This window comes from Onychomys torridus, chromosome 1, assembly GCF_903995425.1.
Source record: "Onychomys torridus chromosome 1, mOncTor1.1, whole genome shotgun sequence".
Lineage (NCBI taxonomy): Eukaryota > Metazoa > Chordata > Mammalia > Rodentia > Cricetidae > Onychomys > Onychomys torridus.
The window spans coordinates 142,363,014-142,507,192 of NC_050443.1; the positions used below are offsets into that span (position 1 = coordinate 142,363,014).

The 144,179-nt window shown below is 44.3% G+C and overlaps 1 protein-coding gene and 1 pseudogene across 1 annotated transcript; one reads left to right on the plus strand and one right to left on the minus strand.

Moving 5' to 3' along the window:
• Nucleotides 1-23,270: 23,270 nt before the first annotated feature.
• Nucleotides 23,271-92,303, minus strand: Fam189a2 (family with sequence similarity 189 member A2). Its single transcript, XM_036176968.1, has 11 exons — nt 91,627-92,303; nt 80,178-80,234; nt 46,324-46,434; nt 41,384-41,512; nt 39,250-39,357; nt 38,973-39,106; nt 31,657-31,786; nt 31,435-31,513; nt 29,804-29,956; nt 27,065-27,357; nt 23,271-24,110 (listed from the first exon to the last, which is right to left on the minus strand). Exons 1-11 carry the CDS (start codon nt 92,011-92,013, stop codon nt 23,904-23,906), a joined length of 1,788 nt encoding a protein of 595 aa, XP_036032861.1. The 5' UTR covers nt 92,014-92,303; the 3' UTR covers nt 23,271-23,903.
• Nucleotides 92,304-104,850: 12,547 nt separating this feature from the next.
• LOC118580493 lies at nt 104,851-105,369 on the plus strand (annotated as a pseudogene).
• The last annotated feature ends 38,810 nt before the right edge of the window (nt 105,370-144,179 follow it).

The window sequence follows — 144,179 nt, forward strand, 5'->3', positions numbered from 1 at the left end:
GAGAAGAAGAAGAAGAAGAAGAAGAAGAAGAAGAAGAAGAAGAAGAAGAGGAGGAGCCTGTGACTGAGCAGTGACATTCCAGGTTTTCCTGCTTCCCAGCCCACAGGGACCTAAAGTGCTCTGCTGCATACACCACTAACCAACCCCTCTGAAACTGTGAGTTAAAATAAACATTTCCTCCAAAGGAAAGCATGAGCAGCTGTACTAGTGTCAGTTAAAATGCACTGTAAATCAAAATCAGTGACAGTGGGCAAGGAAAGCTGTCATGTGTGATAAAAAGGTCAATTCAACAAGAGAAAACAATGGTTATAAATATATACATACCCCACCATTGAAGAATATAAATCCAACATTAATAGACTATAATGCAATGCAAATTGAGTTACTACAACATCCTACTTTCAACAATGGACATGACATCCAAGCAGAAAAAAAAAACAAAGAAATGGCAGAAGTAACCTTGACTCCACTCCAAGCATACCTAACAGGTCAAACATTCCTACCAACAGCTGGAGAATATGTACTCTCAACAGCACATGGAACATGCTTTACAATAAATCATATGTGTGCTAGGCTACAAAAATGTCTCAACAAATTCTCATTATCAACTATTTCTTCCCAACACATTGCAATAAACTATAAAGACATTTAAACATAACCTTTGGAAACTACAAATATATGGAAATTAAACAGCAAACTCCTAGATAACTAATAAGTAAGAAGCAAAGAAATTTCAAATGTCTTTAAATTATAACAGAAACATAACAAATCCAATCTAAAGAAAAAGAAAGAGGAAAGACTGGAGTGGGTGGGTAAAGGGAAATTTAAGAGAATGGAGATGAAGAAAAAGAAGGCTCTTAAATAAGGAATCTATCATGGCACCTGAAAGAAAGAAAAACGTAAGCTGGATCTGAACCCCAGAGTTAATAGAAGGAAGAAAATAAAGACCAGAGGAGGAAAAAAAGAAAAAAATATGAACCATTAGCAAAATGAAGTTGGTCTTTCCAAAAATAAAATTAACAAACTAAAGAAAAGAGAAATGAATCAAACACAAGAGCAAAGATAAGAAATACAACACATACCATAAAATACAAAAACATTAGAGATTATGAACAATGATAAACAAAAAATTGATAAGCTAAAAAAAAAAAAGGACATATTCCTGTCTATATACAGGAAGACTAAGGCAGGGGAGGCACAGAGAAACAAAGAGAAGACAGATGACATGGGCCTATATTTAACAGCTCCAAAGAATCCACTCCAAGACACTGATTTAATAAGTGAGCTCCACATGGTTGCAGGGGCCAGACACAAGCCCGGCTGAAGTCACTAGTGTCTCTACTGCCCAACAGTGAAATGGTTGACATGGGAAAGAGTAGCTACAGAAATTATCTCGGGGAAAAGAGCGCCACAGTGAAAAGTAGAAAACACTGACAAAAAGAACTGGGAAAGCCACACAAATACACAGACATCTGTGTCTGTGGACTCCGAGTCAATACTGGTCAAAAAGTTCATACTGACTAGAGCAGTCTACAATCCAGTGCAATCCTTCCCAATGACTTCCCTGCCATGTCTAGAAAAAGACCCTAAGACATATCTGGGAACACCAAATAAATATTAACTAAAACAAAAATTAAATTAAACAAATTTGAGCCCCAAAGAACATAGGATGTATCATCATATCATCTGATGTGAAAATATACCACAAAGCTATAACAATTGAAACATGCTACTAATGTAAAATGTGGGTCCAGAGGATAACAGAACAGGCTAGACCATGTAGGAGAGTAAACCTGGACCTCCATCTCTTACCACACATAAAAACCAACTCAAATGAACTAAGGATTCACCATAAAACTCAAAAGAGTGGAAGCAGACATAGGAGAAATATATTAGGAACGACCAAGTATTTTTTAATAAGACCCCCCAAACACAGAAAATACAATCAAAAATAGACAAGTGGGATAGCATCAACCTGAAAACCTTCTAGAACAGTGAAGAAACAATCAAAAGAATAGAAATGCAACCTAAGAAGAAAATGGGAATGGAGAAATATTTTCAAACTATGCAACAAGAGGATAATTTTAAAATATATAAGGAGATCAGTAGCAAAAAATAATAATAATAATCTTCTTTAAAATGGGAACAAACCTAAACAGTTTAATTCTCAAATAAAGAAAGGAGGAAAGAAAGAAAGAAAGAAGAAGAGAGAGAGAGAGAGAGAGAGGGAGGGGGAGGGAGGGAGGGAGGGAGGGAGGGAGGGAGGAAGGAAGGAAGGAAGGAAGGAAGGAAGGAAGGAAGGAAGGAAGGAAGGAAGGAAGGACAAACAAATGACACACAGGTGTGTGTGCACGTGGGCCACATCACTGATCACCAAAGCCACAATCAGATGAACTCAGTCCACGTGGGATGACCAGTGGCAAAGGTGACAGGAATGTTAGCAACTTACATGAAGAGAAGAAAAAAGAATGAGTAATTCTAGATGCAAATTCCTTAAGAACTAAATTATGTAATTGCCGTGTGATCCAGCAGCCCCGCTGAAGTTAAAAGGTCACAGTGTTAGAGGACAGCTCCGCTCCTCACATTGCACATGGCAGGCAAGCTCTCACCCACTGAGCCGTTACCACAGGCCTCTCAAGGCGTCCCTTGAACCATTAAAGACAGCAGCCAGAGAAGCAACAGAGGTCCTAGGACAGGGGCCCCCAGCTACCAGCAGCAGGGCTAGAGAGCGGTCAAGACTAATGGCATTTTTAATAAACTGAGAAACAAATATGTCACCCCCATGTGCTACCGATTGGAGGGGTTATGGATGGTCCAGATAGGTGGGACTCCCAGCAGGGCAAGCTTTAGGACAGGACAGCAGTCCACAGGTGTGGTTTTACCCCCATGACCGTCAGCTCACAATAACCCTTAAGAGAAGAAATGGTTGCTTCTGGATTAGCTGGGATTTACCACCTAGATAGAACACTTACATGTAAGTAGGGCTCAATCGTCCTGGTGGTCAGCCATCATGGGATGTGAATTAAGGTTTTAATGAGCACTTGAGATTGAAGTAGGCCTGTTCTGCCTTTTAGCCTATAGTTTACTAATTAACCTCTTTCCATCTCTTCACTCTCTGGCTCTCAGTAATTAAATTTAGGACACCTCAGAAGTTGTTTTTCTTATCCAGAAGTTGTTTTTCTTATTGGTTCCTGTATCTCAAAACATCACAGGGTAATTTTCAACCCAAAACTCAGTTCTCATCTCAAAGGGATTTGTTCTAGAGCCAAATATGGGTGAGCTATGACCCAGGATTGCGATTCAGGTTGTCCCAGATACCACATTCAACACGGTGAACAGTTTCACAGTGTCTTTATAGTTCCAGAACAAAAGACACCTATAGATGCACGAACTTTTCAACATGTATGGTGGAAACATCGGGCAGGCCGGAAAATGTCAGATGCTACTGCTGCCTTTCTTAATGTCTGTGTTTGGTGGAAAGTAGTGATGATCTGTTATATCTAAAAGGGTTCATGGGATGGTCACAAGGATGCTAGGTCAGACACAGAGGTGGGTGAAATGCATGGCTGGTAAAGGAGCTCATAATAGCCGAAGATAATTTGTTTGATTTGGGCTCTGTAACATTCCAACTCTCTACAATCACAAAGTTCACTCAGTCTGCCTGGTAGAATCTTCAACACAGGTACAGCTTTTTTTTTTTTTCTGAGAATTTCAGTTCTCAATAACCCATACATATGTAAATTTTAATGTGTCATTTTTTAAGTTGTGAAAATAACAATGGACAATAACTTCAAAAGAAAATCATTTGACTCACAATTCTGGAAGATCCGAGCAGTCTCACACCAGTGTCCTGCCCAGAGGCCCTGTAGAAAGGGAGCCAGTGGCCTGAAGAAGTGGTCAAGCACCTGGGTGACCTCCCTTTATAACCACCTGTCCTAGGAAGACTCAACAGCCAATTCCTCCAAGGCAGCATGATGTTCCTGGAGAGAGGTGTGCCTTGTCCTTCCATTCAGGTGAGGGCCGTGAGGTCTCTCCTCCACAGAGCCACACTGGGGGCTACATACAGTACCAGCCCAGAGCTTTCTCACTTCTGCTTTGGGGGCCGCCTAAATCTAAACCATGACGGAGCCGCTTCTCCTATCATAGAGAGCAGAGTGTCCCCATTGCAGATGGCAAGGGAGAGCAGAAAGACAGATTTCACTCACAGAGGATGACACTCAGCTGGTCCTAGCGCCCGGCCTTTACAGAGCACTTTCTATACATTGACTTAATCCCCACAACACCTGAAGGAGGCCACTTCTCATTTCTAGCCCAGGAACCTAGGGCTTAAGAAATCAAATTACTGCTCCAGTGCCTAGAGCTGTGCTGGACCCCTGCCCCTTGACCATTTTTTAAATCCGTTCCACCCAGTCACCTCCTAAGTAATTAGCAGTGGCCCACCTCCCTGTGAGAACTAGATGGAGTTGGGGGCAGCCAGAGGAATCTTTGCTTCGTGCCTTCTCACCCCCTCATCCTGTGAGATAATCCACAGAAGTTCCGTTCAGAAGGTCGCATTCCACCCTTCCTGGCTCACTCTGTTGACCTATGCTACTGACCAGGAATTGCATGAGATCGAGCCCCCCTCGGGCCCTGACAGGCTAGTTCTCCTACAAAGAGATGCCTCTTGACAGAGATGTGTCCCTGGCAGCCGGCCGCTAGGCAGCACCCTCCTCACCAAGAGGCCCTGGATCCCTGTGTGCCCTCTCTCTGCCACCGCCAGTGGTACCATCCTCCACATCACTCACCCTGGTCGCTAGGGAAGACAGCCACCTGCGCTGGGTGGCACCAGTGTTCTCTGGGGGTCTGGGGTGGGGGCGTCTCAACAGCAAAGGAAATACTTCCCTTTCCTCGCCCCACAGGGAGAGAATGGAGGAAAAGTTTTCCTAATCTGTGTATTTGCTCAAAGGACAAGGCCCCCTCAACTGGAGGACAGTATCACCAGGGAGGACCCGAGAGCCTGCAGTGAGCAGCTGTTGGGGGCAAGCCCCGCCCTTCGGCAAGTACCGCCCCTCTGGAAAGCCCCACCCCCTTCAGCCAGCCCCACCCCCAGCCACCATAAGGCTCACAGAATCTCTTGGTCTTAGTATGAAGTTCTTGCTTTATTTGCTCTTCGATTACTTGACCTCAATGAGTGTGCTCACCTTGTGGGACACGTGTATGAACACAATTTTTGCAGCTGAAAGAGATCTAAAATCTGTTAGCGTATGAGGACCTATAGAAAGTCGAACGGTTGGTGTTTTTAATCTCTAAGACTAAGGCACAGAAATCACGACCTTCCAACAATGTTAAATGCAAGTGTGCCCCCAGTGTTTCAGTCCCCCTGGATCAAGTGATCCCTTCTTTGAAACATCTACAGTGTGTGAGTGCTGAAGGTTAATTGTACAACAACGTGGGGCGTGTTTTACACTAGCTACCAAACTGCTCACTTAAAAACAACTATCATGGCAGAGGGAGAAGGTTTAGTCATAAAGGGCTCGCCATGTAAGCATGTGAACCTGGGTTCAATCCCCAGCCACGATGTAAAAAGCTTGTCTTCCCAGACTTGAGGAGGTGGAGACCGGAGGATCCCCCCGGGGAACCTTGGCTAGCAGTCTAGCTGGATCTATGAACTCTAGAGTTACTGAGAAACCTTGTCCCCAAAACTAAGGTGCACAGTGGTTGTGGGGAACATCTGCTGAGTGTGTCTTCCACCGTGCATGCACACCCATACACTTACACAGGACCACATACAAGCACATGCACACACAACAGCTATGATCAGGTAGTTTACAGCTCAGGGCAGACTGATCACCACACCCAGCAGTGCAAATTATGTTCAATGTATTTCAGACCATTTTAATTTTTTAATGCTTTAAATGGTAACTTTTATATTATCATATCTTCTACCACAATTTAGAGATTCTTCATTTAGCATGGGATTAATTTGATGGCAGTTATTTTGTGTAGATTGGCTAAAACAAGCCTTTCTGAGACTAGAGAGAGGGCTGTATGGGTGTCTAATGAACAAGGGCTCCAAACTGACAGGGTAGCAGGCGTGAACACCCTGAAGCCAGTGTCGTCCCCGCCCCCTCCCCCGGCAGCACTTGATTCCGGTGACTGTAGCTGAGCTCGGCAGGCAGAGGGTAGCCTGGCAGATGGAGGTGGCTGGAAAACTGTAGCGCTACACATTTCTAATTGCTAATTGCTTCAGCATGCGTTTTGAACTCTTCCCACCACTTCCGTAGCTTTCTCCCAGGGAAACCACGGGCTTCAGAAAGCCCACGATAGATTTGGCGCCCTCTGGTGGAATAGTGAGGGAAAAGCCATACCCACAAGATTCCCAGAGGGCGGCTGCTGGAATGAGATTTTATAGACCTAGCCTGGCTCCCACAGGTACCTTCCAGATGAGGATGCTACAGGAGCGAGCAGACGCGGGGCTGTGACTCACTGACTAACGCTCCACTGTGCAAACCCAGAGGCTGACAGAGGCGCTTTCTCTTCCTGCTTAGTCAGGTTCTGGAGCCCCGATCACACAGCAGTGACCCTGCTTGTGGGCCACCCCAGAGTTTGTCAGGTCATTTGGTGGACACTATACAACTCAAAGACATGGACTCTGGAACAGCATGGTGAGGAGATCCATACACACTCGGTACTAGAGGGGAGCATGGAGAAAGTGTGGTAGAATTCCCCGAGTCAACCTACAATGTAGAAGACTATTGTTTCCAAGACTCCAACTTGAGGCTGGCCACAGAAGCAGGAATGAGATTTGGAAGGCTAATCAAAGCCAAGGCTATGTAGTATCAGGAGTGTGGTAGTGTACACCCACTGTCACTTGCTGGCTCATGGCCACACGCACACGCACACGCACACACTTCAGCTGCTGAGTCCTGGGTCAAATGCAGTAGACCAAACCCCTTCTCAGGTTCCCATCACAGAAGTAATGGGTAGCAGTGGCCGGCTCTATGCCGCTCTAGCCTCATAGCCTCAGCTTTGCTTGTGGACAGCCAGCCCTGTTGGAACCAAAGGTCACGCTTTGCCCCGGCCTCTTACTGGCCAGTAGAGGCTGAGCTGTAGGGCATGCCTCCCTCCCTCCCTTCCACACAGCAAAGGAGCCCAAACACAGAAGGAAACAGGTTGCCTGTGGCAGCCAGGCCAAGCATGGTGCCTCTGGTCTGGCGTCCCTCGGTTCCCTCTACCATCGCCTAAATACTGGCAACTGTATGAGGAATTCAGTCCTTGCTTTACGACATCAACAGGTGCAAGAGCTCCCCCACTTTAAGTTTGCTCCCAAGAACCTGCAGCTGGAAAGAACTTCAGCTGCTGTAAAGATGAGCCCCACCCACCCACGGCCATGCACTCCTCCCTTTCCCATCTGACAGACCTGGGTCCCACGGCAGCTGCAAGGACCTCCTCATCCTCCCATCATGGTTAGGGAAGCAGGCTTGGATCCTCCAGAGGACAGTAGGCCAAGAACACTGAACTGCTAATTAAAGGGGCCCAGCTTGGATCCAGCTGCCTGCGGTTCTGAGTCCGTAGGAAAATTCCACAGAGCACCTCACAACAGAAGCTACAGGAGATGCATTCAGCTCTGAGTGATGGAGAGGGAGCTGCTTTCTTCCCTGCTGTGAAATATTTGTTTAACTATGTAAAGATGTGTTGCATTTGTGTTGATTAAATAAAATTAACCTGGGATCAGAGAGGCGGAGTTAGCAACTAGCTCACAGGAAGAAGGCGAGAGAATGAGGGAGAAAGAGAGGGAGCCGCCTGGGGCCAGCCAGGCAGCCACCAGACAGACAGACAGACAGAGAGAGGGAGTAGGACATACAGAATGAAAGAAAGGTAAAAAACCCCAAGGCTAAATGTAGATGAAGAGAAACAGGTTAAATTAAGTTATAAGAGTTGGTGGGACAAGCCTAAGCTAAGGCTGAGCATTCATAACTAATAATAAGTCTCCGTATCATGATATGGCAGCTGGCTGGTGGCCCAAAGAAAGCCTGCTACACTTCCCATGCCCCCAAACCAGCCCTGGTTCCTCGTGAAGAGAACAAGCCCTGGAGAAGGAAGAACTATGGGTTGTCACAGTCTCGGTGACTCCTGAGGGCCACTGACCTTGAGAGAAGAATCACAGCCCGTGATTGTGATCTGGAGGCCTCACCCTAGGGTCAGGTGTATACTTGGCTGTGCGTTCCAGCGCTGGACCCTGTGCGCGAGTGCTCAGATCTTTGGACCAAACTATGGTACTCTGGCGCCACCTGGTGGCGCCCAGCAAAATGCAGCAGTACGCCTAAATCCGGGCGCAGATGCAGGTGAGCTTGATGACTGTCCCCATTTCTCTAGTCATCTAGCGACCCCCAGGCTTATTCTTCCAAAATAAGTGAGGGTGAGGCAGGGGAGAATGGCCCTCCTCCTTCGGTTGCTTTGCTTTTTAACTTACTTTCATGAAAAAATAAGTCAAGCGGAGAGGGGAGGTTATCAAGCTGGAACGCACTCTTGGGGGGCTTCCCAGAAACACTGCCCACATTCCATTTCCTCCACCACCGTGGCCCCCGCTGGGTTCTCAGAATTCCAGCCGACCTGGCCCTGGGGTGTGTTTCTCCTGACCTGGGACACCCAAGATTTCCACAACGCAGAGGTGTGTGGACATTCACCGGATCCGTCTCCTGGATTATCTGGCACAACCATACTCTAAAGACTTCAGGAGAAAATGGTCTCCCTACCCTCTGACCCTGCTTCCCCAGCCAGTTGCTACCGAAACATCAGGTCCTGAGTAGCTTCCCGCAGCAACAGCCCTGTGAGCACTGGCCACGCCTTGCACCGCCCCTGCACCAACTTCTGGACAGCCTATCCACCCCAACACTAACGCCCCAGCTAGGAACCCCAGACATCCCACGCTGCTCCCTGAAGAGTCGTTTTCCCAGTGCCGCCTCCTCCAATCTGTGAGCCCAATGGATAATAGGTATATGCTGTTCCTGTACACAACGAACCTGACCAATGGATAATTGAAACAAAATAAATAATGTGGAAACAGAATTCTTTGAAGTGTAATCTAACTGAAAATGCACCGAGAAAGCTTCCTATAAAAGAAAAAAATCTTAAGCCTAATCATTCATAATAGCTTAAATAGCCAGTGGTGAATCAAAAGGTCTTTTAGTGTTAAGTGGAATGTTTGGGCTCTGTTTAGATTCCTGCCGTCAGTCATCATGTGTGGCTTCAGACTTAATTCTGTGAAGCTGGGCAGAACCCAAACAAAATCCCTGCCTGTCTGCAATTTATGTTCTACAGGAAGATAGAAAAAAAATCATTAGGGAAAATATATACTTCTATCAGATCACGATGTGTGCTGGGGCGTTGGGGGGGGGGGTTGGAAGTGTGGATAGTTGCCGTTTGGGAAGAGGGAGGCAGAAGAGATATGTGTGGAGGTGGGAGAGCCTGGCATAGATACAGCAGCAGGCTTGGAGTGGTGGGGTGTGCAAAGGCCCTGAGGCAGAACAGGTCCTCAGACTGTTTAAGAAATAATGGGGAAGCCAGAACAGAGTCACCAGACCACAGGGGAGGAGGGAGATGGCGGAAGAGCAGGGGCTAGGGGACCAGTGATAGAAGCACATGATCCGTCCAAACAACCGTGCAAGTTGAAAATATGGGGTGGGAAGGGACAACCACAGACTTCCTCAATATCCAAAGAGAATTCAGAACCCTAGTGGCCTAAGGCAGGCTTCCTTTCAGACTTCTAAATATAAAGTTGTCCTTTTAAATCCCCTCCCACCACCCCATTAGAAATTATTTGGAAACATTTTTAATGTTTTTATTACAATATCCTATATATACATCTGTTGTGGAATATTTGTTTAACTATGAAAAGATATGTTGCATTTGTTTAATATGTAAAGATGTGTTGCTGTTTACCTGGCCTGCCTAAGGCATTTGATTGGTCTAATAAAAAGCTGAATGGCCAATAGGAAGGGAGGAGGTGAAGGTGGGTTTCTGGCAGAGAGAGTAAGTAGGAGGAGGAATTTAGACTATGGGAGAAAAAAAGAAAAAGAGACACCAGGGAGATGCCAGGGGCCAGACAGACAGACATGGAAGAAACTGGAAAGTAGGACATACAGAATGAAAGAAAAGCAAAAAGCCCCAAGTCAAAATGTAGATGAAGAGAAACAGGTTAAATTAAGTTAAAAGAGCTAGTGGGACAAGCCTAAGCTAAGGCTGAACTTTCATAATTAATAATAAGTCTCCATGTCTTTATTTGGGAGCTAGTTGGTGGTCCAAAGAAAATTCCAACTGCATATTTTTTTTAAAATTTGTGCTGAGGATCAATCCCCAGGCTTCAAATATGCTAGGCAAGCATTGTTACTAAGCTACACCTCAGCTGTGTATATACTTCTAAAGCAAAACACAGCTGCCCCTTACTAAATAAATATTAGGTAGTTTTGATGATTTTTCATGATAATATTGTGTGCAATTCTTATCTTGGTTCTTAAGTCCCAAAGCTTTCCCAAGTATCAGCAATAATATTGCAAGGAGAGTCCATTTTTCCAGTTGTTTACACTCAACCTCACTGCCGGTGGCTAACTTCCAGGCCTCTGGCTGAGCAGACAGGATGAAGCCCCAGGCCTTAATACATCAGCAGCACTCCCAGCCTGGTTCTAACTTGTGCTCAGCCACAGCCTCTGCGCTTCCTCAAGACTCCTGGGACCACACGGTCCTCCAAGCATAGCTCTTCAGTAGTTACAGTGACTCCTCCTGGTGACTGTGAGCAGAAGTCATCTTCAAACTCCAGGTTGTTCCCAGAATGCACCACCTGGAAGGGCATGGAGTGTCTTTCCCAGAGTCCAGCATGTTAAACTGAGGATCAGCCCTCTGCCTCTCTCCGTGCAAACTCTGTGAGTACTGTGGGGGTGAGAAGGTGTCTGTCCTGTTCACTTCTTTGCCCAGTGCATCAGCACAGGGCCTGGCACTCTACGTAACATAGGTGTTTGGGGAAAGTCACCCATTGGCCAGGAATGGAGAGAAGCAACAGAGACTTCCGGGGTTGGACCAGCAGCACTGCCTCTGGGGTACAGGAATTGCAGGGCTGCCTTAATCTGACTTTTGCTGGGGACCTCCACTGTCCTCTTTAGAACTAGCTACTACCATCTACACACCCACCTCACAACACAGCCCACTCCCATCCCCCACCCTCGCCCCACCGTCTACAGCATCCTGCTGGCTGCTGTCCTCCCTACCCCCAGCTCTATCTACTCTTGTTTAGTAGGGGTAGAACTGGTGAGAGCGAATCCTATCACCGGCTTCTGTCTTGAATGCTTCCAGATGAGTTCCATCCACCACCCTATGGAGCCTGAAATCCAAGGTCCTAGAAACAGCTGTCTGGGGCCAACCCCAGAAGCCTCTCTAGTCTCATTTCCCACCCTCACCCCCACCCCCAGATCTCCCTGTAGCATGAATCTTAAAAGGGTCAGGTATTGGGGTGAACACTGGAAGACCAGAGAGACAGAACAGGCCACAGCTAACCTCACCTGGCCAACTTCTCAGCTGATCCTGTTTCCTCAGACTGGAAGCTTCTGAATCTTTATTCAAATGGATCTCAGCTGAACTGCTGCTCAAACGCCTGAAAGCTTAACCAGCTCTAGTTTCTCATTTTCACACCTTATATACCTTTCTGCTTTTTGCCATCACTTCCTGGGATTAAAGGCATGAGTCACCATGCCTGGCTGTTTCCAGTGTGGCTTTGAACTCACAGAGATCCAGATGGATCTCTGCCTCTGGAATGCTAGGATTAAAGGTGAGTGTGCCACCATTTTCTGGCCTCTGTATCGAGTGGCTGTTCTGTTCTCTGACCCCAGATAAGTTTATTAGGGTGCACAATATTTGGGGAACACAATATCACCACATCCCCCTTTGTCCCCGGTCTAACCATGACAGTTTGTGAACACATGCTGAGAATACTGGCTCCGGTGCCCACACGATTTCATTCTCCTTGCATTAAGTTTCTGCAGGGATGTCGTGAATCAGGGAATCGGGAGCATCACTAACTCCCACACTGTGTAGCAGCACCTACGGTGGCTGCAGGGTCTAGGGGGGCAGCTCTCGTCACCCACAGCCCCTCCTGCCGATGCTGTTCCTTTAACTTCTTTTCCATCCATGCCAGGCTCCTGCTGACCATCAGTGAGCTGAAGGAGAGCAGAGACCTCCATCCTCCACTCACTGCTCATTTCCTGTACATGAACTTTTCCATCTCTGGGACAAAAATACCAGACAGAAACAATTTAGGGAAGTAAAAGTATATTTGAGGGTCACCATTCAAGGAAATTTCAGTCCATCACACAGGGAAGGCACAGAAGCTTGAGGGGAGGGGCGTGGCAACAGGGGTATGCTAGTAGTACTTAGGCAACCGGAAGCAGAGTATAGGTCAGAGCCAGGAGTGGACTCTCCGCAGGCCTATGACCTTCAAGGGCTCTCTTGTGTGACCCAGTTCTATTAGCCAAGCCCCACAACAAGGAGGTCTCCCAACCTCACAAGTTGAACAGGCTATAGGCCCAGTTGGGAATCAAGTGTGCATGCACATGAGACTTTGGGGACCTCTCACATTCTACCACAACACCCAGTATCTGGGATTGTGCCTGGCATCTACTCAGTACTTGAAAACCACATGCTGAGTGAGTGGATGTAAGAGCACAGGCAGCGTCTTGTCCTAACCACAGAAGAAAGTGAGACATGGACTGAACCATCATCCGGAAGGACAGCATCTTCCTGTTTAAACTCCCTTTGTGACAAGCCCCAGCAAGGATAAATTTTCAGGTCCCCAAGTGTTGCTGTGGTGGGCTTGAAAAGAAATCACAGGAGAGGGGGTTAAAATCTCCGCTCATCATAGGTTCATGAACAAGACAAACAAACAAACAAACAAAAAAGTACAAGCTTACTTTATGTAAGTTTTAAATCATACAAGAGTCTCCCAGCAATGAAGACCCAAAGAAACATGTACCAAAGGTATGGAGGGAATATATATTACACAATTACAGACATGTATTGGGGAACTATCCCACACAAAAGAACCAGAATAAGAAATCTACCATCCACCATCGAATCTATCATCAAAGATCAGGTATTCCAATGCTCTAAAATATTTCAGAGCACAAAAAAGGAAGGGAAACATCTAATTAATGTTATCAAGAAAATATAATACCTATGTAGAAATAAGATAAAGTCAGTGTAAGCAAATAGACAAATACCACTGGCAAATACCATTGTGAATTGTCTAAATAAAATATTAGCAGAGTCCCACATTACATTAAGAAATAATGCACCACGAATTAGTGGGGTTTGTTCAATAATTCAAGAGTTTTGCTGATAGAAACCCATTAATATCATGGTATGAACCCACCTTACTATGATAAATAATATATACTTTGGAACATAGGCATATAGCTCAGTTGGCAGAGTGCTTGCCCAGAGTGATGAAAGGCTCAACCCCGAGCACTGTATAAATCAGGCATGATGACATACATGTTCCTGTACTACCAGCACATGACAGGTGAAGGTCGTGGAGGCAAGATGTTCAGAAGTTCAAGGCCAGCCTGGAATACATGAATCCCTGTCTCTAAAAATAAAAAAGTAAGAAAGCACCAGGGATATTTCCTCTAAGATCAGGAAAAAGGTAAAAATGTATATCTATCAATGAATGCTCTTCCTCATTGTACTAGAAACATGGGCCAATGCAATAAGAAAAGATAGTTCTAAAAGATCTTATAATAAGTAAAGTCAGGCATTTTTGAGGCAAGGTCTTGTTATATAATCTAGACTGGCCTCAAATGCATGATTCGTCACCAGTCTCGGGTGCTGGGATTATATATAGTCTACACTTGGTGTTATCCTGGCTCTTTTTAGAAATGTGCTATTGGGCAGGTGAGATGGCTCAGCAGTAAAGGCACTTGCTGCTAAGCCAGATGACCTGAGTTCAGTCTCTGGGACTGGGGTCACATAATGGAAGGAGAGAGTCAACTTCTGCAAGGTGTCCTCTGACCTCTGCAACAAGTGTGCATGAGTGTGTGTGTGTGTGTGTGTGTGTGTGTGTGTGTGTGAGAGAGAGAGAGAGAGAGAGAGAGAGAGAGAGAGAGAGAGAAGGACACACACACACACACACACATACAATAAATAAATAAGAAATAAATAAGAACATATATAAATGTAAAAAAAAATTCTTAAAGAGAAGTGATGTCATGGTATTGACGCTTCAACTCCCTGTGTATCTGTGTATTCTCTTTACCTCCCCATTTCCATGCATCAGTGTCCTTGAAGTATCGAGCAATCTCTCATGACAGAGGAGGAAACCCAGACACCACACCATTCTACTACTTATGTAATCTCAAGCAAGCAAATTTCCTTCGCTGAATATTTGGCTCCTGATCTACAAAATAAAGGGGCAGCTCTCCCCGCTGGATGCTTCTGGTTTGTGAGTTGGGTTTACTGTTGAAAACTCACTCACCTTCCGAAAGTGGGCACAAGGCACATAAGGCAAAACCGCTCACAAACAAAAGCTGAAAATTCCCACCAAGTCTCCCTGCTTGGAATTCTCTCATGCCTAATCTCTCTCCCTGAGTCCACTGTGAGTCACTCTTGTGGGGTTAGAATCCATGCACAGTATCTAAAGGGCACTGGGAAAGCCTCCACAGACCTGGGACCTACAGCAAGAGGGAAATGATGATTCATCTGGAATTCTGGCTCTTGTTTTCTTGTTAGGGCAAAACCCAAGAGAGCTTGCCAGCTGCTGGAAGATGCCTGCCTCCCTGCTCCGAAGCCACAGCTCGAGGCAAGGAGCACCACGGTGACAGCATTTCCCACTCCGAAAGGACACAGACTGCAGATTCTCTCCTGGACCAAACTCAGAGTCTTGACCCTCTCAATCCTCTTCCAGATGCTCAGGCTCTGCCCTGACCCATTTGGTCCAATTTTAGCAACAACAACAACAAAAAGCGCCCTTCAGATCTGACCGGTTCCTCATTCTCCACCTTCTATCTTCTGGCTTTGACCTGCCTTCTACAATAATTGTATTGAATTGGTCAGTCAAGAATTACTCAAAGGCTGGGGGTGTGGCTCCTCGGGAGCAGGCTTGCCCAATATGCACAAAGCCCTGGGTTCAAACCCAAGCACCACTACCCCTATACCACCACAGCATACCCCTGCTTAAAAATCTCTGCATGTCCTTGTGCTCCGGGTTGAATCTGACCTCTCCCACTCACTTGCAGTCACACCTGCTTAAATGAAGTCTGCACATTGCCTTTAACCAGCATGAAGTGTTTCTTTTATTGAACCTATTCCTTGTTCTCTTGTTAGTTCTCGTTTACTGGTACTTGTTAGGGGGACCGTCACCTCTCTCTCTGTCTCTCTCTCTCTCTCTCTCTCTCTCTCTCTCTCTCTCTCTCTCTCTGTGTGTGTGTGTGTGTGTGTGTGTGTCTGTCTGTCTCTCTCTCTCTCTGTCTCTCTCTCTGTCCCTCTCTCTCTCTGTCTCTGTCTCTCTCTCTCTCTCCCTCTGTGTGTGTGTGTGTGTGTCTGTGTCTGTCTGTCTGTCTTTCTCTCTGTCTCTCTCTCTCTGTCTCTCTCTGTGTCTCTGTCTCTGTCTGTGTCTCTGTCTCTCTCTGTCTCTCTCTCTGTCTCTCTCTCTCTCTCTGTCTCTCTGTCTCTCTCTCTCTCTCTCTCTCTCTCTCTCTCTCTCTCTCTCTCTCTCTCTCTCCACATCCCCTGGCCCTCTGCCTAGGATTCTGTAGCTCAGTAAACCTGTTGAATGAAATGGAATAAAGGTGATACCTTCTGGCTGCAGGCTTGACTTGCTTTTCGGAGGCCCCAGGGAGGACCACCTTGTGAACAAAGATGGCTTTGTTGAGGCCTTTTCCAGGGGCTCCCCTCCATTGTTTTCTGCTGCAGCAGGCTGGGGAAAGGTGGAGATGGGCTCCTTTGTTTGCCTTCAGGAATTCCTCTCCCACTGGGTGGAGAGGCTTGGCAGCAGCTCACTTTCCCTCTGCCAGTTCTTCCTGAGGCTGAGAGACTCAAGGAGCCTTGGGCCTTGGCTCTGCAGGCCTCTCCAGGGAACCTCAGCTCCTAGCAGCCTCCTGTACAGAGAGGAGGTACAAAAGGAGGCTTCATGGCCCCCACCCGCACCCCACCCCCCCACCCCCACCTACCCACACCCCCACTCCTGCTCCCTTCCAGTCCTTCTCTTCAATGTCTCCAAGTCCCACCATAGAGAGAAAACAGGTTCAGAGGAACTGGGTGACTCAGACTGGAGTAGGCTCCAGACCAACTCCAAGCCAGACCAGGCCAGAGACAAGATGAAGTTCAGAAAACAGAGAAATTTTGAAAGTTAATCTGGAAGATCATTTCCAAGGCTGAGCCCGGGTCTCTGCGGGTCCTGATGAAGCAGCCACACATAGAAAGCAAACAAAAGCTGGAAGACAAGGGCAAACCCATTTCAACCAGTAACTGCCAAGATGGGGGCCAATCTGACCAAAGACTGCCCTGTCCCAAGGAGTTTCAGCACACCTACATTATAATGTGTTAGCATGGTCTGGGCTTTTAGCTTCATTTACTCATCTGTCTCTGTCTGTCTGTCTGTCTGTCTGTCTCTCTCTCTCTCTCTCTCTCTGTGTGTGTGTGTGTGTGTGTGTGTGTGTGTGTGTGTGTGTATGGTGTGGTGGTGCTGGTGGATGCCAAGTGTGTGCAGGTACTCCCTGAGGCCAGACGAAGGCATCAGATCCCTTGGAGCTGGCCTAACAGGTGGTTGTTGTGTGTGTGTGGGGGGGGGGGGGGCAAAACAGCTTGACCACACAGCTGCCATGACAGGCTTACAGGCCCAGGCGCAGCTTCTGTGACAGGCTTACTGGTAGGCAACACCCAGACCCAGGAAAAGCTATAAGCTGACCTCACCCTGGGAGGGCCTACATCTAACCGGAAGTCCCTGACATCCCAAACATTCTAACCACTAGATAAGGTTAGATAGGTGGCCAGATGTCCCCAAGTCTAGCACACACCTATTTTTGTTTTACAGATAACCCTAGACAAATGTCAGCCAATCAGGGTCCTAAACCCTGGAAATCCCCTCACCCAACCTCTGCTGTGATAAAAATTCTACCCCGCCTGAGCTCAGGGCTCTCTGTTCTCACTGCTGCATTGGACAGACAGACAGACCAAGCTCGGAGCTTGAAAATAAAGCCTCTTTGCTTTTACATATGGGATTCGGTCTCCATGGTGGTTTTTTGGGGATCCCCATGATCTGGGCATAACAGTTGTGAGCTGCCAACATGGGTACAAGAAACAGAACTCTGGAAAAACAATAGTCACTCTTAACCACCGAGACATCTCTCCAGCCCGGCATGGTAGACTTGAAATAATAAAATCTCTGTGGAGATTAGGGTAATTCTAACACAAAGACAAACACATTTTGAGCTATGAGGAATGTTTCCTCTAAACCTATTCCCATGCTTCCCCATAAAAAGAAATACACAACTCTGCTCATGGCTGATCTGCATATGGGGTAGTCTCCTGTGGTTCTAGAGTAGCCTAGTATGCTTTCCTGTAATAAACATTCGCCTTTCCTTTAGACTTAACCTGTGCTGCTTTCTAACTTACATGACACAAAGGACCAGAATGGCTGAGGCCATGACAATTGAAACAATTTTAAAAGGGTTGAATTACTGAACTGTAAAAGGTCATGGAGGAACCTTAAATCCATGTTTCTTTCTTGCTGAAGGAAGTTGGTTGAAAAGGCCACAGGCTCACAACTGCTGCCCTACCAGACACATGGAAGCCACTTTTGCTAAAAAGAGCTGACTCCTCACCTGGGCCCATGAGGTAAAATAGAATGAGAGCTTGGCATCTCCACTGGCATTTTGTGCCCGTCTCCTTTACTTTGGGTCAAATTCCTGCTAGTAAGCCACCCAACATTTATCTCCTCAGCCTGCGTGCCTGAAAAATGAAGACACTCACCTTACCTCCTCCCCCTTTAAAGCTAAAACACCAAGTCCTGGCCCTACCCCTGTAGAACCTTGGATTCCAGGGGCAATAGACCCTGGTAGGGAGGATAGACCAGGCACAAGATGAAGACAAGGATACACCTGGAGCAGATCACCTTAGTAGAACCAGACTGGGCCCTCTGATAACAGCCATGATTGACAACTTTGGACCACCTTGAAGGTCAAAAGCTGAGACGATGGGCCAAGCCTGACTAAGACTGCTTAAATATGCAAGACTTCTTGCCCCCTGCCACAGTTCATCCTCTGTTTGAACTGAAACTCATATCAATACCCCAAGACAAATTTGGGGCCACCAAACCCCTTATCTGCTGGCCTCCCCAGTGGACATCTCTCTCTGCTTTTCATCATTTCTTGTTTCTATGACTGGTATGTTGGGATAGATGGCTGAGCTTGGCCTGTAGGGACTGCTAGACTCAGGGGCTTTCGCCCTAAAACTTCAGTTCAACAACTGCTTGAGTACTGACTTCTTCCTTTGAGCATAACATGATCATCCCACCGCCATCTTGGAGGAGAGAGAACCTTAGGTGGCAGCCACTAACCACTGCAACTAAATGATAAAAACAATACAGTGATAGCCAAGGCTGTGACAGACTTGATTTGGAGGGTCAACTGAAGGAGATCCCATGGTGCAGACACCCTGGGGCCATCATCTATAATGGAGTGACACTATGCACTGATGTTTGGGAGCACCCATGTTCTTGTAGATTGCCTCATCATACTGGATTTTGGTAGAATCCTAACTTTGATCTGTGGTCGATACCTTACCTGAGTTTACCAGACTGGCTTGCCCATATCACCCTAGGAAATGTTAACATAAGAATTGTATAGCATTTCAGAAAAGCCAAAACTATGGAGACCGTAAAAGATTGTGTCTTTTGGGAGCTAGGGGAGACAGGAATTAATATTCAGAATAAAGAAGGTTTTTAGACAGATAATCCACTTTGTGTAGTACTATACTGGTGGGTACATGGCACACAGTCATCTATACCCAAAAGATATACACAAAAAGTAAACTCATGTGCACCTGCATGGCTCACGGAATGAAGAAACAGCAGACACACACATCTAGAAAAGCTGAGATCGGGTGCACTGTACTCTCTAATGGAGACACAGCAGCAGCCAAGAAACTTGGCTCATTTATTGGATACCACTGAGGAGAGGAGTTCATGGTACACAGCTGGACAAGGAGGAAGGTTTACAGGTACACAGATAGTGAGGAGGTGGGCTAGTTAATCTTGGCAGGTATTCTCTCTAGCATTCTCAGGTTTGCCCAGGAGGAGGACACTGTGATTGACATTCAGTGGTGTTAGCTAACAGTCAGTCACTCCTAACATCCACCTGTAGACAGGGGAAGGCTTTGTCACCATCCCTCTGCTCCCCACCCAGGGAAGGCTTTGCTATTTCCAGGGGTCTGAGGCCCTGGGGTCCTTGACATGACAGTAATGCACGTTCATTCAGGACTTCATTCAGTCCCCACACATGTGAACTTGGATGTTATTTCTGGGTCCACTGTGACAAATGTGGCCTTCCAGTAGTGGGTGTTGACAATAAGGAAAGCTATGCCTATGCTTGACAGAGGACAGTGAAGAGTCTCTGCTCGGTCCACTCAATTTTCCAGTGAGCCTAGAAGTACTTGAGAAAAAATAACCTCTTTAATGAGACAGGGGCTATGCTTGCTATACAGGCCTTTTTTAACTGCTATTATTTTATTTTTCTGTCAAGCCAGTTTACCATTATTTACAGTTTTTAGTCTGTGACAGATTTGGGGATAGGAGCTGTTCTTTTGTCCCTAATTGAGTTGCTCTGTCCTGAACCAAAAGCTCTGGTCCCAAAGTGAGAAGTACTGACCTCTCACCTCTGCTGCACAATTAATACCATGACTCAGTTCCTTCATGTGCAAATTGAGTGGAGAGAGTAACCAGATTCCATCAGTTAGGCCTTCAACAAATGTCCGGTTCCTGTGGTAAAGGAGAACAGGCGGGCAGCTGGAACTCAGAGCCTGCTCCCCAAAACCTCACCACAGGCAGGATTCTTAGGAAAGTAAGCCTCTGGGCAACTGCCAGCCAGACATGCCTGAGCTAGTCTCCATGAAGTGTAAAAGCTTGGGAAAGTCCTTCTCTCTGGCCTCCGACACCAAGACATGGAGTTTGTTAGAACATTCTGAAGGAGCAACCCCTGTCCTGGTTTATCCTGTGCCTATGCCACAGAGTGGGCACTGTGTTCTCACTCACTGAAGCGGAGCCAACCATGATTGTACCGTGTTCTAGCCAGCCAGCCAGCCGGAATGACATTTACTTCACTAGTGAAGACTTACTTCGCTATTTCTATGCTCAGTAATCAATGCTCGGGTATCATTCTGATGTCACATTTGAAATCCTTTGTCCCCACCTCTGGATCTCTATGGTACTTTAATACAGAACAGCCTACCCTCTACACATTCAGTTAGAGCTTGGGAAAGAAGTTAGAGGTGCACCTAGGGAGGAAAATGGAGTGGGGGCTGGGCAGAGGGTGTGTGAGTAAGGTCAGGCCACACACGGGGGCACGCGCAGCACCTCTCTTACCAACCTTGGTAAGCTGAGAACTCCCAGGCCTCACTTGGAGAAGACTGGAGTGAATGCACCAGGAAGTGGCAATGGGGGCAGCCACGGGGGCAGTCTACCACGTGAGCGGTGATGCCAGAGCTCTGACACTGCGGAGACTCACCAGGAAGACAGAGCAGCAGACGAACCTCTGGGGACAAGCTACCTCATGACATTGAGACTTCTAGAGAAGCCAGAAGATGGGGCAGAGATGGTAGGAACAGAAATAGACCTTTGGGGAAGTCTCTGCGAATCTCCCCTAATGCGGCTCACCCGGGCACAATCTGCCAGAGCCAGCCTGTTCGTGGCCCTTCATGTCTCCCTCATTTTCTAGATGTTTCCAAAGCCTACTTTTCACCACCGTTCACTCCAATTCCCACGCTAGCATGAGTGGTTGATGTGGAGCCGGGTTGGGGTGGGGGGTGATTAGAGCCCCATGAACCAAGCAGGAAGCTCAACAATGTTCTTACAGAAACAGGAGACACAAATATTACTACCTGGGAAGCTGAGACAAGAAGAAGTTTCTGAGCCCGACCACTTTGGTATGAATGTCAGCTCTGACCCTTGGCCTCTGTGTGACCATGGGCAAGTTATGCATTATTATTATCCTATAAAGTGCAGACAAAGAGCAGCTCCCACCAAACAGGCTTTGATGGGCATCAAATGAGAATTTAACACCTTCATTACAGTACTGAGGTGGGGCCCCGTAAGAACCAGTGCTGACCTCCCAGGCAGCCTGATTCCGGTTCCTCCCTTGCAGCACGAATCTCAGGTCTTATTAAAAACAAACCTGGCTGGGAGGTGGTGGTACACACCTTTAATCCCAGCACTCGGGAGGCAGAGGCAGGCGGATCTCTGTGAGTTCGAGGCCAGCCTGGTGTCCAAAGCGAGTTCCGGGAAAGGCACAAAGCTACACAAAGAAACCCTGTCTTGAAAAACAAAACAAAACAAAACAAAACAAAACAAAACAAAACAAAAACCCTGAAGCCAGGTATTTGGGTGAATGCTGAAAGATCAGAGAGACAGAAAAGGCCACAGCTACCTCACCTGGCCACCTTCTCAGCTGATCCTGTTTCCTCAGATTTGAAGCTTCTGAGTCCTCATCTGAATGGATCTCAGCTGAACTGTGCTGCTCAAAGCCTAAAAGCTTAACCAGGCCAAAAGCTTCTAGTTTCTGGTCTTCACACCTTATATATCTTTCTGTTTTCTGCCATCACTCCCTGGGATTAAAGGCTCACTTCTTGGGATTAAAGGTTTTTGTCACCAAGCCTGACTGTTTCCAATGTGGCCTTGAACTCAGAGATCCAGAGGGATTTCTGCCTCTGGAATGCTAGGATTAAAGGCGTGAGTACCACCATTTTCTAGCCTCTGTATCTAGTGGCTGTTCTGTGCCCTGACCCCAGATAAGTTTATTAGGGTACACAATATTTTGGGGACATAATACTACCACACTCCCTTCCTCTCCCATCTAAATTAACTATTTTCCAAGTAGCATTGTAATCTTTTAAAAATATGACTAAGCTTTTTTTTTTCTTGTTTTAGAAACTTCTGAGGTATCTCACTGTTAGTACAGAACACTGTTGGGGAATATTATTTTAAGGTGTGTTACTTTTGTTTATGTTGCATTTGTTGAACTCTGTGAAGCTGTGTGACTGTGACTGTCTAAAACACCTGATGGGCTAATAAAGAACTGGCCAATAGCAAGGCAGGAGAAAGGACAGGCGGGGCTGGCAGGCAGAGAGAATAAACAGAAGGAGAAACCTGGAGAGAGGAGATGGAGAAGGAGCCAGGGAGGGGGAGGACATCAGGGGCCAGCCCCCCAGCTACACAACCAGCAAGAGTAAGAATTACAGAAGGAATGGGGAAAAGCCCAGGCAGAATAATTTAAGATAGGGAAAGCTGGCTAGAAACTAAGCCAAGCTAAGACTGGGCATTCATAGTAATAATAAGCCTCTGTGAGTGAATTTATTTGGGAGCTGGGTGGTGAGCCCCACCACCAAAAGAGCAAAACCCTCCAACAATATAACACAGCTTGCTAGGCTCTCATCCAACTACCCTTCAATACACATCTGTGGTCACTAGTATGCCTGACCTCTTGTCTCTGCCTGGAACAGAGGAATACCTGGTCCTCCAAGGCATGACCCAGCTCAAACATCATTTCCTCGAAGATGCCCTCACTCACTGCCCCCTTGCTTCTTAGCTCTAATCCTATCAGTAACTGCTTTATTGATTTCCTGCTTACAGCCCCACGAGAATATAGGCCCATGGTGCCCTTCAGCCTAGCATTATAAAATTCAGCCCAGGGCTTGCCTCGTTATCTGTGGGGTTCAGGTACTGTGGAAATTAAACTAGCTTGGTGGCCAACAGGGCACCCTGAATACCACATCCCTAAGCACCAAACCTCTATGGCAATGGTTCTCAACCTGTGGGTCGTGACCCCTTCAACAAACCTCTAGCTCCAAAGAAAATTGTTTTTTACACATTATGATTCATAACAGTAGCACAATTACAGTTCTGAAGTAGCGACAGAAATAATTTTATGGTATTATGAGGAAGTGGTATCAAGGGGTTCCAGCATTAGGAAGGTTGAGAAGCACTGCTTTATGAGTTAAGGCCTGGTCAACTGAGTGCACGCAAGTACTACACACAGAGCCCAGCGTTCCAAAGTCAACACTTTATTCTGTTCTTTCTTAGGTGGTCTAGTTTGCAAGCATGAATAAATGGGATCAACCACAGTCCTCTCCTTTAATGCCCTTCATTAAAAAATGACCGCTTAGCAGGTCTCTGGTTTTTCCTCAAGAGGGTGGGGTTGGGGGATAACCCAAAGGAGGACGGCAGTCACATGGGGTTAATCCTCATGTCTCCTGCCAATTCCTCTCACTGCAGCCAAAGGCCGCAGGCAGCTATAAATAGCCCAGCAGCTCTCCCCTTACAGCAAGGGAATGAACTTGGCAACAAGAGCCATAAGGGGTGAGGCAGGCAGAGACTCTTGAGCCTGTTTTCTGCTCACCCATTGCGTGCCCCAGGGACGCCACAAGATGCAGCAGAAACTGGAGAGCTCCATGCTTTCACTTCCAACTGGGAGCACACCTACTGGAAGGGACCTACTTCACCCCAGTTCACCTTAGTGCCCTCATCAGCACAAAAAGGAGCCAAAGAGCAGGAATAAATGTTCTCCCAAGGACCCCTGTTGAGAGGTTCCCAGAGGGGGCCCCCAACTCCCAGAAAGTAAACAGCACTGAGGAAGGACCTCCATCCTTTGGACAGGCCTTCCATGTCCCTCAGTTCACAGGACAGTCTCTCGAATGACACCAATGAGGCTGTGTGGCCGCTCAGCCTCAGCTGGCTGCTGGGGTCTCCTCTGGGCTCTAGGCCTTCCTGCCAGGGAGAAGGTGCTCAGGTCTCCGCAGCTGCGCAGGTGCAGCACACCCGGCTGTCTCCTCGAGGTCAGCACATGGGCCTGGGAAGTGCTGGGCTGTGAGGGGGCCATTATCTTCGGGACAAAAGGAAAAAGGGAAGACATTAGGTTCACCAGGGCTGGCCTTCCGACCCACCCACCTGTGTCTGTCTGTGGATTTTAATGTTTAGTTGCTTCAGAGTAGAACGGGTATTATTTTCCGAAGTAGAATCGATTTAGAATCCCAAAGAATTTTAAACTTCGCCTCTTTGGTAAAGTTTTGAAGAAATTTTCTTAATTTTCCGTTGTTTCAGCAGTAGACAAGTCATATAAAATGACTCAATTGTACTTTGTTGTTTTATTATTAACATTGTTCTCTTCATATTTCTCCAATATCCCTGTGTTCCCAGTCAGTGACTCCTAATAATGGACAGGGATTGTGGGTAGTACAGCTTGTTAGGACCATCAAGTTTCACCTGCCACCTATTCTGACATCCCTACATGGATGCTTGGTTTTGTTTGTTTGGTGTGTGTGTGTGTGTGTGTGTGTGTGTGTGTGTGTGTGTGCGCGCGCACGCGCGCGCGCACGCGCGTGCAGTGTACTCTGTGAATATGTAGACCAGAGTTAACATTCAGTGTCTTCCTCTATCGTTGTCCACCTCATTTTTTTGGAGAGAGTCTCTCACTGCACCTGATGCTGGCCATTTTGGTTAGACTGAGTGGCCCACAAGCTCCTGGGAGCTGGCCAAGCGGCAGGCCAGTGCCGCCATGCCTTGTTTTCACATAGATACTGAGGATCCAAACATTGGTCCTCCTTCTTTTATCCACTGAGCCATCTCCCCAGCTCCAAGCCTGGGATTTTAAAACAAGAAACAGGTGGTACTGACACAGAAACACTGGTTTGGAGCTGGTAATAAGTTAATAAAGTGCCAATTAAGATCAGTGGTGCTTCAGATGGATTGATAACCCTTGGGTAAACAGCCTACAAAGCAGGACACTACCTTCGAAAGCCGGAGAAGGCCTCTAGTGCCGGGCCTGTCTTTAATGTGTCAGAGAACTTTAAACAAATAACCTATGACTTCTCAAAAATGCAAAAATATAGACTATTTCTCATCCAGCTAGGACTGAGGGGGAGGACTGGCCGGCTGGCAGATCTGAGGAATGTTGAACTGTCTTGTCACCATGGAGTGTGATAGTGTTAGAAAGAATCAGGAGTCTTATTCCAGGGACCCTCACAGGACAAAGTCACTCCGTTTCAGTCTGATTTTTTTTGAGGCCATTACACATTTAATACCCACAAAAGCTGTGATATTAGATTTTGCTAACACTGTTAATTATATTCATCTATAAGGCCTGTTCCTGTCTCCTAATTAAGAAGACAATTGTACTGTTTATCAAATTTGACTACTATAAGACAAATGTTGTTTGTTTTTTTTTTTTAAACTGGGAATGAGTAAAGTGTATCAAAAGGAAGTGTGGAAAGCTGAGGAGAGCTGGAGATGAAATGGACTCTTGCACTGTCCTTGACTCCTTTTGTCTGGGGAGGGTGGTGGCACTGATGCCCCATGCAGGGTTCAGAAGTAGAAGGCCTCAGCTGATGACCCAGAGTCCGTAACAATAACCTCCATACTTGATTTCCACCTTGTCTGGGGCAAAAGATTCTAGAAACAGGTGCTTGCTAGAGACTCTTTTTCCTTTACTCCGGAGCTAACTGCCAGGGATCAGGACTGGAAAAGTGCAGATGGAGCGCCGGTGGGCGCGCTGGCACTGTCTTCGCCACACTTTCAGCCTTTGAGAAGCAACTCCAAATGCTTGCTTCTGTTCGTGGGCCACTGGGGCCAGACAGCGTGAACAGGCAGGAATGCCTGCCAGAGCACTTCAGAGATGTCGGGAGAGAAATGGACACCTACGCAAGCTCCAGCCTGCAGCCTGACCTGGAGCCACTGACTGACCGCTCCTGAAGAGCAAGCCACAGGAGGGTATGGAAGCCATGCACCCCCTCTAACTCCTCAGAACAGTCTTTCCCCATGGGCCTCTGGGGGAGCGGGAGAGAATCCGACTTTGAATTTGGGTAAAAGATGGATAAAAATAGATTAGATTAGATAGATAGTTTAAATTAGATGGATTAGGTAGGTAGGTAGATAGATAGATGGATGGATGGATGGATGGATGATAGGTAGATAGGTAGATAGAGGCCAGTGAGTGGAAAGGAGGAACAGAAAGGAAAGTGAGGTGGGTTGTTCAAATCTCCCTGGAGAGGTGAAGTAGTGATTACACTGAGATCCAGCCCAACTCAGCGAAAGACACACTGGCTGGACACTCCAACAACAAAGACACAGAGCAGTAACACTGGGCATCATGGTGTACTATGTCCACAGCATCTGCCCCCCTGACCCAGAAGAACGAGCAAATAGCCAGCCGGTAACAGCAGCTCCCCAAAGGGTAAAGAGAAGGTTCTTGCTGGGAGGAAATTCCACTTCCCTGGAGACACAGGGCTGGAGATTACCTTGCCCAACCCTTCCCTTTAAGGATGAGAAACCCAAGGCCCAAATGGATTGCATGCACGCCTAGTTTTGTCTTTTCCCAGGGTGGCTTCAGTTTAGGGAGCCTTTTACTTTTTAATCTATGGAAAGAAAGGTATTTGTTCCTCTAAGTCCTGTCAGCTAACTTGCCTGGCCCAGTAACTCATGGGCACGTGAACAGCTCCTAGTACCCTGCCAATCTTGAGATTCCATCATCATTTTTAAGGGCTGAGACAACCCCACAACTTGGGCAGCTTCCCATGGAGGAAACCGTAAGTGGGGTGAACTCTATAGTGTTCAGATCCTTTGCTTTTTACTAGGCATGGTTCTACCTTTCAGAAAATGGGGTTCTCTTCCCTTGGGCCAAGAGCACTGTAGAAAAGGCATGAAGCCAAAGCTCTGTGGTTTCCTCTCTAATAACATGAACCCCACCCCCAGGTCCCTGGAACCTGTAACCATGGATGTACTTCAGCCACAGTAGACCACAGTTATTGGCTGAGTGCCTAATATTGATCATAAAAGCAGTACCTGTTCTAGGAAACTGGCACTTGTGATGGCCTCCTCCATGTGCTCCTCGTCAGACTTCAGAACAGACTTTATGTTTTCCACAAGTTCATGGATGTCCGGAGTCATGCTGCAGGAGGACTGCTCCAGGAACCTGGCCACTAGCAGCTTGGTGTCTATGTAAGACCTGTAATCTACCAAAGAGCGGGGTCTGCATTTCGTTGCCCTGGGTCTCCCACCTCTCCTCAGAGTCACCGCCGCCAGATCTAGCCTCCTTTCTGTCTGAGTAGCAGCTTCGCAGCTGAGCACTGGCGTGGCTGTGAAGAGAAGGAAATAACATGTCAGTATTGGCCAAGCCCCTCTGAACACTGGCCATAAATCTCAGTGCAGACAACATAGCAGATGCCTGAGGCCATGCATGTATATCTCACCTGCATCTTGAAGGAAAGGAATGACGGCAAATGATACCTACACAAGCCTATTGTGTGACGTGTCCTTGCAATAGACTGTGTCCTAAGACACTGAACCATGCACATGAACAGTTCCCAAGGCAAAGACAGATGACACAGCACAGAATTCACAGTGCAAACCACAGCGCTGTGTGTTTCATGGGGTACAGCAGGTAGATCGGAATGGATGGCCAAGCAGAAAAAAACATGGCGGACCAGCGAGAGAATGGTGGTTGTATGGAAGGTATGGAAGACTGAGAGAGAGTGGGACTGACAAGAGACTTGTAGGATGGTCACAAAGTTTACCGTCACAGTACCTTTGTCCTAAACATCCTCAAGGGCACTGTACTGACTTCTATTACCAAGGTTCATCTATATGGCTATTACATAAAACTTAGGTGCAGAAAGTTATAGCATTCCAGAAGTCAAAAGAGGGTCTTGAAATCTGCCGCAGGCTCTAGTTTGAAATGAATACTCAGGTCTGATCCCCATGTGTCCATAAGCCACCATCAGCCTTCAGTGCATACAACTGTCAACTTGAATCTGCAAAGCCCTCCTAAGTAGGGATTTAGATGTTGATGGAAGCAGGAAGCAGAGGGTGGAAGGGCAGGTGGAGGAAAGGAATGTTTCCTTTTCCTCTGGAGAAAGGCAGACAAGAGTTCTGAACCAGGAATAGAAACTGTCCTTCCAGCTTGCCGTATGCATGTTATAGACAACGAGTCTTCTAAACACCCAGAAATACAGGCTAAAGCCATGTGGGGACCAAGTGGGGTTTACACTCACTCACTGAAGGCAATGTGGTGCCTTCCCCAGCAAAATAAGTCAAAGGGCAAATGTCCTTTCCTCCACAGGACTGCAGAATGCAAAGGGAGTCGAGGAAGGTCTCCATTTGCTGTGCATACAGCTAAGTGCTCCTGGACGCTGGCACACAGCCTGCTCGAAGACTCAACTTGCCAGGCAGGATACAGGAGATCCACAATGAAGGTGGGGTTTGTAACTAGAGGCCAGACTGCCAAGCCTACTGATTTGTAGAGGCACCCAGCTAGTCTCAAGAGGCGGGACTTCCTTCCCACCTGGATGCTGCTGCGGAGACAAGGGAAGTGTCCTCTGTGGCGTCAGTCCAGAGCTGTGACAAATGACACTCAGTCAGAGGGACAGAACAGAGACCACAAGAGCCGGACAGGACCCAAGAGAGCAGGGTTAGAGAATGTCCAATTAATCCTCACAGTTTCCCAAGAGCAGAGTACAACTACTAGATTGATCCCCCCAAAGAGGCCTCTGCTGGCTGCATGACCAAAGCTGTTCACTTTTTCCTCCGCTTCCTTTATTTTTATATACTTTTCTATAACGAGAGATGTTTGTAGATATTAAGGTATCCATAAATTCCAAAAAGGCTCAGTGTTATTATTTTGAAGTTTTTAAATTTTTCAACATCTGTACTCAAGCAAAACCCGAAACAAAAAGGGAGAGAAATGAAGCAAGTGAACATGTCTCACTATATCCGAAGTTTTTTAAAACAGGATCAGAGTTCAATAATTAGGACTAGCCAAACACAGTAAAAAAGACAACAAAGACAAGACTATGGAGCCAAGGAGTGAAAACATATGCACCTTGACCAGTTCTCATATGCCTGCCAGCAGCCAGAAATCAGGCCATGGCTTACATAATAATGCTGCAGTTGTGCCCAGCACAGCATCGTGGGCAACCAAGTGCTATTGCCAGTGACTTCAGGAACAAATTCTACTAGCCGAACCAGTGCCAGGGCCAGTAACATGGCTCATCAGCTAAAGACACTTGCCTCCAACATGGCCACCTGAGCAGCATCCCCAGGACCCACATGGTGAAGAGAACTGACCCATACAGGTTGTCCTCCAACCTCCATCAATGCACTATAGTGCACCCACCCTCCCCCGAAACACACAAATGGTTTTTTTTTTTTAATTTTTGATTTTTCGAGACAAGGTTTCTCTGTGTAGCTTTGCGCCTTTCCTGGAACTTGCTCTGGACACCAGGCTGGCCTCGAACTCACAGAGATCGCCAGGCTCTGCCTCCCAAGTGCTGGGATTAAAGGCGTGCGCCACCACCGCCCAGCACAAATGATTTATTTTAAAGACATACCACATGTATTTTCCAAATGTGAATGTAGAGTATCTTATTTTCCCATGGCCTCTTAACCTCCCTCAAGATACTGCTTAAAACTTGCAAGGCCCTCAGCTAGCCAGTGCCACCTGACTGTACCTGGCCCCCTCAACCAATACTTAGCACCAGTTAGAGAAACACAGCGGTCTAGCAAGGTCCTGGGGAATGACATCACCTCTCTCCTCTGAATGGTGCAGCACAGGGTCGCTTCTTGACCTTGTCCTCAGAGGTGGGAAGGCCCGCCGGCATCTGGGAGGCTGAATCAGGTTGGAAATAGGAGTTGATGCAGATGTGTTTTCTTCACCAGTTGTGTTAGGAAGAACCCCACCTGATTTTTAAAAAATAAGTAAATAAAATAAACATGTTATGTCAAGAGCTGCAGCCCTCAAAATGTTGGTCAGGAAACACCTGTGGGCCCAAACGTGCCAAGGCAAGAGTAATATAATTAATAACATTTACTTAGGCTGGTAGCCCAGACAGTTTTTCCTTCCCAGCACCATGGCAAAGCCTTCATCTCCAAATGACCCTGCCACACTTAAAACAAGCAAACAAGGAAAATGATTAAGGCCAAAGGGCAAAATTAAGAGGTCAGGTGAGCACATCAGTTTGGTCTGTTTCCTAGGGGTGTTCAGGATCTTTCTCGCTAGGACATTCTGATGCAGCCTCCAGGAGCACCTGACCTTTTCACAGCATCTGGGTCTTCAGGGAGGTGCCACCCACATGGGTGAGGGTGTTACCCAAGACTAGTAGATGCACATCTGCCTGGCTCAGAGGGTACCCAGGTTGGGACACTCTCAACAGCCCAGCAAGGGAGCCAGTAGCTGCAAAATGCATCAGTAAATCACACTGGAATCGGATGGTCCCTGCTCAGGAAATGCAGCTACATCAACTGGAAAGCTCAGTTTCTGATCTGAAAATTCCTTGTTAAAAGTAAATAAATAAGAGTTGCAACCATGCTTACTAAGGGGAGAGGATACTGTTTTAATATTCTTCTTAAGGTAGGTTGTAGTTCAGTCTGCCCCGTCCCAGATGTAGGATGGATAGGAAATGTTCCACACAGCACTACTGAAAAGCTACCTCGATCGGAAATGGCCCAAGCCAATCCATTATTCATTGCCATCTGCAATTTTGTACCAGTGGACAATTCTCTAGGCCATTTAAAACCTCCCCAAAGACAGAAAGCTGGGACAACTGTGTCCTTAAATTACAAGGATAAATGTAAATTGACTCTAGCATAGGCCACAGGACTGAAAAATCTTAATTCTCTATGCATTAAGACCCTTGGTTGTAAATGACAGGGTGAATACACACTGCAAGACATGAAACTCATGTTCTTTTAAAGGAGCCCAGCTCATTTTAACAGAAGAAAAAATAGATTAGGAAACACAGGAATCACAAATTCACCTCCACTCCATTCCAGGGGGGTTCCTGAGGATAGTCCGATTATTCATAAAAAGATTATGAGCGCTTATCTTTATTCAGTATTATTTCTTCTTCCTGTTCACATTTTAGATCTTACTTCTAAGCCCTGAGAGCTGACAGCATTTTGGCCCTGACAAGAGGATGTGGGCTGAATGAACCATTTGCTCCAAGAATACTTTACCTCCAGCAAATCATTGGTCCGAACACTCAATAGATGTTCTAATCTACTGAATTACGGCCTGGGGAGGTGAAGATGTGTGTTACCTTGAGTGACTTGGCTTGGGGAAGTGAAGATGTGTGTTACCTTGAGTTACTTGGCTTGGGGAAATGAAGGTGTGTGTTACCTTGAGTTACTTGGCTTGGGGAAGTGAAGATGTGTGTTACCTTGAGTTACTTGTGTGCAAACTGGCTCCAGTGGGCTCGCAGCAGCTTCTGGTCCTTCTGGCATTTGGAATGAAGACTCCTGCATCACAAAGGAAAGGAGAAAGAAGATTTGGCTCTTTATGATGTTCAAATCACTGCTCAGAGGACCCCAGTACACTCCTTCAGATGATGTGAGTGCATATAACCTGTGTGAGGCGTACCACCCGTTTCCTCTGGACATACCTGCTCCTGGTCCATCTGGCTCACCACAGCTTCATAGGGAGGTGGCGGTTCCAGAGGACAGAACACTTCCACACCCTTGATTCGTGCTCCATAGATATGTGGCAGAGGGATGACATCAGGACCGACCATCCTAGAAAAAGCACCTGGGCATCAGGAGGCACGCTCTGCACACTGGCCCCTGCAACTGGGCCCTCTGCCTTTGCCCCTAGGCTGGGGGAAAATCCACTCACAGTAGCTCAGTCCAGAGGGGGATAACCACCCACCCACGCTGTTGTAGGAAAATGCCCAGGGGTCCCCTTAGGCACATGGCAGTGTATAAAATATAATGCCTTTTTTCCTTCTAAGTACACCAGTGAAAGCACAAACAATCCATAGAGACAGAAAGCATGGGTGATTGCCAGTCTCTAGGGGAAGGGGACTGAGGACTGTTTATGTGTCATGGACTTCGAATGAGATAGAGGTGGTGGTTGCACAATGTGGTGAATATGCCAAATGCCACTGAATCATATAGTTAACCGTCAATTCAACTAAGGATAAGAGAAATCTCAGTTCTCTCCTTTATTAGTACACAGCAGTTTCTTGCCTTGGTTTCCTTAATGTCTGACTCATGAGAGAAAAATCACTGTTAATTATTTAAAAGGAATTAATTTGAAACAAAAGGTGAACAATGCCACAGCTTGAAGAAAAAAAACAGGAGCCAGCAGAAAGGATCCCAGAGTGACTTCCTCGGGTAGGCATTCTACACTCCCCAATGAATGATGCAATGTACCTGGTCTGTGGGACTGGATAAAATTTTAAAACAGCGTCATATTAAGGACAGTGAAAGAGGTGGATTAAAGTTGGCATTCTCTTTTTCTCTGAACTTGATATAGCAAACCCGGCTGGGCTGACAAAAAGATCTGCGTTCATTTGGAATACGGACATGCGGGTCACAATAACAAAGCTAGAGCTCACTGACAATTTCAGCAGAGAAACTTTGGAAGTCCCACGATTACCAAGATACAGAGAGGCTGACTTGAGACAAAGTTACTCTGTGATGAAAGGCCAGCTGCTGTTTTCGCAGTTAAAGCAAATGTCTCTTCCTAACGTCTCCTGGAGTTCTGCTTCCTCCCCCAACCAGTCCTGCTGGCTTCCACGGTTTCCACTCTGTTCTTCGTCACCCTTCTCTTGCTCCAACACTTCCGTTCTTTAAGTTGGGATAAGTGGGGTTCCTTAGGAGGTATGGTCCGCTACACTTAGCAACGCAAATGCATGATGCCACCGCGTTAGCACAGAATTACTATGAATCACTCAGCCACAGCTCTGCTTTCCCAACTGTCTTTCTCCTAAAGTTAGGTGCTTTCCCCTTTTAAGTGCTTCTTAACGAATAGTTTTTTGTTGTTTGTAGAGGGCACAAGGTCCCTGTGCTCACAGATAAGCACTAGGAAACCCAGAAATGTTAAACATTCAGGCTTGTCTCTTCAAAAGAAGAGATGTGTGACCTGTTTTCTGCCCCAAAGGCTGAGAGTGGAAATGGTTAAAAGCCTTGGTGACCTTTGTGCTGTTTGTATGATGACCAAGACCACATCTGGCTCCCCTAGACTCTTACAAACAAGACTAGAGATGGTTAATAGCCATTTTTTATTGCTGTGAAGAGACACCATGACCATGGCAACTGTTATAAAGAAAACATTTAATTGGGGCTGGCTTATAGTTTCGGAGGTTCAGTCCATTATCACGACGGCAGGAAGCATGGTAGCATGCAGGCAGGCATGGTGCTGGAGAAGGAGCTAAGAGTTCTACATCTTGAGCCACAGGCAGCAGACAGGAACTGTGTGCCGGGAGTAGCTTAAGCATATGAGTGAGACCTCAAAGCCCACTTCACTTCCTCCAACAAGGCCACATCTAATAGTGCCACTCCTCATGGACCAAGCATTCAAACACATGAGTCTATGGGGGCCATTTCTATTCAAACCACAATAGCCTAGGTGACCTCTACACTATCTGTATGACAGAGACCACACCAGATCATTTGGTCTATCTATAGAACCCATCTTTGGGGCTGAATAGCTGCCTCAGTGGCAAGGAACACTGGGTGCTCTTCCAGAGGTCCTGAGTTCAATTCTCAGTAATCACATGGTGTCTCACAACCATCTGTAATGAGATCCAATGCCCTCTTCTAGCCTCTGCAGGTGTACACGCAGACAGAGCACATAAATCTTTAAAAAGAACTCATTTATGAAAGAAGTGACATGTACTTCGAAAAGAGTTTCAATGTAATTATATCTTAAACTTTATTGTGCACATCAGGAAACTTTTTTCCAAATTGTACTGTTCTTAATGTGTTTGGTGTCAGACTCTAGAAGTTTGAGTCAACACTGGCTATTCAACCGGACTTCCTTCTTGTCCCACGTGGATCAACACTCTGCTTGCCACAGTGTTTGCAGACACACACACACACACACACACACACACACACACACACACACACACAGGAGTTGTTTGTTGTATTTTCTGTGGTTGAGGAACCCTTGACAGCAAAATAAAAAGCAAAACCAAAACTCACAAGATTCCCTGCCGATATTTACAGCAAATAATCAAAAGAAGAAAAGACACCACTAGAAAACAGGGAACTGAAATTTTAAAGTAATTAAAAAGTATAAAAAGGCAAAAAAAAAAAATAAAAATAAAAACAAAACAGAGAACCCTGTACTCAGGCTGTACTAGAGAATAGAAACAATCCACCCATAACAATGTCTGTTCTTGGAGTATGAAAAAAAGGAGAGAACCTTAGAGAAATTGGTGAAACAAAAGATTTAAGGACAGATGCATTTGAGAGACTGATTATGAGGGGGAGAGGCAGTAACTGGATTTCAAATTCATTTTATGTCTTGTGTCCATTCCCTGGAAGGGAAGAGTTGAGGTTTTCTATTGGCACCTGACTTGGGGTGTTCCCAGTGTGGGTGTATAAGGTGCCAAGCATCAAGTTCACAGAGGAATCCCCTGAAAGACTTCCTGGGCTGGCTGGAGAGTTTCTAACAAAGCTCTTCTGAGAGGGCATCCTCCTTACACAAGGACTTGGGCATGGATTTCACTCCAACTCTCCTACCCAACTCATACTGTTTAAGACTCCAACTGCTGAGTGATTCCAAGAAAGTAGATCCTTCCTAGATTTAGTGGAGGAATCCTGACCAAGGAACAGCATATCTGTTTGAATCAGGAAGGCCTACTTTCTCCTTAGAGAGCCAGTCTTCAGTCTTTAAACAGCACAGCCCCATGCATCATCACTCTAGCACTTATAAACCCCTGCCTCTGGCCCTCAGCAAAGGCAGAAGATGGCTGCTTCCCTTGCCTAGGGCATTACCACCCCCAGCACTGCTTGTCTGTCTGTTATGACAGTTTTTGGCATTCCCAACCCACTGACTACCATTGCATCCACAGAGGTAAGGACATTGCCAACCCACTGACTACCATTGCATCCATAGAGGTAAAGACATTCCCAACCCACTGACTACCATTGCATCCATAGAAGTAAGGACATTCCCAACCCATTGACTACCATTGCATCCACAGAGGTAAAGACATTCCCAACCCATTGACTACCATTGCATCCACAGAGGTAAGGACATTGCCAACCCATTGACTACCATTGCATCCATAAAGGTAAAGACATTCCCAACCCATTGACTACCATTGCATCCATAGAGGTAAAGACATTCCTAACCCACTGACTACCATTGCATCCATAGAGGTAAAGACATTCCCAACCCATTGACTACCATTGCATCCATAGAAGTAAGGACATTCCCAACCCATTGACTACCATTGCATCCATAGAGGTAAAGACATTCCCAACCCATTGACTACCATTGCATCCATAGAGGTAAAGACATTCCCAACCCATTGACTACCATTGCATCCATAGAGGTAGAGACATTCCCAACCCACTGACTACCATTGCATCCACAGAGGTAAAGACATTCCCAACCCATTGACTACCATTGCATCCATAGAGGTAAAGACATTCCCAACCCACTGACTACCATTGCATCCACAGAGGTAAAGACATTCCCAACCCATTGACTACCATTGCATCCATAGAGGTAGAGACATTCCCAACCCACTGACTACCATTGCATCCACAGAGGTAAAGACATTCCCAACCCACTGACTACCATTGCATCCACAGAGGTAAGGACATTGCCAACCCATTGACTACCATTGCATCCATAGAGGTAAAGACATTCCCAACCCATTGACTACCATTGCATCCATAGAGGTAAAGACATTCCCAACCCACTGACTACCATTGCATCCATAGAGGTAAAGACATTCCCAACCCATTGACTACCATTGCATCCACAGAGGTAAAGACATTCCCAACCCATTGACTACCATTGCATCCATAGAGGTAGAGACATTCCCAACCCACTGACTACCATTGCATCCACAGAGGTAAAGACATTCCCAACCCATTGACTACCATTGCATCCATAGAGGTAGAGACATTCCCAACCCACTGACTACCATTGCATCCACAGAGGTAAGGACATTGCCAGCCCATTGACTACCATGGTATCCATAGAAGTAAAGACATTCCCAACACATTGATGACCATTACATCTACAGAGGTAAGGCAGGGGATTTCCAAGGACCAAGAGGTCAGTAGAGCAACCTTTCATTTTAGATGCTAAACTACCATAGAATCTCTTCCAGAAGGAAACCCAGAAGTTGGGGAGGGCATTTTATACAATGTGATCACAAAACAAATGACTCCTAAGGTGGTTATGATGACCATTGATGCTGCATTTTGGTGGATGACACCTCAGAGTCAGCACCAAAGGGAAGTCTCTCTCCATGTAGGCTACTTCTTACCTTACATCACTTGGGAAAATAAGAGTTCATGGGGCCATGGTGGTTTGACTAGAAATGGCCCCCATAGGCTCAAATGTTCGAATGCTTTGTCATCAGGGAGCAGCACTAGCTGGGAGAGATTAGAGGATGAGGCCTTGTTGGAGTAGGTGTAGTCTTGTTGAAGGAAGTGTGTCATTGAGGGTGCACTTTGAGATTTCAAGGGCTCAAGACAGGCCTAGTGTCTCTCTCTCTTCCTGCTGCCTGAAGATCCAGATGTAGAACTCTCAGATACCTCCCCAGCACCATGTCTGGCTGGCTGGCTGCTATGCATCCCACCATGATGACAATGGACTAAACCTCTGAAACTGTAAGCCAGCCCCAATTAATATGTTTTCCTTTATAAGAGTTGCCGTGGTCCCCAGGGTTCAATCCTCAGCTCAAAAAAAAACAAAAAAACAAAAAACAAAACACATCAGAAGTGAACTTCTGCCAACTGGGGTTCCCCCATTGTGCCGTATGTCTGCATTTAAGACCTCCTCCCTCCTTCAATAAATGACGTTCAACATCCCCCCCCAAAAAAAAGAAGAGGGGGTCAAGAACATGATGGGGAAACCCACAGAGACAGCTGACCGGTGCTAGTTGGAGCTCACTGACTCTGGACTGACAGCTCAGGAACCTACATGGGACTGAACTAGGCCCGCTGAATGTGGGTGACAGTTGTGTGGCTTGATCTGTTTGTGGGGTCCCTGGCAGTAGGACCAGGACTTATCCCAGGTGCATGAACTGGCTTTTTGGAGCCCATTCCCTGTGGTGGGATACCTTGCTCAGCCTTGATGCAATGGGGAGGGGCTAGGCTCTCCTTCAACTTGGTATGCCAGACTTCGTTGACTACCACGGGAGGCCTTACCCACTCTGAGGAGTGGATGGGGGCAGAGTGGGAGGGAGGTGAGGAGGTGGGAGAAAGGGAGGGAGGGGGAACTGGGGTTGGTATGTAAAATGAAAAAAATTTTTAATGAATAAACATATTTAATAATAATAATAAAAGAGTTGCCGTGGTGATGGTGTCTCTTCACAGCAATAAAACACCAATTAAGGTTGAGACAAACAAGACTATTATTCCCTGGAAAATTATTTTCTCTGGGATCCTTTAGGACTCAGCCCTAGCAATGGGGAAGAATCAGCTTGGGAGGTTCTCAAACTAGAGATGGACCACAGAGAGCACGTGTTTTATTGCTATCCATCTTCAACATCTGCAATTCTCCTCTTATTTTCTGAAATAATCAGAATCATCCCAGCCTGGCCCCTGATGCTCTGCAGTGCCAGCAGGCCACTCCCCAAACAAAGAAAAGCCTTGCTGTTCCAGACCCAGCATAGGCCATCTGTCCACCTATCTGATAGCCTCTCCCCTGGCTTTAGGACCATCTCTGTCTCTGCCTGGGCAGGTGTTCCAGAAGGGGTAAGATCAGATTCAAAGAATATTAGCAGTGCTTAGGAGGAACCTATTTCAAACACATGCACAGCTGTCCGGAACATCATAAAATACTTTTCCAACTGCCCTAACCCTGTACCACATCTGTCTGACGACTCTACAGATATAGGAAAATATATAGGCCTGATACAGAAATATCAAGCCAAAGATGTTAACTTTCCTGTAGACCCCAGAGATGTTTTTCTTTGGGGTTTAACCTTTAAACTCAGCATAAAGCCATTTCTCTAGGGATGCCAGAGCTGACTGGGTAGCCCAGTTGGCTATTCTGGGCTTGGGAGACCTCTGGGCACTGAGTACTGTGATCCTAACACTCATGTTAGTGATCTAGACTGAGCCCCTGTTCTGGAACAGAGGACGCAGATCTAACTCATTTTGAATTTCTGCAATCCATCACAGCACTAAGCAAGCAATAGAGGATTGATAGCATTTGATGAATGAATAAATGAGATTATTCTTTAAACATTTGATTCTAGACATCAACAACCAGAAAAAATGCATATTTCATTCTACAAACAGATTTAAGAACACAGTCAAAATTTGAACTGGAACTTGGAAAAGAAAAAAAGCATGGTGTCCATTTTTTTCTAAGACAGAGAGATGAAATTAAGGATTAATTTTTTTCTTAGTGGCTGCAAAGAATTTCATGACTGTTGGGACATGATGGTGATATAGTGAAACATTGATGCTGCCTAACTGAGCATGTTTCCAGGGCAACAGAAATTCTCAATCATGTCAAATTACAGCTGTTATCTCCCTGGGTGTCAGTTTTCCCTAGGAAGCTAACTGAAATTGAAAAAGTGTGTTGGACTTATCTGTGGAGTCATCTGGTTTATCAGAGAGAAAGAAAATGACAGGAAGCAACTCATGCAAGACAAAATAAAACTGTCTGGATTTTAGAGAAAAAAGTGGACGCTCAGGCTGAGCGGGCTGGAGACCATACAAGTCTGAACTCGGAACATACCACGGAGACCCCGGCCTGGCTTCAGAATGATACCTGCGGTTCATCCGCGGTGTGCAGGAGTAAAATGTGCCAAAGTAGGAGGGGGGAGGCTCCGGCGGCACAAAGTCATCTGGGTCTGGAATCCGTCCATGATCTTCCACTTCTTCCACAGACATCTGGGATTCATCCTGATTAGACAGCAAAATGGGGAAAGTGATGGATCACACAGTAGGGGTGGACAGCCGGGCCAAGACACCACACAGCACTTTCACACACAGTAGGGGTGGACAGCCGGGCCAAGACACCACACCCTGCTTACCACCGCACTTACAATACAAGGCCTTCTGCTGGCGAAGATCTGGAGGTAGCGCAGGGCAGCAGCCACCAAACACACTGTGGTGGTCAGGGCATTCAAGGCACACAGGGCAAACAGAACTTTCTGGAAACAAGAAGACCTCTGATCAGAGAGTAGTGTACAATCATGTCAATAATGCTACCCAAAACTGGTAAGCTTCCAAGGAGATGAGGGCAGGGAGTTAGAGAACATCTGGCTTCTGAAAGTGCTGAAATAGATGCTGGCTAACATTACCCTCAGCCAGAATGTAGATTTCTTAATTTTGTTTTTCAAGATAGAGTTTTTCTCTGTGTAGCCCTGGCTGTCCTGGAACTCGCTTTGTAGACCAGGCTGGCCTCAAACTCAAAATCCGTCTGCCTCTGCCTCCCAGGTGCTTTCTTAATTTCAAAACCTTATAGTCTCAGCTACTTTGAAGACTAAGGCAGAAGGATCATGAGGTCATGTCCAGACTGGGCAATACATTAAGACTGTGTAAACAAATAAAAACAAAACCAACCTAGACTGGGTAGAGATACACCAATAATCCCAGGACTCTGAGGGCTGAGGCAGGAGGATCTCTGTTCTAGGTCAGACTCCAATTAAAAAACTAAGTAACCTTAAAACACACACACACACACACACACACACACACACACACATACAACCCTGCAGCTTCCTGTTTCACAAAAGCCTATGTTAATACAGGGCAGTCAGACCTCCATGTTTATGGGGTTCACCTTCCTAGATTCAATGAACCCCAAATGGAAAATGCTCAAAAAAAGAACAAGGCTATGCTGAACACACACAGACCCTTTTTGTGTCAATTTTTTTTCTTAAATGATATAGCAACTATTTGCCAAATACGCACCAGGTACTGCCTCTAAAGATAGCTCAAGCATGCAGAAGATGTGTGAGGGTTATGTGCAAACCTGTGCCATTTTACCGTAGGGCTTGGATGCAACAGAGTTCAGTCTCCTCAGGGGTGCAGAAGCCCACCTCCCAGGGACACAGAGGGACTTTTAGAAGCATCTGAATGCTAGTGAGAATCTTCTGTAATTGGTGCCCACCGTCCTACCCCCGCCCCCTTCAGGGACACACACTTCCCAGCAGGATGCAATCAGCTTAATGTGTGGCCACTGCTTCTACTTTGGGAGCAACAGGCAGTGATGGTCCAGGCACCCAACTACACACAGCGGGAACCCGGGGCAGCCAGGAAGCAAACAGGACTTCTTTCCTCAAAATAGTAGCAATGGCAACACTGAAGCTTGCTGTGGCTACAGCCCTGGCTCCTTCAGGGGCTTTCCCCAAGCTAAGTCAAGCTTAGAAAGTTCCAGATGACTCAATTACCAAGTATGCAGAAGCCAAAGCAAGCAGGTCATTTTTTAAGTCCTGTCCTGTACTACACAGAGCTGGCAGCTCTGAAGAGTTCCCTCTCTCTCTCTCTCTCTCTCTCTCTCTCTCTCTCTCTCTCTCTGAGTACCCCCCGCTCCTCCTCTCCAAAACCAAAGATCTAAAGAGAGTCAGCAGTGTTGGCTAACCAACCGCTAAGGGGTCACCAGCTGATTTCGCCACCCACCACAGCCAGGCTACAGTTGTCCGGCTCCATCATAAAGGCTGGTTTTGCAATTCTCTTTGACCTGAATCTTTTGAATATTTTCCTAAATTTCCTTTACTTATTATAATTGTTGCTTATTAAACAAGATACAAAGAACTCAAATGCCCCCTGTATTTTCTGGCTGATCTTAGTCTACATGTCATAGAATAGCAGTATTCAACAAGTTCATGCAGCTCACTACAATGCCAAGTAAGTGTGCAACTGAGGCGTTCCTGAAAGCCACGCCTCAGATGTGTGCATAAACACACACATATGTACAGTTAGACTCCTTCCAACTTTTCATTTACCAGTTTATTATGTCCTCAACTGCAATGGAATCTCTCCACATTTATTTTAAAGTGCAATCGGTGGCCGCCTCTCTACACCCCTCTGACTGTGGGTCATGAGTGAAGGGCTACTCGTACTCGCTCTCAGCAGTTTGACTCGTAGAAGGCTGTCACGGGAAGGGACTATCTCAAGGAGCCTTCTTGGCCCCTGGTGCATTTCTCAGTGCAGCCTGTGAGCTGTTCCTCATACCTTAAGCAGAAGGTGAACAGCACTGCAAGGCTGGACTGGAAAGAGTTTCAAGGCATTTTCTTTATCTGTGCATTTGGCTGGTTGAAATTCTTCACAACAGAAGCAGATCTTGCCTTCACCTAAGTCCACCTTAAGGAAAGATGCAGAATATTGATTTTATTATGGCGTGGGGGACACGACACCCAACACTCTTGCTACACCATACAGCATCTACCATACAGATGTGATGTGGATGGTTCCACGTCAGGCAATGTCAGTATCAGTCAAGATTTGTTTTATTTTTAGTTGAGTGCATGCGTGTGCATGTGCGTGTGCGTGTGCGTGTGCGTGTGCGTGTGCGTGTGTGTGTGTGTGTGTGTGTGTGTGTGTGTGTATGTGTGTGTGTATTGGCAATGCCAAAAAAGACCAAAAGAGGGCATTGGATCCCTTGGAGCTTAAGTTACAGGAAGTTGTAAGCCACCCAACGTGGGTACTAGGAAATGAACTCATCTCTCCAGCCCCAAAGTTCATTTCTTTGCTACATTCAAAGTTCATCCATGCTACAAGGCCTCAGCAGGCCAACATGGGGCTCTGTTTGTCATATTCTTTTGGGAACTGAGTTGGAAAACATCTGCCATTGTGGTGCTGTGGCATGAGTGACATATTTAAGACACAGAACATAGTAAATGACACTTAAGCAAATAAAATACAGGCCACCCAATGTAAGTGTGAATTCAAACAAACAATTGTCTAAAATAAAAGAGTGTCTCAACCATTGCTTGAGGCATGTTGACAGTAACAAAAAAAAAGTCATTGGTCATCCAAACTCAATTGAGTATCCTATAATTTTATTAATCAGAGTTAATGTTGTCTGTCACTTTAGCTCATAACTTCTGGACCAAAGGGAATCACATGACTGACGTGGATTTCCAGAAGGCAAGAGCATCCCAGTCTACCTCCTCAAGGGCAAGAAACACAGGGTGAATTCTGTGAACAGTAGTCCTGGACCATGTAGAAAACCACCCCAGGCTCATTCCCAATACAGGCAGAGATTCTGAGTGAGTGAAAATTGATGAGTAACCTTGTACATTCTTAATGAGATGCTCTACAAACTCTTGGCCATGTCCAAATTGTTCTTAAGCAAGCTGAGATAATATAGAACACCTGGTTTGGGTAAATCAAACCCCAGATGGGAGGATTGCCCAGAGGCAATCTTTCCTGCTTGCTCTGTAGTCTGAACGGGTGAGGTTGGCTTTGCTCCCCTTTTTCCAAAAGGGAAGGTTGTAGCTCATTACTAATTGTTAATTAGGGAGCTCTCAATTCATTAACTGCAAACTCTTCAGAAATCTTCATTCACAGTTTTAGCTGTTAAAGTGAGGGAGGCTATTTTTCTTACTGAATTAATGTTCTTAACCTCTAGTTGCAGTACTGAGTTTCAGAGTTTTGTGAAAATCAGAAAAAAATTGGATCTTCATATTGAAATTGAGTAGGAAACTAAAGGGGAAAAAATCCCCGCTATTGGATTATGTAACATTTGGGGGGAATCCAATATTATAGCTTATTTTCTCACTTGAGGTAAAATTTACATATTATACATAAATTACACTGGGGGTGTGCATGTGTTTAATCCCAGCATTCGGGAGGCAGAGGCAGGCAGATATCTATGAGTTCAAGGCCAGCCTGGTCTACAGAGTGAGTTCTAGGACAGCCAGGGCTACAAAGACAAATCCTGTCTCGAAAAAACAAACAAACAAACAAACAAAACAAAACAAAAAATTACATATATACCCATGGTAAGTATATCATTTGGGGAGTTTCAGCAGTGTACTTGCATAACCCAAGGCCTTCTCAACACTAGCCGTTACCATCATATTGAGAACATGCCTTCACGGCCCTCCTCTGTCAGTCTCTGCCCACTTCCTTTCCAGGGACAAACACTGTTCTTTCTTTTTGCTCCTTTAGATTAGTATGATCCCTTCTAGACCTTCATGAATTCTAACATTTTTTATGCTTTGTCATAAAATCATGTTTCATGTGTTATTATATCAGGATTTTATGTAAATTCTGTCTCTGATACACAGAATGAGGAATCAGAGTTACCTTGACGGGTTCTACCATTATCTCTACAATGCATTCCCGAAAGTTGGTCCTTTCACAGTCTGTGTACTGACACCCTAGCTTCAGCAACATTCCCATACCTAAGACCCCCACACAGAATCAAAGGACTGTTCGTATTAGAATTTTCCCACCATTGTCTCACAGCGTTGAGGATAAGTCCCACTGTTAATCTGACACTAATTTCTCACCCTCTAGACAAAAAGGACTATGACCACTCCAACAGGCTCTCTCTCTAAGCCAGGCTCCACAGGTAGAACGGCTTCTCCACTCCCTAGCATCCCTCTGTCTGCCTCCTCCCATAGTCAGTGGGCTGCCTCACAATAAGTTGAACAGTACCAACCACAAGTCAACCCTCCTGTAGATGACAACGGGCTTCTATTCTGCTTCCTCCTCATGGGAACCAAACTAATTTCTACCTGACTCAGGGTGGTTTCCATTTCTGATCCTTGGTGCAAGCCTCCAAAGGCCCATAATTCATAATTCTCCCTGGTAGTACCTGGTGTCATTTCTCCAAAGGATCTTTTCCTCACCAGCCCATTCTTGCTGTAAGGTATTTAGTGAAGGAAGATGAAGGCTGGGGAGAGGGATTTAACAAGGCTCAGTATCCCACCAGACAGGCAAGTATGCAGGGGCTTCTGCCGTCTACAGGCTTTAGGGTGAGCCCAACAGACGGCAAGATTGTCCAGATGAGTGTGAGCTAATCCCTTTAAACGGGACTACCTGAAAGTTCGATCATTGCATGGTCATGAATGACAAGCACTGCTCCTGAGGCTTTGTGTAAAGGACAGTCAGCAACAGTGCGTTTCATGTTTCTGTCCCTTCTCCCGCCCTTGCCAACTGAACACCTACACCTTCATTTTTAATGCCACCTCTGCTCAGTGTGACTAAAGATTTGTTCCTATTTCTCTTCAAATGCTCTAAGTCATCTCAAAAATACCTTTAAAACTTTCCCCAATTCCAAATGCTAAATTTCCACCCTTCGACCTCAAAGTCATTACTCATGGTCATGGTGTTTTATCACAGCAATAGAAACCCTAAAAAGTAGCAGTCCCTTTCAGACTGATAAACTCATGCCGGAAGGGACTATGTGTCAGTTTCCTCTCCAGACCGACCACTGCTGTGCCTCTCACTGTATCGAACATAGACTTTCTGTCTCACCTGAAGACATTCACATCATACCAACTGGTCAGCTGTTGCTCATCACTATCATTTAAATAGAAAGCTTTAGTGCTTGTTTTAAAATTTGTGAAGAATGTGAGAAAGAACAACAGGTTTTTCTGAGTCCCTGGGGAGCTTTTCTGATTGGGAAGGTTATAGGGTTCACTGCATGGGCTTAGCCTCAGTTTTCTCATAATAACTCTGCCTTAGTGGCTTGTATCACCTTAGTTTCTATAAGGTAGATTTCAATGGGACAAAATTCCAAGTAAATAAGATTTACTATAACATATTAATAGTCCACCCCTGTTGCTTTGTACTAAATGAGACAGTAATTACAAGAAGCCCCCGTTTTTTTCAAGGTTTGTATACCCAGAAATTCCACTTGGGAGTAACATGCCCAAAAGAACTGACTGCAGAGCTTGGAAGAGACATCTGTGTACTCCTGGTCACATCTGCTTTTGTTTTGTTTTGCTTTGCTTTGTTTTTCGAGACAGGGTTTCTCTGTGTAGTTTTGTGCCTTTCCTGGAACTCACTTTGTAGACCAGGCTGGCCTCGAACTCACAGAGATCCACTTGCCTATGTCTCCCAAGTGCTGGGATTAAAGGTGTGCGCCACCACCACCCGGCTCACATCAGCTTTATACACAATGGACAAAAGGCAGCAACAACCCAAGGATCCATCCACAGATGACGGACAAAGTGCATCATAGGTATGGACAATGGAGAATTATTCAACCTTTAAGAGGAAGAGAATTCTGACACAGGCTATACTGTGCCTATACATTGAGGACACCACCCACAGAAAGACAAAAACTGTGTGATTCTATTTATATGAACTTCTTTGGAGTATCTGAATTGATAAAAATAGAGAATGGAATATTGGCAGCTGGGGAGGGGATGCGGGAAAGCCAGGAAGAGCTCTGGAGACTATTTGCACAGCAGTGTGGATGTGTGTGACACTCCTGAACTGTACAATGGTTAAAATGGGTTGTTTCAAGAGCACGTCACCACAATTTATAAAAACTACCTATTTGGGTTGTTTGTTTGTTTGTTTGTTTGTTTGTTTCTCTGTTTGCTTTTCTTAGAGACAAGGTCTCTCTACACAGCCCTGGGTATGCTGGGACTCACAGAGATCTGCCTGCCTCTGCCTCCTGAGTGCTGGGATTGAAGGCGTGTTCCACAATGCGGACTCAATAAAAGCTGTTTTAAGTCAGAAATTCTGTAAATTGACAGCCTCTTGTCCACAAGGATAAGATCTGCAAAGCTCTGAAAACCACAAGTTTTGCTATCAGCCTGCTGTCCCAGACCCTACTGACATGTTATATTATATATACAAATATGGTCTAGGTCTCATATTTCTCTTCCAAAATCTCCAAAATCCTGATACACACCTGTCCTCCAAAGCTTTCAGATAAAGGATCTTTGACCTGGATTTGGTAATATCCATCTTTGCTCTTTAGATGCACAGGCACATCAATTGTGGAGACCTGATCCATCTATCCCCTACCTAGCAGCTGCCGGGGTTTTACTGGACACTTGCTACTCTGCCAAATGACTGATAGCTGAGGAAGGTACTTAGCAGCAGGCTCCTCCCAGCTTGTCCTTCCCAGTCTGTGCCTGTTGCACACCAGGGAGGCACACAGTCCAGGCTCCGCCCCAAGTGTGGTGATGCTGCAGGGTGCTTACCAGGTCACATCTGGGCACACTAGACACAAACTGTGCTCCTTGACAGCCTAGGATGAATCCTGCGAGATTTAAGAGGATGCAAACCACAGAGAGCAGCACGAAAAGATTTACCTGCAACGAGACAGAAGAGGTGCTTAAAAAAGAACGCGGCTAAACATGCAGGTGGTGTTGTGTGAAGATACATATTAAGTACATACATTTATGCCAGACATTACTTTTCAGAGGCAAGCTTTAAGGAAAAAGTCAAAACTTTAAGAAACAAAGTGAAATCATATTTTAATTTTTTTTCATATTTTTAAGTGTTGTGCACTCTCCTGTCTTCACAATAATCTCAGGTCCTTATTTTCTTCCTCTTTGCAAATATTTCTTCCTCCTTGATCTTTGATCTGTATCTTACACGAGGCTCCAGCTATTTCCTCCTTAGGCCATTCAGGCTTTGCCTGAGTTTGGCCAGATCAGTAACTGTAGGAGGCAGATGGAGAGCTCCGGGGTCCAAGTTGACCACAGGAAGAACAAGAAGTTGAGTCATTAACACCTAGAAATCACAGTGTACAGATTAAAGTAAGCAGAGAGGCTCTTGCTTCCGTCCAAAAACAGTTTAGGTTCTAAAGAATGTGCAAAAATCTTCCATGAACTTTTTTCCAAAGTTAAAAATAGTATCAAACAATTAAGGACTGACCAGAGTCAACCAAGAAGTCAGTATTTGCTTGATACCAATTAGAGATTAAACGTCTTTCAACTTGAAAACAGATTACTAGGAGAAAAAAAAATGAGACCTTATCAAAAAGAAAAGCAAATATAAAACCTCAGAGTCAGTAATTATCAGTATTAAAGCCAGTCATCAATTTAGATAGCTGATAACGTCAGAGATGTCTGGCAAACGAGTTTACACATAAACTTCAATATACCGAAAACATCTTCCTTAACTACTGTTCTTATTGCAAGTCAGACTGGCAAGATCCTCAGACCTATTCTGTGAGTTAACAGTTAACATGATGCCACTTTGCCTGGGGTAGACGGGTTTCCTTCTTCCTCTGCAATGGAACTTGGCTTCTTTCCTTATGCTGTCACTCTACACAAACGCCATTGTCAAATTTTTGCGAAATCCTGTGGGACCTGCTGTTGTGACTGTCACAAGCTGGCATCCCCACTGATGAGAACAGCATACAACACATGCCCTTTGCACTGCATCGTTCATGCCAACACTCACAGGGAAAGAAGGATGCGGAACTGGCCAAAGGCGGAGTGCAATCTTCCCACATAGCCAGTTGCTATCTGAAGAGCTGTAATGTGTCTGCAGTCTTCAGACCCAGCAACACAGCTAGTGTGATGACAGGGAAGACTTAAATTTGGCTCTGGAAGATTTCTTTTATTTCAAGATAAGCTTCCTTCAGAAGAAAATGTGGTTATGGCCTGTATCCCCACCAATATAATCACTAATCTTTATCACTAAAAATTAACACCATTGTGTAGTAAATACATGAAGACCCATCACTCCCAACACTGGAGCCCAAAACTCAGCAGAATCTTAAACTTATCAAAAAACACAATAAAATCAACAAGTATATCACAGACTAGGAGACAATACTCTCATGAACATAAATATTTCACTTAAACATCTCTCTCTCTCTCTCTCTCTCTCTCTCTCTCTCTCTCTCTCTCTGTTAGTGCACACAGGTGCATGTGCATATTCATACATATGTACATATGTAGATGGAAGCCCAAGGACAACCTTGGATATTTTTCTTCAGGCACCACAGATCTTATTTTTTGAGACAGGGTCTTTGGATGGAGTTCACTGATTTGTCTAGCTTGACTGGCCAGTGAGCCTCAGGGATCTGCCTGTCTCTACCTCTCCAAAGCTGGAAGTACAGTACAACACCATGCCTAGTTTTTTTTTTTTTACATAGGTTCTGGGGACTTGAACTTGGGTCTCATGCTTACAGTGTGAGCCCTTTACTAGTTGAGTTATCTGTCCAGACCCACTGTAAATATTTTCGTGATACAACTGCACGAAAAACAGAAATAACTACCCACCTCAGTAATGAAGCCACAACCCAATTAGAGTGTAGGCAAAAGACCAAGGCAAACATTTTACACACACACACACACACACACACACACACACACACACACACACACACACACACACGGTGGAGGGGATTAGAATGCAGAACAGCCAAGAAGTACATGAAAAAGTATTCAACATCATTAGTCATCATGAACGGAAGTTAAGCCATAATGAGACACCACTCCACATCATCACAAATGGTTAAATTTTCAAAGCCAACAATCCCAAGTGTTGCTGAGGATGAGGATCATTTAGACATTGTTATGTGAACAGAAAATAGTGCCATCACTATAGAATACAGTCAGTTTCTCAAAAACTAAATAGAAATCTCCCATGCAGAAGTATCACAAATAATTCATGAAGATACTTCACCCTCCAGTCTCTACTCCATGAACTGCACAGGATGACTTCCAAAAAATAGAGCATCCAAGAGGAAGACAAGTAACTCCCAATCAGAGAAACCAACAAGCACTCCATCCACCAGGTGACATTGTTTCAACAGCAGGGGACCTAAGCAAAATGGACTAGAAATAGTACTTTGCAACTCTGATCCTCCTCCTTTTCCTCTTCTTCTTCCTTCTCCTCCTTCAAACCCATAATAACCTCCATCGAATCCTGAGTACCACATCAGACAATCTCAGTCTTGCAAAAATACCCAACAAGCATCCCTCCAATCTATCAATGTAGTCCCAGGGAACAAGGGAACCCCAAGAAGCTGCCTGAGCCAAGAGGAGCCTCCACGGACCTAACAGCTATGTAATGAGGTCTCTTGGATGGGATCCCAGACAGAGGCAGATGGATGATTCACCTGGGAATCTGGAGAGTAGGGTCTTTAACTGACCATACATTATCGCTACTGATTCTAGCTTGTGACAAATACATCATACTACAGTAAGATGCTAATAACAGGGACAAGTCAGTTTAGAGTCCTCAGAGGACCTCTTCCAGAGGCAGCACTGAGTTCCAGGGAACTAGTGGATTATAAGGGACACACAGGTCTCCCAGGTACCTTCAGTGTGGACTCCTCCTGCTCTACCCTGTGATGGTGTGACCTCCAAGACCTGCATTTCCACCCTGACTTTCACTGATGTTGCACCAACAACAACAAACACTAGGAAAACATCAGCTGTCAACGACACATGTTAGTGTCACAGAAGCCACCCGGCAACACCCAGGAAAGGGAAATTTTCCTTGTTTCTTACAGTTTAATCATTCTCTCCTTAAAAGATATCACTGCAGGTGATGTGAGTTTCTCTTTACAGAATTCTGAAACGTGGGGCCAGGATCCAGTGCAATTTGCAAGACTCACTTTTCCTGTCTGTTAAATGGCTCTGTGTCCTTACCAATCTCAAGGAATTAAGTGTTATACAAATTTTCCTGTCTTAAAGGCCTTTGAAAAGTACTGTACACACACTTTTATTATTAAGACTAAAGGAAAGGAAAACTGGGTATAGTGGCACATGCCTTTAATCCCAGGACTTGGTGTGGTGATATTGTGCCCCCCAATATATTGTGAACCCTAATAAACTTATCTGGGGTCAGAGAACAGAACAGCCACTAGATAGACATAGAGGCCAGAAAATGGTGGCGTGCGCACGTGCGAGACACACACACACACACACACACACACACACACACACACACACACCTTTAATCCTAGCATTCTGGAGGCAAAGATCTATCCAGATATCTGTGAGTTCAAAGCCATGCTGGAAATAGCCAGGCATGGTGACATACACATTTAATCCCAGGAAGTGATGGCAGGAAGCAGAAAGGTATATAAGGTGTGAGGACCAGGAACTAGAGTCTGGTTAAGTGTTTAGCTTTTAGCAGCAGTTCAGCTGAGATCCATTTGGATGAGGATTCAGAGGTTTCTAGCCTGAGAAAACAGGATCAGCTGAGGAGCTGTCAAGGTGAGGTTGGATGTGGCTCATTGTGTTTCTCTGATCTTTCAGTGTTCACCCCAATAACTGACTCCGGTTTGTTTTTATTAATAAGACCTTTTAAGATTTGGGCTACAACTTGGGAGGCAGAGCCAGGTGGATCTCTATGAGTTCAAGGCCAGCCTACTCTATATAGTGAGTTCCAGACCAGCCAGGGATACATAGAGAGACCCTGTCTTGAAAAATAAAAATAAAAAAATAATAATAATAAAGGACATTCCCGCTTTGGAGGAAGCAGCTTGTTATAACAAAGTTTTACAAGAATGTCCCTGGGCCTGGCACCAGCTTTTCACTCCAGCCTGAGCTCTCCTTCCCACCCTCCCTGCCCTACCCACCTGTGAGAACGTGCTGTGAGGAGTGCATAAGGGGAGTTCTTTGCCTCTGGCCTCTAGTTCAGTTCAGTCATGGAGAAGTTGTGACAGAGACCAAGAGGAGAAAAGAGAGGGAGGCTGTGGTCATCTGGCTCCTTCTTTACATCTCTGGCCAGCTGTGCCCTCAGGGAGAGCCATGGGCCCTCTCTGAGGCCCTGCCCAGGATGTTGGCTTTCAGGTGCTGACCATAGCTCCTCCCCGCTCCCCACCCAGGTTGAGAGAACAGGAATATTATGCCATCCCCCCAGCACGCCTGAGTGCTTGCTACTCTCTCTTTCTTGACCGCATGCCTTATTCTAATTCCTCGTGTGTTTTGTGCTGGGAGCCCGACACAACCTCTCTACAAAGTCTGCCTGTACTTAACCCAGGCTTTGTACTCTTGGAGCTCAGACCCTTGCCCTCAAATGAGTCTCCATCTGTCCAGTGCCACAAATTGGGCCTGTGAATTCACAGGTGCAGATTCCACTCTGAAGAATCAGGAAGTCAGGGTGGCAAGAGAAATGTCTGTCCACAACTTTCATCTTAGATGGTGAACTGTAGGGAGAGCCAAAATATCACATGAGATCTTTAAGAATAAGAAATGCAACCCAAAATCCAGAGAGAGAGAAAGAGAGAGAGTGCTCCTAGAGGGAGCCTTTCATGTGTGCTTACTAATGTGAGCTGTATTTTATGAAGATGAGTATCAAATGCTTTTACCCAAAAGGTATTATTATTTTGATTTGACCTTATAAATTCACCTCAACTCATATCTCTTGCAATTGAGATGTCATTTTAATCCAGGTCTTAATTAAGTGGCCCCCCCAAAAGGATACTGGCAGAACCTGAGGAGACCCAGAAGCATGGCCCTGGGTTTGCCTATTCCTTCTAGCTAAATGTTTTCCATAGTCCCAACATATAGCATCATTAAAAACTCATGCCCACCATAGCGCGGTATTGTTGAGTGTCTCTAAATTTCATTCCAGAAACAGACAGACCTTTCCTTCCTGCCTAAGGAATTTTATACTGATCTTACTTCCCTACTACTCCAAGTTCAAGAAGGACTTAAACTTCATGTGTGTATCTAAATGATAACTAGCTCCAGGAACTACAGGAAGGCATCAGCTTAAAAACAATTATGTTTTTAAAAGTTAATTTAGACATTTTCTTTTCATTCTATGTGTTTGAGTGTTTGCATGCATGTGTGTATGTTCACTATGTGTGTGCAGTGTCCACAGAGGCCAGAAGAGGGCATCAGATCTCCTGGAACTGAAGTTACAGCTGTCATATTAGTAATGGGAAACCAACCCTGGTCCCCTGCAAAAGCAGCAAGTGCTCTTAACTGATAAGCTCTCTATATATACCTCCCCCAAACTAACTTTAATGTGGTGAGGTGAGGGTTTTTTAGCATATTAGTTACTGAAAAAAAAAAAAACTAAAACAGCATCAAAGTGAAATCTTTAAATGCAGAAATTTAAAAGACAGAAAACAGAGGAAAATCACAAAGCTTTGGAAGGTAGAATTTACTCAGGGGACCTAAGGAACTGGATTGCAACACCACCAACAGGGGAAGGATAAACATAACAAGATTTGCTCATCAGAATGCCCAAATACTCAGAAATGGGCAGCTATCAGATCCCTCTGGAAATAAAAGGAAGTTTATAATTAAAATGGACTGAGTCTATTGAGGAAGCCATTACAAACTGAAACAAGCATGGTGGAACATTAACTTGCCTTTAAACACAGCTATGTCTCAGTAATTCCATAAGGAGTCTCCAATAAGAGTCAAGCCCAGCAATGACCAGGAACAAGCCACTGATGCATGTGACAGTGTGGATGATCTCAGAAACATCCAAGTAAGTGAAAACATAATGCTTCCATATATGTAAAGTTCTAGAAAACAACAAACTAAAGGAAAAAGGGAGAGAGGTAGGAAGTGAGGGGAAAAAAGAAAACTAGGCAGATAATATTGTATATACCCCAGTAACCAATCGGCTCCCATTGATCAGGTAGCCAAGTAGTTCCCATGATATCTGAAAAGCTTTATCACCAGAAAAGAAACTCTAAGAAGTCCATTTGTATCTGTGAGCCTAAAACCAAGCCTGCCATAAAGCATGTGCTCAGTAAAAAATGATCACCTAAGTGACTGATTATTTCCCAAATGTTCCCATTGGTTACTGGTTTTCTTAACAGGTAAGCCAGTAAAAAGGCAAATACATGTGACTGAAACAACAAATATTTGTGAGGAGAACTGTCAGAGTGTTCAGATAAACCACAAAGCACCAAGAACAAGTCGGAATATGTGGCTTCCTTACATAGATGAAGGTCCATTCCAAAGACACGCATCTGACAAATCAGAGCACGGAAGAACTTCAAGGACCCAGTGTGGGATCATCGGTTCAAGGACTTCTCCTTGTGACTATCACATTCACGCTTTTAAACCTAAAAGTCAAGCTAGTCACTGACAGCCATATTACCCGAGACAGTAGACAATGAGTGTTTTCTGGTAACAGTGTGAGTCACCACTGCGGGAGTACTTTGTCTCCAGAACACAACCTGAGCAAGGTCAAGCCTAGAGATTTAACAGCCAGCTACAGGAAAGGGGACAGAGGAACACAGCAAACCTACTATGAGATGCGGTATAACTCAAAGAGACAAAAAATACAGTTTCTTCATCAGATAAAAACAAGAGAAAGAGAGGGTTATAGACTGCAGCAAATGTGCAGTAACACCAGCCAGATGCAACACAAGGATGCTGTTTGGCTCCAGTTAAAACGAAGTAATTAAGAAAATGATACATGAGGCTGAAACTATATGTTTGGCAAACTTGATAAATTATCAGTCTGTTGTAAATATATCCTAAAGTGTTTAAAGATGAAACAGAACTCCTAGGTGTTACTTCAAAGCCATCCAGAGGCCAAGGAGAAGGGAAGTCATTAGGAGTCTCCATGACATCATTTTGGACAAGTGTTGGTTAATGTAGCTGGACTATACCTGGGGGCTTGCTAGGTTTCTCTCCACTTGAAGTATCTTTGAAAGTTTCCATAACAAAAAAAGAGAATGAGGGACAAGAGAAAGTTGGCTCAGCAGGTAAAAGAGAGGAGCAAATGTAACCTGAGACCCGAGTTGAATTCTTAACCATGTAAAAAGCTAGATGTGGTGGTATAAACTACATATGTAATCTCCGTGTTCCTATGAGATGGGACATAGATGCAGGAAAACCACCTAGAAAGCTCATGGGCAGCTAACCTGGGGTAAAGCAGTAGGAACAAGAGAGATCCTCCTTCAACAAGGTGGAATGTGAGAATCTGTAGTAGGAGGGCCCATAGGGTCAAGGAAATTGGCTCTGACCAGCTGCCAAGGCATGCACATAACTACTCCTTATGAGCCAACCTGGAGTCTGCCTGAGGACCTAGCAACAGTCACTGTCAGAGTTCCTGATCATGCCCAGCCAATGAGGGATGACCATACAGACTGGGTGCTGGGAGGAGGGTATATAAGGCCTTCCCTATTGTTGAATAAATGAGTTTGTTATTTGCCTTCAATGGACTCCCGGTGTCTGTGCTGTTGATGCCACACCTTCTCACCCCCTCCCCCAAGGGAGCCATCAACAAGGATCAATTCCAGAAGGCTGTTCTCTGACCTCCACATGTGCACCACGGAGTGTGCAAAAAACTCATGGAGTGAACATGCATATAGACATGCAAACTTTTTCAAAAGGAGTTACTTTTTAGAATAAGTGTATATGATCTCTCTTTTTAATTATTTTAGAAGTATGTACTTTATTATCTTATATGTATGAGTATGTTGCCTGCATGTGAGTATGTAGCATGTGCTTGCCTGCTGCCCTCGGAGGTCAGAATAGGAGATGCCCTGGAACTAGAGCTACAGACACCATGTGGTTCTGGGACTAGAACCTAGATCCTCTGCAAGAGCAACAAGTATTTCAGCTCTCCAGCCTCTAAATGATATCATCTTGGCACAGCCATATCTGAATGGAATGGCAGAAGTCATAAAGCCAGCACAGCTACTTGACAAAGATCCAGCAAAGCTCAGCCTCATGATGGCTGCCATGACACCTTTGGTTTTCATCTCCACCTGTTACATACTTCGGGGCACTTTTAATATTTGTACAATTTGGGGATATTGGATTGATGGAAAATTTCTTATGAATCATTTATGCCTTCTCCCAGGAATGCTGCTTCTAAGCTTCCCTAGGACAGTCCTGGACATACTGTTCCCCCCACCTTTGGGGAGATATTCTTATCTACTTGAAGATCTTCCTTACACCTTGGAGGCTGTGGCAAATAAAGAGGTCTCTTCATGAGGCTATGAGGCATTCTTGAAACATCTGTCCCTGTGCTTACACTGGAACAAGATATTCAAAACAAAGTAAATTCAAAAAGGTCAACAAGATTCAGTGGGCTAGAGGAGTTGGCCACAGGCTGGATTACAAGCTTCTTCCCACTGTACACTCAGACAATTACGTGGCATACTCTGCCCTACACAGAGACATAATGATGAGCAAAGTATGGAGTGGAAAGATGATAACAGTATGAGGTGTCAGGACCTCCCTCTCTTAGAAGCTAGCTCATGTAGAGCCACTGTAATGTCATATGACCAAGGGACAATAGAATGCCAGGATTAGATATGTAGACAAATTCTATAAAGATGTAAATGTAAACATTGTATTATGCCAGAATTTTAATAATAACTGCAGCAGCTTTATTCTGAGGATTTTTCCTGGGCACTCTGACCACTAAGAGTTAATAATACACTGCTTGAGACATGGCAAAATGTGCAAGGTGGCTTGAAGATTTTGTTTTGGTCTAGTGTCCTTGAAGCTATCAGCCTGAGAACAGCTGTCATATGCCTCTAGATTCTCAAAAATTGGATTATGGGGTTAATGAGTAAGAATGATAACTCTGTTCATTAATGATGTCAAAACTTGAGGGAAAATGATTGGAAATGATAACTCTGTTCTGTCATAGTGTATTAATGATGACTAAAAGATGAGCAAAAGGAAGTGAAACACATGTCCAAAGGAAAAAAAAATGATGTGATCTATGTTTTGGAACATCATGAATGTATCCCTTGCTTACTAAATTCTGTATAAATAAAGAAACTATGTGGCTACTAGTCAGTCAGGCTGCAAGATTCTCCCAACCACCATGGCCTGGCTCATTTCCTTCCCTGCTGTCTCCTTACACCCTCTACAGGACCCATCCATGTCAGGGATGGCTCCCGGCACCATCTTTTATTGTCTTAGTTTGGGTTACTATTGCTGTAATGAAACACCATGACCAATGCAACTTAGGGAGGAAAGGGTTTATTGGGCTTACACTTTCATACCACTGTTCATCATCAAAAGAAGTCAGGACAGGAACTCACAGAGGGCAGGAACCTAGAGGCAGGAGCTGGTGTAGGGGCCATGGAAAATAAAAATAGCAAACACTGCCAATCAAAGTAGGATTGTGCTGCTTTTACATACCATGATGAAACACTTGGCACAAACAAGCTGGTGGAGGTTATAAGGCTGAGTTTGAAGGTGCTAGTCTATAGTCCATGGCTCTGCTGATTCTGAGCCAACAGTGAGACAGAATAGTATGGCTGCAGAAGCATGTGATGGAGGCTACTCATGTCACAGCAGATAAGAGCCCGGAGAGAAGGGATGGCACAAGGCACGTCCTCTAAAGGCAACCCCCCATTCCCATGACTCACTTCTAAAGTTTCCAGAACCTCTCCTCACTAAGGAGTCAAACTCCCAGGCACAAGCCATTTTAAGAAGTGCCTCATATCCAGATCATATTACCCATAATAGCCCAAAGGAGAAAAGTCCATGAAGCAATAAAGAAGTAAAATATATTATAACCATACCATGGAATATTATTCAGCAATAAAAAGGAAAAAGTACTGGCACCTGTTATAACAAGCAGATAAACCTTCAAAATGTCATGCTAAAAAGTTGCCAAGTGGAAGCTGACAGTCAAAACCAATCTTGTATGATGTGATTATATTGAACTATCCATAGTAAGCAAATCTAGAGACAGAGAGAGGATTAGTGCTTCCACAGAACTGAAGGTATGACGGGGAAATGGAAAGAAACTTCTAAAAGGCCCAGGGTCTCTTTACAGGGATGACAGCAGCTGACGGCAGTGACATTTGCTCATACCTGCACAAACCACTTACGTTCTTCAGACAAGGAAATACTTCTGTATGTCAACTACAGCACAGTGAATCCACACTTATGAAAGGAAATAAGGAGTAGGTACATAATATCTGAGGTGAGCAGCTTTGTTTTGTTCACCCAAGAAAGCAAAGGGTCATGAGGAACATCTAGGGAAACAGAAAGCTATATACATCAAAGCTGTGGTAGTTTGAATGAGAAATGTCCCCCCCAGGCTCGGGTATTTAAACATGTCGTCCCTGTTTGGTGGTGTCATTTACGGAGGTGGTAGAATCTTTGGGAGGTGCAGCCTTTCTGGGGAAAGCATCTCCCTTGGAGTGCGCTTTGGGAATCCAAAGGCTGAGCACACCTCCAGTTCACCCTTCATGTTTGTGGTTAAAGATGTGCTCTCTCAGCTGCCTGTCCTTGCTGCCATGCCGCCCTGCCACGATGAACTTTCATCCTTCAGAAACTGTAAGCCAACAGAAACTCTGTTCCTTAAGTTGCCTTTGGTCATGGTGTTTTAACAGCGCCAAAGAAAAGTGACCAATAGAAAAGTCATGGTCCAAAACAGAAGCCAATGAAAATATGACATCCACTGAGTAAAGAACAGACAAGAGTATTAATGTGTTTTGGCCCGGCGGCTGCAAACACTACTCCCCTGAGTGACATGAGATTGCATCTCCTGCTCTCTGCCTGTCACGCTCCTGGTCACAGGAAACAATGTGCACAAGTGGGACTTGAGAGGAACAGGTCACCTGTTCTTTTCCAGTGTTGGTGGGGGCTGCGCTGTGGGCTTTCCCACCTCTCATCTGTTTGATGAAATTCAAGGCTAGGCCCTGGACTTTTCTCCCAGTGTAAGATGAAAAATGTGCTCTGATCACTTCAAGCCATAATTAAAATTCAGTCCTTAAAATGCCCATATTTGTGTCCTAATGAAAGCTTGGAATTTCATTTGAAATTTTGGCTTTTCTCCTTGGCACTAAGCTCATCACTGTGAGAAATAAGCATGGCTGCACGGGAAGGGCCAGGAGCAATTGCCATGTCCTACTTCCTAAGTTCTGTGTCTGCTTCTCAGTCTGCTGTGACTGCTAATGTCTCACTATTAATCACATAACGACCATCATCCATCTTAGCATGTCTGGGGACTCTCCACCCACGAAGCCCCCATTAGCTTCTGACACACCTCTTGCTGAGCCACAGTCCCTGTCTTGGCACAAGCCCAGCCTCTTTCTCCTGTGATCTTCCCACTCCTCCAGGGCCCTCACTCCAGGCCAACACTCTCCTGCAGGTCCAGCCAGCCAGCTACAAGCATTTTGCTAGAGCCTGGGCTGTGAATACACAGCTGTTTACCAATTGAGGCCATAGGGCATTCCAACCAGCCTTTTTAGGCACAACGCTGGCATAGTCAAACACCAAGGGACCCATATCAGGTCTCCAAGTGCTTATCTCTGAGTACCCTCTTGGGGAAGGGGGAACTCATAATGCCACCACAATCCAGTAACTTTCTCCAAAACATCTGTCTCTTTAAGCCCTGATCTTTTTATAGGCCCAGGGTTGCTGGCAGAGCAGGGAGCAGAGATCAGCTAAGGGCTGCAAAATGGGTTTTCAGTAAGAGCTTTGCAAGCCCTGCTTAGATCATCTAAGAGACTCTAGGGTGTGGGAATAACTGGAATCTCTCCTAAAGGCGAATGTGAAGCAAAGAATCTGCTCCCAGCTCCCTCAGACAGTACCCTTCACATCACACACATGCTGCAAACGCCATGGATAGATTATAGGCAAGATCTGGACGACATAACAGACTTGAAAAGCAAAATGTCAGTACTATGACAGTATAATGATAATGTTATTATCAGTAACTGGGGAGTTGAAGAAAGAAAGGAAGGAGAAAGGGCTAATTTCTTCTTATAAAAGACACAGTCAAAAGATACTATGCAAAGCTAAGGAACTACATAAGACATAAAAGCATGTAATACAATTTAATATTAGAAAGTCACCAGTAGAGGAAATGAAAACCATTTTAGATCGAGGGAGAGGAGGGACTGTGGATTAGCACCAGGCAAGTGGAATTTACAATGGTTAACTGAGGGGCACATCACCAAATCTGAGTGCTCGAAGAAATATCCAGAGTCCTGGTTTTTATTTTTAAAAAGAGTAAGAAGACTAGCAAGCTCTTCTTTTGATAAACAAAAGTAGATTTCTTTTCCCTTGTATTTGTTACTCTTCTTACCGTAAGTAAGTGCGTCTTAGCTTGATTTCTACTTCTATAATAAAGGCTGTTCATTACCAAAAGCAATTTGGGGCAGCAAGGGTTTATTTGGCTTCTGTGTTCCTGATCACTGTCCACCACTGAGGGAAGCTGAGGCACTCTGGCAGGCAGACTAGCTGCAGACCTTCACCTCTCCTCTAAGTCCAATCCCCCAGTCTCATCCCCAGCTAGCACACCACCTGCTGCAGCCTCTCCTCACTCTCTGACCCATTCCCATGGGAATAAACAGATCCTGGTAGAACATCTCGCCTTCTCCCTCCTGTGAACCCACTCAGGCCTCTCTTCTCCTAGCCTACGCCCATTTCTAAGGGTCAGCTCCCAATGCACAGAAACACATTTTACCTAGAACCCTTAGCAGCCACGCCTACCAGGATCCCAGAAGAATTTTCTCCTAGGCAACACACAGCCACCACACTCTTCCAAGGACCAGAAAGGGCAACAGAAACCAAGGAAGCAAACACCTACCCAACAAAGATAAGACTAGATATCAGCACCTAGAATTACAATTTCCCCAGACCCAGATGCCTAGATGTCAGTGTGAAAGCATAACCAATAATAGCCAGGACAATAGGTCTCTAGAAAAGGCCGGTAACTCTACCAGAGCATGCCCTGAATAGTGAAACATAGCTGAATCACAAGAAAAAAAAACCTTAAAACAGCCTTTATGAATATGATACAGTTCCTTAAGGAGGAAACTAATAAGTCCCTTAAAGAAATCTATGAAAATATAAATGAACAGTGAAAGGAAATGAATAAAACAATTCAAGACCAGAAAGGGAAAGACAAAAACCACATGATGATCTCATTCGATGTAGAAAAGTCTTTTGACAAAAATCCAACATCCCTTCATGATAAAAGTTTTAGATAGATCAGACATACAAGGAACATATCTAAATATAATAAAAGCAACACAGAGCAAGCCGACAGCCAACATCAAATTAAATGGAGAGGAACTCAAAGCAATTCCACTAAAATCAGGGATAAGACAAGGTTGTCCCCTCTCCATATCTATTTAATATAGTTCTTCAAGTCTTAGCTAGTGCAAAAAGACAACTGAAGGAGATAAGGGATACAAAGTGGAAAGAAGAAATCAAAGTGTCTATTTGCAGATGATAGGATAGTATACATAAGTGACCCTAAAACTTCTACCAGGAGACTCCTACAGCTGATAAACACTTTCAGTAAAGTAGCTGGATACAAAATTAACTCAAAAAATCAGTAGCCCTCCTATATACAAATGACAAATGGTCTGAGAACGAAATCAGGGAAACAACAACATTAACAATAGCCTCAAATAATATAAAATATCTTGGGGTAACGCTAACCAAACAAGTAAAAGACCTGTATGATAAAAACTATAAGACACTGAAGAAGATATGAAAAGATAGAAAGATCTCCCATGCTCATAGATCAGTGGGATTAAGGTAGTAAAAATCGTCATCCTACCAAAAGTAATTACAGATTCAATACCATCAAAATTCCAACACAATCCTTCACAGATCTTGAAAGGACAATCTTCAGATTCATATGGAAATACACACATACACACACACCAAAACAAAAAAAAAAAAAAAAAAAAAAAACAGGATAGCTAAAAAAATCCTAACAATAAAAGAACTGCTGGAGGTATCACCATCCCTGATTTCCAGTTGTACTACAGAGCTATAGTAATAAAAACAGCATGGTATTGGCACAAAAACAGAGACATTGATTGCTGGAATTGAATTGAAGACCCAGACATAAAGCCACACACCTATAGACACCTGTTTTTTTATTTTAAAAAAAAGCCAAAAATATACACTGGAAAAAAACATCTTCAACAAATGGTGCTGGTCAAACTGGACGGTCCCATGTAGAAGAATCCAAATAGATCCTCACTTCCCAATCTACACAAAACTCAATTCCAGATGGATCAAAGTCCTCAACATTAAAACCAAACACAATGAATCTGATAGAAGAGAAAGTGAGGAATAGCTTTGAATTGGTTGACACAGGTAAAGACTTTCTGAACAGAAGAACATCATTGGCACAGGCACTAAGATCAACAATTCATAACTAGGACCTCATGAAACCAAAAAGCAATCAGGGTGGTGGTGGTACACGCCTTTAATCCCAGCACTTGGGAAGCAGAGGTAGGTGGAGCTCTATGAGTTCAAGGCCAGCTTGGTCTACAGAGCGAGTTCCCGGATAGCCGCAGAGAGAAATCCTGTCTTGAAAAACTAACAGACATGGGAAAGGACACCATCACTGGGACAAAGTGGCAGACTACAGACTGAGAGGATTTTTACCAGCTACACATCCAACAGAGTGCTAATATCCAAAATCTATACAGAACTCAAAAAACTAGATATCAAGAAAACAATGTAAAAAAATGGGGTAATCATGTGGTCATCATTTATCATGGTCTGTTACTCCTTGTTCTCCTTGTCTGTTCTTGATCCAGCTCGGATCTCCTGCTCCCCTAAGATTTCTTTCCCTCAAACCTTGCCCTTCATTACTCCCACTGTCATCCAGGTTGTTCATGTAGATCTCATCCATTTCTCTGTCATTGGGCAATCCCTGTGTCTTTCCTAGGGTCCTGTTTTCTAGGTAGCCTCCCTGGAGTTGTGTAGCAGTCTAGTCATCTTTGTTTTACATCTAGTATCCTCCTATGAGTGAGTGCATACCATGTTTGTCCTTCAAGTCTAGGTTACCTCACTCAGGATGATTTTTTTCTAGATCCATCCATTTGCCTGCAAACCTCATGATGTCATTGTTTTTTTCTGCGGAGTAGTACCCCATTGTGTATATGTACCATATTTTCTTTATCCATTCTTCAGTTGAAGGGCATCTAGGAATAGGCAGAGTGCTGGAGAGGTCCCCAGAAATCCACAATGATACATCCTCTGTAGACTGCTGGGAATGGTCGAGAGAAAGCCTGATCTGACCTAGTCTGGTGATCAGATGGCCAAACACCCTAACGGTCGTGCTGGAACTCTCATCCAATAACTGATGGAAGTGGATGCAGAGATCTTCAGCGAGGCCCCAGGTGGAGCTCCAGGAGTCCAATTGTTGAGAAAGAGGAGGGACTGTAAGAGCGTGAATTGTTGAGACCAAGACTGGAGAGGCACAGGGACAAATAGCCAAACGAATGGAAGCACATGAATTATGAACCAAAGGCTGTGGAGCCCCCAGCTGGATCAGGCCCTCTACATAAGTGAGACAATTGAGTAGCTTGAACTGTTTGGGAGGCACCCAGGCTGTGGGACCAGGAGCTGTCCTTAGTGCATGAGCTGGCTGTTTGGAACCTTGGGCTTACACAGGGACACTTTGCTCAGCCTAGAAGGAGGGGACTGGACCTGCCTGTACTAAATCCACCAGGTTTAAATGAATCCCCAGGGGAGTCTTGGCCCTGGAGGACATGGGAATGGAGGGGAGGGGCTGAGGTGAAGGTGGGGGCGGGAGCGGGAGGGGGGAAGACAGGGGAACCCATGGCTGATGTGTAAAATTAAAACACAAATATAATTAAAAAAAATAAAGAAAAATAAAAATGGGGTAAAACCAGGTATAGTGATACTGCTGGAAGTTCATTTATTGTACAGGATTGGTTTAGCTGTCCTGGGTTTTTTGGTTTTCCATATGAAGTTGAGCATTGTTCTTTCAAGGTCTGTAAAGAATTGTGTTGGAATTTTGATGGGGATTGCATTGAATATGTAGATTGCTTTTGGTAAGATGGCCATTTTTACTATGCTAATCCTACCGTTCTATGAGCATGGAGATCTTTCCATCTTCTGATATCTTCTCCAATTTCTTTCTTCAAAGACTTGAAGTTCTTGTCATACAGATATTTCACTTGTTTGGTTAGAGTTGCAAGATATTTTATATTATTTGTGGCTATTGTGAAGGGTGTTGTTTCCCTGATTTTTTTCTCAGCCTGTTTCTATTGTTTGTACATATGAGGGCCACTGGGTTTATTTGTTTGTGAATTAATCTTGTATCCAGCCACCTCGCTGAAGGTGTTTATCAGCTGTTCCGTGGTAGAATTTTTGGGAAGACTTACATATACTGTCATATCATCTGCAAATAGTGAAAGTTTGATATTGGTGAAATTATTAAGGCCACTCCACGTAGTTAAAAGGGAGGTTTATTTTGTGGGGTAACTTACAAATGAAGGGATAGGTTGTAAGGTCTGGCAAAGGTATGGCACAGTCTAGCGGTGTTCTCTGGAGAACTCTGCTCAGTCTACCTCCTGCGTCCAGCGTCCCAGAACCAAGAGAGAGAGCCCTCCTCCCGATCCTGGGTCTTCCACTTCCTCCTCCACCCCACCTTGTGGGCATGACCATTACCGAAGCCTTAGTGCGAGTTGGAACTTCCAGGCCAATGCTGGGATGGCTACCCACTACATCTCCCCCTTTTGTCTAAATAAGAAAGTTCTAACCTAATACAAGACTATATACAAAGAGATGGTTATCAAATATTGTCCAGGAGTAATGAGGGATAATGACCTAGATAAGTTGGAATTACAATAAGTGCAAACAATATCAAGCAAAAATCACATAGTAAAATCCAGGGAAGTCTAGAGCATGGGTAGGTGGCATGTTACAAAGATCATTCCAAAAGGTGTCCTATCCTAAAGAACCTGAGTTTAATACTTAATATATTCTATCTAAGATATTATATATGTATATATACTAAGTTTTAACTATAACTGCTAGTCTTCAACCTCATCAAAGACCTGAGAAGGAATATAATAATACCTGAGAAATGGGAGAAGGATGCAAGCAACTTTCTGGAGTCTTGCAAGAGTAGACAGAGACAGCTGGCAGCCTGGACAGTCACCTAATGTTTCTCAGCATCATTGGTGCATTCAAATTGGCTACAGGCCTAGAGTATCTGACAGACCATTTTCAGAAGCAGGAATTCTAAAAGACCATCTTACCGTGTCTTGGCAAAGTATGGTAGTCGCTTTCCTTGTGTCCCGCTTGTCCAAAAAGGACAGCATTTGTACTGTCAGCAGTTGAGGCAAGGGCAGTTCTTTGCCCAGTAGGCCATTTTGTGCCAAGAAGACAAACTTCCAAATGGAAATGTCTTAGAAGCCCAACATTCTCTCGGGATCAAATTGGTGCTGCTAGGAGCAATTGTGTCCGCACTACTGGGGCTTAGTGGGACCCGGAAAAAGGCTCTCCAACTACAGTTTGACTTCTTCCTTTCCAATTTGTATCCCCTTGATCTTATTTTGTTGTCTTATTGTTCTAGCTAAGACTTCAAGTATTATATTGAATAGATATGGAGAAAGTGGACAGCCTTTTCTTGTTTCTGATTTCAGTGGAATTGCTTTGAGTTTCTCTCCATTTAATTTGATGTTGGCTGTTGGTTTGCTATATATTGCCTTTATTATGTTTAGATATGTTCCTTGTATGTCTGATCTCTCTAAAACCTTTATCATGAAGGGGTATTGGGTTTTGTGAAAGGCTTTTTTAGCATCTAATGAGATGATCATATGATTATTTTCTTTCAGTTTGTTTATATGGTGGATTACATTGACATATTTTCATATGTTCAACTATCCCTGCATCTCTGGAATGAAGCCTACTTGATCATGTTGGATGATCTTTCTGATGTGTTCTTGGATTCCTTGGATTTGGTTTTGAGTATTTGATTGAGTATTGTTACATCAATGTTCACGAGGGAAATTGGTCTGTAATTCTCTTTCTTTGTTGAGTTTTTGTGTGGTTTGGTATCAGAGTGACTGTGGCCTCATAAAAAGAATTTAGTAATGTTCCTCCTGTTTTTATTTTGTGGAACAATTTGAGGAATATTGGTATTAGCTCTTCTTCGAAAGTCTGGTAGAATTCTGTGCTGAAATCATCTGGCCCTGGGCTATTTTTGGTTGGAAGACTTTTAATGACTGCTTCTTGTAATATGAATTGCTAAACGACCTTATTAATAAAAAAAAAACCCAGAGCCAGATATTGGGATGAAAGCTGAAAGATCAGAGAGACAGAACAAGCCACAGCCAACCCTCACCTCGCCAACTCCTCAACTGATCCTGTTTCCTCAGACTGGAAGCCTCTGAGTCCTCACCCTAACAGATCTCAGCTGAACTGCTTTAGCTACCAGCTTACCTCTATGAGATCCTCAGTCTAAAGACTGTGACTTCCTGCTTCCTCAGCCTTACATACCCTTTTCTGCCCTGTCATATTACTTGCTGGGATTAAAGGCACGTGTGCTTCCCAAGCAAAGGCATGAGATCTCAAGTGTTGGGATTAAAGGTGTGTGCCCTACACTGATGGTGGAAGTGTAAACTTTAGGGCCATTTTGGAAATCAATATGGCAGTTTCTCAGAAATTGATAATTGATCTTCCTTAAGACCCAGCTATACCACTTTTGGGCATACACCCAAAGGATGTTCAATCATACCACAAGGGCACATGCTCAACTATGTTCATAGCAGCACTATTTGTAATAGCCAGAACCTGGAAACAACCTAGAATGAATTTTAAAAAAATGTGGTACATATACACATTGGGATATTACTCAGCTTTTAAAAACAATGACATCCTGAAATCTGAAGACAAATGGATGGAACTAGAAAAAAAAAATCATCCGGAGTGAGATAACCCAGACACAGAAAGACAAACGTGGTATGTACTCACTCATGAGTGCATATTAGCTGTAAAGTAAAAGCTAACCATGCTACAATCCACAGATCCAGAGAGGCTAGGTAACAAGGAGAGCCCCAGTGGGAATGTATGGATCTCCTGGGGAAGGGCTACAAAAGAGATCTTGTGGGTGGACTGGGGGTGAGTAGAAATGGGAACACGAGGGATCTGGTTGGAGGTGGACGGAGGGAGAGAGTACTGGAAAGCAGGGGAGGGGGATGCATTTTGGAATCAGACAGAAACCTGGTGCAAGGGAAACTCCCAGGAATCCACAAGGATGACCCCAGCTAAGACTCCTAGCAATGGTGGATGCACAGCCTGAACTAGCCATCTCCTGTGACCGGCAGAACTTCCAGTGAAATGGTTAGGCCTAGCCACACAACCTTTGACCTACAGTTTGTCCTGCCTATGGGAAGTGGGGCGGGAGTGGGGAGGATAGTAAGGTGGGCAGAAAGATTGTGGCAGTGCCAGCCAATGACTGGTCCAGCCTCAAACCCACACCACCAATGCTGCCTGGAGCACCAGGACTCAGAGGCTGGATGGCTCAGAGACCTAGGATAAAATTAAACACAATTAGAAAAAAAATGTCAGAGTAATGATGCTTAATGATATTCTGCTATACTCATGGATTGGTGACTTTCTCAATTATCACCAGAGAGGCTTCATCCAGCAACTGATGGAAACAGATGCAGACTCACAGCCAAGCTTTGGGCCAAGCTCAGGGAATCCTGAAGAGAGGGAGGAAGGATTGTACAAGTCAGGGCGGGTCAAGAACATCACAAAGGAACTCACAGAAACAACTAACCTGGGCTCGTAAGAGCTCACAGAGTCTGGTCAGACAGCCAGGGAGCCTGCATGGGACCAGCCTAGGCCCTCCACATATGTGTGACAGTTGTGTAGATTGGTCTACTTATGGGACTCCTAGTGGTAGAAACCGGTACTGTTCCTAATGCTTTGACTGGCTTCCAGGAACCTATTCCTCCTCATACTGGGTCACCTTGCCCAGCCTTAATACAAAGGGAGGAGATTAGTCCTACCTTAACTTTATGTGCCATGCTTTGTTGAAATGCACAGGAGGCTTGGCCTTTTATGAACAGAAACAGAGGAGGAGTGGATTGGGGGAAGGGAATGAGAGGAGAGGAGGGAGGGGAAACTGAGGTCAGGATATAAAATAAATGAATAAATTTAATTAATAAAAAAATGGGGTAAAGATCTTCACAGAATTCTCAACATAGAAAACTCTAATGGCTGAGAAACATTTAAAGAAATGTTCAACATCCTTAGCTGTTTCGGAAATGGAAATCAAAACTACTTTGAAATTTTATCCTTCACCTGTCAGAATGGCTAAGATCAATTTTAAAAAGTGACAGGTCATGCTGGCAAGGATGTGGAGTAAGGGGAATACTCATCCTTTGCTGGTGGGAGTGCAAACTTGTACAGGCACTATGGAAATCAGTGGGGAGTTCCTCAGGAAGATGGGAATCAGTCTACCGTGGGTATACACCTGAAGGATGCTTCATCCTCCCATAGAGACACTTGCTCAACCAAGTTCACTGCTGCTCTTCTCATGAAAGCCAGAAATTGGAAACAACTTAGATGTCTTTCAATAGAAGAATGGATAAAGGAAATATGGTATATTAACACAACAAAGTATTCATTACTCTGCCATTAAAAAAAAACATAAAAATCATGAAATCTGCAAGTAAATGGCTATAACTAGAAAAATGATCATCCTGAGTGAAGTGTCTCAGACCCAGAAAGATAAATATGGCATGTATTCACTTTATATGTAGATATTAGCTGCTAAGTCAATGATAACCAAGCTACAATCTGTATAACCACACAGATTAGGAACAGAGTGAGGGACTAATGGGGACAGATAGACCTTGTTAGGAAAGGGAACTAGAATAGATAGTTATGGGTGGATTTGGGGGGGGGGGTGGCTGTAACAGGAGCATCAAGTGCAGAAGAAGGGAGGAAAGGGGAAGGGGAGGGAATAGAGGGAGGAACAGCTAAAATTAAGGGCATTCGAGGAGTAGCATGAAACCTACTAGTATGGTATAAGATTCCGAAAATATATACATATATATGAAGGTGATCTAACTGAAATGGCCAGATAATGAGGGAGACAGAGCCCCAACTGGCCAACTGTTGTCACCAAATGAAGATTCCAGTACCAGGATTGGGTTACATCTAATTGAGTGTTGGCCAAAGGAGTTCCATGGAAACCCCCAAACAACCCGAGCTGTTGCCAAGACTATAAGTTGCTCCCCACAAACTGGCAGCAAGGCCCCATGGCTGACATCTACACAAACTTATTGACCATGGGAAAGTCAAGCTGGTGACTACATAGGTCCTTCGCCCCATGTTCTAGTGTTTTCTGTACAAGAAAGTACTCTGCATACCGCCAAAAGAAAAATGTAAACTCCAAAATAGCTGTAAACATTTGGCTCTCAAATGGTAGCCCCACCTCCAAGATGTGCTGGTGCCATGGTGCCACAAAGCTTGTATAAGGAACCAATATCTAATTTGACTTAGGATTCTACGAGATAGAACCCATACCTTACACTGCTTGGGCAACCAACAACTTAAGACTAGATATCTCAGGGACCTAAGATAAAACCAAATATTACTGTTCTAAAAAAAATGGAGGAATAAATAACAATAAAATGACTCCTAGTGATATTCTGCTATACTCATAAATCAATGCCTTGCACAGCCATAAAAATTAGTAATAAGATGATTCTTAGTGACATTCTGTTATCCTCATAGCCTTGCTCAGCCATCATCAGAGAAGCTTCCTCTTATAGTAGATGTGAAAAAATACACAGACCCACAACCAGACATTATGCAGAGAGTGAGAGACCTTGGAACACTCAGCCCATCAATCCCTCCTCTCAGGGCTCAGGGAACCCCACAGAAGAGGAAGTAGAAAGAGTGTAAGAGCTAGAGGGAATAGAGGACACCAAGAACACAAGGCCCGCTAAATCAACATGAACCAAGCTCATAGGAACTCACAGAGACTGAGGCCGTGTGCACAGGTTTACACAAGGTCCTCTGTGTATATATGATCGCTTCCAGTTTTGTCTTTTTATGGGATTCCTGAGTATGTCAATGATGGGGTCTCTGATTTTTGTGCCTTTTCTGGGATCTTTTCCTTATGTTTGTTTTGTCCAATTTTGATGCGCTAGTTTTTGTTTTGTTTTACTATGATCCCTCAGGAACCTGTTTGTTTTCCAGTGAGAGACAGAAAAGGAGTGGATCTGGACGGGAAGAGAGGTGGGGAGGAACTGGGATGAGTAGAGGGAGGGGAAACCATAATCAGGATATATGATGTGAGAAAAAAATCTATTTCAATAAAGGGCTGGGGGGGGGGTGAAAAAGCAGAGGCCTGGGGGCAGAGCGGAAACAGAGGCCAGGATAAACCTTGCTCCCTGGCTGCTCTCTGGCTCACTTTCAGCTATCTTTAGCTATCTTTCTTACACCATCGTGGAACAACTGTGTCACTGCCCACGGTTGGCTGGACCCTCCTATATCAATCATTCATCCAGAAAATCCCTCCCCTGACTTGCCTACAGGCCAATTTGAGGCATTTTCTCAGATGAGGTTCCCTCTGCCCAAACGACCCTAGCTTGTGTCAAGTTGGTGCCACCCACATTTAGACTGTGTCCTCCCCCGGAATTAATCTTCTGGAAACACTCTCCCTGACACCCAAGGGTATACCTCAGTCTTCTGGGTTATTCTAAGCCCAGTTAAGTTGACAGTGAAGATTAAATATTGCATCCCCTGTTTAAAAGGCATTTTGTCACAGGAGTACGTTTGAAATACAGACAAATAAAATATTTACAGACAGAGATAGATGACAAGTATATGGGAGTTAGTCTCAGAATTTCACAACTAATTAGGGGACCCAGTACAGACCTGGATCCTTCAATAGCATGAGGAATACCCACTAACACATACAACCCTTTCTCATCACTAAAGGGCTCTCACAGCCCCCACCCTGGACATCTTCATTATACAACCTCTTGCCATGACCACCCGAGAGCTCTTACACTGCTTATCCAGCATATTCCACCTAAGCCAGGCACCCACAATGATACCGTCCAGTATCAGCACACCCCTGGGAACTTCCTGCTCTTCACAGAGTTACCATAAATGCCTAGTACTTTTAAAAAGATCTGTATTTGAACTTTAATATATATAACAAACTTAATATTAAATTCATGGGGGGGGGGAACCACTGTCATATAAAACCAGAGTTCTTAATTATGTTCTTAACAAGAGAAGCTAATTCAGCTTCCTAAGTAGAGAAGGCATTTCTTACTAGGTTATCAGGTAGCTCACAAAATCCACGGGAACCTGAGAGGGAGCCAAGGATCCTAAGTGCTGGGACCTCTATCAAGGTCACACATGAAAACCAGGCCCCTTGGCACCAGCCTTGGCACACCTGCTGCCCTCCACAGCCCCATGGATTCTAAAGTGCTCTGGATGCTCCACATGGAACCCCAGCATGCATTCCAAAGGGTGGTAGGCGCACATCCTCATCCACTGGTGCCGATGCTCAGAAGGAGCATCTGGAGCTGCTGGAGGAGATGGTCCTGCTTCTCATGGGACTCACTAATGTGGAGGCACCAAGTCTAGGATGCTGAAGATGCTGAGCAGCCAAGGTCTAAACAAAGTTTGACTCTGTACGGTCTCCTCTCAGTGTCTCCAGCATAATTCAGAAAGTAAGTCTTCTTGTTCCATTCCCAGTCTACTCCAGTTTCCTGAAAATCTTGTCAGAAAATGTCCATGCAAATGCAAGAATTTAAACTGATTCCCCAAGTGGTTAATACTGCCAACTTGATAAGACCCAGAATCCCCTAGGAGACTGTGAGGCATCCTCTAGACTGTTTATTGAGATGGGAAGACCTCATCTAAATGTAGGTGGCCCTTCCTATGGCTGCTTCCTGACAGTTCCTGCTGTCATCACTTCCCCAACATAATAAACTGTACCCTGGAAATGTGAACCAGATAAGCCCGTCCCTCCTTACACTGCACCTATCGGAGCGGCACAGTGCGGTGGGTCATTTGTTCTAGAAGGGGAAGAAGCCCCACACGACGGCACCCTCCATACTGTGTATAACTCCTCACAGATCAATGAATGACCTATGGTAAGATGTCCTCCAACCAGGGTTGTTTCTCTTCTTGCCCCAAGTCACCCAGAAGCTGCAGTAGTTTCCTCAAAGTCATTTCAGAACTTAATGAGAGTCCAGGGGACCCTAGAAGGCCAGGACAAAGGACTGGAAGGAGGCCTTCCTTTGGCACTGCCCAGCACTGTCTATCATACTCTTCAGCACTGATGATGTGGTTTTATACACACACACACACACACACACACACACACACACACACACACACACACACACTGGCTGGCCAAGCTATACTTCATATTCCAGGACCATCAGGCAGCACTTACCAGAAAAGCCAAACTCCAGAAACCTACCTACATTTTATCTTCCAACAACATTAGGTGTCTTTGCTAAACCAGAATGGCAAATATGGAAATGAGGTGGCTAGTGAAATTGTCAGCTTTTTTAATTAACATGAAAGATGTTACAACCGGTTCTCGGTAGAACAAAAGCCCACAGAAGTTCCTGCCCCTGAGCCAGGCAACTGTTGTTTCAGACACTCCACCATTAAGCTGCATCTCAATCCCTGTCCCTGAGCTGACCAGTTCCAGGTTGGGCTATCCATTTCTGACAATATTTTGAACATTACTAAAAACAACAAAAATAATAAAGCTGCTTTCTCTAGGTAATACTCGTTCCTCACAAGCAAGACTGTGAACCAATTACCCATGTATGTACCATGACTTAGAGCCGACATGTCAACTTCTACATCTGGACCTTTCTCTGGCCAACTAGTCCACAGCTCTTCTGACACATCCAGATTCTGGACAATCCCAAATCTTGGTTTGGAAAACTCATCTTCAAATAGGCCAGCCAGAACCCTGGCTAAAACCTTAAAACTATCCACCTGTTTCCTCGTCCTTTCTGAGATCTGCTGTCAAGGAAACATTTCTCCTGCTGAAGTAGACTGAAGGGACAAAGCTTTATGTGTGTGATCAATGGGCTCTCAGAGAATCAGCCACAGTGTTCAGGACAAGTGACTTCAGCAATACTGCTCTGCTCCCTGTCCCATGCAGCTGGCATAAAATCTTAGCTCTGTATGTCTTAAACTTCAGAAGGTGTGTGATTATCTTTTGGTCTGGTAACTATAGACATGAGTATTTATAGCAGATTTGATGGAGGCCTCCTTTTTGTTGGCTTAACAAAGAGGTTACCTCTAAGCTCCAGTAATGACCTGGTGCTATCAAACCCTGCCTGATCATTGGAATGCAGCCACACTGGCTTAGGTCACTTTGCAAAGCAGGCCACTGCCTGAACCTAGATTCCACACAGAGAGTGACTGCAGGGCTTTTTATTTCTGAGGACCCAGGATCTTCCCCACGCAGTTTCCAGGGGTGACCAGAGAAGAAAATCAAAGCTCTATTGCCATAGTGTATGAACCCTGGTGCCTCGACCAGGCCTAAGTGTGTATGTAGTAACGCAGCAAAGTAAGAGGCCAGATCTTTTTGGAATCTCCTCAATGATGATTTTTTAAAAATATATAATAGGCTTGCCCTGCATTCCATTTACCATTTCAGTTTCAATATGCATTTATAACTTTTCTTCCTTATAATCCTAAGGAAGTTGCATTCCCATTGTACAAATAAGAGGTCTGAGTCCACCATTTCCTGGGCTACTAACTCGTTGAAAACAAGTCTGAGAGGCAAAAGTGAACCTTGTGCTGTCTTTGTTATTGTGGTCTGGCTTTTTAAGGTCAAAGGATCAAATGCTCAAAGCTTTCGTCAGTCCCAGACTTACAAGGAATTGTACAGGCAAGCACAGAAAAAGCACCTTTTTAAATTTAGATTTCATGCCCAAAAGAAGCCACTGTCAGCCCCAGGGAGAGGCCCACCATTCTGCTAACCCAGGAAGTTGTGAAACAGGATAATGGGAAGAGCATCAAAGTAGGAGCAGAGCATGGAGGGTCTTTCTACTAATGTATCTCTGACTAGGAAGTGGACAAGCCAGTTGTCCATGAGCCACTACTTCCTTTTCTACAAACCAAAGTGACATTCATATCACGAGAATCTGTATGCTAGAGAACCTGGTGAATTCTTTTTTTTTTTTTAATTTATTCTTCTCTCATATATGACATCCTGACCAGTTTCCCCTCCCAACCCCTTCCCTCTCATCCTCTCTCCCCCAGATCCACTCTTCCTCCGGTTTCCTTCAGAAAAGAGCAGGCCTCCAGGGATATCAACCAAACATGGTACAAGAAGTTACAATAAGATAGTACACACTTGCTGGGCGGTGGTGGCACACACCTGTAATCCCAGCACTCAGGAGGCAGAGGCAGGTGCATCTCTGTGAGTTTGAGCCCAGCCTGGTCTACAGAGCTAGTCCAGGACAGGCTCCAAAGCTACAGAGAAACCCTGTCTCAAAAAACAAAAAAACAAACAAACAAACAAACAAAAAAAGATAGTACACACCTTCATATCAAGGCTGGACGAGGCAACCCAAAGGGTCCTAGGAGCAGGCAAAAGAGTCAGAGACACCCCCACTTACCAGGTAAATTCTTAAGCATTATAGATATACAAAGATATGCCATTAATAATTCTGAAGAGCAAGAACAACCTCTGCCCCCTGCCTCCCGTGTGTGTGTGTGTGTGTGTGTGTGTGTGTGTGTGTGTGTGTGTGTGTGTACAGGACCTAGAGCCTAGTAGGCAAGCACTATACTATAAGTTATCCAGGTCTGCCTCAAACTTGTGATCTTGCTGCCTCAGTCTCCCAAGTAGCTGAGATTACAATTGAGCATCACCATACCCAGGTATCCAGATACTTTCATGCCTTAAAAAACAAAGTGAGGTGTTAGGAATGCAACTCACTTGGCAGAATGCTTCCCTAGTATGCATGAAACCCAGGATTCAATGTCCAGTGCCAAATAAAGCCATGCACGGTGGCACACACCTCCATAGTCCCAGTTACCAGAAAGTGGAGGCAGGAGGATCAGAAGTTTAAAGTCATCTTTAGATATAGGATACTCTATCTCAAAATGACAACAAAAAAGAAAAAGAAAGGAAGAAAGGAAGGAAGGAAGGAAGGAAGGAAGGAAGGAAGGAAGGAAGGTGTATGATCACTGAATTACAACTTATACGAAGGGAGCTTATGATTGCCTGTTGAAATGCCCATCTGAAATTAAAATATCATCAAAATAACTAGGGAGGGTTCTGGGAATCTCTTAATAGTACAGCATGAAGGACTCAAAATATTGTTCTGAATTAAAGCACCTATTTCACAGACACATCAATTAAGAGATCCCCCACAGGTGGCTAATAATTAGTGGTAATGTGTCAGCATTAAATCCAGGTTTCGTGCACTGTAAAATAATAAGGGCTCATTCCAAATTATGGGCAGCCGCAGAATGTACTTGAATGAACCAGCCTACCACAGAGCCAAAGAGCCCCAGAGCGCATCTCAGTCTCATGCAGAGAATCCTCACTTGCCTGGAATGGTTTGGATTCCACTTCCTCATGACATCAGGTAAGATGACCTGACTCTTTCTAGCTAACCAGTGGTGGAGGTTAGTCATCAGCCACTCTGAACATGTACGGAAGCTCCCCGTGATTCTCACAACAGATGAAGGGCCATGGATCTCAAATGGCTTTGTGGAATGGAGGTATAATCTAGGGGACCTACAAGTGAGAACCAACTCCATGGAACCTGCTGGGCATGGTGTCTTCAATCCTAGCACCCGGGAGGCAGAGGCAGGCACATTTCTATGAGTTGAAGGCCACCTAGTCTACATGGTGAGTTCCAGGCCACCAGGGTTACATAATGACATCTGTTCAAATAAAATAAAATAACCACATGGGACCCAAGACATACACTTGTTTGTTTGTTTGTCTGTCTGTCTGTTTGTTTGTTTGTTAATGAGGGGCATGTCACAACACACATGTGGAGACAACTTACAAGACTACATTCTATCCTTCTACCATATGAATCTTGGGGAATCTACCTCAAGTTGTCAGGATCCATCTTACCGCCAAGAGCCTTCTTTTGTGACGTTAAAGAACAGAACCTTTCTTATACCAGTTTGAAGAGCATATGCATCCCGTCTACTCCAAACAGAAAAGAAAACAGCAACAGTTCCAATTACCACTTCCTAAGCAACCAAAACTACAGTAGTCAGCTGGACTTCCATAGTGCTGATTCTTACTAATGCACCACCAAAGAACAAGATGTAATAGGACAATTCCACTTACTAACTGAGGCACCTGCACAGGACCATTTTTGAGGCCATTTCTAGAACACAGTCTGATTTTTTAAACAACTACAAAACATTTTGGGTAACATCGAAAAGGCATAAACAGTAGAAAAATAAGAATATACTTTAAACACGGAAAATGTTAGTCATTTGTGGAAAATATTCATCCTAGACAACTACACAAAGGCCCTAGTGACAATAACAAGTACTTAAAACCTATTTCCCAGTATTATTCTTGAACACGTGAGCACTCTTTCAATATAAGAAGAGTATTCAGTGAATGAAGTCCTGGGTTTTCATGGAACCTGGGTTGGAAGGAACTGGGGCAAAGTGACCCTCCTTTGTTCAAGCTGATAAACAACCTGGAATAATCACAAGGACCGTCACAGGGGAGGGTACACAAAAGAGCTGCTTCTTACAAAGGAACACCCACGTGTCCCAGGCTGGTGTGGATACAACTAAAAACGAGGACAGCTGGCCTCACAAGGGGCTGGACACGGGCCAACCTGGCCCCAACCTCCACACAGCCACAAAAGCATATGATCAAACTGGAACTGGCCTGAGAGATGGAAGGGGCAAGTGGGAAGGTTCCTGTCCTCACCTAACCGTCTCCTGGAGAGACAAATGGCAGACACTCAGCAGCTAGCCCACAAGCTAAGCAGGCTGCCTCCACTGGTCTTGGGCCAGGTCAGTACACTCAGCTCTGGAGAGCAGGAACTAGGCATTGGAGGAGCCAGTGCTCCTTGAGGGTGTGACTGCTGAGCTGATAGCCAGCAGAGAAGGCATCAGCCAAGCATTGGGCTACAGGAAGAAAGACCCATGGCAGACAGTGCCCAGTATGTGAACGAGAGAGCTGAAGCCAGGAGGTGCCAAACCTGGGCAGCTGAAACCAGATCTGCAAAACACTGCCCTAGCACGTGCACTGGAACATTCTTAAAATCCCAGCACTGGGGCTCAGAGGCAGGAGTATACAGAGAGCAAGGCCAGCTTCAGTTACATGTGAAGTTCAAGGCTTGCCTGAGCTGCATGAGACCCTGTCTTGAAAAAAAACACAACAACAAAAGGTGCCACCAGATTCTCTAACAGAACAAGGCCTCTTCCCAACATTAGCCCTTGGCACATTCCAACACTCAGGAAGCAGGGGAGGAGGCTGGGCAACAAAGAAAGGAAGGAAGGGAAGAAAGAGGGTGAAATATACACCAAGGGGAGGAATGGTAAATCTGCTCCTAGTATCCCCAAATTATCCCCCTCAGTTCAGAAGAAACTATGCTTCACAAAGGCCAAGCAAGAGTTGTACGGCTCAGAGGAGGAGCCAGGAGTACTTCCGGCACAACTGACTGGCACTTCCGGATTCTTTCTGCACACATGGTTTTTATTTCTTAACATAATGTATTTAATGCAGGTTATGATAGGGGTATGTGTGTGTCCAGTTGCTTTTTTTGGTAGAGGCTTTTTTAAAGATTTTATTTTATTAATTGTGTGTGTGTGTGTGTGTATGTGTGTGTGTGTGTGTGTGTGTGTGTGTATCTGTGTGTAGGTACATGCATGTGTGTGATGTGTATGTGGTGGGAGGGGTTGCCTGCAGAGACCAGAAGGGATATTAGATCCCCTAAAGCTGGTGTTACGGACAGCTCTGAGCCACCTGATGTGGGGGTGCTGGGAACTGAAGTTGAGTCCTCTGTAAGAAACGCCAAGCCATCTCTAAGCCACTGGTTACCTTTATGAGAGGAAGTCTTGCTATGCAGTATAGACAGGCCTTCAACTCTCCACAGTTCTGCCTCAGCCTCCTAAGTGCTGGTATTACAGGCATGCATTACCACACCAGGCTATAACATTATATTACTAAAATTCATGTAAACCTCGAGTTTTTCATGTAGCATAGTGACTGAGACCCAATTTATCGGCTGACAGACTCAGCCTTGCCTAGTACAAGTCCTAAAAAAGAATTGTTTATGATAAGCTAATATTGATGAACATTTTAGAGCTGGCCTAGTTTGCTTGTTTCTGTGACAAAATGCTGACCAAAAGCAACTTGGGGAGGAAAGGATTGATTTCAGCTTACACTTCTCAGGTCACACCCCATCCCCGAGGAAAGTCAGAGCAGGAACCTGGAGGCAGGAATTGGAGCAGAGGCCATGAAGGAACACCACTTACTGGTTTGCTCCTTAAGTCTTGCTAAGCCTTAACCCAGGACCACCTGCCTAGGGGTGGCACCGCCCACAGTGAGCTCCCTCACCAATTATCAATCAAGAAAATGCCCCACAGACATGCTCATGGGGCAATCTGATGGGGGCATCTTCTCAATCAAAGTTTGCTCTTTCCAGATGCCAATTGTTTGTATCAAGTTGACAAGAGCTAACCAGCACCGTGACAATCTCTACATGACCTTCCACCACTGCAATATAAAAGTTCAAATGCCCAATTATAGGACAAAAATTAATGGTGCAATGAAATATAATAGAAGGCTGTTTAGCGATAATGGTTGACACTTGGAGCAACCATATTAACTAATACTAATTCATAGAAAACTGAAAGGCAGGACGTAAGAGTACATACACCCTGGTTACAGCTGTTTGGGGTGTTATGCATATTGTATGTTCCGTGTGTGGTGTGTGTGTGGTATACATATGTGAATGTCAGTGTGTGTGTTCATGTATATACATATGGAAGCTGCAGCAGGACAGTACTGTCTTCCTCTATTACTCTCTGCCATAATGCCTTGGCCAGGGAGATCATCATTTTGGCAAGGCTGCCTAGCCAATGAGTTCACAGGATCTGCCTACATCTGCCCCCCAATGTAGGGTTATAGACATGCACAGCCAGGCCCAGCTTTTGTACGTGGGTATTAGGTATTCAAAGACAGATCTTCAGGCCAACTCCCAGACCCATAGTTTTTTGTTTTGTTTTGTTTTTGTTTTAACAATGGTGGAAAAAAATAGTAAAAAACAGTCCAGGAAAATGACTTTTATGAAGGTCATTTTCACCTATACTTGTTAGTCTTTATAACAAATATATAAGCCACCTTTCCAAATGATAGCAATTCAAGAATAAATGCCTTCAAGTGTGGGCTTTCCTGAACTCTATTTAGGATGCATGCTCATATTCTTTTCATGATTTGGAATTTTTAGAATACAAATATCAGGAGTTTTTTCTTTTTTTCTACTCTTCATTCGCTTTGAAGACTTGAGTATTTTAATGCTGACCAAATGGCAAACGATACCGCAAAGGTCATTCCTCTAGCCAAATACGAACACAGAACACCGTCCATCCAAAAACTTCCTGCAGCAACTAATCCCAGACAGCTGCAGCAAAACTTACCTCAGCTGTGAGCCGTGGGCTCAGCCAACACCTCCTTCCCTCCCGTCCTGCTGTCCAACATATTAAACGCTACACTGACAACTTACTCCTTCCAATATTTTAGAGGTGTTTCACTAAATGAAATAAATGATAGCGTTACAAAATGTTGCCTATGTTAATCGAGGAGCTGAAAACACGTTGGAGTTCAAGATTCTCAAAGCAGTGTAGGGACACATGACTCTGACACATCTATTCTACATCACTCTGTTTCACCATGTCCTGGAAGTGGTGTCCCATAACCTACCCTGGAGGACACTTGGAAAGAGTCAGTAGAATGTTTGTTCTGCAAGTATGAGGACCCGAGTTTGGTCCCAGTGCTGACGTGATGGCATGTACTGGGAAAGGAGGGACAGAGGGTGCCTGGCCCTTACTGACCAGCCAATCCAGCCTAATTGGGTAGCTCCAGGTTCAGTGAGAGGCACAGTCTCAAAGGAGACAAGAGTTCTTGAGGGTGCCACCGAGGTTGTCTTCTAGCCTACATACACACACACACACACACACACACACACACACACACACACACACAAAACAAACCAATTCTAAAAGTGACTTCTGGAAAGAATTAAACCCTATATCAAGAGATAGGAAAGTAAAGGAAGAAAAAAAGCTACCATGTGTAATACGCTTTTAAATACTCTTCAATGGAAGTCGGATTTCCTAAACTCTCTTTTGAACTTGGCAGTGACACAGGCTTCACTGCTATTTATCCATTTCTTGTTGTCTTCTCCTAATCAAACTCCCACACCAGGTAAAAACAAAGGACAAAGACCCAGATCGTTTGCATCCACCATCGGATACTGGACAGTGGTTCATTTTGGAACATTAATTTCAGCTCTACCACAGCAAAAAAAGGACAAAGTCATCTGTCAATGTCTGCAATATTAAGAAAATTAACATTTGTGGGCTAAAGAGACAATGTAGCAAATCTCAGGAACAAAATTATGAAGCTGTCCAACCAAACTATCCTAACAACAAAAAGTTATATATATTGTGGTTAATACATGTCGTTTGCTTGGGACAAAGAAGAACAAAGAATGTGAAGAGGAGGCTGTTGATAGCTGGGCAATAGGTACAGTGAATTCATTATATCATTCCTCCACTTTTGCATCCACAGTGAACAGACGTGTGTGTGTGTGTGTGTGTGTGTGTGTGTGTGTGTGTGTGCACATGCTTGTAGAAACCAGAGGAGGATGCCAGGTGTCCTCTTCCATCATTATCCACCTTATATTTTGAACTGCTCCTGATGCCCCTCATCATTCCACCTAATCCAACCAGCCATCTATCACCCAGGATCCACCCATCTCCACCCCTCAACAATGGAGTTATAGATATACATGGCCATGACCAGCTCTTATGTGGGTGTTTAGTATTTGAACTCAGGTCTTCTTCCTTACATACCAAGAACTCTTTCCCACTAAGCCATCTCCTTAGCCCTAAACAGATTTTTTTCAGTTGTATCTTCAGAATGAATTTAATTCTGGAACAAGAAATATATGTATAACTCTAGATTTATACAGAGCTTAGAGAAAATCATAAACCATCAAGATTATCATCTTTCATCATCATCATTATTATAGGAACATTTACTGCTAAAGTATCTACTGTCAAGTTATTTTTTAATGAACAAGGCCATTTAAGAATTTCAACAGTTTACTTAAATGTACTTCATGTTTTATGAAGAATGATGTATGATCTGTACATACCAGGAGTATCATAGGCCTTTTCCAAGTTGTCAATCCAATGATTCCAGAGAGTATCACCTGTGAGGATAAACACATCATCAGCCCAGAAAATGCTGGTTAAACATTTCCCATTCTTGTTGATTTTATAAGCCATGGCAAACCACTCTGGACTGTCTTATAGATCTACAAAGTATGTTTACTGGCTGTGATAGTTTGAAAAAAATAGCCCCCAAAGGGCACTATTAGGAGGTGTGGCTTTGTTGGAGTAGGGATGGCCTTGTTGGAGGAAGTGTGTCATTGTGGAGGCAGGCTTTGAGTCTCATATATACTCCAAGCCCCGCCCAGTGTCTCAGACCACTTACTGTTGCCTGTAAATCAAGATGTAAGAACTCTCAGCTTCTTCTCCAGCACCATGTCTACCTGCATGCTGCCGTGTCCTGCCATGACAACAATGGACTGAACCTCTGAACTGTAAGCAAGCCACCACAATTAAATGCTTTCCTTTATAAGAGTCGCTGTGGTCATTGTGTGTCCTCGTGGCAACAGAAACCCTAAGACACCAGCTGTGTGTGCTTCCTATTTGTGTCAGTAAAAATCAGTATCTCTAACCAAGTTCCATATAACCAGTCTGCTGTCAGAGTCAGTCTGTGACGTACACAAGTATCTGCATGGGACAGGCTAACTCCTAAACAGCAGACAAAACCCTCGAGGGTATCTCCTAGCCCGAGTTTAAAGCCTCGGTTCCACAAACCCCAGACGCCCTCATTACACTTCCCTTCCGAGCACCCCTGCCCTTCCTCGGCCATCCAGGCTAGACATTCCTGGACTTCATGCTATGCCCTCTTTCCTGCAGTACCCATTCCTCTTGATCACCCTCCTAGCTGCCTGGGAACTCACAGCCATCCTATAAACCCCTACTTGCCACCTCCTCTGAGAAGCCTTCAGTAATCTCATCCCCCCACACGCCTCCTTGTACACACATATCAACTTCTTTTTTCCCTTAAAAAAAAAAATCCCGATTATGGGCTGGAAAGATATCTTGGCAATTAAGAGCACTTGCTACTCCTGCAGAGGACTGGAGTTCAGTTCCTTATACCCATATCAGGCAATGTGGCACCCACATGCACATACACAGACAGACACACACACAGAGAGACACATACACATCTTTTTTCTCCTTCTCCTTCTCTTTCTCCTTCTCCTTCTTCTTTTTAAGGAAACGCTGGTCATGATTTAAGAGGTGCATCTCTGCACCTCTACCATGAGCTCCTGTCCTGTGTCTAAATCCCTGTGCTTGTTACATGATTATCAACAAATGACTGTCCCTGAGCATTTACTCCACAAAGAGGAACTATGGAGAGAAAGCTCTTGTATTGCACAACAATGCTTCAATAAAAAACACACTAAAATCTTGGAAAAGAAGAACCAGAATGTTGCCAAAACACAGATTGGAAACCACCACAGCCTTTTGGATGGTACAGTTCACTAAGTCACTGGAAGAATCAAAGTAATCCTCGGGACACCCTGAGGACTCTTGAGCACACTTGCCCTGTATATTTCGGGTATGTCCACCAAGTGCAGCTATGAGGAGTTTCTTCATGGAGCATCTCCCTTGCCCCAATCCCTTCCATGTACACATCCACAACTGCTGTTTATTAACTACACATCAGACAAGCGTATTCAGATCAAGCATGCAGTTCACCTACAATACCCCATCTCAAGCCTGAGCAGCCCATAGCACTACACCAGTGAGGGAGACCAGCTCCTTCTTATTCCCCCAAGGTACTCTTGAGCAGAGAGAAATGAGGAATTTGTAGAGAGGATAGAGGAGAGAGACAGTTAGAAAACACAGGATAGCCTCAGGAGGACCTGGGTCCAAACCCACCAGCCCTTTCTGTCTCTACTAAAGGGCTTCTTAAAGGAATGCCAAGGGGCACAGCAAAAGACCTCCCCCTAGCACAGCCAAGTGTAGACCATTCCAGACACCTGGTGACCATGCACATGGTCCAGCCATCCCCTGATGCAGCCCTGCTGTGTAAAGCAAGCTCAGATCTCACTAGAAAACCTTTGTGGGCTCCCACACCAGCAGGGGACAAAACACACTCACATAACCTTGATCTAGAACCCCATATGTGCAGGCAGGTAATGGTTTCTTTCTAACCCATTCTATCCTGGAAGTTCCATTAATTTCAATAGGATTCCCCTTGCCTTCATTCCTAGTGTGTGGGCTGTGTTGACTCTCTAAGTTAGAACAGGGTCTCTTGAAACCCAGGGCTTTAGCCTTCTGCTCAGATTCAAAAGAGTCAGCCACGTGACATTGGCTAAGTCTCTTCATTGTCTCCAGCCCTGACTCTGATCTCCTGTGAAATGTTAAGTGAAAGAAATCACCTCTGGATCTCTGACAGCATAAAAGATTAACATTGAGCTGGATGTAGTGGTACATACTTATAATACTTAGGATGCTGAGGCAGGAGGATCACAAATTCGAAGTCAGCCTGTACACACACACACACACACACACACACACACATATATATACACACACACGACTGATCCCACCATGATGACAGATTCCTCAGAAAATCTGATATCCAGTAAGTGTATGAGCACACACCTGTGTGAACACATGTTGTGTGTGAATGTGCATGCATCTGCTGTGTGGGCACACTTGCTCATGCACGCACACATACAAACATCTGCATGTATGTCCTTGTCTGTATGTCTCTGCCTCCTCACCCTGCTGGGACTGGACTTTGCTGAGGAAATGCAAACTGGTTTTTTTGTGGGAAAACATGACTGAAGACTTCCCTGCCCTTGAGGAAACCACAAACTGCCCACTTCAGAACAAAATAACTATGATTTGAATTATTCATCGATGTTTGTTATTTATGTCATAATACCCTGCGGTCCAGCTTTCAGGAACATTCTGTTTTCCCATTAAAACAGTATTATTAAGATGAAGTGTCTGGCTCAGGACATAAAAGCCTATAAAACAATTGTGTGTCTGAGCTACACTTTCCATTTCTGTAACAGTCTCAACGTCTCACCTCCTCCATGCTCACAAGTTAGTACATTAAATGTATTTTATACAAGTACACATCTCTCTCTAAATTCTTACTGCTATATGCCAATGGCATGTGTGTATGCAGACACATATGCACAAGGGTGTGATTTCCACAAAATCATCATGACGGATTTGCTTTGTTTGTTTGTTTGTTTGTTTGTTTTTCAAGACAAGGTTTCTCTGTGTAGTCCTGGCTGTGCTGGAACTCACTCTGCAGACCAGGCTGGCCTCGAACTCACATAGCTCCACCTGCCTCTGCCTTCTGAGTGCTGGGATTAAAGGCATGCACCACCACTGCTGCCTGGTTTAGATTTGCTTTTTCTGATCTCAGTAAAGTACTTCACTGGAAGCTTGTCAGGTCTGCTGAAATAGCTGTAACTCATGTCAGACTGATAGTTGTATTGTACAGCAGTGTCAAATGTATTCAATTGTTTCTATATTTGTGGGCATTCACTCTAGTCCCTGCTTTTTATTCTTGTAAACAATACAACCATAAACATTCATGTGTTTCATGAGTATATATTTAAAGACACACGCTTTTATTCCTGTTGGACAAAGTCTCAAGAAAGGGGTGGCTAAGTGGAATGTTATTTTTATTTTTTTAATTCTCATAGATCCTCAGAGATAGATGTCTTTTCCAATGAAGGCCTTCTGAGACAAAGAACGAACCATGCTGCCTTTCTGCCTTTGGGAGTGGTATTTTGTCTACATAATAGCCACTGCAGAAAAAATATGAATAAAACACCTGATATGTAAGGAATATCAACAACCTCACAATGTATTTGGCAGAAATATTAAGACTTGCTGGAGAGAAAAACAAAGCTTATAGGGCAATAGTGAGTACAGACCCAAATAAAATCAAGACATACCAAGGTCACGGGTCAGAAGACACTCTGTTTAAAGGCATGGCTGCCACTTGAATTCTGAAACAGATTCAGAGCACAGCCAGCAAGCTTGTGTGAACCACATTCCTTACCAGGTGGTGGAAAGTAAGTTCAGTCAGGCCTGGCAGAGTTAATTTACATCCCCAGTACTTCAGAAGGCTCAGGCCTGCATATCATAGGTTCATGGCCCGCCTGTGCTACAGAGTAGCTTCGAGGCCAGCTGGACAAGGCAGTGAACTTCTATTTCAAAATAAACAGGAAAAAGAAGGCTGGGGATACACTGTGTGGCTCAATCCCCAGTACTAGGGAATAGAAATAAAACTGCACCCCAGTTCCAGGTGGAAGTTGCATCTGCGGCCGGTCCTGAACCTGCAACAAACCCATGCCCTGTTGACTTTCACCCAGTAGCCCCAGTGAATCCCAAGGCATTTGGAGAACACTGTGATGGGGGAGGGGTGAAGGGCAAACAGGAAGCAGGAAGAGAGAGTGAGAAGCCTTCTAGAATGAATGGCGGCAGGAACTGAGGCTCTGCACTGAGGTTGAATTCTTGTTTGTTTGTTTTGTTTTTCGAGACAGGGTTTCTCTGCGTAGCTTTGCGCCTTTCCTGGAACTCACTCTGTAGACCAGGCTGGCCTCGAACTCACAGAGATCTGCCTGCTTCTGCCTCCCGGGTGCTGGGATTAAAGGCGTGGCCATCGTGGTTGAATTCTTTAAGTGCTCAAGACTCAAGGAATGGATGCTTGTGCTTCCTGTCATCCAAGCATGGCATTGTGGAAGGCAAGAAGAGAGAGGCAGAGGACGCTAGGCTCCGCCTCCCTCTGGGGCAGCAGTAGCTGGGCTCTGTCAGAAGGTGGGAAGTCCCTTAGGAATGGCCTTTCATGGCTTCCACTACACCACAATGCTGCTACTGACTAAACTGTCTATGCTGTGAAGGCCTGTGCCTGGGAAACCTATCAAATGCCACAAGCAGCTTCTAGAAGGCACTTGGTTATGGCAAGAGTCAATGAATGAATGAATGAACGAACGAGCGAACAAATGAATGGAGACCAGAAATAGGAGATGAGCTTGCTTAAGGATGACTACATAAGCCTGAACACATATCCACTCCCTGGGCTTCCTGAAAGGACCATGCCATCAGCATTCTTCCATTGGGCACAAGATGCAACGTGCCCTGAATGTGCAGAGAAGAACCTTTGGTTAACGCCAAACCACTTCCAGATAATTATAATTGGTGTCATTATCATTTCTGTTCCACTCCTTGTAAAATTGTTCCTTGTGGCTCATGGGAACAAAACAGATCTCTCCTCTTCCTGATAATGCAGAGTAAGCGTGCATCTGAGGTAGAGCAGCTCAGAGTCAGTGTGACCCACCATGTGCGGCTAATGCCCTTAATTTTCCAGCTTAAAAACCAATCATTAAAATCAAAGGCTTATACTTCTACTGCCCTATTTTCCTTGACTAATCCACAAACATGCCTTAGGGCAAAACTGTTCTGGCTCATTTGTCAAAACCTGAGGGATCTAAACACAGATGTTTAAAAGCCATGTTGCAAATGCCCTGTGTTTATCTTGTAACTAGGCAGAAAATAATTTATCAGACTTCTCAACAACTGATCTTTCCCTATAAGTGAAAAAGTGTGTAAGTGTGTGTGTGTGTGTGTGTGTGTGTGTGTCGTCTGTGTGAGTGTGTGTCAGAGAGAGAGAGATAAAGGTTCTTTTTACAGCATTTGAAAAACTGAGTAAGTGAGCAGAATTCCCACAACAGGTACTATAGACAGCCTATTCACTTTACTTTGGTTATATACCTATTGCCTTGGTGTTTCAAATTATGCACAGTATCTAGTATGTGCCAGGCCCAGGGGCCAAGCCTTTTCCCACATGTCCTCTTATACAAAAAATCAGTCCTGAGGTAAGAGCGTCCTGCCCATTTTACAGATGAGAATGTTACTCACGGCAAGAACCTAAGTGAGATCCTGGTGTCCTGTAAAACAAAGGACTGAAGAAAGTCAATAAATTTCACTCCAAATACTATCTTCAAATGTCCCTAAAATATTTTATTTACTTGATAGGAGACATATGTATATAGATATATATATCCTACACACACACACACACACACACACACACACATAGTTGAACAGATAGAAAAGCAGAAGCTATGGACATGACAGTGTGTATATATATATATATATATATATATTCACTATTGTTTAGCTGGCAGTAACTTCAGGGTTTTTGTGTCGGGTTTCTTCCCTGGCCATTCTTTTTTTTTTTTTTTTTTGCTTAGTCATAATGATTTTTTAAATAGGTTTTCCTCAATGATTTTTTTTTTTTAATGAAATTGGAATCTTGCCATCGCATCTCGGATTCAAGAGAGGGATGAGGAGAGTTCAATTTACTGACTTAGAGGAAAGCGTGCAAACTGGCCTCCCCGGGGAGAGCTGCACAAGACCAACTCTGTGCCTCTGGTCTGAAATTGCTCCCAGGGATCACACATGGCATCAAAGCTGGGGATTTTGTTTTTCAAAAATCAGAAGGGCGAACCAATGCAACTTTCTCTACTCTTTAATCAAATGGCACTCAAGTGTGGTGCGTGCCATCTCCCAAAATCCAAATGGGATCAAAATAATATTAACTAAACACACGCCTAAACTGAGAGCCAGGACAACACAACCTGAACACAGACATCAGATCCTCCCTCGGCCACTCACCACCTATAGGCTGTGTTTCAAGAAACTGGCTAATCCCTTGGCATCACGCGCTTTGGACATAATAGTCATTAACCAAGGTTGGCAAGGGGAAATGATCACAGAATGCTCAAGTGAAAAAGATTTGAATGCATTTTTTTTTTTCTGAGACAGCATCCAACGTAGCAGAGGTGAGCCTCAAGCGGCTAAGCCAAGGATGAACTGGAAGTCCCGATCTGCCAATTTCCAGCTCACAAGTGGAAATTGAATTACATGACAGACCCCTATTTAGGCAGTGCTGGGGATTGAACCCAGGGTCTCTGGTGTGCTAGGTTGATGCCCTACCCACTGAGCTACTACATCAACAGAAGTCAAATAAAAAAGATTACATTAGGGGGCCACTGAGATGGCTCAGCAGGTAAAGGCACTTGCCGATAACTAAGTCTTACAAACTAAGTTCAATCCCTGGGACCCACAGAGGAGAAGGAGAACTAATTCCTGCAAGGTGTTCTCTGACATACTCTCTCCTTCCCCCTCTTTAAATAAAGAAATGTAATTTAAAAAAAAATAAAGATTATACTAAAACAGTCCCTCCCCATTGCTGAACTGTTATTTCAAGAGTGCAGGGAAGGTTGCTTCTAGGACTTAATTAGTAAATGTATTTGCAAACAGCTGAAACGGCTCCTCAGGGTTCGGACAAGCGGGAGAAACCTCGGTTCTGAGCCACACCCCTCCCAGAGGTAAACATGGGGAACAGCCTTGAAATGTGCTGTTTTCAAGTGAGTGAGCATCCTTTGAACCTACTGCTGCATCAAACACAAAATATTCCTACAAAAACCAAACTAAGGTTTGCCAGCTTCAGTGACAAACTGTAAAGTGCTGCGGCCATTCCCAGCTTGAGAGGAAGAGATTTCACTCCGGCGCTCACACATGGATTTCAAGTAGCATTAGACTGGTTGGCCACTTCCTCTTAAGACCAGGCCATATACAAATCAAACTGCCGGGTGGGCCAGGGACATAGCTCAGGGATAAAGCTCTTGCCTTTGGCCCTGCATTCAGTCCCCAGATCTGCAAAAATGAAGGGAAGAGGTGAAGGGGGAAGGGAGGGGACAAGGGAGAAACTGAGTGAACGTAATCACAGTATGCCTACACAATGACATTTCACATCACAATGCACGGGAACGGGTCATTGCTAAACTGGATGAGCCTTGAAACTATCCTAATTAAAAGAAGTTATTCATCCTTAAAGACCATATATTGTATGATCCCATGTGTATGCACATATATATATATATATGAATATATGAGTGTATATATATGAATATATGTGAGTATATATGAGAATATATAGATATAAAATGTCCATGACAGAAGTAATCTACAGGGCCACAACATAGGAAAATGGGTGGTACCTGGGCAGAGGGGTGGGGAGGGAGAGAGAAAGAAGATCTGGTGGTTTTGAGAATTTCCTAAAACTCATTTTGGTGATGGCCAGGCAGCAATGAATGCCCTGAAAACTACCAGGCAGTTGGTTCTCTTTCCGTGCCGGGCTACAGTTCAGTACAGCTGGGTTCTTTGGTTTTGTTCTCATTTTTCTAGTCTTCAAATCACAATTGTTCATCACTTTCCACAAAAACCTTCGTTCAGCTATCCCAGTTTGCTGCCATGTGTCAGAGAATATACACTGGAATGTTTAATGGCTGAAGCTACACATCTGTAACTGGCCTGAGTATGTTAAGAGTTGGGAGTGTCAGATACTCAGATGTTGCTAGCTCCTGTGGCTGGTGATGGGCTAACCCACAGGGACATTACAGTCTCCTTTCTACATGCATTAAAACTTTAATTTTTTCATATTGAAATGTTAAAAGTAGAAAGGGGTCTTAGGACTTCCGGGTCACTTGTATGAACCCTTTGTGTGTGTGTGTGTGTGTGTGTGTGTGTGTGTGTACTCTAAAAGTACATACATTGAAATATTTACACATGAAATTAAAATGATATAATACTGAGATTTTCCAATAATACGGGAATTTTAATCTGCTAAATGGACTAGGAGTAAGAAGGACCTAATTCCTGCTTAACATTTCCTTGCTCTGGCATCTATCAGGACACACAGGACCAGTGACAAAGCCTAGGAGAGGGGACAGATGATACCACTGTTCTAGTAGCTGGGGAGTAGCTGTGGTTTTGTTATACAGTGTGTGACTAAGCCTAACTTTTCTCCTAATGCAGGATTATTTTTTTTTTAAAGAGCTCTCTCACCTACGTGAGTTTAAAAGATGACACAAGTGTGATATTTTTCTTCCTGAAACACCAACAGAGTCACAGAATCTAAGGACATCTACTTAAACCCTCTTTACTTGTTCTGAAGATACAGTTAATATTCATTGGTTCTGTGGCCACTTTGCAAATTCTGAAGTCAACCTTAGGGACAGGTCTGAATACTGACCTGGGGCACAGGGTAGACTTTGACAGACAAAAGAGAACCTCTCACATCCAAGTCCAGGATTCCATCTCGGGTCTGATTAGCTTGTGCCTGAGGGCAAGCCCGGCCAGTGACCCCAAGGCACCACCCTGCGAGTTCTGTTTTGTGAGCTTTGTTTCCATTTCATCAAATCCCACCGCGGCTCACTGACATCTGAGTGCATTTACTTACCTCTGAGATAATTTATAATTGCAGAGTGATTTCAGATTTTAATTTCAGAAAAGAAAAAAACCATGTTTTGTGTGTGTGTGTCAGGTTATGTGTGTGATGTATGTACTTGTTGGTATGTCTGCGTGTGTGTGTGTGTGTGTGTGTGTGTGTGTGTGTGTGTGTGTGTGTGTCAGGTTATGTGTGTGATGTATGTACTTGTTGGTATGCCTGCATGTGTGTGGCAGAGAATGAGTGACACTGAGTACACTCTCCGCCTTATTTCCCTCGTGGAGACTGGGTGCCCTATCAGTTTGGCTAGGCTGACTGACCAATGACCTTCAAGGATCCACTTGTGTCCACTTTCCCTCAACCCCAGGCACTAGGGTTACAGACTCCCCTCTCCCCACACCTAGCCTTTAGGTGGGTTCTAGAGATCTAAACACAGGCCCCCATGCTTATACATCAGGTGCTTTACTGATGGAACCGTATCCCTAGCACCCACAACAAATCTTTTTAATAAACGAGTTATCTTGAGAGAACAATGGATTGTGATTTTACAAAGAGTAAATCCATAAAATACATATAAGATTCTGGTCCACAGTACTTGGAGGAAAGAAATGCAGCCACCATTTGGATGGCTAGCCTGGCGGGTAGGGGGCAGGATTATTACTCTCATCCCTACTCTATTTAGAGAACCCATTTCAAGGTTTTCCAGAACACTCACAAGACAATGGCAGACAGAGCCCAGGGACAGGACTCTGCATGGCGGCATTCTGTCAACCTACTACGTAAATTGTGACCTTCACTCACTATAGCATGAAAGGACTGGGCTCCCAACAGAACCACTTAGCAAAGGTGTCTAAAAGAAAAGTAGATTGCAGGGTGGTGCTGGTGTGCACCTAAATCCCAGCACTCAGGAGGCAGAGGCAGAGGCAGAGGCAGGCAAATCCCTGTGAGTGTGAGGCCAGCCTGGTCTACAGAGTGAATCTCAGGACAGTCAAAATACACAGAGAAACCCAGTCTCAAAAAGAAGAAAAAAAGAGTAGATTGAGACTGGGTGATACAAAATTCTGAGTTAGGCCAGAGAAACAGAAACCTTACGTCTTTAATGTTCTTATTCAAATAATTACTCTAGGTTCAATAAGTTCTCCCACATTTTTTTTTTCAATTTGAATGTGGTCTTGACTCGGATATGCTTTGACCAGCAGAGCATGAAATGTACACTCACTGCAGTTGGTAGAAAAGCTACAGGCACTGTCAGGCTTTCAGAGTGCACTCGTTCACAGAAAGGTCATTTCTTTACTCATCCACCACAGTCATTGCACAAGGACCCGTTTCCAAGTTGCTCAGCCCCAGGGGCAAACCTCCAGCGGTTGGATGCCTTAAAAGTTGTGACACAGTTAGGAGGCAGGGATGAGTAGCCACCCGGTCTACAGATGCTTGCTCACTGCCAGCCGCTTTTCTCAGAGGCCAGGCTTCCCTGTGCCCCATTGGCCGAGGAGGCAGGACCGGGTGCCAGTGCAGGGCAGACATCCCCAGCTAGCTGCCCCACACTTCTGGAGTGCATCCATAATGACAGGTTCTGTTTCTTGAGCACCCACTTCTGCAGGGCAGCCTTGGTGGCTCCAGGAAGCCACCCAGGGTTTGAATCCTCCTTTAATGACCAGGTATAAGTCACCAGCCACAAACAACCTCTTATTACCTCTGAGCTACTCAGGGTGCAATCACCCAACACCAGATACGCTCTCATTTATCCGTGTTTTAATGAAGAATAAAAACAAATCAATAGCCTCCCCCTCTTCAATCTATCACCTTGTGCAGAAGTACCCCACCCTGCACGGGTATTGTTGATGTATCTGTGAGGAAAACACACCAAAACCCCTGCCCTGCTGGAGTTTACTTTGCCAATGTAGTACCCAAAAAGTGGCCAAAAAAGTTTTAAATTGTCTTTCTCCCATCCTCATGCCAATCTCTCAAAGAGTTTAAGATTGTGCTTAACGTTAACTTGACTGGAAACAAAATCCTTAGCCTGCAAGGAACAGATCCTGCCCAGGTGCAATCCAATTCTCCCTTGAACTTGACTGCCTCCCAACGCTTTTCCCCGACTCACGGTCGCCAAATACTTTGTGTAGCTTGAGGGTCTGCGCTCCCCAACTGAGGTCAAACAAAAACAACCCCACAGCAGAGAGGCGCACAGTACTCACCGAGGAGCCGGCCCAGAACGGGCATGAGTTCTTCACCTGCGGCGAGCTGCTCAGCGACAGTGCCCCAAAGCTGAGCGCCACCATGCAGCAGCCTAGAATCAGCTGCAGCAGCCCGAGCGACAGCAGCGGGCGAGCCGGCAGCAGCGCGGAGCCGGGCGCGGCGGGGCGGCGGGACGCGAGCGCCGGCGGCGGGGCCAGCACAGCGGCGGGGGCGCAGCGGGGCCGGGCTGGAGGCTGCAGAACGCCCCGGGGCCAGCGCGGCCGCAGCGGGGGCAGTGGCGGCTCCTGGGCGGCGGCGGTCGCGGCGCCAGGACCCCCGGCCTGAGGTCCGCCCGACAGTCCCGCCACCGGGCAGCAGGAACCCGGGAGCACCACGGGCAGAGACATGAGCGCACGGCGGGCGGGTGGCGCAGCGGAGCGGAGGGTGCGGCGCACCGGGCACCCGCGCCGGCGCCGCGCAGGACGGACTGCGCACGGCCCAACCACTTGCTGCCTCTGCCCTCGCCGGCCGCGCCCACCTGCCCCGCGGGGCCCGCCCCCCGCCGGCCGCTCTCGGTCACCCACGGTGACAAGTGCGCCGCCGCCTTGGGGTCACCGGGGAAAGGCGTCAGGGAACGGAGGGGCCCCGCAGCTAGCGGCCCACCGTTCGGAGTCTTTCCCCAACAGCGGCGCCAAGGAAAGCGTCGTAGACCCGGGTCCCTTCGAGGGCCGTCCTGAAAGTGGGACCCTGGAGACCTTTAAATGGGAAGGAAGTCCCCGTATGGTTCTCCCCCTCCCTCCTGCCGGGAGGAGGGGCGGCTGGCAATCACACCGGGAAAGGTCCAAGCTGGGGAAAGCGATGCTTCCCTGGACGTTACTGCCTGGGACCGCGACCTGGAGGATTCCCGGCGCTGACGCTGCAGCCGCGTGGCGGGAGGGGACACGGTGCTTTCCCAGCAACAGAGTGAAAACACGAGTGGCAAGACCAAGTTACCTTGGGAGTCACTACCCAGCACTCAGAGTGGAAGAGCCCAAGGCGGCCCTGTGCCTTTGGCAGGAGTCACACGCTCCAGCCTTCTAGCTTTGACAGGGAGCTAACTGACATCACCTGATAGAACACAGAATCCCAAACTTCCCAGGAAATAGTCTAATGAAATCATTATCTATTTTGGTAATTTATGATACATCTATCAAGCGTTCAAGAAAAAGCAATTATTCGCTTTTGCACAATAGTTTCCACTAATAGACTGTCTAGACAGCTAATGTATCATAGGTGAGCTGCTGAGACGGACTTCTTTTCCAGGTAAGAGCCAGAGCAATGTCAGTTTGCAGCCAGTTCTAGCATCTGAAAGCCTGTCTTATTGGAAAGGGGAGAGGATTTGATTCCCTCCTGTTGAGTAAGACAAGAGAAATGCAGGTTTGTCTGTGTGCTCCAACTGTAAAGGCTGTATTTATGTTGTTATTACTTCACACCGCGTGATGTGTTACCAACGTGCATATGTTTACATGCACGCTCTTTAAATCATTAAACCACCTGTGATTAATAGTGGCTGGGACTTCCTTTCAGGGTTTGGAGGGGAAAGTAGATGTCTTCTTAAATAAACGCTGAAAGTCTGATGTCTTGTGTACTAAAAAAAAGAAAGAAAGAAAGAAAGAAAAGAAAAACAAAAAACAAACAAACAAACAAACAAAAAACCTACAATAGATGCTCTTAAATTGCAGGTGAAGATGAGTTAAGTGTCTTCAGTGCTGCGGTTATAACTTTTATTTTAAACACAAGCTTAAAAGTATTTAATTGTTAAGGCTGGATGACACCCTGCCTTACAGTATGTCTGCTGAATGTTCAAACATTCTCTCTGATAAACAAATCTATTCTATTGGCCAGCACCTGACACCTGAACTGCTCTATTAAAAATGCATTCCTTGTGTCTAAGAATGTTGTTGTTAGAAGTCAGAGTACCCACCTTCCCCTGGAGACACTTATGACTAGGAGAGGGTTGGGGGAGGTGCTGGTGACAATCCGTTTCTTAGTGCCATTGCTAATTACACAGCAAGGGTCACTGAAAATCCATACAGTTACGCTTAGGGTCTATCTGCTTCTCCATGTTTTGTATTTAAGGATCTACCTAAGGATTTCAAATGCCCAAAGTTTCTAGGTATTTTCTCTATGTAGAAACACACAGTAGCAGAGCTAAATGAAATTCATAGATGGTTTTTATCTACCAGCTCTCCTCATTAGAAGGTCACAAGACCTTCCTCAAGGCTCCTCCCTAAGGGAGCTTTGTTGCTGTTTCTCTCCCCCACCCTCTCACTCTCTGCTGTTGTCAACTTTTATGGCTGTGAACTTCTTTTTCTTGTTTCTGTAAACACAAACCTCAATGAAATTGTCCCAACCTTTAAAGTTACACCAATGAACGCCCTCCAGTATCTGTGCTTCAGATTCCAGTAACCAGAGCTTGATACTTCACACAAACACCTGCTTACGGTAAGTATTCAGTCATACTTGACTGAGCTGTATGAAACAGATCTCTCACAACAATGATTCAAAGCCACTGAGTCCAGCTTGGTGTGGAAGATAATAGTAAAATAGGCAGGGAATGGAATTTGAGTGACCAGCGTGGGTGGGGCTGGAGGTGTTGGTAACTGAACCTTCCTTATAGGGTAGACAGTTCCTCAAAAAGTGACATTCAGAATTAACATGAATCTACATCAAATGCATATGCAAATAATTTCATAATTCTCCGTAGTCAGAAGATGGAAACAACCCATGAGTAAGTCAACTGGATAAACATAAAACTAAAATGTGGGGTACCCACCCAGTATAATGAAGTACTCATGCATGCTATAATGTGGATGGACCCCAGAAACATGCTAAGTGAAAGGCCAGTCACAGAAGGCACACACTATGCAATTCCATTTCGATCAAATGTCTACAGCAAACAGATCCATAGAGATAGTAAGTCACTTTGTGGTTGCTGAGTGCTGGGGAAATGGAGATATTGTGGGGGTAGGTAATAGCTAATGAATATGGGGTTTGGTGTCTGTTTTTCCAGGGTGACAAAAGTATTCTGCAATGGACTGTGGTGACTACCATACAATTCTCTGAATATATGAAAAACACTGAATTGTATGTTTAAATGGACAGATTGTACACATGATATACAAATTATAGCTCAGTAAAGTTGTTACAAAAATAATAAACAAATTTAGGAAGAAGCTGTGGAAAACTTGACCCAGATGCCATATTAATATAGGTAAAGGTTCAAGTGAACAATAGTTGCACTATATTGTTTCATGGAATCCAGCAGCCGATTGTTCTTGAGATCAAAGTCAATTCCAAGAAGGGTCAGTTAATTCCCACCCACTTTACCCCTGCCTATCACTCAACTTCCACTTCCTGAGGAACCCTTCTCCTCTGAGGAACCCTGCTCTCTGGACATTGTTCAGATCACACTTTGGTTTCTTCCACACTGCTCAGCAGACCTACCCAGCAAAGCTAATTAAAGGACATCATTCCTGCCACAGTGGGAGCCTCTGAAGAAACTCTTCCCAAAGCATGTTCCCTGGCAACCTGCCTCTAGCTGTCATATTTCACAAAAAGACAAGGCCTTCTCTGAGTTAAGAGACTCAAAGAAGGACTCTCAAAGGCCCTGGAGCAATTTCTCAAAGTACGTTCCACAGACTCCTGAACCATGACGGTGTGGGGTGTGTTGAAATGTGGGCTCACAGACTTTCCTCAGCTCAGTGGATCCAGAGTCTCTCTACTGGATGGCTAGGGGCCTGTGTTTTAAACTGAGAGAAGTATTGGTATCTGAAAGTATTCAGACTCCAGAATTTTATGTCTATATTATCATACAGTAGAAGTCTAGGGACAGCCATTTTGTTAGAAGGCCAATGTGGAGCATTTGGTTTAAAAGCAAGCTTGCATGTACATGTGTTGAGTTGGAGCTTCATTGGTTCCTAGCCAAGTACTGCTGACTGTTAGACACTCATGTGGAAATGGCGCCTGCCACCTCTCTATAATCTCACACCAGTCAAGGGCTTCTCTGGCCTTGGTTACTACTGGACAGCACAGTCACTCCGATGTCCTTAAGCCTGCAATTCAGCCATTTATCTGTTTCTTGGAGTGCCAGTAAGAGAAGAGAGCCTAAGAAAGGCAGGAACCCTGAGATGTATGGATCCAAAATATCCGGGACCAAACGTCAACCCCCCTCTTCTCAACTCTGAGTCTTTGAGTGTCGTGATTGTAGTGTTTCTAGTGGGGGCTGTGATGTATGAGAGGATGTAGGGAAATGGACAGGTGGAGAGTTCCAGGGAACTCTGTGTGTTATACAACACAAAGGGGTGTGTAAGGTTTTTGTTGTTATCGTTATTGTTAAGAGAATGGAATAAATGTGGATTAATGAATCAATGAAACTCTGAGCATAGCTAGGCAAATTTGACATTTTGTCTTTCTGAAGTAATGATAGAAAGTACTTGTGAAGAATTGCTAATACCTTGGCTCCAACACAGATTTGTATGTTAAACAGGAAAGCTTCAGCCATATTCTTCTCATTGTTGAAATGAAATACTTCTTGCATTGAAAAATCTCACAGAGAGTAAGTAACTCAAGACAACTTCCTTAAAAACTGTGCTTTACAAGTTTCTAGGATAAATGAGCTAGTGTGAGTGAATGTGGTGGGTGTGTGTGTGTGTGTGTTAAATGAAGTTTAAAGAGAACCCAAGGCCCAAGGCCCTGGTGTCAGGCTACAGGTGGCTGGAATATCCGGTGTCCTACTCACTGCAGTGTGTGATCTGTCAGGCTCAGGCTCTAGTCCCGAAGGACAGGAGCTATGTCCCCTCCCCCACTGAGAGGCTTTGCAGTTTAGGAAGTAACTGAGATGAGCCTGATTGTGGCAGGCCTCTAACAACACTGATGGAACTCCAGCCACACCATCATGGCTGGGTCTGGGTCATGAGAGAAGACCTAAACTGGAGACAGAGGTGTGAGCTTTCAGTGTTTGGGAAGGAGGCAGGTGGGGACAGTTTTGGCAAAACCACCAAAGCCCCTTGAGGTTGGGATTTAAAAAGTAAAGCCACTAACATTGGACTTTGTAAGCACAGGCCTTAATGGTGGCACACAAAAGAAGGGCAGGTCTGCCAAGTGCACCTGAGAGCAGATTCTGAAACCATTCCAGAAAGCAGGAGCCTATGCAGCAACCACAGAGGGCCTGGAAACCAGAAAAGATAAGGGAAGAGCCACTGGGTGCTCTTAGAGTTTCTACGGATTGCAGGAGACCTGAGGCATATTTTTTTAAAGACCTATTTATTTTTATTTTATGGGTATGGTTGTCCAGCCTTGCGTGTATGTCTGTGCACCATGTGTAGTACCTCCAGAGGCCAGAAGAGGACGTCCAATTCTCTGGAACTGGAAATGCCACTGTTAGCTGCCATGTGTACTGAAAACTGAATCCTGGTCCTCTGCAAGAACAATAAATGATCTTAACCACCAAGCCATGTATCTCCCAGCAACAACCTCAGATGTATTGCCTCATTTAAGACCACCAGCAGCCACACTCAGCAGTTAACTTTTACCCATTTACAAATTAAGAACTCTAGCAATAAGGAGAACAGGGCCCAAGGATTGGGAGTTTGAGACTTGGCTGGGCCACACACACACAGTTAGACTCTGTCAAGAGAATGAAAAAGAGGATAGGAAGGAAAAGAGGGAGGGAGGATGGAACTTGAGGTTCAAAGGTAACTAAGTGTGGCAGTGTTCTTGTCCTAGATACTCAGGAGGCTGAGGCAGGAGGACTGTTTGAGCATAGGAGTTCAAAACCAGCCTGAAACAGAGTAAGACCCCATTTCCAAGAACAAACAAATTAAAACAAACAAACAAAAATCCAGAGATTTAGAAAAATTTCCTTAAATTCAAACTATAAAGACACAGAAAAATCTAACCATCCTGATTTCTGGTTCAGTTTCCCAATGCAGCATGAGATTTTTGTGTCTGGCTTCATTCATAATTCAGCAACTTGTAGGCTGGAGGTAAAGGATTTCTAATACCTTAGTTAAGGAAGATGGTTTAATTATGTCTGTCCCATTTCTGGTGACTATTTTGTTTTGCCCAAGGTAAGTCATCTTCCCTGTCAATGTGACTGAGGTTAGAATCACCAGGGACACACACCTCTGGACATGTCTCTGAGGGTAGTTTTACTGAAAGGTTTAAGTGAGGAAGGACAATTCACTTGGAACATGGGCAACACCACCCTATGGCTTGGTGTCCTGGACTGAATAAAACCGAGAAAACGATCAGAGCACTGAGTGCATCTCTCTCTCTCTGCTTCCTGACTGCTGTTGCCAGGTAACCAACTGCCTCACAGATGTGCCACTGAGCCTTCCCACCATGATGGATCTCATCTTGGCTCACAGTTTGAGGGTGTGATGAGGAAATGTCCAGTGTCCACAGCCCTAGGTGAACACTTAGCCTTAACTTGGGGTAGTAAGGCAAGTGTGTGTGGTGATATTGTGTTCCCCAAAACATTGTGCTCCCTAATAAACTTATCTGGGGGTCAGAGAACAGAACAGCCATAATATTAAACACAGAGGTTCAGCAGTGCTAGCACACGCCTTTAATCCTAGCATTCCAGAGGCAGAGATCCACCTGGATCTCTGTGAATTCAAAGCCACACTGGAAACATCCAGGCATGGCAACACAAGCCTTTAATCCCAGGTAGTGATGGCAGAAAGCAGAAAGGTATTTAAGGCATGAGGACGAGGATCTAGCTTGTTAAGTTTTCAGGCTTTCGAGAAGCAGTTCAGCTGAGATCCATTTGGATAAGGACTCAGAGGCTTCCAGTCTGAGGAAACAGGATCAGCTGAGGAACTGGAGAGGTGAGGAAGTTGTGGTTTGTTCTGCTTCTCTGATCTTCCAGTGTTCACCCCAATACTTTGCTCCAGGTTTATTTTCATTAATAAGAACTTTCAAGATTCATGCTACAAGTGTCTGTCTGCCTGTCTGTCTGTGTCTGTGTATCTGTGTCAGTGTGTTCCCAGTTAACTTAGATGGTACTGTACCTCTGCTAAGTTAAAGCATCATTACTTTATGCTTCACTAAGAGAGGATAACTGCTGTCAATTAACTGTCAGTTGTCACTGAGCAAGACGAGACACCTCCCACTTTCAGATATGTCATAACATGGAGGAAAAGCACAACTTAGAACAGGCCAGATTTCACTAGTGTGTGAACATCTTGAAAAGTCTCAAAATAACACAGCTGAGTTCTCTGAGATTCCTGGTGATTACAAGCTTTAAACTGGGGACAATTTAGGCAACTATGAACAAGTTTAGAGGCATGCTGTTGATATCTTAGTGTTCTGGAGAGCTGTCCTGTCTTTGTCTGGTGTTTTCTGCACTTACAAGATGAAAGCAACTTTAACCTTGATGAGTGACACCCTTGAGATCTGGCTTTAAGACAGGCAACTGAATAGCCAAGTTAGATAAACAATGCCCTGTTGGAAGCCTGCCAAGCTCATGCATGTATCAGAAATGCCTGGGAGAATGCAGGGTTCTTCTACTTTCGAGATTCATGTACTGCATTCCTGTGTGTTATTTACATGCTCAGAAGATGGACTGGTCAAACAATTAAACCATTTAATAACAAAACCAAATTATTAAAATGATTATGCTTGAAATGGTGAAGCAGTTTTTTTGGCTGAGTTTTTAAGCAGACCAACATTTAAGGGTTCGTTAAAAGTGATTCACAGTTGCCAGGTTATAAATGAGAGTTCTGCAATGGCTACAGCAATTGTGAACTGGAAACGAAATGCTCGACCCAAAAGGAGGTTTCTCAAGAGTCTTTTCTGCAAATAAAACCGGTCCTCAGAGTACTCCAAAGGCTCCCATCAACCGGCCTGGGTTATCACATGATCCCAACCATCCAATCAGAGTATTTGCCTTGCATTTTTTCAAATCACCTCTATGGGGGAGGGGTTTTTCTATGGAGGGGAAATCCTGGAGTCAAGGGCTTTGTGATCCACCTCTGGCCTTGTCTTGGAAGGGTGCAGCTTACATGGAGAGCACACTTGATGGGCTGAAACAGGTAAAACTCCAGACACAGGGAAGAGACTGTGGGGTCTTCAATCCTGATCCAGCTACCCTTGGCATTAGGCTATACCCTCTTTCTGGCATAAATCCTGCATTAAAGGAAAACTGAAACATTTTTCAGGCAGAAATGACAAATCTAAAAACTCTATTCAGGATCTAGAAAGATCTATTTAGAAACAGAAAGTGTCAGAAGAGATAACGAATGCATTTAGAGCAGAAGAAGCCTCACCTTAGCCTGTGAATGCCACTCATGCCTGGTGAGAGAGACAAAATGGAAATCTGGAAAATTATTAAAATCATGTGAGCCCCCAAATTCCTTATCATTAAAACTGAAATAGTAGTTCCTAGCCCATTGTGTTGTATGTAAATGGTGGACAGGATACTTCTAAAGCAAGTGCCTCAATTACATACGGCCAAGGAGATTGTGACCCAAAACTTTCCACAAAACCATAGTAATCTGCCCAAGATAATACCAGCTACAGACAGACAGACAGATCTGTGGAATAGAATTGGAGACCAGAAATGAAGACATTTCAAGTCAATTACTTTTCAACAACAATGCCAAATAGGGAATGCCTTCTTCAACAAACAACACAGTGACCTAGTTGCTCACCACATGCAAAGGAAGGAAAACAGAGCTTTCCTCCATTGTGTGCTGGAATTTACTCAAAGGCACCTGAGTTACACTCAGGGTGTAAAGTTACTTTGTAAAATATGTGTGCTGGCACACACCTGTAACCTCAGCACCCAAGAGACTGTGAGAGGAAGATTGAGAGAGTTCAAGGCCTGGGCTACATAGTAAGACTTGTTTCAAAAAACTCATTTTGAAACCTAAATGGAGTTCTAGAGAGATAGCTCAGTGATTCAGAGTGCTTGCTGTCTTTGCAGTAGATCAGAATTCAGTTCCCAGCACCTGTATCAGATAGCTTACAACCTGTAACTCCAGTTACAGAGGATTAGATGCCCTCTTTTTTGGCCTCCATGGATACCAGGCACCAGACACACATCTACCACATACACCAGTACACATACAAGCATGTAGGCACTGATATATACACATAAAATGAAAATTAAATACATCTTTTAAAAAATAACAATTAAATTATAAAAGTCCTTATAAGAAAGTATAGAAGTCATCTTCAAAAATCTTTAGTTGGGCAACAATTTCTTAGCCATGATATCCAAGTATAAGATGTGAACAACAAGACGTAAAGTGGGGGGAGCAGGAGAGGGGGTCATGAAAAATCACTCCTACATGCTGGTGTCTTTAGAAGGTACTCTCCATGTTACCAAAGGAGAAATGTAAACACCAACCTGGCCACAAAGTCTTTGGTCTAAAATGGTTTCCTGCCTACAAGTAATGTTAGGGCAATGGTGGCACAAAGCTTGTGGGAGCAACCAACCAATATCTCTTTGACTTAAGGCCCGCTTCACAAGATGGAACCCACACCCATCAGGGTGTGACCAAGAACCTGAGACCAGACAGCCCAGGGACCTAGGGTTAAACCTAATGCTACTGTTCCTTAAACAAACAACAACAACAAAAATGTAGCAATAAAATGACCCCTAATGACATTCTGCTATACCCATAGATCAGTGACTTGCTCTGCCATCCACAGAGAGCTTCCTCCTGTAGCAGATGGGAACAAACACAGAGACCCAGGCCAGACATTACATAGAGAGTGAGAGACCTTGGAACACTCAGCCATAAAAGGATTTGTCTCCATCAAATTCTTCTCCTGGGGCTCAAGGAACTCTGTAGATGAGGAGGCAGAAAAGAGTGTGAGAGCTGGAAAGGACAGAGGATGCCAGGCAAACAAGGCCCTCTGAATCAATAGGACTGACAGGCATATGAACTCAGAGACTTGAGGCAGCATGCACAGGGCCTGCATGGGATTGCCCTAGATGGCATCCTAGAGCTGAAAGAAGTGGATACACCCTTATCCCATCCCTCACCAAGAAGCTATCTCCAACTGATAACCACTTGCAAATGAAAATTGAGTTTCCCCCAAGGGTGTCTCACTGGGGAAACAAACTACTCTTAAGGACAGGCTGCATGCCCATCAGTAGACGGCCAGCAGAAAGTGAACTCAACAGCATTGTTGGAAGTTCCTTGTTTTATAATGTCGGGTCATCTTTCCCTTTTTTAAAATTTATTATTTTTTAATTTTTATTTGTATTTTTTCTCTCTCTTTTTGCACTTACAGGTCCTTTGTGTGCATGTTATGGCTTCCAGTTTAGTATTTTTATGGGACTGATAAGTGTGCAAACAAGTGGGTCTGGGTTTCGTGTGCCTTTTCTTGGGCTCTTTTCCTTCTGTTTGTTTGTTTTGCCCTATTCCAAGGTGTTAGTCTTTGTTTTATTTTGACATTATCCTTTAGAAACTTTAGAAACTGTTTTCTAATGAGAGATAGAAAGGGGGGCATTCAGGAAAGAGGGGAAGGGGGGGCTGGGTAGGGTAGAGGGAGGGGAAACTGTAATCAGGAGCTATTATGTGAAGAAAAAAATCTATTTTCATTAAAAGGAAAAAAAGAACACTATCAAGATTGTGAAAAGACAATCCTCCAAAGGGGAGAAATTTTCCTAAACCTTGCATCTGATAAGAGACTTTAAAGAACTTTATGAATTAAGCATTAAAATGGGCAAACAATCTAAATAGTTCTCCCAGTAGATTTACATGGGCAACAAATACATGAAGGGATGATCGATGTCATTAGCCATTAGGGGAAAGACTTGTTATCACTTCACACTCAACAGGATGATGAAACAAATGTGGTAGAAATAACAAGTATTAGACAGGACGAAATAAGTAGAAACGAATATATTGTGCATGGGCACAGAAAGTGTAGTGGCAGCCGGGCAGTGGTGGCGCACGCCTTTAATCCCAGCACTCGGCAGGCAGAGCCAGGTGGATCTCTATGAGTTTGAGGCCAGCCTGGGCTGCAGAGCGAGATCCAGGACAGGCTCCAAAACTACACAGAGAAACCCTGTCTTGGGGGAAAAAAAAAAGTTCAGTGGCCCTTTTAGAAAACAGCTTGACAGTTACTTAACATTTTTAATATTTGACCTGGAGTTACTTTATGATCCAGAAACCCCACAGCTAGTTCTGTACCCAATATAAATGAAAAATGTCTACACAGAAGCTTGTGTGCAAATATTCATAGCAGTGCTATTCATAATAGCCAAAAAGTAAAAACAGCTCAGACGTCCTCCCATCCACAGATGAAACTCAGATGGATATATCCATATAAAGGAGTATTATTCAACCATAAAAGGAATGAGGCATTGGTACAGGCTTCTACACAGATGCAGCTCCAGAATATTAAGCTAAGTGAAAGGAGCCAGCCACAAAGAACACATACTATATTTCTTTATTTAATGAAATTTCCAGAATAGGCAGAAAGATTGCTGATTGAGGCCAAAGAGGTGGGAGTGGAGTGAGGGGTGGGTACCAAGAATTACTAAAAATGTGTATTGTGTTTCTTTGTGGGGTGATGATGATGTCCTGACTTACACTATTGCAATAGTCCCCCAACCCTGTGAATACACAACAAACCACCAAATGCACACTTGAAGTGGGTGAATTATATGGTATGGGAATTATATCTCAGTAAGGCTGGTCTAAAACACAGAGAGTCATGTTTCCCCCTTGAATTGTATGTTCCCTACTCAGGACCACTACAGGTCCCAGAGCAAGCCCTCTCCAGCCAAGCTTTGGGAGCTGAGGGGAAAAAATGTTACTCTTTTCCCTTAAAGACTGCAAGGGCTAAGACGGAGGAGATGGCTGAGAAAAGGCTGACAGAATCTCAGAGCAAGACAATGACCCAAATATTACTTCAGAGTACCAACTAACAGCCTGTCTTCTTCACAACCAAACCAGTGCTTGTAACTGAATTCATTTCTTCTGGATGGCTCAGAGTGAGCTTGCATACTGGAGCTGTTGACAGAGGCCTAAAAACCACCTAGGAAAACCTCCAGTCTTCTGATGGCCAGAGCTCAGCCTCCATGGCTTCACTCAATTGAAGACACATAGCCATGAGACCTAGACACTGCCAAGGTAGGAGAGTGGGCAGCAAGGTGAACATGGCAGGAAGGGAGACTGACGAAACTGTCAGTCATGACCCAGCTTGCTGGCAAAACTGTCCCTCCGATCTGTGGTTCATTGGACAGTATCGCCTGCTGATACTCTTATTTCAACTGGTCATTAACATTCTTCTTATGTTTATTTTGGGCAGATAAAATCCTCTCAGTGGAAAACTCCAAAGTCACAGTCGCTCATGAGATTAAAAATAGAATTATTGTGAGAGTCTGCAATCCCACTGGACATATATCCCAAGGACCTAGAAGCATGGGTCTCCAACAGGTCCTCACCCACCCTCTTGACAGAAGCCTTTTCGCAGCAGCCCAGAGGTGGAAGCCACCTGGTGCTTGTGAATGGACAGAAACCAGGGAACAAGCAATGTATCTTGAAGCCAAAGATCGGAAATCCAAAGCTTTCCAAACTCCAAAACTGAGTTGTTAACATGCCACAAAAGTAATATTTCTGCACAGTGAATGTTTATTTCATCTACAAGGTCATTTAAAGTATGATGTAAGGATTACCATTAGGCTGTGTGGAGTATACATGAACCATGAATGAGTTTCTGTTTAGACTAGGGTCCTATGCACAGAATATCTCACTATACATATGCAGATATTTCGAAATACACACACACAAAAATGAGATCTGAAAAACCTCTGATTGTAAGCATTTTCTATTAGGATGGCTCAACCTGTGTCTATTCACAATGGAGTATTACTGATCTCTGAAAACAGAGAAAATGCTTTCATCTGTGCACACTATATGAATGCATGGAAACTCATTGAATCAAGTTAGTCCATATAGTTAATACAAGCTTTAAAAATTAAGAAGAGCTGGGCAGTGGTGGCTCACGCCTGTAATCCCAGCACTTGGGAGGCAGAGGCAGGTGGGCCTCTGTGAGTTTGAGGACAGCCTGGTCTACAAAGCGAGTTCCAGGACAGCCTCCAAAGCTACAGAGAAACCCTGTCTCGAAAAACAAAACAAACAAACAAACAAAAAATTAAGAGGAATCTGCAAGTGCTTCCGGTGAGGCTACTGAGTGCGGAGATCAGGGCTCTGAGGTCCAGACTTCTGCGGAAGATGTTTTATCACATTTCCCTGGAGCATGAGATCCTGCTGCTCCCATGCTACTTTGGTCCCAATTTACTCAATTCAGTGAAACAGAAGCTCTTCACCGAGGTAGAGGGGACCTGCACCGGGAAGTATGGCTTTGTAATTGCTGTCACCACCATCAACAATATGGGTGCTGGTATGATCCAGCCAGGCTGAGGTTTTGTTCTTTATCCAGTTAAGTACAAGGCTATTGTTTTCTGGCCATTTAAAGGAGACGTGGTGGATGCTGTGGTCACTCAGGTCAACAAGGTTGGACTTTTCACAGAAATTGGGCCCGTGTCTTGCTTCATCTCTAGACACTCCATCCCATCAGAGATGGAGTTCGATCCAAACTCCAACCCACCTTGGTACAAGACAATGGATGAGGACATTGTGATTCAGCAGGATGATGAGATCCACTTGAAGATTGTGGGCACACGTGTGAACAAAAATGACATTTTTGCTATTGGCTCTCTGATGGATGATTACTTGGGACTCATGAGCTGAGTAAGGGAGCCTTCAGCCTTGTTTGGTCCTGATTTAGAGAATGTGACTTTCCTACTTGGTACACTGTCTAGAAGTTCAGTCTGGCCACTGTTAGGGAGGTAAGGAAGGTCCCTTGTCCCCAGAAGACTGCATGTGCTTCTTCCAGCTGAGCTGTGCTCTCAGACCTTTAACCTGTGTTCTAACCATAAAAGGTCTTTGGCTCTAGAAAATAAATAAATAAATAAATAAATAAATAAGAAAAGGGACTGGAGACTCATACTGCCACATGGATTTAAAAACCTTATGTTGTTAGATAAGCCAGCCACAAGAAAGGCAAATATTATGTGATTCCACTCATACCTGGTGCTTCGAGGAGACACGTTCACAGACACAAAGTGGTCCCTGGAGCTCACAAATGAGGAAATGAGAAGTTGGTAATGAGTGAGTTTTGCAAGGTGAGAGTTCTTGAGTGAGCTACTTCCTGTACACTCACACCTATATCCTTTCTGTGCCATCTCACTTCCTGTCTCCGCCCAGCTACATCATTTCCTCTTCCTGCCCAGCTCTATCACTTCCTGTGTGTCTGTACAGACCTCCAGACCTCTAGGGTTAACTAGCACTGGGATTAAAGACATATGCCACCACACCTGGCACTGTTCCCAGTCTGGCCTTGAACTCACAGAGATCCGAATGGATCTCTACCTCCAAAATGCTAGGATTAAAAGTGTGTGCTACCACTGCCTGACCTCTATATTTAATATAGTGCCTGGCTTTTTCCTCTGATCCCCAGATAAGCTTTATTGGGGTGCACAAATAAAATATCACCACAGATGGCCTTCATCCCTTATGACTGAAAGAATGCAGGTGCCAGGCTCCTGTGGGAATGATGCATACCAACACTGAACAAGCTTCCGCTGAGTGGCCCACAGTGTGGAGGAGACTGGTGGAGTAGGACTCAGAAGAGTTGACTGGCCCTGCTACTAACTGCCCATGTGACCTTAAGTCGAATAATATTTCAAATTCCTCCCCAGTAAAATGAGGAGCCTGGGTCAGTCTCAAAGGATCTCACCAATTATGAAGTTGGGGCTGTCTATACTATTCCATGTCCCAACACAAATATTCCTTCTCTAGAAGTTGCAGGGAACAATGTCTGATGTTGACCTCATTGTAAATACTGTCTTCCTTGCTCCCAAAGTCTCTCAACAGCTGTATTCATTTTTTTCTATAACATTTTAGTACTAACTGGATGTCCTATAATAACAGAAATGTATTTATTCATAGTTCTGTGGGCTAGGTATGTGAATGAAGGCATCATTGGGGCCTCGTTCCTTCCAGGGCTCTAGGAAAGAAAGCTTTACTTGCCCCTTTAGCTTTAGATATTCCTCCACTGTGGCTATATGACTTTGATCTCTCCCCTTGTTGGAAACTTGTTGTTAGATTCTAGTCTACCCAGAAATCTGGCCTTGACCCATCTCATCTTTAACTGACTAAACCTGCAAAGACCCTTTCCCAGTAAGACCACATTCCCAGTTCTAGGTATCTTGGTATGGGCACAGATTTGGGGAACCACCATTCAACACACTATATTATGGGTGAGAATTACTAAGAAAACCTACAAACGCAGCATGTGGCTTGGGTATCTGTTACATGTTACATTGATATGGTACATAAGGAAGACAGAAAATGTCTTCCATCACCAGCTGTAATGTAACCTGGAAAGAATCTCAGAGCTAATGAGTTAAGCAGGGGTTCTTTTCTTTTTAAACAACAGGTCTGGAAGTGAGCCATGCAGTTCATCCCACTGATCTCCTTGTGTATATGTGCTAATGTGCTTGATTATATTTTGCTCCCACTTCCACTGTCCTGGTAACAAGATGTGCATATAGATTCTTTCCTGTGGCCGTTCTTCTTGAATGCGGAATGTCTAGCAAAGGAAGCATTCAAGTGCCCATTTTCTGAAAGCAAATTGGAGAGCAATCACCTTGTCTTTTCAAGAAGCCATTCTGTGTTTGTTTTTTCCATTCCAAAAATACCACAGCAGTTTGGGGAGACAGTTGTGTGGCAAAGAACCAGGAGGTGGAATGCAAAGCCCTTGTGTCTCTTGTGGAAGACTCTTGAACACTTAAGTAGTTACATTCCAGTGCCATGGGCAGCCGAATGACAAGAGTTACAGGCGGTCTAAGACGGTCAGACCCTGGAAAGCTAGTGTGCCCTGTAGGAGGGGTGGCCACCTCTGAAGTCTAGAAGAAATCTGAGCCTGCTCCAAGTTCTAATTGTCAGCTGAGTACAATGCCCTAGACACCACCTTGTTATGTTTCTTGCCTTCCTTCCATGGCCAGTAGGGTGACGTGCATCCTAACACTGCTACTTCACCCAGTGGATGGTATGTGGGTGTTTATCTTTCATTCTTTTTTCCCACTCTAGGCTTTCTCCCCACTGCAAATGGATAATGCATGAATTCTGTCTGTCTGTCTGTCTGTCTCTCTCTCTCTCTCTCTCTCTCTCTCTCTCTCTCTCTCTTAGCCTTGAGTGGCACCAGGCTCAAGAAGGGGGAGAAGCCATTCATGACACTCAGGAGGCAGAGATAGGCAGCTCTATGTAAGTTTGAGGCCAACTTGATCTACATCCAGCCAGAGCTACACAGTAAGATCCTGTCTTCAAAAGAAAGAGAGGGAAAGGGAGGGAGTGTAGCAAAGAGAACACTGGAAAATAACCACAATATGAATCACAAAACAGTCAAAACAGTGCCCCGCAGGGGGTAAGGGCCATTGTAGATGTGGAGCATTAATTGGACAGCAAATACCAGAATATCTTAAGAAGCTGAAGTCAAGTATCAAAAGAGAATTTACTTTTATTTTTGAGACAGGGTATCACTAAGTAGCCTCGGCTGGCCTGAACTCACTATGCAGACCAGGCTAACCTTAAATTTCTGTCTGCCTCTGCCTCTTGAGCAATGAGATTAATGGAATGTACCACCACACCTGGCAAACGTCAATTTTTAGTCAAGCAAGTTGATCAGTTTTGTAAAAATTGAAATATATTGAAGATTATGACTATGAATAGATTTTTTTTTTTGAGACAGTGTTTCTCTGTGTAGCCTTGGCTGTCCTGGAATTTGTTCTGTAGACCAGGCTGGCCCTGAACTCAGAGATCTACCTGTCTCTTCCTCCGGAGTGCTGGGATTGAATGCGTGTGCCACCACGGCTAGATTTTTTTTTTTTTAATGTCCCAAACTTTTCATTTACTTAAGCAAATGTTTGTTTATTTGTTTTTTTACTCAGTGATTTGTGAGAGAAGTCACCACAATAAAATGTCTATATGATGAGTCCATGAATAGGGTTGAATAAAATCGCCCGTACACTCATTAGCACAAAGCTCTCCTGACTGGCCAGCCAAAGGACACAGGGTGGATTCCCACAAGCAAGAACAGCCAGACACAGCAGGAGAAGGCAAACAATTTGGTTGCCACTGGCCTGGAGGGGCTGGGTGGGAGCCCAGTGTCTACTGCAGGAGAGTCAAAACTGTCTGGCAGCCATAAACCTATCTGCCCCGGTTCCTGATCAGAATGTTTTCCTTTAGTATTTTCACGGCAGAGAAGACAACAAGGGAATTTGGAGCCTAGTAGCGGAAGTCGATTTGAGCCAGGCACGAATCTTTTTGCCAAGAACTACAGAGGTGGAGCATTCTCTGGGCCCTTCCTTTGGATGTCTCATCCACAGTGTGTTGGCAGCCCTGCAGGAGCAGCCAGCTCTAGGATAATCACGGGTTCAAGAACACAGATGCAGGTGGCCTCGTCCCAAAGGAGGCAGGAAAGGGAGCTGAAAGGGGACAATCAAAAACTTGGGCAGAGCTTCACAGACAAGCCTCTGAGACAAGCGCAGGTGGATTCCTGATGTCCAGTCTTTTTCAAAGGTGTTTCACTTTCGAGCACCAGTCAAATAAGACTATACTCCTGCCCTCTGACCAGGGAAACACGTCATCGCTCAACCATCATCAGAGACACGTAGGCCTGCAGCAGTAGGAACAAATACAGAGACTCGCAGCTGAGCGTTCTGCAGAGAGTGAAAGACCTTAGAAAACACAGCTCTAACTGGGAAGACTCCACCAAACCCCACCCTTCTGAGCCCAGGGAAACAAGAGAAAGAAGAGGCAGAAACCGCGTAAGAGCCAGAGGGGATGGAGGACACCAAGCAAACCAGGCCCTCTAAATCAATATGATCTATGCACAGATAACTCACAGAGACTGAAGCAGCATGCACAGGGCCTGCACGGGTCTGCACCAGGTCCTCTGTGTATATATCATGGCTTCCGGTTTGGTGTTTTTATGGAGCTCCTGAATGTGTGAATGAATGGGTCTCTGAGTCTTGGGCTTCTCTTGGGCTTTTTTTCTTTCAGTTTGTCCTGTCTACCTCCAATGTGTTAGTTTTCCTTTTCTCTTACTATATTTGATTATTATCCCTTAAAAGCCAGTTCGTTTTCTAATGAGAGACAAAAAGGGAGTGGATCCAGATGGGAAAGGAGGTGGGGAGGAACTGGGAGGGGTAGAGGGAGAGGAAACTGTAATCAGGATATTATGTGAGAAAAAAAAAATCTATTTTCAATAAAAGGAAACACACACACACACACACACACACACACACACACACACACACACACACACTCCTTGCAGCTTGCTGGACAGTCTAACATGCTTTCCTGGAATTGGATCTGATCCTCTAAAGCTATGAATCTGGATTTCGTTCTTCCAGCCTCTTCCAGAGAGTCCCAGGTAACCTTTGCTTCTGGGTTACTCCTCACCTATACAGAGCTCTACGTGTAGGAGGAGCCAGAAACTGCTCACTGTTTTACTAAAGGAATGATTCGGAGGGGTTTGACTCCTCTGTCACATAAACTCCTATTCCAAAGGAGTAATAGGAAATTCCAGGACTTCCCCTGCGCTGGACTTACCTAGACTTTAATGATTGCTGCCAATATTGTCACTCACTCTATTTCGACTGCCTAGAAGCTCTGAATGAGCTACGCCACCAGCAAAAAAATACAGGGTCCCATGGCACTGGCTGTGTGTACCTAAGTCACCCCCCGATCACATCGCCTTTCCTCTGATGGCATCATATTCTTTCTGACTCCCCCACATCTTCCCCTTTGGCCATACTTAAAGGACAAAAAGCTCAACCCACAACTCAGATGGGGGCATGGCAGAAAGAGCTGGTTTTAGAATAAATACTTATCTCCCACTTTTGTTTCCCTCCTTGTCTTCCCTTGTCTTTAAATGGCTGTGTTTACAAACTAACATCTGCTTTGTTGAGTGAAGAATGCGTTTCTAAATGATCAGTGATATTTTTAACCTCTGATGGATTTATTCCCACTCGTGGACTTCTTCCAAATGATGTGTCATAAAGAGCTCCTCCTGAGCCCTGTGAGAGCACGCTCAGAGAGTTTCCCAGGGAAAAAATGAACTTCTGGGTGGTTCTGGGTGTACCAGGAAATCTGTACAGCAGTGAAGGAAGGTCACATGACCCAGTGGAAGATGCCAGAAGTCTGAAGGAAGGTGTGTGAGGGGTCATCCGTCCCTTCTTCCTTTCTCCTTCTCCTGGTCATAAGGAGTGGGCCACTTCTTCTGGGCTCATATTCAGAATGGTGAGCTGGAGGATATCAGGAAGCATGGGGATCTCCCTGAGGAATCCCAGGCCCACTACAGAAAGATGGGGAAGGGCCAGTCTGTGTATTATGGTTTAAAAACAAAGTGTCACCCTCTGTCTTAGTTGCCTTCTATTGCTGTGATAAACACCATGACCAGAAGCAACTTGGGGAAAAAAGGGCTGATTTCAGCTTATAGGCTACAGGCTACCATTTGAAGAAACCAGGGCAAGAGTTTAAGTAGGAACTTGGGGGCAAGAACTGCAGCAGAGACCACAGAGAAATAATGTTTATTCGCTTGATCTGGTTCCCTCTTCCCAAAGCTGTGACAGTAAAACTAACAAGGGCGCGCGCGCGTGTGCGCGCACACACACACACACACACACACACACACACACACACACACACACACACACACACACACACACACACACACACATGACAGATGGAGGATTTCCTGTCTCTGTGTTTCCTGGCTGCCTTGAGGGAGCAGCTCTGTTTATCTCCCTCACACACTCACCACTGGACCAGAATGGAGCCACTGCACTACTGATTGAAACATATGAAACCAGGAGGCGTAATAAATCTTTCTCTCTTTAAATTCTTCTCAGGCATTTGTCCCAGAGACAAAATGTTGACCACCGCACCCTGTTTCTTGGTACTGCCTACAAGGCTACGTGGCCTCAGCTACCATCTCAGAAACCCAGGGCCTTTGGGTAAGGAGTGGGCAGGAGAGTGAACCAGAGACCCAGTTTAGGGAAATGACAATCACATATGAAGATCTGTGGCTAGATGGTGGTTGTCACGGCCATTGCTTCTACCATGTGCTTGCTTTTCTCCTCTTCCCCTTCCTCCCGTATTATGTTTTTGTTGTTGTTTTGTTTTGTTTTGATTTTTCGAGACAGCATTTCCCTGTGTAACTTTGCACCTTTCCTGGAACTCACTTGGTAGACCAGGCTGGCCTCGAACTCACAGAGATCCGCCTGGCTCTGCCTCCCAAGTGCTGGGATTAAAGGCGTGCGCTGCTACCACCACCTGGCCCCATATTATGTTTTTAAAGCTAGACCTATAAAACATTTTTATTGTAGGAGACTTGTAATATCATAAAGTTTATGTCTTTGATGTGTTGGTGAACATTTGGGTTGTTTTTATGGTATCGTGATTTACGGATTTAAGGAGATAAATGCAGGGCCTGGAGAGATGGCTAAGAAGTTAAAAGCACTTGTTGTCACTCTTAGAAAAAGTCAGTGAGTCCAAAACTATCTTCTGACCTCTGCAGGCACCAGGCACACACATGGTACACATACAGACAGACAGAAAAACACTCAGACACATACAAATACATAAATCCTTAAAAATATTAAAGTGTACAAATATCTGAAGTCCTGGTTTGAATTTTTAGAGAGAGACATCAAAGCACAGACTTGCTAGACCTTAGACAAATCTTTTGTTTGGTTTTTGTTCTGTTTGAAACAAGACCTCACTATGTAGCCCCACTGTTACTACATAGACCAGGCTGACCTCAAACTCACAGAGATCCACCTGCCTCTGCCTCCCAGGTGCTGGGATCAAAGGTATACACCATCACACCCAGCTCCCTTAGACAAACTTAAAAAAACAAACAAACCAAAAAACCAAAGAGCTGCAGAAACAGCTCTTGCAGAGGACCCTGGTTTGGTTGCCAGCACCCACATGGAGGGTCACAGCTGTCTGTAACAGCAGCTCCAGTGCATCCAGTGCCCTCCTCTGGCTCCCACAGGCATTGCATGCACATGCTGCGCGGACAAGCAGCCAAAAACACTCATACACATAAAAATAACTCAAAAAATTTTAAATAAAATGTTTAAAGTTCTTTTTCATAAGAATAGTTTACATCCACAAAAGCAGAGAAAATAGTTACATTAGGACCTAGATCTGTGTATCCCTGCCCACTGCAAGCTTGTTCCATCTAGACTCGGCTTCCTCCACCACGGCAGTACTTTAAAATGGTCTGCAAACAGCATCACCTCATTCCTGTGTATTTTAGAGTCTGCTAGAAATTGTCAAAGCATCTCTTAGGGAGCAACATACACTGTGAATGCCTAACTACCAAGTTCTAGTGTGGGTTATATTACTCACTGATAATTAATGTGGCAGTCTTTCAAAAAAAACATGCTACATTACAAGAAAAATTTGAAGCACACTACAGACTAGAGAATATTGAGCAAAGAATCAGCATGTGCTTACATCTACCTTCACTCACTGTGAATAACCAAAACAGTGTGTACTTATGAAAATGTGAACAGTGCAGGTAGGAAGATAGCTCCATTAGTGAAGTATTTGCTATGCAAGCATCAAGGCCTGGGCTTGATCCCCAGACCTAATGTAAAAAGCCAAGCATGTTGGCACACACCTGTAATCCCAATGCTGGGGAGCCAAAAACAGGAGGCCCCCTGAAGCTCACTGGCCAGCCAGCCTGGAAAAGTTGGTGACTCCAGGCCCTTTGAGAAAGCCTCTCTCAAAAAATACAGTGGAGAGCAATTGAAAAAGGCACCCAAGGTCAGTGTCTACACACACACACACACACACACACACACACAGTTAAAAAGTGTGGACAGCAGATGACTGTGGTGACATTCTGGTACTCCCAGTGCTCTAGAGAAGATGCACAGTGAAGTGGAATGAGGGGAAGCCTGTCCTTTCCTGAAAGGCTCTGACCCGTCACGGAAGGCACATCTTTTCGGATGGCTGAATCCTTGCTGTAAGTGCTCATAATTCCCAGCCTAAAACCTCAGCCACAAATGTGACTGTGGTTTCTCTGAGCTCCTTTGTCTTCCGTGTCTGGCCACAGTCTGGGTGACTTTGAGCTTTCCCAGCCGAGGTGGCTATTTACAGAAGGAACAGGCCAGCTGACGTGATATTAAAGTTAGCACTGGCTCAGACACTGTTTCCCCTTCTGCCATAAATACAGACAATATGCAGTCATGCAGTGATCTCACAGGGGTCCACTAGCTGCTTAATAAGGAACTGATAGAATTTTAGAGACAGGTGCATTTCCCAGGTGATTTTTATAAATGATTTCATCACTTGCCCCTACTCATATCACAAATCATCCCCAAAAGGTAGTAGTAGCTTGAATATTTTATCTGCCATTGAGTCTTAGCATTTTATTGCTTGTGAAATCAGGCATCTCACAGTCTCCAATGCTGTGCACTCTGTTCTTCAACAGTGCTCATGATATGGCTGTTGCTGCCTTCACAAACTGAGCTTGGCCATGTGTGTTCCAATTACTATTTTAGTTGAGTCGTGTGGATGGATGTGTGTGTTGAGGGATCCTCAAAAAGATTACTCCATACTTAGCCATGGAAAGCAGTTATTGGGGTATCTCAAAAGGTGCTACAAACAGATGGGCTGAGTGGAAAACTAAGGTTAGTAAAACCAATTTTAACTGTTGGAAAAATAGCTCTGTTTAGATACAAATGTCCTTGTAGAACTGTCCAAGAAAGGATCAAAGGACACTAGTTTGTAACTCAGATGCAGGCAGAAGATTTGCCCATCATATGCCAAGAAATTTCTCAATGTGAATGTCAGAGCCATGACTAAACAACATGTAACCAATCGCTGAGTACTCCCTTGAGGGAACCCAAAATAGCATTGCCCTAAAAAGCTCTCAGTTTGTTTCTCTGTCATGTAAAATACATCTGGAGGCAGCCTATACAGGCTTGCTAGACAGCATCAAAAGTTGTCAGGAATGTAATTTCTTTTCTCTTGATGCTCTGTACATGACTCCCACCTCACAATCTAATATAGATAGATAGATGATAGATAGATAGATAGATAGATAGATAGATAGATAGATAGATGATTGATAGATAGATAGATAGATAGATAGATGATAGATAGATAGATAGATGATTGATAGATAGATAGATAGATAGATAGATAGATGATTGATAGATAGATAGATAGATGATAGATAGATAGATAGATAGATGATTGATAGATAGATAGATAGATAGATAGATGATTGATAGATAGATAGATAGATGATTGATAGATAGATGATTGATAGATAGATAGATGATTGATAGATAGATAGATAGATGATTGATAGATAGATAGATAGATAGATAGATAGATAGATAGATGATTGATAGATAGATAGATAGATGATTGATAGATAGATAGATAGATGATTGATAGATAGATAGATAGATAGATGATTGATCGATAGATCGATCGATCGATCTGCTTCAGGTGCAGACACCGTATCCATATTCCATCTATCTGATTGAAGAGAGGAAGGAAGGAGAAGCAGAGAGTAGATACAAACTGGCTACAGCACAGGCCTGGAGACATTGCCATGTGCAAGAAATGTGATGTCTTCTTAAAATTTCTTTCCTTTAGTTTAGTTGTGTGTATAGGTGTTTTGCCTGCATGTATGTCTATGCATCATGTATGCATGATGCCTGCAGAGGACAGAAGAAGGCATCAGGTACTCTGGGGACTGGAGCTTTAGACTGTTATATAGACTGCCATGTGAGACTGCTGAGAATTGAACTCAGGTCTTCTGGAGAAGCAGCCAGTGCTCTTAGCCACCGAGCCCCTGATAATGCTTTCTTTATTCAAGCAGCCATGCCAACTATTAAAGTCAGAGGTTCCTCCACTAAGAAAAGTGAAAAGAATGGATTTGGGGAAAGTGGAAGTCTGGACTACATCAAAGTTGTCAGATTTATTGGTGTGAAGCTATCCACAAGATTCCCTAATTTTTAAGCTTTAAAGAGATTTATTATTGGTGTGTGTTTGTGTATATGAATGTTTGACACATGTATACACACAGAGGCCAGAGAGGGTGTTGGATTCACTAGAGCTGGAGTTACAGTTGAATTTGGGTCCTCTGGAATAGCAATATATACTTTTAACTGCCAGATCATCTCTCCAACCCAATTCCCTTATTTTAAAAACTCAGTTGCAGGGCTGGGAATATAGTTCAATGGTGGAGCTCTGGTATAAGATGGTATACGATCCTGAGTTCAATTCCCAGGATAATAAAATTTTCTCAGTTGTATATATATATATATATATATTTTTTACTGCATTGGTCCTAACATTTCATTTTTGTGTTTTTAGTATTCTTTTTTCTTGATAAGTCAGGCAAGAATTTTGTTTCTTTTCTTTCTATGCGTGCGCGCGCGCGCGCACACACACACACACACACACACACACACACACACACACACTAAAGCCAAGCAGTGGTGGTGCACACCTTTAATCCTAGGACTCTGGAAGAAGAGGCAGGCAGATCTTTGTAAGTTTGAGGCCAGCCTGGTCTACAGTACAAGTTCCAGAACAATCAAGGCTACATAAAGAAACCCTGTCTTGAAAAGCCAAAAAAATTTAAAAAAAAAACCAAAATAATAATAATATTGATCTCTGTTGGTCTTTTTTCTGACGTTTAAAAATGTATTTCTTTCATGTTTAATGTCATTCACTTACTTTAGGCTACTCTTGTTCCTTTCCTACCTTTGTAGATTCTAAACACAACTCATTTCTCTGTAACTTGGTTTGGTTTCAAGAGGAATAATGATTTTCACTGTTGAGATAATGTGACAAAAGGACATCTCTGCCCAGTCCCCCTGCACTGAGCCCCTAACTTATTGGTGATATCCTGGGGCACAGGAGCATCTTTTGCTCTGATGCAGTGAGTCTTGGTGAGCTCCTAAACACAGACTTTTCATCAGAAAGGATGAGGAGGAGCTTGGACCTCTCGGTCCTACTCTTCATCCTCCAGGAAGAGGGGCAGATGGAACTGGCTTGCAATTGTGCCAACATCCTGGAGCCAGCAAAAGGATCCCTGCATGAGTGGCATCCAGAACACACGGAAGTCCATCCCGGGGGGGGGGGGGGCTCCTCACCTCTCTGTACACACTCTGCTGCTGCATGAATCCTAAATGGTCTTATAATATAAACCCGGGGCCAGGTATTGGGGTAAATGCTGAAAGATCAGAGAGGCAAAGGAACAAGCCACAGCCACTTCTCACCTCACCAACTCCACAAATCCTCCGACTGAATGCCCCGGAGTCCCCAGCCCAAAGCGCTTGAGTTCCTGTCTCCTCACACCTTATATGCCTTTCTCCGCCCAGCCATTTCACTTCCTGTCTCAACCTTTCTGGAGCTGGGATTAATGGTATGTGTGCTTCCCAAATACTGGTAACAAAGGCACGAGATCTTAAGTGCTGGGATTAAAGGTGTGTGCCACCACTGCCCGGCTGTTTCTATTTTAAACTGGATTAATCTCAAGTAGTCCAGGATGGCTTTGAACTCACAGAGATCCACAATGATCTCTGTCTCCTGAGGATTAAAGGTGTGTGCCACCAATGCCTGTCCTCTATGTTTAATCTAGTGGCTTGTTCTGTCCTCTGATCTTCAGGCAAATTTTATTTGTTCAAAATATCAAAACACTTTGCCTCATGCGAATCTTCAACCGACCTGTTCATCTTTAGCCTTTGTCATAGGCTTCACAGTAAGTGAGTAAATCTAAGTCATGTGTTTCTCTAATCAAATTAATGGAATCCTAGTGGGGGTCATGGGAAACCCCAGTGCACCCCCAGTTGGTTAGATGTGCGGTTCCTTTAACTCTTGACTGACTCTGAGTGTTGGCAATCATGTAGGACTGAGCCCTGAAGCTGCCTACTGAACTTTGTGCAGCACATGTGGGACTTACTAGGAAGACCGAACGTAGGGACATCTGTGCTGTGCAGGAGCGTTTTGCCTGCCTTTTCTCAATGATAGACTTAAATCCATAAGCCACATAAACCATTTCCTCCCCAAGTTGCTTTGGGTCATGGTGGTTTTTGTTTTGTTTTTATCACAGCAAGAAAAGGCAAATTAGGATGGGAGTAGGATCTGAGATACAGACTGAGGGCATACCAAACTTAGTGAATGAAATTACAGCAGGCCAGTTCCAAAGCCTCAGGGCAAAGTAGGCATCCAAGGGCAGGGGGTCATTTAGAACCTCAAATAGACATTATAAAATGATAAAAGATGTTAGATTGGTAGGGAGAAAGCTGAGAATATTTACCCTTCATGGAAGCTTTATGAGAAGAGTCACGGACAGCAAGGATGGGGGTTGAAGGAAGATATCAAGCCTTCGGGTCCCAAGAAGAGCCTCATTAGGAGAGCAAGCCATAGAGAGCAGCATTGTTACAGGAAAACTTGGACTTCCCTTTGGGGGCTCTCAGTCTCATTAGTATGAGTTTAAAAAACAAAAACAAAAACAAAAAACCAGACTCAGGGGCTGGAGAGATGGCTCAGCAGTTAAGAGCACTGGCTGCTCTTCCAGAGGACTGGGGTTCAATTCCCAGCATCCACGTGGCAGCTCACAACTGTCTGTAACCCCTGGTCCAGGGGATCTGATGCCCTCATACAGACATACCTTCAGGTGGTGGTATTTTATTTGTGCTGAAATGTGGTGATATTTTATTTGTATGTTAATAAATAAAGCATGTCTGGAGATCAAGGGGGAAAAGGCCAGCCATTTCATAGAAGTCAGGTAGTGGTAGCACACACCCTTAATCTGATCACTTGGCAGGCAGGGTCCCTGTGTGTTCAAGGTCACACTGGGAACAGAGCCAAGCGTGGTGACACAAGCCTTTAAGCCCAGTACCAACCATAGAGACCTGGAAGTCTGTACAGACAGGCAGTGACAAGGAAGTGAGGTAGCTGGGCCAAGGCATTATCAGGCTTGGACTCCAATGAGAAGGCAGAACAGCAAGGTAATAAAGGCGCAGGTAGACAGGAACTAGCACACTTTTGGTAGCTACAGAGCTGGAGAGGTGAGGTTGGTGGGTTTTCCTATTTCCCTGATCTCTAAGGATTTCACCTCTGTATTTGACTCCATGTTTTTTACTTAATAAAACCATTTAGAAAGTCATCTACATTTAGGCAAAACACCAATGCACATAAAATAAAAATAAATAAACGTTTAAAAAGAAGAAGAAAACAGATTCGGAAGGAAGCTTGTGAATAATTTTATGAGTCTGTAAGAAACAAATGACAGGACAAGAAAACCATCATTCTTGGCAGCTGCAGGAAGGTGATGGAGAAGAGAGAAAGCCGTGCCTTTTGAGTTAGGGTCCAAAGAAGCCGGCAGGTTCAGCAGTGGAGGTTGGCAAGTAGCCACAGAGTGGAAGGAGAAGGGGCTTCAGAGACTGAGTGAGGGGAAACATATGATCAGGCTTTTGGCTCATAGCTAAAAGAAAAAAGTCAAGAGAAAGCCAACTCAGAAAACTGGTCAGGTGCTGCAATGGTCCATGAAGACGATTCCACTGAGGGAAGGCTCCTGGGGAGGACAAGTACACTATTTCATTAGGAGATAATTAGACCTTCCTCATCCTAACATGTCTTTGGGTGAATTAGGTTTAGGGATGGGGGGTGGGGAGGCACTCCTGGCTAGGTGATTGATAGGTAACTGAGGAGGAAGTAGCTTTCTCTTAAATGGGCTCCAATACAGCCCTATATGCTTCCATATGGTAATTTAAGTCTTTTAAAACTTTTTTATTTATGTATGTATCAGTGTTCTGCCTGTATGCATGCCTGTATTCCAGAGGAGAGCATTAGATCACATTGTAGATGCCTGTGAGCCACCATGTAGTTGCTAGGAATTGAACTCAGGACCTCTGAAAGAGTAGCCAGTGCTCTTAACCTCTGAGCCATCTCTCCAGCCCCGGTAATTGGTCTTAAGGAGCCAATTGTAATACTTGCCTTTCTACAGTTACTAAGGTAACACAACTTGGGGTGCAAAACTAACCCTGAGGGAGGGGGTCCATCCTCAATGGTGTCCAAGCCTGATAATGCCTATCCAGCTACCTAATATTCTCTCCCCTCCTCCCCTGAGAGTTGATATTGGGGGTAGATAGAGCCCATTTCCACCACTGACATCTAGAGATCCAGCTCCAAAACTCTTCATCAGAGAAGTTTGAGGTCTGGACTGGAGTGACAGTTACATATAGACCTTCCAGACAGGGGTGTTAACATAGGAGAATAAATACAATAAGAAATGTGAACAAAAATTCCCGAAGTGAAGTTGTGTCTGAACGTGAACAAAACCTCCTGGAATGAGTGGTTTGTTTGTTTGTTAGAGACAGGGTTTCTCTGTGTAGCCCTGGCTGTCCTGAAACTCACTCTGTAGAACCGGCTGGCCTAAAAACTCAGAGATCTGCCTGCCTCTGCCTCCCAAGTGCTGGGATTAAAGGCATGCACCACTATCACCCATCTACCCTGGAATAAATTTTTATGTCTGTAGAACTGATGGACTGATGGAAATTTCAGTACTGTGGAGAAATTAGAATTTTGTGGGTTCAGAAACTAATTTATCTTGGACTGATTTTAGCCTTCTAGAATAGCCATTCCTTGCCCCACTCTGTATCTGAACAAACACCTCATGATAAATAAAGACCTACTAGAAGCTATTAACTTAGCAAAACACTAGCTTCCACCAATGCAAGAGCTAAGGATGTCATGTGATCGTATCTTGTGCCTATAAAATAGCTGCCCCCATCTCATTGTACTCATCTCTCTAATGTAGCTGGAAGTTTTCCTGTGTCCCACCCTGGTCCTACAGCTGAGACCCAAATAAACACACAGAGGCTTATATTACTTACAAACTGTATGGCTTAATGGCTCAGGCTTCTTGCTAGCTAGCTCCAGTAACAACCCATTTCTATTAATCTATAAGTTGCCATGTGGCTGTGGCTTATTGGCACTTTCACATCTTGCTTCTCCTGGCAGCGGCTGGTGTCTCCTTCACTCTGCCTTTCTTCTTTCCTGTCCCTGTCCTGGATTCCCACCTGCCTCTAAGCTGCCTTACCATGGGCCAAAGCAGTCCATTTATTAACAAATGGGAACAACACACATTCACAGCATACATAAAGATAACTCCCAGCATTCTAATGTACCCACCAATGTATTTTAAACTTCCCTTGATTTATGATTTTTCTTTGTTCTGTAAACTATAAAAACTTCAAGAAACTGCTTACATGCTAGAACATGGAATTTGGGGTAGCCTAAATCTGTGTTCCTGGGCCATAGTCACTCATAATTAGCTCCAGAATAAAGAGCATCTCTAATGCTCTTTGATGTAGCTAGAGTTTTTCTGCCTAGCCCACAGTCAGGACAAATCTCTCTTACCTGCCAGTCCCACAATTGTTCAGACCCAACCAAGCAAACACACAGAGACTTATATTGTTTACATTAATTTATTCTATATAATTATATATAATTATTTAATCCATTTCTATTAATCTGTAAGTTGCCACATGGCTTGTGGCTTACCGGTATCTTTATAAGTTGCATGTCATGGCGGCGGCTGGCAGTGTCTCTCTGCCTCAGCTTTCTACTTCCCAGAATTTTCCTCTCTGCCTGTTCCACCTATACTTCCTGCCTGGCTACTGGCCAATCAGTGTTTTATTTATTAACCAATCAGAGCAACACATTGACATAAAAACATCCTACAGCACTTTGAGATGAGAATTGTGGTGTTTATGGCAACAATTATGACACCCAATGTGGGGCATCAGGGACAATCAACTTTTCATTGAAGGAATCAACTGTATTGGCACTAGGTAACAGTACAGGGCTCCCTTGTTGCCCCCCCATCCAGCATTGCCTCCTTAAGTGGAAATTGGTGAGGTCTTTCTCAGTGCTTGGACATTATTTGGCTGGCAGTCCATTTTGTTTTTTCTGAGTTAGTTAAGAAGAATCCTACTTTGACAGATACCTTTTTTGTCTGCTTTCAAATTATTTGGTTTAAAGTATCTGTTCTGTTGTTTGTTTTGAAAGCATTTTGTTCTAGACATTTGGTTTTGTTTGTTTGCTTGCTTGCTTTCAGATCTCTGAAGGCAGTTTAGAGTTTGACTATTTAGCCTGTTTTCAGTATTTTGTTTGCTCCTGGAATCTTGAAGGCATTTGGTGTTTTGTATTGTTTGTCTTGTTTTTTTATTAGCTTAAGAAAAAAAAATCAGACTTCAGGCGACAGTGGTGCATGTCTTTAATACCAGCTCTCCAGAGGCAGAGCCAGGCAGATCTCTGTGAGTTCGAGGCCAGCCTGGTCTACAGAGCAAGATCCAGGACAGGCACCAAAACTTCACAGAGAAACCGTCTCAAAAAACAAAAAACAAAACATAACAAAACAATCAGATTTCAAATAAATAACCTAATGACGTACCTCAAGGGTTAAGAAAAACAGTAACAAATTAAACCCTAAATTAACAGACAGAAATAATAAGAATCAGATTAGATCAGAAAATAATAAAATGGAGACTAAAATAACAATCTAAAAGATCAATAAAAATAGATTCTTTAGCCAAACTAGCTAAAAGAAGGAGCAAAGATCCTGAAATTAACTAAATTAACGATGAGAACATGGATAATACAACAGATACTACTGAAATCCTTAACATCATTAGGAAATACTTTGGAAACTTATGTCACCAATAAATTGGAAAATGTAAAAAGAAATAGATTGCTTTCTAGAAATACATGACCTACAAAAGTTGCACCAACAAGGTATGAACAACAAATAATTCTATAGGAAGCAGTGAAGGGGAAGCAGTAACCACTTCCCAATAAAGAAAAGCACAGTATCAAATGGATTCACTGCCAAATTCTGGAGATCTTTGAGAACAACCACTAGTGCTCCTCAAACTAGTTCATAAGATAAAGAGGGAAGGAATGCTTCTAAACCCAACATACTAAATCAGTATTACCTTGATACAAAGACCAGATGATTCAACAAAAAGAAACTAAACATCAATTTACTTGATAAAAACAGTTGAAAAAAATCCTCAATAATATCCTCCAAACCAAATTCAACAATCCATTACACAGATCATACATCATGATCAATTTGCTTTTATTAAAAGAATGCAAAGCTGGAGCTACATATGCAAAACAATAAAAATGACATAAATATAATCAAGGATAAAATAAATCAAGGATTAAAAAAGCACATAATATCTGGGCAGTGGTGGCACATGCCTTTAATCTCAGCACTTGGGAGGCAGAGATAGGTAGACCTCTGTGAGTTTGAGGTCAGCCTGGTCTGAGCTCCGGGATAGCCAGGGCTACACAGAGAAACCTTGTCTTGGAAAAAAATTATGTAATGATATTGATAGTTGCAGGGGGAAAAAAAAAACTTTGATAAAATTCAACAGCCCTTCATGATAAAAACCTCAAAGGAGTTCAGAAGGCTCACATTTTAGCATAATAAAGACCGGATGTAACAAACAAATAACCAAAAGTACACCAAAGGGGGAAGAGCTAAAGATACTGTTTCTAAAATCAGGAAACAATACAAGAGTGTCTATTTTCTCCATCCTTATGAAATATAGTGCTTGAATTACCTATAGCAATAAGGTTTAAAAAAAGTGATACAATTTTTCAAAAGGCAAATTTTCTCTATTTTCAGATGAAACCTACCTATAAAAAAAAATCCTAAAGATTCTATCATAAAATTCCTAGATCTGATAAACTTCATCAAAGTGGCAGGATGCAAAATCAACTTACAAAAACAAAAGTAGCTTTTCAATATATTAAAAATGAGCATTCTGAGAAGAATAGCGGGAAAACGATCCTATTAACAATAGCCTCAAAAATAAGTAAATGAAAAACCTAGTAATAAAGTTGACAAAGGAAGTATAAGTCTTTACAATGAGCTTACAAAACTCTGAGGAAATCAAAGAAGATGGAAAGACCACCCATGTTCCTGGATTAACAGAATTAATAATACTGCAGAAGTTGCCTTATTATCAAAATCTACAGACTCAATACAATCTCAATCAAAATCCAAGTGATATTCCTCATAAAATTTGGTGGAGAGGCAGTAAAACTAAAGCTCATGTACAATCAGAAAAGATCCCGAACAGTCAAAGCAATTCTGACAATCAGAGTAATGCTGGGGGTATAACAATGCTTGATTCAAATTCCACCACTGAGCCTAGCAACAAAGTCAGCATGGTTCTGACTGGTACAAAACTGACATGTGGGTCGACGGAATAATAGAAGATCCAGAAATAAACACACGTAGCTGCAGGTATCTGACATTCAACAAATGTTTCAAAACCATAAACAGAAGAACAGACAGCCTCTTCAACAAATGATGCTGGGGAAATCGGCTATCTATGTGTGTGTAGAAGTTTGAAATGGCATCGATCTCTCACATCCTGCACCGCCCTCTACAAAACGTCACCTCAGAGAGAATCAAAGGCCTTTGTGTAAGTTCTAAAACGTTAAAACATGGGGGGAAACACTTCAAGACAATGTCAAAGGCAATGGTGCCCTGAGCCCAGGAAATAATAACAAGAATTACCAAAAAGGATTGTATGGAGTTAAAAGTTCTCTACACAGCAAAGCAAACAATTACCAGAAAGATAAGACAGCCCATGGAATGAAAGAGGATCTCTGATGGCTATTCACCTAATAAATATGTATCCAGAATATATATTGCTTTCCTGGTTGATCTTTGCCAACTTGACACCCACTCGAGTCACCTGTGAAGAGGGGACCTCCGTTGGGAATTGCCTCCATCAGATTAGGCTATAGGCACATCTGCAAGGGCATTTTCTTGATAAAGGATTGATGTAGAAGGGCCTACCCACTATGAGCATTGCCATCCCTGGGCAAGTGGTCCTGAATTGTCTTAGAAAGCAAGCTGAGCAAGCCAGGATAGCAAGTCAGTAGGGAGTGCTACTCCATGGTCTCTGCTTCAGTTCCTGTGTCTGGCTTCCTGCCTTGAGTCCTTGGCTTGGCTTCCTTCAGTCATAGACTGCAACCTGGGAGTTGTAAGATGAAACACACACACACACACACACACACATCTTTAGCTATCAGAGAAATGCACATCAATACTACATTATTATTCTATCTCACCTCAGGAAGGATAGCTATCCTTAAGAAAACAAACAACAATTAAAAAAAAAAAGATTTATTTATCAATTATGTCTACAGCCCAGAAGAGGGCATCAGATCTCATTATAGATGGTTGTGAGCCATCATGTGGTTACTGGGAATTGAACTCGGGACCTCTGGAAGAGTAGCCAGTGCTCTTAACCTCTCAGCCATCTCTCCAGCCCAAAAGGAACTCTTATATATCATTGATGGGATGTAAGTTAGAGCAACGACTATGGGAATCATGAAAATTTCTCAAAAATTGAGTTTAGAACTACCATATATGATTCAGCTACAGCATCACTGGGTGTGTATGTGAAGTAATTGAAGTCAGCACACCACAGAGGATTCAAGGACCCCTATTTCTCATGGCACCCTTCATAGAAATCAAGTAATGGAATCAGCTTAGATATTAGTTGATACGTGGATAAGGAAAATATGAAATACATAACACATATATAATGAAATATTATTCACCCATAAAAAGGAATGAAATTATGTGATTTTCAGAAAAAAAAATGAAAAGAACTAGATATCATCAGGTTAATCAAAACAAACTAGTCACAGAAAGACAACACATATTTTATCTCATATTTGGAACCTAGAGTTTAAGAAAAGACATGGCAGGCACTATTTGAAAAGAAGAAGGGGATCAATGAAGGAAAAGGCAATGGAGAATACAAAATATTTGTTACAACTCAATTATAACTAGAAATTGTTTTAAAATGAGGAAAAGACCTGAATAGACATTTCTCCAAAGACACACACAAATGGCTGATAAGCCCGAGGAAAGATTCATCATTATTGTCACTAGAAATACACACTGGGTACAACTTTATACCCACTAGGCAGGGTATAATTTAAAAAAATAGCACCACATAGGGTGTTATCATACTCAACCCTATAATCCCATCACTCATCATTTGATTAAGTACACAAAGCATGTTGACAAAGTAAGCCTTCCCTAAATGCAAACCCAAGAGAAGTGAAATCCCACATTCATACAGAAATGCTCAGAGAATCATTACTGACAGTAGTTAAAATATGGGAACAGCCCAAATGTCCACCAACTGGTGAATGGATTTTTTAAATGATATGGGCAAACAATGGGTATTTGGCCACAAAATGAATAAAATATTGTAAGATGAATTGCTAAACGGTCTTATTAATAAAAAAAACCCAGAACCAGATATTGGAGTGAAAACTGAGAGATCAGAGGAATAGAATAAGCTACAGTCAACCTCACCTTACCAACTCCTCAGTCTCCTGAAAGAGCGACTTCCTGTATACTCACACCTATATGCCTTTCTGTCCCTGCCATCTCACTTCCTCTCTCTGCCCAGCTACATCACTTCCTCTTTCTGCCCAGCTCTGTCACTTCCTGTATGTCTGTACAGACCTCCAGACCTCTATGGTTAACTAGTGCTGAGATTAAAGGCATGTGCCACCATGCCTAGCTCTGTTCCCAGTGTGGCCTTGAACTCACAGAGATCTGGATGAATCTCTGCCTCCTGAATGCTAGGATTAAGGGCATGTGCTACCATTGCCTAACCTCTATGTTTAATATAGTGGCTGGCTCTTTCCTCTGATCCTCAGATAAGCTTTATTGGGGTGCACAAAGAAAATATCACCTCAAAATATGCTTTAAGTGAATGAACTACATGCAATGGTAATTTATTTCCCAATAAAGCTGTTGAAATTCTACACGGAAATTTAAATCCTATACTAAAAAAATCTGTTTAATGCAACATCACACAGGTACCTTAAAAATATTATGGCCAGTGAGATAAGCCTAACAGGAAAGACTGCCTATTATCCAATTCCATTTGAGTGAAGTTTCTAAAATAGGAAAAATGATAGAAACAGCAAGCAGAATGATGCTTATCTGTGGGCCCAAAATGGGAGCCAGGATCACCACAAACAGCCAAGAGAGACTGGGAAGTGATGCTGAAACTCCCTGAGCTGGGCTGAGCTTTATGATGTGTAAATTATACCTCAATAAAGCTGCTGTAGAGAAGAGATAAAATGTCTCCCAATTTTCATAGCAGATGGGTAGTATAATTGATGATATGTCCCCACATCTGTGTTCATAGGGTTAGGGTTACCTTGTTTGACACTTTTAGATTAATTTTACTTTCAACAAGACACATCTTATAATTCTTTGGTAAAAATCTGGGAGTATCAAACTTAGGACACTATTTTTGTCTAATTGGGTCAGGGACAGAAGTTGGCTTCAAAAGTCTTCCTCAATCACTGTCTATCTTATCCTTTGAGGCAGCATCTATCCATTGAACCCAGAGCTCACCAATAAAGCTAGTGTAGGCAGCCGACTTGCTGTAGGGATCCCCTGCCTCTGACTGCAGGAGTCACAAGAGGACCACCATGCCCATCTGACCTTCATGTGGGTTCTGATGATTCTAACTCTGGCCTTCACATTTGCTGGTTACACAAAAGTGATTTATGTGCTGAGCCACTGACCGAGCCCTGTTAGTTTGTTTGAGACAGGATCTTGCTATGTAACTCAGACTAGCTGAAACTTGAAATCCTTCTGCCTCAGTCTCCTAAGTGCAGAAGTTAGGAGCATGTGCCAGCAGACCTGGATAAACTTGGTGTGTGTGTGCCTTAATAATATCCATATTGCTCTCACTCTTTGATTGTTGAGCTAAATATAAAATTATGACTTCATTCATAGAAAACATATTTTCTTGTCCCCACTGTCTTGGGTTGGGCTCATAGCTGACTATGTCTATCTCCAGAACAAATTCCAGAAGACCAATGATGTTAATCTTCCCTTTATTTGCATTTCTGTTCCATGTCACTGTCCTTGGTGTATCTTTGCTCTTAGATATGGCTTCTGCCACTTCCTCCATTGGGACTCATTCTCGAACACAAGTACATCACTATCGACTTCCACATATTTGAGAAAGGCACCCAACAAACAAGACCAAGAACTTGGAAACAGAAGGCAACAAGGAGCTGAGACAAAAGACAGACACTAAAGGAAACAGAAAGTGATCTTAAACAAACAAACAAAACACCCCATAAATACTATCATGAATATTGTCAGTGAGATGGCAGACTTAAGATTATTTTCGGTGGCACCAAAAACTACTCTGTGAATAGCAAAGAGAAGCTACCAGCCTGGGTTCCCATCAACAGACAAATGGATTTAAAAACAATGTGGCATACATATGGGGGCTGTCTGTATGTATGTGTAACGGAATTGCATTCAGCTAAAAAGAAGCAAAGTATGTCTTTTACAGGGAAGTGGATGGAACTAGAGAGCATCATGTTACGCAAAATAAGTCAGACTCAGAAAAATACTGCATGTTTCTTCTCATATGTGGAATCTGGCTTAAACATTTGTGAATGAAGGCAGAAGAGGGAGGCTGTTAGGGGAGAGGAGGAGAAGAAGGAGAGGAAGAGAAGAAGGAGAGGAGAAGACAATGGGGAGGTGAGGATGTGAGCGAAGTTCAGTGATACACATTTAAAAATGAAACCCATTCTTTTATATGCTACCCAAAAAGATACTAACTGAAAATATTTAGAAGGTATGTTTTTTTGCTTCTCTGTCTTCCTGCCATGGTGGTATACACTGTCCCCAAGAGAAATTACTCCATCACCCCGAGTTGCAGAAAGAAGATGAGGAAAAGTCAGCAATGGCCTGCTGAAGGATGAGCGGTGTGTGAGAGAGAAGCAATTCCTAGTGTCAGCTAGAAATCTGGGGGCTGGTCATTACCATAGCACAATGGTTCTCAACCTGTAAGTCACGACCCCTTTGACAAACTCTGGCTCCCAAAACATTTACATTACAATTCATAATAGTAGCGAAATTATAGTTATGAAGTAGCAGTGAAAATAATTTTAAGCTTGGGGGTCAGCACTACACGAGGGACTGTGTTAAAGGGTCACAGACAGTATTAGGAAGGTTAAGACCTGCTGGAACACATTCTAGTGTGCTCTAATTCAGCCACTTCCTTCTTACTCCTTAAAATTTGAAGTTGAGGGGCTGGAGAGATGGCTTAGTGGTTAAGAACACTGGCTTTTCTTCCAGAAGTCCTGGGTTTGATTCCTAGCATCCACATGGAAACTGACAACCATCTGTAACTCCAGTTCCAGGGGACCCAACACCCTCTTCTGGTCTCTGGGCACCAGATACACATATGGTACACAGACAAACACGCAGCCAAAAAATCCAAACCAATAAAACAAAAACATAAATTTTCTTAAAAATGGAAGCTGACAGGCATGGTGGCACCCAGCTTTGATCCCAGCACTTGGGAGGCAGAGGCAGGAGGATCCTTGTGAGTTCCAGGACAGCCAAAGCAACATAATGAGACCCTGTCTCAAAATAAATAAATAAATTAATTAATTAATTAATAATAAATAAGTAAGTAAAAATTTAAAAAGCCAAAGCTATAAAGAGTGAGACAGCCTCCTTCAAGATGTATATGGATTCACCAACTTCCAACTTCTTTTATGCAAGAAAGAAGAAAATTCCATTTAAACTTCCAATCTTTTGAATGTGAAATGGGCAACATAATTGTCTTAGAGTTTTATTGTTGTGAAGAGACACCAGGACCACACCAACTCTTATAAAGGAAACCATTTAATTGGGGCTGGCTTACAGTTTCAGAGGGTTAGTTCATTATCATCATGGTGCAACATGGTGGCATGCAGGCAACCATGGTGCTAGAGAAGGAGCTGAGAGTTCTTTATCTTGATCCGCAGGAAACAGGAAGTGAACTGTCACACTGGGCATAGCTTGAGCATGTAAGACCTCCTCCTCCCATCACCACAGTAACACACTTCCACCAACAATGCCACACCTCCTAATAGTGCCACTCCCTATGGGCCAAGTATTCAAACATATGAGTCTCTGGGGGCCTTTCCTATTCAAACCACCAAAACAATCTTTACCATTAAAATAACTGCTGTATATTTTAGACAATCCAGTGGTATTTGCTAAGGAGAGAAACTGTTACAGACCCCAGAAGACTTCCTAGAGGTAGTGACTACTGGCCTCTACAAGCTCACATTGAAAGCTTGGTCCAGCTGGTTTCACTATCTGGGAAGGTGGTAGAAACTTTAGGAGGTGGGGCCTTGCCAGAGAAAGGAGGTAACTGGGGGTGTGCCTTTGAAGATCCTATTTTGTCTCTCATTCCTCCCTCCTGCCTTCTGCTTCCTGGATACTATGGGGAAAGGGACTCTGTTCTACTCAGCCCTCTCACCCACAATGATTGCTTCACTCTAGGCTCAGAAACAATAGAGCCAACTGACCATGTTCTGAAACCATGAGCCAGAATAAATCCTGCCTTTTAAATCACTGCTCAGGTACTTGTCACCGCAGCCTAAGGCTAACTAACCTAGTGACAGGTGATATTGAAGCAAGAGAGAACAGCACCTGGGGCCTGGCTGAGCCCTGCAGGCCTAGTTAAAAGAGAGAGTGGGTGACTGGGAACTTCTACAGGAGGCAAGAGGAAGCGGAGAGGTGTCAAGGATACTGAGTACATTGCTCTTTGCTGGCTTTAGAGGCTGTGACAAGAACTGGTTACTTGGAAAACGTTTTCTATGTGTAATTCCATGGGCACTGCACTGGTGGACTGAGTCCTCCTCCTTGGGATGTCCTGAGCCTGAGGTTTCCCCACACTTTCTCCTCCTTCCCTGCCAAGCCCCGTAGTCTGAGAATCTCCTGTACCTGGCAAGCTGCAGGTGCTGTGTGGGAAGACCATTCAGTGAAGGTTTGGGCAGGAAAGAGTGGACATGAACAAGAAGGTCTGAGCCAAGGATGACATCTGCCTAAGGGGATACTTGGAAGAAGTGGGAAACAGCCCCAAACAGTGCCAAGAGTCTTGAGCAACCAGGGACTCCTCCCCAGCTGAGCCATTCTATGCCTCCCACCTCTTGGGCTTGTGGCAGCAGGAGGAAGAGTAAGAAGGGTCTGTAGGGTTTGGGACTGAGGAGAGCAGCAGCTTCTCTCTAACTGGCCACTCTGTCTGCTTTGGGGCTCTGTATGTGTCTGAGTTCTTTGTGAAAAGGAAAACCAGCATTTCAGATAACTCAGGAGGCAAAACCTCCACTGTACCCTTGGCTACTTTATCTGTAGATGCCTGTCCCCAACCCTTGCTGCTTCTGGGCGTTGTTTCCTTTCCTTAGCATTTTCTCATACGATTTTGGTGGACTGCCTGAGCTACGGGGTCAGCACAACACACTCTTAAGCCTGTGTAACACCAGATGTTTACTCATCACTCAATAAATATGTCCAGACCCACATTCGAGTTAACAGTTGGACAAATGAATGTATGCAAGTCTCCAGGGTCCACAGAGGCGTGCAGTTTTTGTGTTACTCTGAGATGTCTGTACGTTGACATCACAAGCTCTCCCTGGGGACATTAGCAATGTACGCCTACTAGTCAAGCAAGGGATACAATCTTCATTCAGATCTTTGTCAACACCCAGCCTGTCTGCAAGGCTCTTGTCCCCACATGTTGCTGGGGCTGGATATGTGAAGCTTGTGAAACTTAACTTGGATGGAGGCAGCCTGGATCTGACCCCTCAGAGGACTGGACTCTTCAAGTTTGTCAAACGACTCACAAATCAAAAGTAAGGTAGATGGGGCAGTGCACTCCTATAGTTCCAGCTACTTAGGAGGCTGAGGCAGGAAGATTACTTGAGTCTAGGAGTTCAAGGTCAGCCTAGGCAACATAGTGATATCCAGTAACAAACAGCATGTGCCACGAGTGACCTTTATTCATCTGTTTGGCTCACCTGAGGTTGCTTCTTTTTTCATCTAAGAGTCTTCCATTGACCTTTTACTTGCTCTCTCTCTGTCCCCACCACAAACATTTGTCTGTATTTATTGCTGCAGAGCCAGCCATTTTTCCTTCCTAACACCATCATCCATTGCTATTTCAAAAGATAATGGTGGCAGCAATATCCCCTTGGTGACCTGCATTATAAATGTAGTAGGCAGGATTTTCAAAAAATGATTATGGCAATATTTCTGGCCTATCGTCTTCCCAGCAAGAGTCAGATTTGAATAACTCTCTTCTTGAACCTGTTTGAGGATTTGTGGGTACTCCTGTGGAAATAATGATGTGAGAGCAGGTTTCTGTTGCTGTCATAATAAATAAACAAATAAAGGACTTTGGAGCTTAGGGCTTATTTGGCTTAAAATCCCAGGTCAAGGGAAGTAACATCAGGAACTCACAGAGACTGGATGCTACTCCACATAGCATTACCTCTGACCAAACAGAACAGGAACCACGGAGGAGGATGCTTCCTAACTGGCATGCATACTGGCTTATACTCAGCTAGCTTTCTTACATGATTCAGGTACACCTGCCTAGGAATGGCGCCACCTACAGTGAGTTGAGCCTCCTACAGCAATTAGTAATCAGGACGCCCTCCACAAACAGGCTTTAAGGGGTAACCTGCGGTAGACAATTTCTCAACTGAGGCTCCCTTCTCAGGTGATTCTGTGAAAAGCAAACAGTTAAAGCTAACCAGCACATCAGATCGCAAGAGGAGAAAACGTTCTCCTGGCTCCTCTCTTGGATGCTCAAGAACCCAGTCTCCCAATCCAACCTTTGCAGAGAACCTGGCAGGGGATGCTACCAGAATGTTACCCAGTAACCATCTTCTGCCAGGCACAGTTTGAGATGCATGACTATCAATATGTCATTTCCCCTGGAACAGACGATGATCAGGGATCATTAGTGCCCTTATAGGAAATTAACTACTTTTAAAGAAGGCAAATTTTAAACATTATCATGAAAAAAAAAATCCCCAAACGGCTTATAAGTCATTTTCACACAGTGGTCTTCTATGCTACATTAAAAACAAGCTAGCAAGTGCCCACTTTTCAGTAAATGATACAGATCCACGCCTGCTTCTAACAAATTGCAAAGTTAAGAATGAGCCAGTGACAGGGACTTTAAAGTGGTCAACAGACAGCAGTGAGTAGGGTTGTTTTCTCCTTCCTGGAGCACAGCTAATACGACCAGAAGGCAGTTAGTCACTATTTCTCTCTATCTTCTGCGTATCCCACATTCTAGGCCAGCCAGACCAACCCTTAGGCTACCTCAAGACTAGACTAAATACTACCCCTTGCTTGACCTAAACGGGCGGAGCAATGCTTCTGCACTGGATGCCTGGACCCTCCCAAGAGGAGGGCAGTTTTGCTCCTGATTAATAAAGACCATAAAGAACAAAGGCCCTGGGCACCTAATTCTCTTCTCCTTTCCCAAATGCCCACCTTGTCCTCCAGAATTTTAGTAAACACACTGTGCATATTATATTGGCACCACTGTATAGGAACGCATGCCAGTTTTCCATCCCTTTCTTCCTCATTGTTGGCTCTGCTGCTATAGTCATCCTAAGGGCAGAAAGACAGGAAATGGGCAGGTGTGCAAAAAGTAAGTGTTGAGTATACAATGGTAGAAATAGAAATTTGCCCAACACTTGTCATCTGAAGCCCTAAATGTATTTGCTAGAACCTTTAAAAAATATGTCTTTATTATTATTTTATTTGCATAAGCGTTTTGCCTGCATGTGTGTATATGCACTCTACGTTTGCCTGGTTCTGCAGAGTCCATAAAAGACATCAGATCTCCTGGGACTTGGGTTTCAGGTGATTGTGAGCTGCCTTGTTGGTGCTGGGAAATGCACTCGGGTCTTCTCCAAGAACAGCAAGTGTTCTTTAATGCTGAGGCATCTCTCCAGCTCCGTTGTTAGCACTGCTATTTTATAGCTCCCTCCCCATTTCTTAAAAAAGAAGGTGCATTAGGGAATAGTGATTGGAATCAGTCCATACTCCTTTAACTTATCACCCCCAGCTTTCTGGCTTTCTTTGAGCTATCTCTCTAGCTTGTAGACATCCAATCTTTATTGATTTAGTTTGCTGTAAACAAAATCTGTAGCAACCAACAAACAGAATACCCATAGTTGCAGCACCATCACCAATCCCTACCCCAAGAATCCCTAACCTTATGAACATTGCTGTGGTCACAATCTCACAGAGGCATCAGATGTCTAATACCATGAAAGCATGATTATAATCAGCTTGAGGCCACACTCCTGGTATTAGTCATTTGAAGCCATCTTATCCTGGGTTCCCCAAGGCAGAGGCCAACACAATGACCTATAAGCAAGGTGATCTCTGCATGAGGTGACTCGGGAAGGAGGTCCAGAAGAAGGAAAAATCCAATGTCAACGTATACTTCCTATCACTATTCAGGGTCTTGGAACTTGACTCCATGGACTTTCTGAGGAAAATAAGGGCTGGTGTCTGTCAAGTACTTATTGGGCAGCATACTTTCCAAATTCAGTTTATTATTACATTTATTTATTTATTACTGTTGCATTTTATTTTATTTTGCCATGTTGGATGTTGAACCCAGGCTTTTATACATGCTAGGCTCTGCCACTGAGCTTTCTCCTCAGTTTCCTCTGTGCTACATAGACGAGAAATCAGAGGCCTGAACAATTTAAATGGCTCAAGCCACAAAGCACGGCCACCAGTGTGTGCCCACCCTCTAGCTTCAAATCTTTTGCCCTTTTATGCATGAAAGGGGGTAGAGTTTCACTGATTTCTCTTACAAGCTCTTAGAAAACACAAAAAGCATCCATTTGGCTTCAAAGCAGAAAGCCTCTGCTGAGTCAAGAGCTGCAAAGTGTATCACTGAGCAAGCTCTGGCAACAGTTAGTCCCAGGACACCCAGCTAAAGCTGTCAGGGACACTCCCTAGGACCCCTGAGGAGCTTCCAGCCTGGGACAGTATCTTCATGATTACGGAGCTGACAAAAGCTCACATACACACACACACACACACACACACACACACACTGGAATAGAAAAAGCACAGGGCAGCAGCCAGTCCATCAGCAAAGAAGAAATCGGAGCCTCAGTTCTTTTACAGAAGCCCTGGCAGTGAGCAGTCTCTCCCAGCCTGCGCTTGTCACCTTCCGCCATCAGTCTGGGTCCTGTTCTTAGTCTGAGGTATCTTGGTTGTCACCGAAGAGCAGGCTCACTGGCTGAATAATTACCAGGACCCAGAATAGCACGTCTGAAACAGGGAAGGACAAGCCAGACAAGCTCTGCTGAACCAGGGTGGGCAGCAGGGAGTCTGTGACACTGAGAATTCCCCCCCCCCCCCCCCCCACCCCCCCCACCCCCAGCAGCCTGCCTGCAACAGGGCCTTCCTTTTTACTCCAAGAAGATGCCAGAATCACTCTACTGACAATGCTTTAAGGGACCAGGAAGCTCAAAGCCAAGGAACATTCTTGATCTATATACTGTATGTCCTATTTATTGGATTTAACAAGTGGAGGCGGCTGTGTAGTCTTAGAGTTGTGAAGTGAATACATTTCTCAGTGCCAAACATTCAAGATCTGGCAATGCACGAAAAGAAAGGAGAAATCTCCACTAATTCCATCATTCAAAGCTCAGAGACACCAGCTGCCTTTGGTGTTTTCCTAACTCAGCGCTGGTATTTATTATTTACTATTTCCTCTTCCTCTAGAGAAGTTCCCCAAAACTTGCTGAGCAACATGTTCCCTCCACCCCTCCAGTTCTCAGCCAGTGTGCTAGGGGACCACTGGGTCCTCGCAGCGTGTGCTAACCATCACTGCTCACTGCTTAGCCAAAGATATTGATCCAGGCAGTCATGTGACCCCACCAATTGAATCAGAGTGAAGTTTATCTCATTTTTCTGGGACAGTGAAATGGAAAAATAATCCCAGGGACAGTTTTCAACACGATGAAAACTGAGATCATGAGCAAAAAAGCAGCTCATAGGGTGCAGATGAGAGACACAGGAGACAGCCATGGTCTCTAGGGCATCGAGGCAGCCAGGTTAGTCTAAGTGCTGAATTCCAGACGAAAAGAAAAGAAAAGAAAAAAGAAAGGACATGAGGAATGGTACCCATTGAACGACAGCCAAGGTTGTCCTCTGGCCTCCCCATGTATACATACACGAATGCACACCTCCCCACAGACACACATGCCCCTTCTCACACACATGCAAACACACTCACAAGAATAGACTGAGGGTCTTAGCCACACTTTTATAACAGTATGCAGAAAACTAAATCCAACTCTTGTTATAGGATATTTGCACACTGTGTGAAGGTGTATTGCTGTGATTGGTGTAATAAAAAGCTGAATGGCCAACAGCTAGGAAGAGGTATAGGCAGGATTACCAGAGAGAGAGAAAAGAGGAAGAGGAGTCTAGGCACACAGGACACCATGGAGACATGGAATGAGTCAGACACACAGAATGGGAGAGAGTTAAAAGTCACATAGGAATGTAGATTAATAAAAATGTGCATTAATTTAAGTTATAAGAGCTAGTGGGACAAGCCTAAGTGAAGGTTGAACTTTCATAATTAATAATAAGTCTGCGTGTCATTATTTGTGAGCTGACATCCCATAGAAAAATTCAACTATCGACTCTTAGAAGTCCAGCTGTGATTTGGGGTCCTTTTCTTGCTGGAGGGCTCCACAGACAGGAGAACAGTGGGGTTCTAGGGTAGCAGAGGCTGAGAGGTTCCAGTTAATGGCCAGGAGCACAGTCGATGCAGACAGCAGACTGGATCCAAACTGGCAATGGGATCTGCATAGATTTCAGTGTGGGCTAGTTGGTTATGCTGTCCCCAGAACTGATGCAAGTGACTAGCCACCTAGTTCTTGCTTCATCCACATAATGTAGAAAGATCTGGATGTGTTGAGGGAAGTGTGGCTTTAACCTTCAGAATGGAAAGATGCTGTCCTCTTCAGACATGAGCCAGTTTAGACCCCATGGAATTCCAGGCTGGGCCCCTGAAGGAAAGAACCAACTCTGTTATCTCTTGAGATCTGTGCCTTCCACCTTCCCCCAAGGGGACCGAGGCCCTTTTCAAAGCGTATTCAGGCCATCTACTGGCTTTGCCCTGTCAATACTTTCTGGAGACCCAAAATGCCCCTGTGGCTGCCAGTGGACCTGAAGGTCTCTGACTCACCTAAGGTAATTTCTTCTGTTAGGGCAGCAGTTCTCGGCCTGTGGATCGCAACCTCCTGGGGAGTTAAGCCTTTCACAAGGGTTGCATATCAGATGTCCTGCATGTCAGATATTTATATTATGATTCATAGCAGTAACAAAATTACAGTTATGAAGTAGCAACAAAATAATTTTATGGTTTGGGGTCACCACAGCATGGGGAACTGTATTAAAGGATCTCAGAATCAGGAAGGTTGAGAACCACTGACTTAGGGAAGGCATAATTGTTGCTGGCTGTTTTTCACTCTTTTTGGGGGGGCCCCACCACCCAGCTCCCAAATAAATCACACACAGAAGCTTACTCTTAATTGTGAATGGCCAGCCTTAGCCTGGCTTAGTTTCTAGCCAGCTTTCCTTAACTTTAAATTATCCCATCTATCTTTTACCTCTGGGCTTTTTCCATTCTCTAACTTCTGGAAATCTTACTCTGTGGCTGGCTGTGTAGCTGGATAGCTGGCCCCTGGAGTCCTCCTCCTTCTCTGGCTCCTCGATCTTAAATCTCGCCTCCCAGTTCTCTCCTTCTATATATCCTCTCTGTCTGCCAGACCCACCTATCCTTTCTCCTGCCTTGTTATTGACCAGTTCTTTATTAGACCATCAGGTGTTTTAGGCCGTCACAGTAACACAGCTTCACAGAGTTCAACAAATGCAACATACACAAAAGCAGCACCCCTTAAAGTAATATTCTACTGTACATAATCGAACAGGCCTACACAGCATCTGACATAATCCCTACATCCCGTCCCAGGACCTGTCTATGCAGCTATCTGGCCATCTACTGGAACAACTGCTACTACAGTTACTTGACACCAATCAAACAAGGCTCCAGCAGCAGCAGCAGCAATAACCATAGCTCACACCGCCTCCTGTGTGCTCGGGGCCGGTCCTACAGGTGGACTCACTCACTCATGCCTCAAGACAAAGGTTTCTTAGCAAGCCCTTTTTCCATCCATCTTCTCTGTGGTCCCTGAAGCCACATACCCAGTAAGTGCATGTTGCAAGCCAGGCCTTCGATGGGTTTGTCACAAAGGTGATGTGTAGAGTTCATTTAAAAGGCTCTTCCTGTGGGTCAGCTTTGAACTGCCTTGCAGGGTTCCGCTTGCTTCTGGGCTGAGCACCTAATGGCCGTCTTAGCTTCCTAGCCCAGTACTCAGCACCTGCCTGGGTCCTCAGGCACGGAGAGATCTGTGTGGGTACGGATTCTCTCTCAGGCTGACGCACATTTTGTTCTGAAAGACTGGGGTTTTCCTGCCAGCCTCATGTACAGAAACTCTGGAAAGAAGCCAGTTCTGGATCTTCCTTCTTACTCACAAAACCATACAGTCAGCCATGCCTCTGCGCCTCTGTGGGGCTCCAACAAACTGGGAATGCTTTGCTTCTGACTCACTCCAGAATAACAAACACCCTGTCTTATAGAGGAAGAGACTCCACCCACCCTAAAATTCATTTTAACCCTTTTCTTTTCTTTTCTTTTTCTTTTCTTTTTTTTTTTAATCTTGTGGCTGAAGAGATCACTCGGGTCATGAGTGTTTGCTGTTCTTCGGAGGACCAGAGTTCAGTTCCTAGCCCCCACAATGCATGGCTCAAAACCACCTATAACTCCAACTAAAGGGGATCTGATGCCCTCTTCTGGCCTCTGAGGGCACCTGCACACATGTGTGCACACATAAAAATAACAACAAATCTTCATCTTGTCCAAAGTAATTTATTAATTCTAGAGTAGTAGTCAAGGAAATTAATCAAGTGATAATAATATAAATAGTAGCTTTAGAACCTTAATATTATTAAACTAAGCCATAGAAACCAGACATTAAAAAGCACATGTTGCATTCTTCAATTTTGAGGAAATAGCCAGAACAGGCAATCTATAGAGACAGGAGGTGAATCAGTGGCTGCAAGGGGCGAGGGGAAGTCATACTTCAAGTTTCCTTTTGGGATCATAAAAATGTCTCGGAAATAGATAGTGTGATAATTGTAAGCATACTAAATTGTACTGAGAAATACAGAATTAGGCTGTTTTAAAGGTTAATGGCTACTAGATTAAAGGATATTAATTGTGTGTCTAGTTAAGTAGAAACAGGTCTTTTGTTTTTTACCATCTGCTGAGTACCCAGCATTGTGCGAAGCCCTGTGATAAGCCCGCAGTTCTCCTGAGGAACTGTTGAGACAGGGGCAATGATCACACTGAGTGCACAGGTGTGGAATGAAATCGTATAACTAGGACTGAGTCCCCGAGTGGCAGTTCTCAGAGAGGGATTCAAGCAGAACGGCAATGTCTGGGACCCACACTCTCCATCACTGCGTGTGTTCATTTGATCCCAACTACAGGGTTCTACTCCCTCAGCACTGATGGAGAGGAAAGGAAGTCAATGTATTTCAAGGATAGGGCAATGGCTGCTCTTTTTGAAGTACCTATTTGGGCCTGGGCAGCTGCAAATATCACTTTACTACTGAGAATGGACCACAAGCCTTCAGGAAGCCTGGCTAGTGACATCCTAGGTTCACATCCCAGTGACCCACACAGTTTAAAAAAAAAAAAAAATCTCATTCAGTGTTTATTCATACTAGCTTTGAGAAATGACTTTCAAAACTACTGTGGTGGTTTGAATGGGAAATGTCCCCCATGGACTCTGGTCCTCAGTTGGTGGCACTGTTGGTGGAATGGTATGGATGTTGGTTAAGTGCTAGTGGCTGGCCGCCACCCGTGATGGCCATGCATAGAGAGGAGAGCACTGGACGGAAGAGTCAGTGCGCCATAGTTGACTTTTAGAGCTTTATTGGGAGACACAGGGGAAGAGAGAGAGAGAAAAAAAAAAAGAAAGGGAGGGAAGGACTGCATGGAGGAGGGGGGGAGAGCGGAAAGAAGAGAGAATGCACAGAGGACACACCCGCTTTTTAGGCTGGGACACCATCGCAGGCTGGTGACATAATTAAGGACATAGTCCTTACAATAGAAGCACAGTCTTGCTGTGGGCAGGCTTTGAGCTTTCATAGCTACTGTGGTTTAAATGAGAACGGTGCCAATAGGCTCATATGTCTCACTACTTGGGCCCCAGTTGGTAGAACTGTTTGGGAAGGATTGGGGAGGAGGTACAGAGGTGGGCTTTGAGGCTTCAAAGCCTGCTAAGAACTCCAGTGTACTCTCTCCTTCCTGTTGACAGATCTGGATGTGAGCTCTGATTTGCTGCTCCACAGCCATGTCTGTTGCCTGCTGTCATGCTCTTCATCATGATGGCAATGGACTCCTGTCCTTCTGGGACTGTAAGCCCCAGATAAACGTTTCCCAGTTGCCTTAGTCACAGTGATCTGTCACAGCAACAGAGAAGTAATAAAATATCTTTGACCTGCCTCCAGCTCCTTCCTCTGCTTTGAGCTTGCCCTTAAGGATGTGAACCCTCAGTTTCCGGCTCCTGCTGCCATGCCTGCCAATTGCCGCCACACCTCTGCCATACCTGCCTGTAAGACAAAATGAACTCTGTCTTCTTAAGCTACCTTTGGTCATGGTGGGGTTTTTTTGTTTTGTTTTGGTTTGGGTTTTTTTTTGTTTTGTTTTGTTTTCTTGTTTTTTTACAACAGGGTTTCTCTGTGTAGCTTGGTGCCTTTCCTGGCTCTGCAGACCAGGCTGGCCTCAAACTCACAGAGATCCACCTGCCTCTGCCTCCCAAGTGCTGGGATTAAAGGCGTGTGCCACCACCGCCCGGCTTTGGTCATGGTGTTTTATCACAGAAAAGAAACTAATACATCTCCAGCAGTGTTTTATCACAGAAAAGAAACTAATACATCTCCAGCAGTCCACAACTGTTCCTTGGTATTCCCAGATTTCTCTGGGAGAGTGGCTTCATGACTCCCCATGGACACCCAAAGCTGCAAATGCTCAAGTCCCTTATATGAAAGGGACACAATATTTGCCATAACCTATGCACCTCCTTCTCATTCTCTAAGCTGTCTCAAGAGGACACACGAATACTATGTAAATATTTGCTGCATTGAGGTGTTGTTTTGTTTGGCTTTATTTTAGTTTAAGTTTTTCAAAGTGAATCTCACTATGTAGCCCAGGTTAGCCTGAAACTTTGCAATCCTGCTTCTGCCTCCCAGGTGCTTGTATTTCAGGCCAACACCACTCACCCTGCATTGTTTTTAAAATGTGTATTATTACTTTTTAATTATTTACTTTTAAGTATGTGTTTCGCCTGCATGTGTGTGCTTGATACTAGAGGAGACCAGAAGAGGGTGTTGGATCCCCTGGGACAGACAGAGTCGTGTGAGTGCCGGGAACAGAACCTGGGTCCCCTGCAAAAGCAGCAAGTGCTCTTAACCACTGAGTCATCTCTCTAGTCCCTAAAATTTGAAAAAAAAAAATTCCCCAAATATTTTCAAGCTGTGGTATATTGAATTCCAAGGTGTGGAATCCATAGATACAGAGGACCAACTGCATCTCTACCCTATCTCTATTTCTCATTCTAACCCAGGTAAATGACAACACTCGCAGGAATCAGGGCCTTCAAAGATGATGGCTTGTGAGTAAGCTGGGAACTTTCCCAGGGAGATGTACAGTTGCTTCTGTGTGTGTGTTCAGAATGCTGGCTCCCTTGTGGCTGTATGGATGCTACACACTGCTTGGCACCAGACGGCCATATAAGGAAGCTTTGAAGGAGGAGGCCTGGCAGGGCCCTGGTTTATAACAGTACCCACTCAGCTCCAGCCTGTTCTTAACTGTGGAAAGACACATGTCCAGCACTACCTAATCTACCATTTTTTAAAAGAAAAGAAGTCTGGGCTATCATCTAGCCAGTTTGGACACTGTACATACGTGGTGCACAGACATGTACAGGCAAAACACTCATACGCTTAAAGTCAAAATAAATCTCTAAAATGTTTTTGTGTGGTGGTATTGTGTTCCCCAAAATATTGTGTGTTCCCAACAATATTGTGTACCCTAATAAATTTATCTGGGGTCAGAGAACAGACAGCCACTAGAACAGAGCCAGAAATGGTGGCTAGAAAATGGGTCAGAGCAAGCCATAGCAGAAGTTGGGTGGTGGTGGTGGTGGTGGTGGTGGTGGTGCACGCTTTTAATCCCAGCACTTGAGAGGCAGAGCTAGCCGGATCTCTGAGTTCAAGGCCACTTTAGAAACAGCTAAGCGTGGTGACTCACACCTTTAATCCCAGAAACCCAACCTTTAATCCCAGGCAGTAACAGCAGAAAGAGAAAGATATATAAGATGTGAAGACCAGAAACTAGAAGCATTTAGAGTTAAGCATTTGGCTGGTTTAGTTATTCAGGCTTTAGAGGTACACAGTTCAGCTGAGATTCATGTGGAGGAGGACTCAGAAGCTTCCAGCCTGAGGAAACAGGATCACCTGAGGAACTGGTAAGGTGAGGAAGCTGTGGCTTATTCTGTGTCTCTGATCTTCCAGCATTCACCCCAATAACCTGGCCTCAGGCTTGATTTTATTAACAAGACTCTTTAAGATTCCTGCTCCATTTTTGTATTTATTTTGTGTGTGTATGTGAGCACACGAGAACTATAGTGCATATATGGAAGTCAGAGGACAAGCTCAATTTCTTCTTCCACCACGTGGGACCCAGGAATAGAACTTGGGTTATCAGATTTGGCAGAAAGGATGGTTACCTGTTGAGACATCTCACCAGCCTTTCATTATAAACTTCATTGTTGCATGTAGGCCAAGAAATACATATTCATGAACTAGATTTGTTCCATAGCTGTTAAAAATTACTTTTTGCCATTTTGTAAACTAGGTTCTTTAAAGCACATTAATGTTTTAGAACTTTTTACTTTATTAAGAATTTTTTTTTTATTCATTTTACATACCAACCACAGAGGCCCCTGTTTCAGAATTTTTTAAGGGAAACTATACAATAGGTTCAACAAACCATCTCAAGAAACTCTCTAGAAAAGATCTCTAGATGGGGGGAAAGGAAATTGGATTCAGAAGCCGGAAATTGTTTTGAATCCTACTATGCATGGCTGCTCGAAGAACAAGACAATTTCTCAGCTCAAGAACTCTCACACTTGGAAGAATCAGGCAAACAGACGCATCTACAATGTGAACTTCTCAAAAGGTGAGAATAAGTTATAGTCAGTCCATAATGTCTGAATCTATCGACAGAGGGACACAGCAAATATTTTTGCTTAACATTCCTCCTACTCTAATCCAAATGTAAAGAGTTGATTTTTTTTTTTTTTAATGAGTCACAGAAGGGTGTGTGAGATTATTTGGTATAATGACCCCCATAATGATCGGCTGACACTGTAACTATTGATCCAAGTTCCTAGACCTACACACTGATATGCAGACTTTAGTCTGAAAGACACATATAATTTCTGTCTTGTGGACAATATACTTGCAAAGGTTTTCATTCACTGCTCTATAGGACATTAAGCCATGTTGTGTGTTCCTCAGAATTCATATGCCAGTATTTCTCTCTTTTTTTTTAGATTTGTGTGTTAGTGTTTTGCCTACATGTATGTATGTGTACTAACTCAAGAGAGCCTGATGCCAACAGAAGTCAGAAGCGGGCAGATAGATCCCCTTGGAACTGGAGTTGTTTGTGAGCTGCCACAGGGGTGCTGGGAATGGAACCTGGGTCCTCCAGAAGAACAAGTGTTCTTAACGGCTGAGCCATCTCTCCCACACCCAAATGCCAACAATCCTAACTAAACGGCTTATATTTTAGCTCCTCTGATGTGCTTTCTAATATCTTTTTTGTTTTGTTTTTTTGTTTTTTGAGACAGGGTTTCTCTGTAGCTTTGGAGCCTGTCCTGGAACTCGCTTTGTAGACCAGGCTGGCCTCGAACTCACAGAGATCCATCTGCCTCTGCCTCTGCCTCCTGAGTGCTGGGATTACAGGCATGCGCCACCACCGCCCGGCTCTAATATCTTATTATTTCATGCTTCTCCTGCTGAGTTGAATTGGGGTTGCCTGTTTGAGCATGGGTGCGGGATTATTTACTAGAGTAGGGCAATCTGCCTCCACCACTGAAGAAAGTGACATATATACCCAGTAACTACCAAGTGTGTTCCTCTCTACCACTGCCATCACACACACACACACACACACACACACACACACACACACACACTAACCAATAGTTCCAGGTGGGGGAACGAGGCCTCGGGAGCCCCTCCCCCACCCGTTGACCCACTTGATCACGAGCAGCTAAGTCCAGCTGCTGTGAGCTCATGGGCGCAGTGGCCATGTCATGTCTAG

Coding starts and splice junctions, on each gene's coding strand:
- Fam189a2 (XM_036176968.1), bottom strand. CDS start 92,013: ATGTCTCTGCCCGTGGTGCTCCCGGGTTCCTGCTGCCCGGTGGCGGGA. Junction 31,787..38,972: donor ACACCGCGGATGAACCGCAG/GTATCATTCTGA, acceptor TGCTTTTTCTAG/GATGGTCGGTCCTGATGTCA. Junction 29,957..31,434: donor TTGCACACAAGTAACTCAAG/GTAACACACATC, acceptor TTTAAAAATCAG/GTGGGGTTCTTCCTAACACA.